Source organism: Physella acuta, unplaced genomic scaffold (assembly GCF_028476545.2).
Source record: "Physella acuta isolate Inbredline_101_S28 unplaced genomic scaffold, ASM2847654v3 ptg000677l, whole genome shotgun sequence".
NCBI lineage: Eukaryota > Metazoa > Mollusca > Gastropoda > Physidae > Physella > Physella acuta.
In genome coordinates, this window is record NW_026732196.1 from 1 (window position 1) to 108,275 (window position 108,275).

A 108,275-nucleotide genomic window follows, 5' to 3' on the forward strand; every position below is an offset into this window, starting at 1 on the left:
TATATATATATATATATATATATATATATATATATATATATATATATATATATATATATATATTATATATATATATATATATATATATATATATATATATATATATATATATATATATATATATATATATATATATATATATATATATATATATATATATATATATATATATATATATATATATATATATAACATTGACGTCATTGATAATAGAGACAGAAAAATTAAACACCAAATTTAATTGTCTAATTTGAGAAGTGAATTAAGGTGTACAAAAAATTTATATATATATATATATATATATATATATATATATATATATATATATATATATATATATATATATATATATATATATATATATATACATATATTAAAAGTTAGTATCGGGATTAAGATTAGGGTTATTATGTATTTTATTAACTTTTAAATTTCCGAATCCGGTAAAAATGTTGATAGAACAATCCGTTTTTCAGTGACATTTTACGTTTCAGGTTAAATTTGAGGTTGATTTTGGTTTCAGTTTAAAAGAAAAGGACAACACTATCAACCTACCGCCCATTTTTATTTATCCCTCAACGGGCCATTTATCTAGTAGAAAATATCGCGTAGAAAAAAGAATTGCGCACCAAATGAACAGCAAACAAAGTGTATATAAAGTGCAGAAAATGTGTAATTTATAAAGATAACCATAATTAATTTTAAAAATTTAATCATCTAATTCATCAACATTTTGTGTCACTGTACCTTGTCTTCGAGTCTTGACCTACGTGAACATTTTAAAATGAATCGATCTGGTAAAAATGTTCAAAATTTTGGTCGTAATTTCCGTCCACGACGGGCACTACATAATGTCATTATGGCTTTTTAAAAAAAAGTCGGAAATAGCCTAAAGTGGCTACTACTTTTGGTTACCGGAGATCACTCAAATTTGAACGAACCCATTGAATAAGATCATTTACTTTAATATGAAATTGTATCCCCAAACTGAAACAGTAATCATGTTTTAAGCTTTTGAACAACCGAAAGTAGAATAAATGCCACTTACGGTTATCAGAAGTCACTGAAAAGTTTATAGAATACTACACATTTGATATGATACATATATATGAAATTTCGTCAACCTTGCTGAAACGGTATTCAAGTTTTGTGTACACACAGACAGACAAACAGACGGATGGAAAAGAGTACGTAAGTAGTTTTTTTTTCGTACTCAGGGAGACGTAGATATTTAAGAAAATCTCGATTTTGATGTACTGTACGATTACACTACAGGGGTCGGCTCTTTTTTATCTCACGATGTGGCTCTCGAGTTCCATACACACATGTTATTTCATTTTCAAAACTCATAAAAAAATATTATACTGTAAAAAAAAACAACTTTAAACGACATAAAAACACTCATCAAAGAACAATGAGAGTAGGTGAGGTAGAAAGTATACGGACAGCCGCTTGAACACCAGGCCCAGCCCCACGGCCGTGCTGTAGCTAGCACCGTGGCGACTATTCCATGCTTGCCACTGCCGAAGTGCCGACTTTTTCAAATATCGTTAAATGGGGAATGTTTTTTTTATTCAGAATGCATTTCTCTGTCTGTCAGTATGCATTAATTAGACCTGAATGACTTAGTTTTATAGTTATTAGCCTACTACGTTTGGGCCGGGTACTGGACTGTGGGGTACGAGTTTACCCAGCGTTCAGTGGAGTGGAAGATAAGTCTGGTGAGAGCCAAAGTACAGAAGTGACCGATACGGTAATCAAACCAATATCCAAGCCAGTTAGTCGGAGGTTGCGGTGTTGAGGCCTGCCTGACATGATGTCCGTGAAGAAAGAGAAAAAAATGTATTAACTTCTAAAATGGATTGGGAAAGTCTTATAGTTATATTATTTGGTAACTAAATTTATCAAAACAGAGATAGCTAAAATACTTTTATATGTTTTGTGCGAAACATTTGTATGTTTTTATATGAATAAATATTATTTTATATATAAAGCTATTTATTTCAAATCAAAAATAACATTTATTCATCTAATCCTAATTAAATGCTTTAAGAAATAGCATGCTATAATAAGAAAAAAAGTGTTAGTGGCTCTTTAGAAATTGGAAAAAATTGTAAATTGTAACTTTTGGTTCTTCCGTCTGAAAAGTTTGCCGACCCCTGTCACAATATTATCTCTATACTTCGTATACGAGAAAGTAAACAAATAAATAAGATTTCAATGGTAGCAACATTTTGTTGTTATATCCAGTAAAATAATAACACAAATGTAAGTTTTCATCCTAATTTCTAAAAAGTATGTGTTTAGCTAAAGGTTGTATTTTCAAACTAGAGCTTTAAAACTGTTTTAAAATCTATTAAGTATTAATATATCAAATTAGAAGTCATACTTCTAAAATTTATATTAAATACTTTAATATATAAAATTTCACATTTATTTTTCTTACCAGCTATTTTTAAGGTATTTTATGACTTTTGGGAGGATCACTTTGGTTGTTTCTCTTGGTTAAATTTAATTTATAACAGGGGAAGCAACCTACACATTTGTATTCAATGTTGATTCAGAAAATGTATTAATAGTACCATATGCATATACATTGATACATTATTTAACATTTTGTGGAATAATATTATATATATATATATATATATATATATATATATATATATATATATATATATATATATATATATATATATATATATATATATATATATATATATATATATATAAAACTGATGACAACAATGCTCGCATACTTTTTTATACACGGCGTACTCACGCACACATGTTGAAAAAAACTGAAATAACAATCTTTCGGTATACAGCTATGGGCCTACTCGAGATAATATCGTAACACATCATAAACTGACTTTGCTTTGTTCTTTACATAGCTTTTACCTTTTATGGCGTTCGTAACGAGGTAAGTTAACACATGTGATCGGCAGCAACGTTTACAAGATCTGTTAGACAGACGCCCCTCAGCAAACAGTTGACAAGACAAACCACAAGGAGAAGATAGATCACTTATAAGACATGCATCCCACAAGACAGCCCATATAAGACATGAAGTCCCACAAGACAGCCAGTCCACAGAAGACAGCCAGTCAACACAATACAGCCAGCCCACACAACAGATCCAGCCCACACAAGACAGCCAGCCCACAAGACAGACAGCCCACAAGACAGACAGCCCACAAGACAGTCAGCTCACACAAGCCACCCCACACAAGACAGCCAGCCCACAAGACAGCCAGCCCACAAGACAGCCAGCCCACAAGACAGCCAGCCCACAAGACAGCCAGCCCACAAGACAGACAGCCCACAAGACAGACAGCCCACAAGACAGTCAGCTCACACAAGCCACCCCACACAAGACAGCCAGCCCACAAGACAGCCAGCTCACACAAGCCACCCCACAAAAGACAGCCAGCCCACAAGACAGCCAGCCCACAAGACAGCCAGCCCACAAGACAGCCAGCCCACAAGACAGCCAGCCCACAAGACAGCCAGCCCACAAGACAGCCAGCCCACAAGACAGCCAGCCCACAAGACAGCCAGCTCACACAAGCCACCCCACACAAGACAGCCAGCCCACAAGACAGCCAGCTCACACAAGCCACCCCACACAAGACAGCCAGCCCACACAAGCCACCCCACACAAGACAGCCAGCCCACAAGGCAGCCAGCCCAAAAGCCAGCCAGCCCACAAGACAGCCAGCCCACAAGACAACCAACCCACAGAAGACAACCAACCCACAGAAGACAGCCAGCGCACAAGACAGCCAGCCCACAAGACAGCCAACCCACAAGACAGCCAGTCCACAAGACAGCCAGCCCACAAAACACCCAGCTCACACAAGCCACCCCGCAGAAGACAGCCAGCCCACACAAGACAGCCAGCCCACAAGACAGCCAGCCCACAAGACAGCCAACCCACAAGACAGCCAGCCCACACAAGACAGCCAGCCCACAAGACAGCCAGCCCACAAGACAGCCAGCCCGCAAGACAGACCAGCCCACAAGACAGCCAGCCCACAAGACAGCCAGCCCACAAGGCAGCCAGCCCAAAAAACAGCCAGCCCACAAGACAGCCAGCCCACAAGACAACCAACCCACAGAAGACAGCCAGCGCACAAGACAGCCAGCCCACAAGACAGCCAGCCCACAAGACAGCCAGCTCACACAAGCCACCCCACACAAGACAGCCAGCCCACAAGACAGCCAGCGCACAAGACAGCCAGCCCACAAGACAGTCAGCCCACAAGACAGCCAGCGCACAAGACAGCCAGCCCACAAGACAGCCAGCCCACAAGACAGCCAGCTCACACAAGCCACCCCACACAAGACAGCCAGCCCACAAGACAGCCAGCCCACAAGGCAGCCAGCCCAAAAGACAGCCAGCCCACAAGACAGCCAGCCCACAAGACAGCCAGCCCACAAGACAGCCAGTCCACAGAAGACAACCAACCCACAGGTGACAACCAGCCCACAAGACAGCCAACCCACAGAAGACAACCAACCCACAGAAGACAGCCAGCGCACAAGACAGCCAGCCCACAAGACAACCAGCTCACACAAGCCACCCCACACAAGACAGCCAGCCCACAAGACAGCCAGCCCACAAGACAGACAGCCCACAAGACAGCCAGCCCACAAGACAGACAGCCCACAAGACAGCCAGCCCACAAGACAGCCAGCCCACAAGACAGCCAGCTCACACAAGCCACCCCACACAAGGCAGCCAGCCCAAAAGACAGTAAGCCCACAAGACAGCCAGCCCACAAGACAGCCAGCCCACAAGACAGTCAGCCCACAAGACAGCCAGCCCACAAGACAGCCAGCCCACAAGACAGCCAGCCCACCAGACAGCCAGCCCACAAGACAGCCAGCCCACAAGACAGACCAGCCCACCGAAGACAGCCAGCCCGCAAGACAGACCAGCCCACAAGACAGACAGCCCACAAGACAGCCAGCCCGCAAGACAGACGAGCCCACAAGACAGACAGCCCACAAGACAGCCAGCCCACAAGATAGACAGCCCACAAGACAGACAGCCCACAAGACAGCCAGCCCACAAAACAGACAGCCCACAAGACAGCCACCCCACAGAAGACAGCCAGCCCACAAGACAGCCAGTCCACACAAGACAGCCAGCCCACACAAGCCACCCCACACAAGACAGCCAGCCCACAAGACAATAGCAATTACAAGAAGTCTCCGCGATCGTCCTGGTTCTTCCAAGTCCCAGAAATGTCACCGCCCCAGGCAGCGTAGCCGAATCCTCGGTCGCACCCTGCGCCCACCCCGCCTCAATTTCGGTTTTTTTTTTCTTCTCTCTCATTCTGTGGGGTCTGGAGAAATTGATTGGCACCTCGCACACCCCTTCCACGGCAAGAATGGGATTCGGGCATTCCTCAGCAAAAGAAAAATGAAACAGTAAAATTTCGATTAAATTTTATATGCGAGTTCTAGCGGTCTTGATTTACTATCGTAATGAGAAGTTTCTCGAAGATAATTGAGTGGGGGTGGTTGGTGGGTGGGTGGGTGGGTGGGTGGGTGAAGGAATCAGTTTTAATGAATACTTAATAGTAATAAAGTGTAACAAACATAAATACTCTTGAATATTCATACAAAAACAGCTATTCATGTATTTCTAGAAAAGATAGTCGTTAAAATTACTTAATTTATTTGAGAAAAAGATTAAGCTTTTATATATATATATATATATATATATATATATATATATATATATATATATATACTAGCTGCATCCCGTGCTCCGCCACGGTAAATCTTTTTAAAATATACCAACTTTGGAACAGAACAAAACAAACAAAAACACAACACAAACACAAACAAAACACAACCACAACACAACCACAAAACAACCACAACACAACCACCACCACAACACAACCACAACACAACCACAACACAACCACAACCACAACCACAACCACAACACACGGTAAATCTTTTTTAAATGTACCAAGTTGGGAACAGAACAAAACTAAATACAACACAAACGAACGCAAAGAAAAAACAAAAACGAAAAAACAAACACAACACTCAACATAAACTCAATTTAAATGTAATCATAAAGGCATATTGCTCACAGTCTATCCCGTAGCGCCAAATCGCGCCCTTTCCGAGCGCCGGCGGAAAATTTCGATTTACACCCTCCCATCTCCCTCAAACTTTCGATTTCCACCCTCCCCCCCCCCCCTCTTGCTACGCCTCTGTTATAAAACCCCTAGCTTTTCCGCAAATAAATTAAAGGCAGTATTTAGAATATCCGTGTTTTACCGACCATATTGCACTTTATAAATTCATGCATTTTTTCAGTACTTTTAAAAATTTACAATAAAGTTTCATGACTAAAACTATTGCGCACCTAATGAACGTGATGACTTAATATAGTAATGGAGAATAGTTGATTAAAAATTATAATTAGTAAACAGTACATTCAGTGAATAAAATAAATAAAAGATAGCCTTTTATCAATCAATGCTAATAATAATATTCCAACAATAATGTACTCTTAAACTTCTGCATAATTTGCATTCACATTTTGCTAATTATATTATTCCAACAATTATTCCGTCTTGCAGATTTTGCATTCACATTTTTTGCGTAAGTTCAATTTATCTTTGAATTACCTCCATTGGCAAAATTACTAAGCAGTTTAATTAGATTTTTCTACCGTACTGTTATTATGTTATTAAAATGTATCCGCTTTTTCTAGGAATATAAACGAAAATGATATTGGACATTGATCCTTTAATATGTTTTAGCAATGTGCGTGTATTTAATATTTTCTTTACGTTATGCGAAAGAGTAAAAACCGTGGCGACTATAAAATATCCTTATGCCGTTATATAAACAAACCCTACTTTATTACTCATAATAAGACACTGCGGTGCACTGAAAAGCACAGCATGCTGCGTAGTTTACTTTTATAGTCTCAAAATCTATAGCGATGACGGACGGAAGGAAGGAAGGACACGCTCAGCCCGATTATATTATAGATATATATATATATATATATATATATATATTTATATATATATATATATATATATATATATATATATATATATATATATATATAATATAAGCGGGCTGGTAGTGTGTCAGTCCTTCCTTCCGTCATCGCTATAGATTTTGGAACCATAAAAGTAAACATCGCACCACGGAGTGCTTTGCAGTGCATCGCATTGTATTATTATAAGTATTAGAGTAGGGTTTGTTTATATAACGACATAGAGCTATTTTATAATTTCCACTGTTTGTATAATTTTGCATAACGTAAAGAGAATATTAAATACACGCACATTGCTAAAACATATTAAAAGGATCAATGTTAAGTATTGTTTTCGTTAATATTCCTAGAAAAAGTGGATACATTTTAATAACATAATAACTGTAGGTTAGAAAAATCTAATTAAACTGTTTAGTAATTTTGCCAAGGGAGGTATTTTAAAATAAATTGAACTCACGCTAAAAATGTGAATGCAAAATCTGCAAGACGGAATAATTGTTGGAATAATATAATTAGCAAAATGTGAATGCAAATTATGCAGACGTGTAAGAGTACATTATTGTTGGAATATTATTATTAGCATTGATTGATAAAAGGCTATCTTTTATTTATTTTATTCACTGAATGTACTGTTTACTAATTATAATTTTTAATCAACTATTCCCCATTACCCTATTAAGTCATCACGTTCATTAGGTGCGCAATGATTTTAGTCATGAAACTTTGTTGTAAATTTTAAAAAGTACTGAAAAAAATGCATGAATTTATAATGTGCAATATGGTCTGTAAAACACGGATATTCTAAATAATGCCTTTAATTTATTTTATACACTATTACGTATTATTTACTAACTATTATTCTATCTTTCGGTTTGCGGACAAGCTAGAGGTTTTATAGCAGAGGGTTGCAAGGAGGGGGGGGGGGCATATGTCCCCTGGCGCCGACCTTAGGGGGCGCCAAAATGGGTTGGAAAAACAAATTGAAAATTTGCGGGGGGGGGGGGGGGGGGTGCAAATCTAAAGTTTAAGGGAGTGGGGTGGAAATTGAAAGTTTGAGGGAAAGGGGTGCAAATCAAAATTTTGAGGGGGGGGGGGTAGCAAATCGAAAGTTTGTCCCCGGGCGCCCGGAAGGGTCGCTACGCCTCATTAACTGTGTCAGGCACTCGGAAAGGGCGCGATTTGGCGCTACGGGATAGACTGTGAGCAATATGCCTTTATGATTACATTTAAATTGAGTTTATGTTGAGTGTTGTGTTTGTTTTTTCGTTTTTGTTTTTTCTTTGCGTTCGTTTGTGTTGTATTTAGTTTTGTTCTGTTCCCAACTTGGTACATTTACCATTTGTTGTGGTTGTGTTGTGGTTGTGTTGTGGCTGTGTTGTGGTTGTTTTGTGGTTGTGTTGTGGTTGTGGTTGTGTTGTGGTTGTGTTTTGTTTGTGTTTGTGTTGTGTTTTTGTTGGTTATGTTCTGTTCCAAAGTTGGTATATTTTAAAAAGATTTACCGTGGCGGAGCACGGGATGCAGCTAGTATATATATATATATACGAGAAAAATGGCCCGTTGAGGAAGGGTACAACGGGCGCTAGGCTGATAGTGCTGTCTCTTTTCTCTAAACTAAAACCAACCCACCCCCCCACACACCACCCCCCACCCCCACACACCACCCCCCACCCCCACCCCCCACCACACACCACCCCCACCCCTCACCCCCACACACCACCCCCTCCACACACCGCCCCCACCCCCCACCCCCCCAAAAAAAACATGTCTACCGTCCCATTCAACGAAATATAATTATATACTTTTTCCAGTGTCCGCCCCCTCCCAGAAAATTCTACCCCCGCCCCCGAAAATTTCAAGTACCCCCACCCCTCTCCGGGGAGGAAAAAGTCTGAAAGAAACACTGAAACCAACCCACCCCCCACACACCACCCCCCACCCCCACACACCACCCCCCCCCCCCCCACACCCCCCCACACCCCTCCACACCCCCCCCCCCCCAAAAAACATGTCTACCGTCCCATTGCAAGAAAACCACTTTTTAGATTAGACACATTAATTAGGCGGTAATTTTATTATAGAGTATCGATGAGGAAATTTCTTTTGAGTTGGGGAGGGGGGGGGGGGGGGGCTCAGACGTTCTTACGCGGGGGGTGGGGCTTCGCCCCTACCCGAAGAATTGTATGCAAGAAACTCTTCACGCAAACCATTTAGATTAGACAACATTTCCTTTTTTTCAATGTTTACTTACGCGAGAATCAATGACGTCATTACATTACTGTGTGCACTCTCTGGTTTGAGATTATGTTCTACTCTACGCTAAATGTGTCGACGTCATATTTCGTTTTTCGAATTACTGTGCATGTTTTTAAATTGCTTGTGTTTTCTCTAGAGCGTTCTTGTCAGACAGAGCGTTCTTGTCAGACAGAGCGTTCTTGTCAGATAGACAGACAGCGAAACTATTATATAGAATATATATATATATATATATATATATATATATATAATTATTACTTTGTGCCTGACGATATGGAAGAGAAAGTTGTGGTACACATTATTTTGTGTTTCTCAAACATAGAAGAAGATAAAAGTAGACGCCTATTTCCTTTAGGTTGGTTGTCATTTATGGCGTCGGTTGGGTGTAACTTTTGTGATGAGATGCAGCTAAAGTAGAAATTACAGGAACAGATCTGGGAGAAATCATTGGTCAGGAGCTGTTGATGCGATTAACTATTTTGTTAATGGCGTCTTTTAAAAACCATGTTTTTATATGCTTATTTAAATCGTGAGCGTGTTGGTTTGTTAGGATAGTTGTGATAGTATAGTTATGAACAGAACTCCATTCAAAATATGTACAGAACTCTGTTTAAAATATGAAAAATTTGAAATAATAAAGTAAAATATGAACAAGATATGAACAAAATGATAACGACTGAACAAACGCGTACAGCTTGCTTACAACATTAAGGATTAACTTTAAAAAGTGATACCAAAAATGAATCAAATAAATTTCACGGACACTTTGCTATCCTAAAAAGGATGAACGGATAGACAAATACACTGGACACATGTGAAAAAACATACTTATACAGCTGCACTGCATGAATTTAAATTTCTCTGCTAGTACTGTTATTTATAGAAGCTTTAATGCATATTCATAAACCTGTATTTATTTATCAAATAAAACCCATTTGTCCATTCAAAGATCTTTTTTAATTAATTCAATCAACTTTATTATTTATGCAAGGAACCGCATTTATTTATTGAAATATTTGCATAATTATATTCCAAAAAAGGGTCCTAATAATTATTCTAGGAGTCACCTGCGACAATAGAGGTTGCTGGCTTATTGTACAGGACCTATAGTATTTCAAACATTCCGGAAATATATTGTGCAATATATATATATATATATATATATATATATATATATATATATATATATATATATATATATATATATATATATATATATTGCAATGTACATAAATAACCAACTAGTCCTAATCCTAACTGTTATTTTTTTTTAAAAACAAGATCTAACCCTAACGTTAGCCTGAGGTCCAAAGACCGATATATATTATCATTATTAGCACGAGCTGTCAATTAAGCCGTTACAGTGCGGTATAATATTTCATAACGTGTGCCTGTTAGGATGTAATTGCTTTCATTGTAGAACGCTGTCCAGGAACAAATTAAAATTTGTTTCCATTTTTTTTTTTTCAACTCGGGTTTTTTTAATGAACAGGGAAAAAAGTTTCAAATTTCAAAATAATGAAATTTAAATTATTTCTTTCCATCCACAAAACGGGAATGAGTAATTATAACGTTTTCAAGTTTAAATAAATCACAATATTTCCCCGTACATGTCGACCTGGGCTGATTCTCAACGATCAGCCTCGTTTTGAGTTTCGACTTCCAGAAAAAAAGATAATACCTTACGAGTGTGTCAAGGCTTGGCTCCCCAAGAATGGACCGCCGTTCACCGAGGGAGCGCCCCGCCCCCCGTGTCGTGCCCCCGGTTTTTGGCGTCACTCACCGCCGGGCTATTGTTTCACGGACCCACAACAGCCGGTGGCCGATTTGGCCGATAAAAGAATCTCGCATTGCCAGGTAATGGTCGGTGATTTAATCACTGAATGACGCAGGGCCGTGACGCAGGACGCGGTACAATGGTGGCTGACGCTCGGATATGAAGAAATACTAATTTTCTCTCGGTCTAACGATGCACGGACCCAGGGTAGCATTAATCTGTTAATTGGCGACTGAAATATTAAACAGAACCCTTAGCTCAGGTCGGGATGGAATAGTTTCTTAATGTTTCCAGCTTTTGAAAACTAAATATATTTAAATATTTTTTTAATGAAGTAAGTTGAACACTCACAGAGCTTGTAAAGAATATAATTGTATGTGGCTGTATGGTGTATGTATGTATGTATGCTCGTTTAAGTGTTGTTGTAATTTTACTTTGATTTTTTCATGTTTTGTATTAATTTATTTTAAAATAATATTCAGTTAAGAAAATAATTTTTCAACCTCGAATTATAAGTTTCAACTACTGATTTTAAAAGTAGTTCCACAAACTAATTAAAAAGCATTTGCTGCATATGCACATAGAGTAGAAGGAAATTAGAAGAATTATAATTTTATATAGAGTGTAATAACCTAAGGTTTATAGTGTGTCCATTTTAGACACTTTTTTTGTGTTTTGCAGCCAATCGTTTCTCGCCTTTATAGAGAAAACTTAATTCATTGGTAATGAAGAACATACAGTTAAAAAATATAATTCTATACACGACAGGGAAATAAACATTGTTATAAACACATGCAGATATCAACTGTTTATTAAGTGTGACTAAACGAATTTTTATTTAACACGATTCCCCCACATTTGGCTGTCATTTAAAGTCAGAAATGAGTCAAGGTACCTTGCATAGAACGTCTTTAGTTGCTGCCTTAGAATTGATTTCAGACTTTGATTTCGTGTGAGTTGGATAACATTTTTTCATGATAAACTAATCTAAACGGTTTGCAATGAGAAAAATGTGTCAACTTTTCTGGCAATACCAACCCGACACATGGCCAGATACTGGCACCCCCCCACCCCACCCCCCCTCCCCATCCCCTCACGACAGTAATGAAGCGATTCCCGCGTGACGACCAGACGAAAAGTATCATAATCAAGGTTCAGCCCCCTCATTAGACAGACCAGGGGCGGGGGTGGGTGGCAGGAGGGGGAGGGGGGGCGTCGAGCCCCTCGTTTGGGACGGCGCACGCCCCAGCATAGCTCCCAGCAGTTTTCCAGAAAAGGAAGCCGAGGACAGGCCTCGTCTTCTTCCTCTCAATGGCATTGACGTCGTTATCATTTCTCGCTCCTCTCCTGCAATCTCCCCGCCACCAGTCCCTGTGGCCAGGGGCGACCACGGCCGAGACGTGGTTCCAGCCTCTTATAATTTCTTTAATTACAAACCAAGCGATACCTTAATTAAAACGCCAGATCCTATGGAATGAACGGGACGGGGACAGTGTTTTTTTCTCCCCTCGCATTTCTTTTCGTTACTCCGCCAAGATAGGAACCGGATTACTGATATTTTTATTCAGAGCAGTTGCCGGTCTTGGCCGGGGTGAGCCGTGCCCAATTAGGCACCGGTGGACTGGTGGTGAGTCGGTGGGCGCCCGCCGCACTTACCCGCCCCGGGGGGCTCATGATATGTGTTACCGTCCGCGCCAAAGCCAGCGCTAGCTACTTTTAGGACCCAAGACGAGGGGGTCGGTCGTCTCATCCCAACCCAGCCAGGGGGTCAGAGCGGGACCCAGCGTTCCGGCTTATACACAAGTTTGGTTGTTGTTTTTTCCTTGACTAAAACCAACTAACAAGCTCTAGTTCACGTCACATACTTATTAGCTCTGGTTAACTTGCTGGGCTCCGAGTTGATTTTTTTGTTATTATTTAAAGTTTGTTTTTCCGATATTTATCTGTATCCCCTTGCTTTTGTATCACATTTAATGAGGGGTCCGCCCGCCCCCTCAATAGTTTGGGTAGGCTCATTGTTTGCAGGGTGGTAATTAGGATTAACGTCATTAAAACTATGATACACATCTACTCACCATGGTGTTACAGCAAATCAGGGGATGAGAACCACCTACTCACCTCCTTACATTGGTCAATGTCTCCTTACATTGGCCAGGTCTCCTTACATTGATCAAGGTCTCCTTACATTGGTCAAGCCCTCATTACATTGGCTAACGTCTCCTTACATTGTCCAGGCCTCCTTACAATGGTCAAGGCCTCCTTACATTGGTCTAAGCCTCCTTACATTGGCCAAGGTCTCCTTACATTGGCCTAGGTCTCTTTACATTGGTCAAAGACCTCCTACATCAGCATATATTAAAAACTCTTCGCGACTTTGTCATGTGTTTTCTCAAAACCCGAACGGTTTTGTCTGAAATGTACCAATGTCTTTAGCCAGATACCTTTAGACGTGCCATCCCTACCCTCCTGCTATATGAGGATGTGCGATGAAGTACGTTTACTCGCGCTAGTGTAGGCTTATTGTTGTGTAATGTAACAATACGAAGCAGTGTTTCTTCCAGACTTTTTTCTCCGGGGGGGGGGGGGGGGGGCACTTGAAATCTTCGGGGGGGGGAGCGGTAAACTTTCTTCGGGGGGGGGGGGGGGGCGGACACTGTTAAAAGTATATATTTTCTATATAAATTATATAAATTTCATTTCGTTCGGGGGGGGGGGCGGTAAAAAATTTCGGGGGGGGGGGGGGGGGGGGGGCGAAGAAACTCTGATACGAAGACATACCTGGCGTATTTAATCTACTTATTTAGCTATAACAAATAGTAGCTCTATTTGTAATATTTTTCCGTGGCTCGTAGACGAGGTGGCCGAGTGGTTAAGGCGATGGACTGCTAATCCATTGGGCTCTGCCCGCGTGGGTTCGAATCCCATCCTCGTCGATAATTATTTTTTAATTAATACTGACATAATTAATTGCAAATTAGAGGGTATCGGGGGTGTTTGGTGGTGTGAAGACATTGCAAGTTTTTTGCTGACCGTTGTTCAAACATTGATTGTGAGAAATTTAAAATGTCATTGCAAAAACAACAGACGAGGTGGCCGAGTGGTTAAGGCGATGGACTGCTAATCCATTGGGCTCTGCCCGCGTGGGTTCGAATCCCATCCTTGTCGACTGTTTTTTTTTCTATTACTTATATAATTTGTATGCTATCTAACTTTTCAATTTGCCAAATATCTAAGCATAGGTTGGGTTAGGTTTGCCTGTCGTCCCTACTGGGACATAGGCCGCTGACAAGAGCTTTCCAGACGTCTCTGTCCAGGACTAGTCTCTCCAACTGTCCCCAGGTGTATCCAATCTTCTTGGTGTCTTCTTCCAGGTCACGTCTCCAGGTATTTCTTGGTCTGCCTCTCTTCCTCCTGCCTTGTGGATTCCAGGTGAGGGCCTGTCTTGTTATGCTGGATACAGGCTTCCTGAGTGTGTGGCCAATCCATTTCCATTTTCTCAGGAAGATCTCCACTTCAACTGGCAGTTGATTAGTCCGTTGTCATTTCTGATGGTTTTAGGCCAGCAAATTCGCAGGATCGTTCTGAGCCATGCGTTTATAAATTATTGTATTTTCTTCTTATTTATAGCAGTTATTCTCCAGGTCTCGGCTCCATAGAGTAAAACAGGTTTTACTCGTGTGTTGAAGATCCGGATTTTTATTCCAAGGGTTAAATCTCCAGAACCCCAAACATTTTTTAGTTGGTCGAAGACTGCTCTTGCCTTACCCGTCCTTATTTTTATGTCTGCTTCTGTCCCACCCTGCTTATCAACAATACTTCCAAGGTAGGTGAATCTATCAACTTCTTCTAGGGCTTCTTCTGCCAATATTATAGGGTTGCTGTTTGATGTATTGATGAATATAAGAGGGTATCGAAAGTGTTGGGTGGTGTGTAGACATTGCAAGTTTTTTTTGCTGACCGTTGTTCAAACATTGATTGTAAGAAATTAAAATGTCAATTCACATAAACAACAGACGAGGTGGCCGAGTGGTTAAGGCGATGGACTGCTAATCCATTGGGCTCTGCCCGCGTGGGTTCGAATCCCATCCTCGTCGACTTTTTTTTCTATTACTTATATAATTTGTATGCTATCTTACTTTTCAATTTGCCAAATATGTAGGCAAAACATTAATCTATTTCCCGTTTGAAATTTTATTAATTTCAAAAGATAAAAGGTGAGGCAAATAATTGTATCACTTACGTTTCGTTCAAAATATTTTTGATACATTTTTTCTCGTACTGACTCAAGGCCTCATTACATTGTCAAATTCACTTTACATTGGCCAAGTCCTCCTTACATTGGCAAGGTTTCTTTACATTGCAAAGTCCTTCTTACATTGGCAAGGTCTCTTTACACTGGCTAAGTCCTTACATTGGCCAAGTCCTCCTTACATTGTCAAGGTCTCCTTACTTAGATCAAGGTCTCCTTACATTGTCAAGGTCTCTTTACATTAGCTAAGTCCTCCTTACATTGTCAAGGTCTCCTTACTTAGATCAAGGTCTCCTTACATTGGTCAATGTCTCTTTCCTTTAGCCAAGATCTGATGCCCCATACCCCTTTCCCGGTAGTGTGTACAAAAGCCAAGTGTAATGAAATTCCTTGAGCCAACGGCTTGTCCACAGAATCAGTTCGTTATTTGACATTTTAGCTCCATCCGCCAACAATTATTTAACAGCGTCATCTCGAATGACTATATCACAATTGAGAACAATATGATCTGGGGGCTTGTAGCTTTAGTCCAACCAGCACACCCCCCCCCCCCCTCTGCACACACATACATACACTCACACACACACACACACATATATATAAATATATATATATATATATATATATATATATATATATATATATATATATATATATATATATATATATGTAACTAGGGTAGGCCTAACTACTAGTTACAATCTGATGCAACTGATAACGAACGATAAGCCGCGACGCAGTATTACAGTCTGATGCAACTGATAGCAGGTGGCTTATTAAATCGGACTGATAACAATCTCAAAGCCAACGCGTGCTATTTTGGGAAACGGTACGAGGGGATTCAGACGGCCTGTCAACTTTGAGTGATAGGATGCAGATGTTTTATTAATCGGGCTGTACGTTAGAACTGCGCAACTAGTAGTCGGAGACATCGATTACAAATATCGATTACGGATGAATACAAGTACGAATACGAGTACAAATACAAGGGATAAATAGGAGGGGACGGCGGAGCTCGCTCTCTTTCGATCGCTCGCTTTAGATCAGTCAGTCTGTGTGACAGTTGGTTATAGAACGGGTTAGCCGTCTTGGGTTAAGAAGGACGATAGACATGTGGATTCAGTTATATGAAGCCTAGTGAGGACTGTTAGGGGTCAGTTGATTCAGACTATTATTGTGAAGCATTCCTGTTGATTCATTGTGTTATTTTGAAGCATTTCTTGATTCATGTAATAAAAGGATCAATAGCGAACCTGCATCTTCGAGTATTTCTACTGTGGTCGATGTTGTGTAGAATGAGTGGTTAAACTCGTTACATTTGGCACTACAGGCAAATAATCTCGTAACATGTGGCGTTGCGAGCAGGGTAACTGTTCGCTCGTTACAATTGGCGTCGTCGGACAGGATGAATTCAACTAGACTTGCCGTTTGAGGCACCCATAGTCAACCTTGTGCATAACTGTGTTTTGTGTGTGTGTGAATTCGGACATTCAGGAACTGTGAAAATTGAGGAACGAGAAAAATTTTTCATACACACACGGTAAGAAAGAACTCTTTTTTTGTTACTTACGGAATAAAATGTCTACTCTGGACGAGAAGCAGACCCATATAGTGGTCCTACCCAGAGAGTCCCACATTAACAAATTTTACGGGGACGGTGATCCAACTTTAACCAACAGGTTCAGTGAGGAGGTCAAAGCGGCCTGGGCCTCGAGAGGCATGTCACCAGAGGAAAGATTAAGACTGCTGATGGGCAGTATAGGAGAGACGGTTAGGGCAGAGGTCAAATGCCACGATAAAACCATCCAATCAGATCCAGATAAGGTGCTGGATCTGATTATGGAGACCTTTGGGGAGAGACGGTCGGGATCGCAACTGCTGTCAGGGTTCGTAGGCTTAATGCAGAGAATGGCGGAGAGTGTGATGGAGTACTCACACCGGATGAACAGGGCCTTTGATTCGGTAAAGGGCAAAACACCTGACATTGATGTGCGCCTACTGAGGGACCATTTCATCGAGGGGCTAGCAACCCCGATCTTAAGGAGAGAGTTGAAAGAGGAGGTCCACAAAGACCCGCAGTTGACCTTCCTTCAGGTCAGGAACTCAGCGATCCGCAGGTCCGAGGATGAGGACCAATCGAACTGTTCGGTGGACAAAGTCTCTGTGCCGGAACAGAAACAATCCCCACCCACAGGGGCCGACACGATGGAGACCATGATGGCTCAACTGTTGGCCCACCTAGATAAGGTTGACCAAAGATTGGAGAGGTTGGAAAGCAGGTCAACAGCTGAGAATCAGGAAAAGAACGGGACAAAACAGAGACAGGTTGGACGGCCGCGACCCGCCGGTCCATCACTCCGGTGGACGGCTGACGGTCGACCAATTTGCTTGTCCTGTTCACAACCCGGACATATGTCACGGTACTGCCAGGGAAACGGTCGTCCTCTGTAAGGCAGGGTCAGGCTACAGAGGGGCGAGGTTATGGCCCAGGAAACAAAATGATGGGAGTCTGTCCAGAAATGGTGATTACGATTGGGGACATCGCGGTGAAGGCAATTGTGGATACAGGCTCCCAGGTGACGACAATCACGGAAAATTTTTACACCAAATGGATGAAAGGAAAAGACCATAGGTTGAGGTCTGACACATGCATGCGCCTAACGGCAGCTAATGGACTAACCATTCCATACTGTGGTTATTTTCTGGCAGATGTCGTGGTGTCGGGACATAGGTTGAAGCAGGTTGGGGTGTTCGTTACGAAACACAACCTAGAGACAAATGTGTCAAATATACCTTGCCTATTGGGCATGAATATTCTTGGCCAGTTGCCAGAATTTCTTACAAATATTGTCGGACCGACCACACCAGGTCGGGGATCCAAGTTGGCCAGGTTTGCCAAGACCAGAGGAAGGACAGCAGTCCCGGCAAACACGGTCAAGGCAATCACATTACAAATTGGTGATAGAAGCGTGAATGGTGATGTGATGATAGAACCATGTGGCGCCGCACTGAGGGCAGGCGTCGTGTTACTGCGGACATACACATCAGCGGAAAACGGACTAGTTCAAGGGTTGGTAGCAAATGTTTTGGATGAGGAAATTTTTATACCGCCTAACACTCTGGTAGGAGTACCACAGAACGTCGAGGTACAAAGGTCGGCACAGTACATCGAACTGATCAATACCAGCAGTAATGAAGTAACAATTAGGCCGGTCAATGTGACGGCCGAGGTGAAGAAAGAGGATGGCCGATCATATACATTCCCGGAAACTGAGGACCCAAAACTAAATGAATTGCTGAATAAATACAGTGATATATTTGCCTCGTACGAGGGTGATTTGGGTTACACGGAAGTAATAAAACACCAGATACCCTTACTACAAGACAAGCCGGTGGCGCAACCTTATCGAAGATTACCACCGAGTCACTACTCTGCGGTGAAGGCACACCTGAACGATCTACTAAAAAAGGGAATTATTACAACCAGTACAAGCCCGTATGCGGCACCGATAGTAGTGGTAAAAAAGAAGTCAGGGGAGATAAGACTGTGTTGTGATTACCGGAAATTGAACAATATCACAAGAAGGGATGCATTCCCCTTGCCTCGTATTGATGAATGTCTTGATGCGTTGGGGGGAGCAAGATTTTTTTCTACCTTGGATTTGGCTAGCGGCTACTACCAAGTGGCCATGCACCCCAACGATCAACATAAAACTGCATTTATTTCTCCACTGGGACTGTACGAGTGGACCCGTATGCCGTTTGGTCTAACTAATGCACCTGCTACATTCCAGCGAGTAATGCAGAGGGCTATGAGTGACTTTCTATTTCAAATAATGTTGGTGTACTTGGATGATATTCTAGTTTACTCAAAAACTTGGGAGGACCATCTAAAAAGATTAGAACAAGTGTTTCTCCGTCTTAGGGAGATAGGAGTAGGGCTGAACCCAGACAAATGCTGCTTTGGTTTGAAATCGGTACATTTTTTGGGTTATGTGATTTCGTCGGATGGCATCGCCACTGACCCAGATAAAATTGCAGCTGTTAAAGAATGGAAACAACCAACAACTACGGTAGAGGTCAGGTCATTCTTGGGCTTTGCTTCCTATTATAGAAAATTTGTGCCTGGTTTTGCAAAAATTGCCGCACCATTGCATGACTTGGTAAACAAAATGACAAAGAAACACAGTAAGGAGAAAAAGAAAGGTAAAACACAACTGATAGGTGAATTATGGACTGATGAATGCCTGAACTCGTTTAAGCTATTGAAAAAGGCTTTGACAGAGGCGCCGATATTGAAATACGCAGACTTTGACAAACCATTTCGGCTAGAAATTGACGCCAGCTCTAAAGGTCTGGGAGCTGTGCTATCACAACAACAAAAGCAAGGCTTCAGGGTTATTGCTTATGCCAGTCGAGCTCTGAAGGAATCAGAGAAGAACATGACAAATTACAGCGCCATGAAACTAGAACTTTTGACATTAAAATGGGCTGTGACGGAAAAATTCAGGGACTATCTATTAGGTGCTAAATGTGTGGTATACACTGACAATAACCCCTTGAGTCACCTAAAGACAGCAAAGTTGGGATCCATCGAACAGCGATGGGCAGCAGAATTGGCACTCTTTGACCTGGAGATAAAATATCGCCCGGGGCGGTCCAATGGCAATGCGGACGCTTTATCAAGGAATCCTTACGAGAGACCGGGCGATGAGGAAGAAACACTGACAGGAATATGTGAGGTCAGAGCGTCAACAGATATCCCTCATGGGGTACAACTGAGGCAAAACGGGCAGACCGGGGTGGAGCACATATCCACAGAGCCCGGACATATGGACATTAGTGATTTTAACGGCCTTAATCACCAAAAGATAAGAGATACTCAGAGAACGGATAGTGGCTTACAACCGCTATTGAAATACGTCCAGGAACAAAAATTCCCAGGAAGAAGGGAAAGAGAACAATTTGGTCGAGAAACAAAGAAAATACTGAGTCAGTGGGACCGTCTCAGTATAGAGGATGGTGTTCTCATGCGGAGAATTCATGACCAAATTGATGGGACAATACACCAGGTGGTGGTGCCTGGACAGTTACGAGAAGAAGTGCTAAGGTTGGCACATGACAGGGCAGGACACCAGGGTCAGGACAGGACGCACAAAATATTACGACGGAGGTGTTACTGGCCCAATATGGAAATGGAGGTCAAACGCCATTGTGAGGCTTGTGTGAGGTGTCAGCATGCGAAAATGCCAGTTGTCAAAATGAGACAGCCATCAGGACACCTACTAGCGACAAAACCACTAGAGATTGTGGCTATGGACTTTACGTCGTTGGAGCAATCATCGGATGGGACGGAACATGTGTTGGTAATGACTGATGTATTCACCAAATGGACGGTGGCGGTGCCCACACGAGATCAGACTGCCAAAACAGTGGCAAAGGTATTAATAGAACATTGGTTCATCAAATATGGCATACCAAGACAATTACACTCTGACCAAGGAAGGGCCTTCGAGTCAGAAGTAATCAACCAACTGTGCAGCCACTACGGGATCAACAAATCTAGAACAACCACATTTAATCCGAAAGGAAACGGACAGTGTGAGCGGTTCAACCGCAGCATGCATGATTTGCTGCGTACCCTAGAACCTGAACAGAAAAAACGATGGCCTGATTTTCTCCCAGAGTTGGTATATCTATACAACTGCACACCCCATGCCACAACGGGCTTTGCGCCACACATGTTGCTGTTCGGACGGGAGGCTCGACTCCCTCTTGATTTGTTCCTAGGAAAAAGGGAGAGTATGACTGGCTCATACACCGCACTGGAATATGTGAATGAACATATGAGAAGAATTAGAGAAATGTACAGGGTAGTACAGGAAAGACTAGAACATGAATCTCGGCGAAGGGAACCGCCGGTACAGACAAAGGACCCGCCACTCAAACTGAACGACAGGGTATTACTGCGTAGCCACCCGTTAGGCAGAAATAAGATCCACGACCTCTGGGGACAGGAGATATGGCAAGTCGTGGAGATGCCTAAAGTAGCAGGTGGCCCCTTTAAGATAAGACCCATCGATCACGCCAAACCGGATCGGTGGGCGAACATTGCTCAATTAAAGAAATATTGGAATAGGCAAGAAGAGCAGTTACACACAGAGAAACCTAAGACAATTAGGGAACCGGAAGTTACAACGGAAATTCACATACCCATCCCGGAACCATATCACCATCAACAGAACAACAGCGATACACAAGTGGAGGATAACGGCAACAAAGAGGATCCCGTTCCTCCCAGAAGCAGAGAGACAGTAGACCATCAGATAAGTGGTCCGCGGAGAAGTTTGAGGAACAGAAGGAAGACGAAATTTTTTGTCAGCAACCATCAATTCTTTCATGGTCGCGCTGGTATGAGAACAGACTGTTCAAAAAGCTATAAAAGTGAACTGGTGAAGGCACCAAATGGAAAGGGTGGATGTGAATTCTAGAACTGTTTTGTGTCTCAGGAAGATGATGTAGACACAGTTGAGATGTGAAATAGGTATAACTGTCAATCGTATACGAATGGGACGACGTGGACAGTGAGTGGAACAATAAAATTTTTTTACGATGGTGCGATTGACTTTGGAGGAATGCACCTGCCAAGCGTTGTTTGTGGTTGAAAACACACAAAAAAAGGCAGGGGTGGATGTAACTAGGGTAGGCCTAACTACTAGTTACAATCTGATGCAACTGATAACGAACGATAAGCCGCGACGCAGTATTACAGTCTGATGCAACTGATAGCAGGTGGCTTATTAAATCGGACTGATAACAATCTCAAAGCCAACGCGTGCTATTTTGGGAAACGGTACGAGGGGATTCAGACGGCCTGTCAACTTTGAGTGATAGGATGCAGATGTTTTATTAATCGGGCTGTACGTTAGAACTGCGCAACTAGTAGTCGGAGACATCGATTACAAATATCGATTACGGATGAATACAAGTACGAATACGAGTACGAATACAAGGGATAAATAGGAGGGGACGGCGGAGCTCGCTCTCTTTCGATCGCTCGCTTTAGATCAGTCAGTCTGTGTGACAGTTGGTTATAGAACGGGTTAGCCGTCTTGGGTTAAGAAGGACGATAGACATGTGGATTCAGTTATATGAAGCCTAGTGAGGACTGTTAGGGGTCAGTTGATTCAGACTATTATTGTGAAGCATTCCTGTTGATTCATTGTGTTATTTTGAAGCATTTCTTGATTCATGTAATAAAAGGATCAATAGCGAACCTGCATCTTCGAGTATTTCTACTGTGGTCGATGTTGTGTAGAATGAGTGGTTAAACTCGTTACATTTGGCACTACAGGCAAATAATCTCGTAACATGTGGCGTTGCGAGCAGGGTAACTGTTCGCTCGTTACATATATATATATATATATATATATATATATATATATATATATATATATATATATATATATATATATATATATATATATATATATATATATATATATATATATATATATATATATATCTACCGGCCTGAACCACCTATTCAAACAGCGAATAATATTCAAGACAAATTACTTAACATTCAGAAGGTTTCAACTTTTCAACAAGTATTGATAGAGTGGAAGACGATTTGACTTCCACTTAAAATAGTTTGGTGACAGCGAATTTATGGTGATAGCCGGGGGGCCAAATTAGGACAACATTTTACCGTATTTACCGTAAATAACAAGATTATGTATGATTGATTGCAAGCAACTTTTTCTTTCGGTGCCTGGGGCATGTTTATGTGGGGAAAAAATTTCATTTGAAAAAAAAATTGTAAACTCTTACGCAGAAACTGAATCGAAGTTTCTATACGGCAGAAATCTGTTAAAAATTTGTGATTGTTTACATTTGTATGTTTATAATTTTCCTTTCTGATTGTATGATTGAAGCTAGTGTTATTTTAAACAGAAGTTTTGTTATGAATAATGTAAAATCAGTTTGTAAAACGCGTCTAGACAAGTGTAGCGTACACTGCGGAACTTTGAGGCTCTTCTCATTAGCGATAAGGACTCATCTTCGTGAAAAGCCGTAGTACACATACACAAGGTAGACTCAGCGTATTGGAGAAAATTTAGCTTTTGTTTCAATGACACGAATTCATCCAGTTTAAATGGGTACTCGGCATGAGTTCGGCAATGTACTTGCCTCCGAAAAACAACTCGATGAACTCCACTTCACCTGTACTAGCTGACAAGATAGGTATCGTCGTTTATTGAAGTTTAAACGATTAAAGACAGTGGGAAATTTTGCAGACAGAAGGAGAAGGTAGTATTGATTTAATCAAATATCACTGGAGATCTAAATTATGAATTGTTGATTTGCAGCAGAGTATGATAAATGTCTGATTATATTTCTATCTCGGTTTAGTTAGATTGCTGTTTTGTGGTACTGTTTTGGTTCTTGTTGTAAAGTACTTATTTTAATCGGTATTAGTGTGTGTGTGTGTGTGTGTGCGTGCGTGCGTGTGTGTGTGTCTGTATGTCTGTGTGTCTGAGTGTGTACCTCTGTTTGAGAACGTCTTGTAACAACTTTTTTGTTGTACCTGTACTGTGCTGTGTTTTATACTTACTATAATAATTTGTGATTTTTAGGGATGGTACTTGTTTCTGATATTTTCTTGATTGTGCTGTTATCTGATATCTAATGCGGGAATTCCCACCGAGTGTTGCCGTGTTTCCATAGTGACTGACATGGCGGCTCGCCCGAGATTTCAACTCTCGGCAGTCCTCTCGTTATCGGGCGGACATCTCGCCCCCGTGTCATCCAACCAATGGACCAATCGAACGCCAGGGTCGCAGGTTGACACATCTGAAAGCTGGTGCTACAGATATGCTAATGTATGCAGATATCGATCTGGGTGACCTTTGGTACACCGGGATTTGACTTGACTACTGAGTAGATGGATGAGATTTTTTTTTTGGTAAATAAGAATGGCCCTTGCAAAACATAAACAAGTTAATTTGCTTTGTTGGGTTTTAAACGACCCACACGGGACCCGTGAAAGTTAAATAACGGACAGAAATATGAGCCATATAAAGGGCACATATGGGGCATATAATACATGATGGACACATTAGGGCATGTAACGCTCACATAAAGGGCACATTAGAGGTCATTTAAATCCGGGCATATAATACATAAAGGACACAATCGGGCAGATAAGGACCACATTAAAGGTCCATAAATCAACAAAAAAGGGCATCATTAGGGGCAGTAACTAAGAGGCTCAGGAGGTGTGTAATGTGGGCGTAGCTGACAAAAAATTCCCAATGAATACATTAACGGCTGTTCATAAGCATTTTACATAATTTTAGTATTAAAGCACAAATATAAGACGAGGTGGCCGAGAGGTTAAGGCGATGGACTGCTAATCCATTGGGCTCTGCCCTCGTGGGTTCGAATCCCATCCTCGTCGATTAATTGCTTTTAAATATTACAGTCTACCTTTTTGTTAAATTTTACATTTCTGACATACGAACAATAGAAAGAAGTATTGAAATCGTGCACAATAAACCGGGAGTGATCTCCCCTAAACTTTCTCGAATATTCTTATATAACTCGGAATATAGACATGATTTTTAATTACTTAAACTTTTAAAAATAGAATAGAATCTCGTAGAAAAAAAGAATTGCGCACCAAGCGAACGCCAAAACAAAAAGTACCACTTCCGGTTATCGGAAATCGCTCAAAAGTTGATACGGATCTACGATTTTGATAAAATACTTATATATGAAATTTCATCAGCCTAGCTGTAACGGTACTCAAGTTATCGTGTTTACACACAGACAGACACACACACAGGCACACAGACATACGGACAAGATTGCAAAATTATGTTTTTCCGTATCATTGAGGTGTAAAACGTCGAGATTTGTGAAAATCTCGATTTTTATTTTTTTTTTAAATTTTTGCACGATTACAAGACTTTCTCTATACGTCGCATATACGAGATAGTAAAAAAAAAAAGGAATCGAGATTTTTACAAATATGCGTGCAATACACTTCAGAACTCAAATTTAAAAAAAACAATTTTACTCTATTTCTGCCTGTTTGTAAAAACAAAGTGACTCGAATACCGTTTCAGTTAGGTGGACACAGTTTCACATATTATATGCGTATTTGACCTTACACGTACGATTTTATTAGCTTTCTTCATACCGGAAGTGGTACTTAACTTATTTCTGTTTTATAAAAATCTCTTTAAATTTGATAAGTGTATATCCTGTTCTAAGAACATCCCTACTCTACTGTTATAAAAGAGTATGCGACAAATTTCAGGTATACTGACTCCCGCTCAATGTCGGCTGATTATCGTGAATTACAACAACGAGCCGGCCCGCGGCATAACATACGCCGCTATTTAGTTGTTGTTTTTTCTACTTTTCAATGATTCATAATTTGTGAATTCGACAGTACCAACGCTGACACTGAAAATATTTCTTTAACCCTTTATCTACTGACGGTACTTATAAGTACCACTTTAATTAAGTGCCTGTATTATATTAAATTAAATACGAATTTTAAAAATTATTGATGTATTTTATAGTATTATCTCCCCCGAGTCGCCGGTAGTCGGAGGTATCAATGTTTTTTAAAAAATTAATGGTGTGGCGCTTTTTCGATGTCTTGCTATATCGGTAGTTCACAATTTTTCTGTACATTTCTCACACCCGTTCCTGATTTCCTTTTGTTTTACCTTATTTTTCAAGTTTTCAACCCCAAATATTTTTTATTGGCACCTTCAATAGTCAGGCAAACGCGTTTAACTTCTAGTTATACAATTTTAATCAAATTGTCTTTGTATTAGATCGATGTTTACAAGTGGACTTATAAGTACCGTCAGGGCACACGGTCATTTTTTTAGGATTTTTAGAAAATTGCAGATTTGTTAGGTGGAGTTACATAAATATTGTCTTGATAATTACTTATCGAAATGTACTCAAAAAATGATATTTACACATTTATAAGAAGGTTTGCAAATGGTTTACCTAAGAAATATTGTAATAACATGTTCATTTCTAGTAGTAAAAAAATAACAAGAATAAAAGTATCAGTTGCAGGCTCGTTTATAAGGTTTAGTATACTTCATTTGTATACCAAAGCCTAGTTCAGGTTGTAAGATTTAATTTGTTAGTTATATTTACTGCAATGAACTGTCTTGCCTACAACAACTAGCATTTACATAATGTAAACCTGTAGACTAGTAATAGTCCATACTTCTGCATATAGTATAGATCTATAAGGTAAATTTTAATCAGTAAACAGAAAAGAGTAATCCACTTCTTCTTCCAAAACACATTGAGCTCACTTCTATTTATGAACTTTGCCCTGTAGTGTAGACTTGTCATAACATTATAGTAGGCTACAATTATATTAGTATTTCTAGTAGTTGTGTGCTGAATGACTAGGCTTTTGTTTGTTTATGCGGCTCATTGTACTAGTTATTGGAAGCTTCCAGCAAAAGCATATTCATTCCGGCAACCGTTGCAACACTAGAAAGACCACAGACAAGATGAGGGAGCATGACATGTCGACTACTTTTGCTGTGTTTGAGTTCTAAGATGTGTTCCGATAGAAAATCCAGTAAAAATCGTACTTAAAATATACTTTTGTGCTGTATTTTGTGTGAAATTTACAAAAAGTGATTGTTATAATGATTGCCATGTTATTAGCTAATAAATTGTATCGTTTGTTCCTGTTTTGTAAAAAAAAAGTTTTTGAAAATAAAATGTCCTAGTTTACTGACGGTACTTATAAGTACCAATATCTGTTTGGGCCATTAAAAATTTATGAAACGGAATTTTCTTCGATATATGCTTTGAATGTGCCAAAAGCAATATAGTAACACATTGTTTAAGTAAAAATCTCATTCAGAACATAATTCCGTAAATAAAGGGTTAAAACACTAAACCCCCCTCCCCCCCCCCCCCCCCCCCCACGTGAAAGTAGCCTCCTCTTAGTTACCTCCTCTAAATTTAAAATCCTTTTAAACTAAATTATCTGCCCCTAATAGCCGTCACCAAACCCGTCTCTATGATTGTAAAATGTAAACAGCGTGAACCACAGCTCACCAAACCATGTGAGGGGGTGGGGGGTGGTAGCGATAGAGAGGAAGAGAGGGGACTGTAAGGCGAGGTTGCAGCTTGTTTTCTAACGGCTCCCAGAAGAGAATTATATATGTAGATACTAAGACATACCTGACACGATGATCTACTTATCTAGCTAAAATATTCGTTTTTTATAGTATTTTTCTGTGGCTTATAAATTATATAAGACGAGGTGGCCGAGAGGTTAAGGCGATGGACTGCTAATCCGTTGGGCTCTGCCCGCGTGGGTTCGAATCCCATCCTCGTCGACGGTTATTTTCTATCAAATTGGTTTTTTACTTTTTATACAACCTTTTTAACAGCCAATGATAATATTTCCTTTTTTTTCCAAAAAGATTGTCTTCCTGGTGTTTTAAATTATGTTACTTTTAATTTATTAAAAATATTTATTTTTTACATCCCTCACGTACTGCCTCAAGCTTTCCCTAATATTCCAGGCAGACTTGAAAACTCAGTGTTTCAGCCATTTTTTCACACTTTTAGCTTTCACATGTGGGTTTCTACCTGGACTCTAGACCTGTAGGTTCCCACTTTTGGGTTTCAACTATGACACCCCCCCCCCCCCTAGTAAATTGTACCGCTGGATGTCTGCTATCTCGGGCGGTTAGCCAACAGATTGACAATGACATGCAAAAGAGAAAAAAATTAAGACCATCGACGAGGATGGGATTCGAACCCACGCGGGCAGAGCCCAATGGATTAGCAGTCCATCGCCTTAACCTCTCGGCCACATCGTCTCTCATTATTAGGAAAACAAAGGTAGCTATTGTTCACTGTCTATTTTCGAACAGCGGTAAGCAAAACATTAGAATTATTTGTGTTGACACCTGACTGTGTCTACACACCTCCCAATACCCCGTGCCCTTTACTTTACAAATACTTCTGTCTATAGGGAGCGATGCATCATTTACGACAGATCTAACTAAGTAGTTTGGTCATTTATTTAGATGTATTGTTTATTTCAACAGTCATCTTTTTTAAAAAGTTTAATCTAAAATAAATATTCGACGAGGATGGGATTCGAACCCACGCGGGCAGAGCCCAATGGATTAGCAGTCCATCGCCTTAACCTCTCGGCCACCTCGTCTTATATTAATATCCTTAATATATTCAAGTTGAATTAAACTCTAACTATTTAAACCCAGGTTTAAAAAATTAAAAATCAATATCCTTGATCCCGCGATCCGGGACCTAATTTTTTAATCCCACTGCTAACTAAATCGGCTTGTCTTAAGCGTTAAGTTGGCGCCCCGCCCCCCTCCCCTCTAAGACCCTGAACCGATCCCGTATTTGTTTCGTGGGATGTTCATTTGTTCCCACAGAGCCGTTACAATTTTTTAGCGTGCTGTAGACTAATCGTGCTATTTACGGCCCATTAAGGCAGCACGCAGAAACACGTGCCTATTGTGGGGCGATTCTTTTTTTATACAGCCAACAACAGGAGCAGATAACTTGTGTCAATCTTATGTAAGCCTGTTCTGTCTTTAGTGAAACCAGTGTTTCTTCCAGACGTTTTTCTCCTGGTGGAGGGGGGGGGGGGGCGGACTGAAATTTCCGGGTGGGCGGACACTGTTAAAAGTATATATTTCATATATAAATATATTCAAATACGTCCGGGGGAGGGGGGGGGGGTAAGCTCTTCTCGAGTAGGGGGGGGGGATGCCTGGAAGAAACACTGAGTGAAGCACTTGGTATAACTTTACAATCTTAAGTAAGCCCGTTCTGTCTTTAGTGAAAGACTTTGTATACATTTACAATATTACGTAAGCTGTTCTGTCTTTAGTAAAAAGACTTTGTATAAATTTATAATTGGTTTCCTTTTTTTAATGACAAGCAGGATAATACAAAATTGTAATCGATATTGTCCTTCTGTATCGTTTATTGGTGGCACGATTAAGATTAGGATTAAGGTCAGAGATAGGGTTAGAATTAAGATTAAAGTATCGGCTAGGATTAGGGTTTACGTTAGGGTGAGGGATAATTTCACGCATTACGTTCATAAGCTAGGATTAATACAAGGCTATGTTTAGACTATTGATGCTGACAAAAAGTATTCCAAAGCTACCTGACTTTTAATAAAACCCTACACTTTAAGAAATATCCTCTAAATCTGCTGTGTGATACTGGTGGAGGTTTGAAGAGGAGATAAAGAACTGTGAAGATAATCTTTCTATAAGTGGATTACTTCATTCGAGAGATCCGTCCTTCGTAAACTCTAGCTGGGACTAAGTTTACATTATACGACTGCAGATGCAGCATTTTAGTTTTTTTTATTATAATAGGTAGCTGCAGAGGCGTAGCGAGGGGAGGGCGGGGGTACGGACCGCATCGGGTGACACCATTTAGGAGGGTGACACCAAGGCAAAAAAATAGAAAAATATATAGAGAAAATGATAATTCCACTTAATGAAGTGATTAATTCGAGTGTTAAGAAGTCTTTTATGAGGTGTAAATCGAAAGTTTGAGGGGTGGTGCAAATCGAAAGTTTGAAAGGGGGGAGGGTGCAACTCGAAAGTTTGAGGGGGGTACAAATCGAAAGTTGAAAGTTTGTCCCCGGGAAGGGTCGCTACGCCTCTGGGTAGCTGATTAATATTTTACAGGAAACATTCATAATTAAAACAGAATTGTATATATTAATAGATTAGTTTTATAAACAAATAAATTGAAACCATATGAAAGCCTGGTAGAAAGTTCGATCAGCGTCAAATACAACATAGGTGCATCTTGTATGTTATTTTATTTGTTTCATTCTTTAAAAGTTGTCTTTTTCTTGTCCAAATAAATTTTACTTTGATACCAAAGAGTGAAATTGTCAAAGCCCTGTGTAGACACTAACCACATACAATTGCAGTTGTTACCAGGATAATCTTTACCTTAACATATACCAGCTAACATCAAATCTTTCTCAACAAATTCCTGCTAACATCAAATCTATCTATAGGTAACACAAACCAGCTAGCATCAAATCTATCTAACCTTAACACAAACCAGCTAGCATCAAATCTATCACAACTTAACACATAGCTAGCATCAAATCTATCTATACGTTACACATACCAGCTAACATAAAATCTATCTATACGTTACACATACCAGTTAACATCAAATCTATCTAAACTTAACACAAACCAGCTAGCATCAAATCTATCTAAACTGTTTTTTTTTTCTTTCAGTCATAACAGTAGTCTTTGTGTGTGCGTGTGTGTGTGTGTGTATATGTGCGTCTGAATATGTGCGCGTGAAAGGAAGAATATCTTTTTTTTAAAATAATTTTTAAAAAATTAGATGAACTAAATATTAAAAATCGATTTAAGGATTGGAAATTATATGAAGAAAAGCTAAAATAGCAAGGTGTTGGTGTTTCAGTCAGGTGAGTTGGTGTTTAGCAATCAGCCTAATGAGCTGGTGTTAACTGAAGTCATAAACGTAACATAGAGCCGAGGTTATCGTCAATAAAGGCAGATAACTTATCGGTGTAGACGAGGATCCAATAAAATCCCGGCGATTTCACTTAGCGGACCTCCATCTTGGTTTCTAATTACCACAGGCGCGGCTAACTAGACAATATGATTGATCTAACTGTGACTTAAGTCCACTTACCTCGTGCTGGTAATGACCCACTTACCACCATATTACCTACCTGTCGGCCCCTGGGGTGAATCTGGACTTCTCATTCAAGCAATCGCTGGGCTAACTGAACCCAGAAGGTGTCGAATTACTGAGGATCTTCCGTGCTCTGAGATCCCATTGATTCTAAAGACTTTTTTGTTGACGGCGCCACTTTCTCCACTGGTCAGAGGTCCGAGTAGTTGTGTGGCGTACTGCGGCGTGCTGACCCGTCGTTTGATGTTCGGGGAGTTTAAACTTAACGGAGCTCGGATGATGATTTTAATTTGGTTTGTTTAGACGCCTGCACCTCTTGAGGGGGGTGGGGGAGGGGGGGGGGGGGTAGAACGCACGTAACGCACGACATGGGAGGTGAATATTTTCTTTTCAACTTCTGTTTGTCTTGAGAGGGATCAAAAGATGAGGGGGGGGGGTGTAACGAGGGGAGGGAGGGAGGGGGGTTTCGCGGGTCTTATAATGACCACGGACGCTGGTCAGGGTCTCATTGCATGGATGAGTGTCAGCAATGTGTGCCCGTGGGGGGAGGATGAAACGTGGCGCGTTTATTAGCCGGGGATTGACCGGTCGGTGAAAGCATGAGGTGAGAGGTGGGAGATAAACAGAGAGAATACGGTAATGGTCATAGTGTTTGCCGTTATATCTGATGGGGAGAATACGGTAATGGTCATATTGTTCACCATTATATTTGATGGGGAGAATACGGTAAAGGTCAGTGTGTTTATCATTTATCAGAGAGAATAAGGTAATGGTCATATTGTTCGCCATTATATTTGATAAACAGAGGGAATACGGTAATGGTCAGTGTGTTTGCCGTTATATCAGTTGGGGAGAATACGGTAATGGTCATATTGTTCGCCATTATATCTGATAAACAGAGGGAATACGGTAATGGTCAGTGTGTTTGCCATTATATTTGATAAACAAGGGGAATACGGTAATGGCTATAATAATTATATTGAACAAAAGTGTAGACATTAACTACCAAATTTCCCCTATAAACGTTGTTTGCCTATCAATGATTTAGAAGAAGTAGGCCTATATTAAGCGTTGTATCGCTATTATATTAAAAAATATTTAAACAATAAGGAGGTATTGAGAACGGTGTAATCTGGATCATCATCTTGTCCCGTTCGTGCCAAGACACATGAGGCAGATGAAGTAGAGTTCATCCGTTTCAGTCATGTTTCACCTTATGAAGGGATAGTGTGGCCAATTTTTTAATTGGTTAATTTTATTAAAGAATTACTTTACAAATTTTATTTTGTTTTAGTGTAAGGAAAAGCATTTACGTTTATTTCAAACTAATTAACTGATGTCTTTTTTAAGCGCATTATTTTTAAACATTGAAACATTTATAATTTCTCTCATAAATAGTATTTGATTTTTAAAATGTTAATAATAAGAATATAATGTAAAAATGTATCGTATACAGTTCATCAACTATCTCCACCTAATTTATGTTTTGAAAATGTTTTTTTTTCCTTTTAAAAACTGTCGTTACTGAATTATTCTCATTGATTCAATCTTTATGTATCGTGCAAATTATGTCAAGGAAATGAACGTAAAATAAAACAGGAGAAATCAAAAAACGATCTGACTTTATATGCTGCTAATGTTGGATTTTTTTTTAAATCAGAATTCTCAATCAGAATATTGATGGCCGGATTTGGGTGGGTGGGTGGTGGGGGTGTGAAGGGGGTAGGGTGGGAGGGGCAGGACCAGTTAAATTAAATTTGAGAGCGCTAAACTCCAGCTCAGTCGGCAATTGTTTCACTGGACAAACAAAGAACATGCCCTAAGGATTAACCAACAAATTTTCCTGGAGAGGTGAGGGTGGGGGGGGGGGGTCAGGGGTCAGTGAAGGTCACGGGCGATTCTATAGCCGCAGCTTCACACAATCAGACGCGTGTCATCAGCCGGTCTGGGTGGGGATACCATTCACACGAGATTACATGCTTACACTTACATTATTAGTTTAATCGAGGTTACATGCTTACACTTACATTGTTGGTTCAGGCGAGATTACATGCTTACACTTACATTGTTGGGTCAATCGAGATTACATGCTTACACTTACATTGTTGGGTCAATCGAGATTACATGCTTACACTTACATTGTTGGTTTAAGCTATATTACATAATTACATTTACATTATTGGTTCAAGCGAGATTACATAATTACACTTACATTATTGGTTCAAGCGAGATTACATGCTTACACTTACAGTATTAGTTTAAGCTATATTACATAATTACATTTACATTATTGGTTCAAGCGAGATTACATGCTTACACTTACAGTATTGGTTCAAGCGAGATTACATGCTTACACTTACAGTAATGGTTCAAGCGAGATTACATGCTTACACTTACATTTTTGGCTCCAGCGAGATTACATGCTTACACTTACATTCATTAGTTTACTTGTTATTGCATTATTACATTCATAGATTTAGGAGCTACACAACATTACATGCTTACACTTACACTCAATAGTTCACATGGGTTACATTGCTCGGCCTATATATCCCGGGATTTTGATACTACATTTACATTCCTATGTTCATTTGGGATTACATAATTACATGTACATTCCTACGTGTACGCTATTTAACATTAATTACGTGTACAGTGGTAGGTTTACTAGAGCTTACATTATTTCTTTACATTGATAGATTTATATTACATTCGCAGGTTTACATTACACTTGGTCACCTATTTACAAAGGTTTACACTGAATTAGACATACACAATTACTCTTACAAATGCTTGCGTCATACACTTAGTTTTACATACAAACAAAAGCTTACATATGACTACTTCATTACTCGAACACTCATAAGCTAAAGACATGGGCTCATTTCATGACTATACCTAAGCCTAAATTTAGTCTAGGCCTTATCTAAAAATAACAACCAACCCTTGCTACCCAAATAGCCTAACCATCTTTTGAACACACTACACATAGATGGCAACACACAATACAAATGATCAACATTCGCATCTGATTTTTACCTGCGATCGAACAGAATATTTAGATTTATAATCTAGGCCAGGATCGATTTTATGCACGTTCTTTTTTAATCTGCTGTTAATCTGTTACTTTTTAAACATTGAATTTTTATTTCAGGTTTAGAAATCAGAAGACGAGGTGGCCGAGAGGTTAAGGCGATGGACTGCTAATCCATTGGGCTCTGCCCGCGTGGGTTCGAATCCCATCCTCGTCGATTAGTTTTACATCCCCTCATATATTTATAGTTATATTTTTTTGTCAGCTGTTAAAAAAAACGTTATAGAACAAGTTAGTTTGGGATTTTGACTTGAATGAATGTCTATATCATTTTGCTGTTTGGGACGGAGCTAAATAATGTTTACCCAGCTAAAAGAAACCTCATTACTGATGTATCCGAAGCGTTTGTATGTGAGATGAGGGGGCAGAGAGATTACCTTTAATATACCTGTAAAAAAATAGTGCATCTGTCGAAATATTCTACCTAAAATAGAAAGTGTGTGTAGTATCCGTGTGGAGGTGTGTAAGGTGGGCGTGGCTGGTGGCCCTACAAGGTTTCCGACAAAAAAAATCCCCAATGGATACTTTGACGATTGTTTAAAGTCAAAGTTTGTTGTTTTTTTTTAGTTTAAAGATGGCGAATATCTGACGAGGTGGCCGAGAGGTTAAGGCGATGGACTGCTAATCCATTGGGCTCTGCCCGCGTGGGTTCGAATCCCATCCTCGTCGATTAGTTTTACATCCCCTCATATATTTATAGTTATATTTTTTTGTCAGCTGTTAAAAAAACGTTATAGAACAAGTTAGTTTGGGATTTTGACTTGAATGAATGTCTATATCATTTTGCTGTTTGGGACGGAGCTAAATAATGTTTACCCAGCTAAAAGAAACCTCATTACTGATGTATCCGAAGCGTTTGTATGTGAGATGAGGGGGCAGAGAGATTACCTTTAATATACCTGTAAAAAAATAGTGCATCTGTCGAAATATTCTACCTAAAATAGAAAGTGTGTGTAGTATCCGTGTGGAGGTGTGTAAGGTGGGCGTGGCTGGTGGCCCTACAAGGTTTCCGACAAAAAAAATCCCCAATGGATACTTTGACGATTGTTTAAAGTCAAAGTTTGTTGTTTTTTTTTAGTTTAAAGATGGCGAATATCTGACGAGGTGGCCGAGAGGTTAAGGCGATGGACTGCTAATCCATTGGGCTCTGCCCGCGTGGGTTCGAATCCCATCCTCGTCGAAAAAGATTTTTTTTTTTTTAAATTTAGTGTAGCTTAAAGACTGTGTCTCAAAAAAACTGTCTGATATTAAACTCGAGAAATTAGGAAATTTCAGCTTAAGCAAACAGTAGACGAGGTGGCCGAGAGGTTAAGGCGATGGACTGCTAATCCATTGGGCTCTGCCCGCGTGGGTTCGAATCCCATCCTCGTCGAAAAAGATTTTTTTTTAAATTTAGTGTAGCTTAAAGACTGCGTCTCAAATAAACTGGTATTAAACTCGAGAAATTTGGAAATTTTCAAACTAGTCTGTCCTTCGTTTCAGATTCCTTGGACATAGATAGATTCTGAAAAAAACATTGACATAGGAGATAAGTTAGACCATGAAATCAACGTTACCTGTTGAGCTTCATGAGTGTGGATGCGCACTCAAATAGCGAAAAATGTGCTGACACTTGAATGTTAAAGTGATAATGTAAAAGAATAGGCCTGTAGATTTAAACATGTGGCATGTGACGTCATTGTTTATTGCGTTCTTTTCACAACAACAAACTCTTTTACAATTGCATAATTAAAATTGTGTTTCTACATTCGAATATGCCTAAATTTTTATTTTCCTTCTTTAAATAAAATTTAGTTTATACATTTATAACATCCACCATATTGTTTTCAACATAAGTCCGTATCTTTAAGATCTCCTTTTATTGATCACACCGCCGAAAAAAAACTTGCGGAGAGAGAGAAGTGCGCACATGGTCTTTTATATATTAGGATATATATATATATATATATATATATATATATATATATATATATATATATATATATATATACAATTTATGTATGTCCTCCCTTGAAGCTGCTCAGCAAGTCCAGCTGTATTGTAATCTCCTCTCACCCTGGCGACACCAGCCCGTGTATCGCGTTACATCGGGACCGAGCCCACCTCCCCAGACGGTAGAGAAACGTTATCTATTCCCCGCCCCCGGGGGATGGGCTTTAATTATTCTCAGTGAGTCGGAGAAACGATGGTAACGACTCCGATAAGACTCACCCCCAACCCCCTCGACCCCTCCCCGCACCCGTCCCATGGCTCTATAAATCTCTCATACAACTTCGGAGAGCGACCCCCTCTCCCCCTCTCGACGCGATGGGCCCCGGGCGAAACATTTTCTAAGCTCGGCCTATACATCAGCTCCAGTCTCGCTGGTTGTGGATGTCGCGTTAAGTATATGAACCACTGGTTTAATGGTTGCTATTTTTGACATGGTCGTTTTCAAACCGATTTCCTCTTTAATCAAATTCGATGTCTGTCTTACATCGATGGACCCAGCTATAGCTAAGATATACGTGATATATGTATGTATATATATATGTGTGTGTGTATATATATATATATATATATATATATATATATATATATATATATATATATATATATATATATATATATATATATATATATATATATATATATATTTATATAGGCCTTTATGCATGTATATTTATTTATTTATTTATATTTATGTGTATGTGTGTGTGGCTGTTTGTTTGTATGTATACATATAATTATACATATATAACTATCATTAATTATTTTTATTATATGGGCCCTATTTGTTTATAAAAAAATCAGTTGCAAATTACAAAGCCTAAAACTAAAGTAACGTTCCTAGTTGAAATAAAAATATAATCTGATCATTTGAGACTTTTATAGTATCACCACTTGAAGTGATCAATGGTCTGGGATGGCGACTATCCTACCTATGCTATGGGATACTAAACACTTTAAAAATCACAGCTTGGATAATCATGGTCCATACACATCTTCGACAAACCACCTACCTATAACACTATACAACATCTGCGTACAAATTTCTTACAAAATTGGGGTTTTTAACATTTCTAAAACTCTAGATAGAATAAGAACTAACAAATACATTAAAGACCAAAAAATTAAAGTGCTCTGAGTATTTAATATTGTTGCTGCTCGATTTCTATATTTTATGTTTTAGACACTTTTTCGGAATGCAGTTACAATTTGACTCCCTTGCGTGTTTCAAGATCTAAATGGGAAATAACTTCCAAAAGTTAATATACATTTTTTAAAAATACCGTTTTCCAACTTTTCATTGTGTCTAAATTAGTTATACAATTATGTGGTAAGTTGTCGTATCGATTTATAAATATTTCAATTTTATCCGTGTGTGTTTTATTGTACAGTTTTTTTATTGTAGCTAATGTTGATGCGTGTGTGTGTTTTCTGGTTCTAAATGTGCTTTGTGTATCTTACTTTATGTTTGACCGTTTTTTTCTTTAATTCGACAAACTCTTGTTACAGCGCATATGATTCTATGAACCTTTTGAATAACAGTAGCACTTCCTCTTCTTTCTAACATAGACATACTCTCATCTTCGTTGTCACAAGACAAACTGATGGAAACTCGATTGTTCCTTATTCCTGACTCAGATACCCCAAGTCATGTTGGTTTATTTTTCTTGACTTTTACCCCTACATTATGTTATATGTACTTCCTTGGTTCCTGACTGAGATTCTCCAAAATTATGTCCCTAGTTCATGATTCTGAGGTTCCCCTACATCATATATGTCCATATTCTTGACACTGAGGTTCCCCTACATTATATCTGTCCATATTCTTGACACTGAGGTTCCCCTACATTATATCTGTCCATATTCTTGACACTGAGGTTCCCCTTCATTATGTCTGACCCCTGTTCCTGGCTTAAGGTTCCCATATATTATGTTCTACCCTGTTCCCGACTTTGAGGACAGAGGTTCCCATGTATTATGTTGTCCTCTGTTCCTGACTTTGAGATACTCCTATATTATGTTGTCCCCTGTTCCTGACTTTGAGATACTCCTATATTATGTTGCCCTATGTTCCCGACTTTGAGATACTCCTACGAACATCGTCTTCAAACACGGTACTGTTTGCCAGCTCGGGGGTGAAACATGGAACCAAGATGATACTGACAAGCCCCATAAGCTGGTGCTGTCACGTCACGGGGGAGATCCTATCTCACCCCAGAATTCCACCCACGATCCCTCCCTCGGACACCGGTGCCCGGGGGGTGAGCGGCGATGTACCGGTTGACCTCTCTTGTCCACCCTCTCCTGGCTACTCACGCTGTCCAAGACGGTCGAAGGGGGCATTTCATATCTCATTGTTTTCAGGAGAAGCGAGAAGAATGCATGGCATCGTCTGTGTTTGTTCTTGAGCCTTTGTCACCGCTGGAGTTATGGACAGAGTTCCGCAAGTCTCTGGTTAATGAACTACCCCAGATCTGCGATACGCCCCTCCCACCCCTCCAAACTGTAATACATTTCCCCCTCCCCCCACATTTCTCTTCACACACCCCCACAGAAGCGCTGACCACTTGATGACCACTTCACTTTCAACAGCCATCGGCGACGACAACAACAATCTTTATGGAAATCGAGGTCTGTCCGGACAAAGGAGGTCGCTGGCCAGACAACAGACTCTTGTGGCCGATCATGACGGGCACCGGGTTTCCACCAAGGGCAAGTAACTCCTCTCTGTATGGGGAGATAATTCTGTTGTGGCGGAATCGGATCGTGATTTCCTTGTAGGGGGTGTGATGTAAATATTATAAAGTGTAACTATGGAAATAAACTATTACATATTTTTTATAATGTTTATCTTCAAATTAAAACTTAATTTTTAAAACGACGCTAGGTGGAGCACTGAATACCGTGACTGGGACGTGGTGGTCTTGCGGTAGAGCGTTGGACTGCTTACCTGAAAGTCTCGAGTTCGAATTCGGTTTCAAGTCAGTAAAACGTCATTGAGTCCACCCAGCTGTGATGGGTACCTAAATCACGTTTGTGAAAGTAAAAGCGGCTGGGCACAATGCTGACCACACTATCCCTTCATAGGTCGCTGCAACAGAGACAGGTGAACTCAACTCCATTTGCCCCATGGACTTTCAGGTTTGAAAAGAGAACTACTTTCTTTACTTTAATACCAAGGCGATTAAGTTTTCAGCCACAGTTATTTCTTCTAGTCACATTGGCTAATACGACTTGTTATAAGGCTAGGCGGACCAATCAGTTTTAATGAGACTCCTTTCTACCGGTTTAACTATTAAGGTTATTGTGTGGTTTAGAAAAAGAATTGTGGTTGAGAGATTAAGAACAACATTACGGCTTAGGTAATATTTAACGTTATGGAAAGGTAAATTACAGGGTTTAGAATAATAATGGACAGAGTTAGAGGTAGTACAAGCGTACCGATACCACCAAAACATAACTTCGATACCGTCTTGGAAGAGAAGGAATCGAATATTCCCACAGTACAAATGTCGCATTGGTCCTGTTATACGTCTGTCCAGTTTAATACTTCAACGTAAGCATCCACTGTTAGCCCTTGTTTCACTGTTAGCCATTGTTTCACTGTTAGCCCTTGTTTCACTGTTAGCCCTTGTTTCAGTATTAGCCCTATTTCATTTGCCTTCCTTCTCCGAATCCTTCTCTAGACCTGCTACCATTGTTAATCCGTATATAATCGTTCAACCTGCTCCCTTTTTTAATCATATCTAATCTTTTAACCTGCTCCCATTGGAAACTGCTCCTCTTGTTCAACCTGCTCCACTGGTTCAACCTGCTCTCATTGTTAACTGCTTCCATTGTTAACTGCTCCTCTGGTTCAACCTGCTTCCATTATTAACCCAGTTGTCCCTGTCTCCCTTATACCCCCCCCCCCCCCCCCATGGCGGCATTTTGCCTGGCCTTCTCTAGATGACATGGCCTTAATATCCATTATCCCTTGCTATTGCAGGAGTATCATTGCACAGCCACGGGCAGCGCGATCTTTGCAGCCACACAGAAACACGCGGACGCCTTTGACCACATCGGCTAGGCTTGCTAGATCTATCAACTTTTTTTCTTTAAATTCTGGCAACAAAGAGCTGTCGGCTATATTTCTTTTTTTAAGCGAAATATTTTTTTTCAATTTTTAAAGAAATATTTGATGTTGTGTTGTTTTTTTGTGCTTGTTGACTTTTTGTTCGGATGTGTTGTGTGAAATGTCCACGCTATCTCTTCATCTCCTTTTTCTATGAAAACAACAGTGTATTTGTATCGCATTGCAAGCTGTTGAACTAATAGCACGCGGGTATAAAATCGAATGGGACTTGGCCTAGAGGTAGAGAGCTAGACTGCTAACCCGAGAGTCTCGAGTTCGAATCCGGGTTAAAATCAGTGGAGTCCACCCAGCCGTGATGGGTACCCAACTTACGTTAGGGAAACAAAGGCGGCTGGTTGTAGTGCTGCCAACACTATCGCTTCATATGCCTAGTTCATCTGAAGCAGAACTGTACTTCATCTGCCCACGAACGGGAAATGATGATAAAATATAAAACTTGCCTCAAAAAATAAAAAAGCTGTTCGATTTCATTTTTGTTTTGCCTCAATATCACAAAAATCCACAATATATGCAAGATGTTTGATAAAGTCATTCTTCAGCAAATCCAATTCCCACTTTATACTCTTTACTTACACATGGGGTTATGGGTTCTCAAACTTCTACCCATCAACACAAGCTATAGTCCACACTACAACTGAGACCCTGTGTCCCGTGTTTAGGGAGTGAGAATCCCCGGTCACTTGGTATAGGATTTGCATCTTGCACTATTTATTAAGCTTGGCCGCGGGGCTGAATATGTGTGTGATCCACAATATCTCCACAGTTCTCTAACGCGACGTTTATGTTTACATAAAGAACACACAACAGATGAGACTGGTGTTATGATTAGCTTATTGTCTGGTGTTTATGTTGATATGCATACAGCATTGTGGGCTTATGTAACGCATAATTTATTTGAAAGCGTTTATTTTGTTTATAAACTTGCGAGCGAACGTTCAGACTCTTTATGGTTCAAATTTTTAATACTTTAACATAGGGGAGGGTGGGAGGGCTATCGTGCCTATATACCTTTATAATGCGCGGTTATTTTTTCTCCTGTACATTTGGAATTCGTGGTTATTTTGCTGGTATGCTTTCAAAATGCTGTTATTTTGTCTATATAACATAACAGTGTGTTTTTTTGTCGGTATAACATTTGAATACTAAGATATTTTGCCTAAATTCAGAATGTGGTGTTATTTTGTTTATATAACTTTTAGAATGCAGTGTTATTTTGCCTGTATAACTTCTGAATGCCGGGTTATTTAGTCTATTTATCGCAATTCCGCGATGTAGTTTGTTGTTGTAATATAGGATTGTAAAATAGACCTCAATATTGGTCTACTAAATAATATTTTTATTTCGACTCATTAAACGTCACTACTAAACGTACAAAACAACAAAAATATCGACAAATCTCACGTCCTGACATGATAAACGACTCCTATTTACAATTTATTTCAAATGTTTATGTTTTATATATGTTGCTAAGCTATACCTGCTTCTGAGTGAACATAAATCTAAAATTCTTCAGACAGCCGCACAATGTTTATAAACCTATTAATTAATCTTCCAATCTCTTATTATTTAATTACGGTTTTTAATCCGGGCTCGAATATCCGAGTAAATCAACCTCCCTTCTGAAAACAAAGCGTCGCTTGTTTTGGTGTGGGCCCGCTGAAACAAATGCATCCCATTTTAAAACTTATTTTATTTCTCCAAAAGTCATGCATTGAATATTAATGAGGTATTGTGTGTCGGTGCTTGCCCCAGGCGAAACACGTCAACCAGGCCATTCGGACGGTTTTAATAAAATTGGAAGGGGGGGGGGATGTGTAAGAGGGGGGTGGGGTGGAAAAAACGTCACCGATACATCAGTAGGCGTGGTTTCCATAAAGTAGGCGGGTTTGATTCTGTTTTTTAAAGTTTTCACTGTCAGAGAGGAAGTGATAGATCAATATGACCATATATGGAGATGCGATACTAGGCCTGTATGAGACCGACTTTGCTGCCTAACGCCAGCCTAATTTAAACCAGCTAGAGGCGTGTGTCCAGCAATTAGATGAAAGGTTGTGTTGTTGTTGTTATACCGACCCACCCAGCGTTACCTAACTAATGAGTTTGGTTGTTGTTTTTTTTTAATTTAGATGTGAATGACTTGTTATTTTATTTATTTAAAAAATTACGAGTAGATTCACGGTGTGTAGATGTATATAAATAGAATTGGCCTGGGCATTGAACTGTGATGGGTATATAAAGTGGTCGGCCAAGGATAGGGTGTTCTTTTATAAATACATTGTTTTGTGTTAGTTGATACAGCTGTTGTGTAAGCAAATGGTAGTTCAAGGATGGCTGTTCTTCTGTAAGTTGTTAAACCTGTTATGTAAGCAAGTCATCGGCCAAGGATGAGAGTTCTGTTGTAAGTTGATTCAGCTGTGATGTAAGGTAGACGTGGGGTTGTTGTTGTGGGGGGGGGGGGGAGGGGGTAATTTTTGTCTCATTTTCACACAGTGTTTCTTTCAGACTTTTTTCTCGGGGATGGGGGACGCTTGACATTTTCGGATGGCAGAATAAATTTTCAGGGGGGTCGGACACTTGTAAAAGTATATATTTTCTATGTAAATTTCAGTTCGTTCGAGGGTGGAGGGCAGTAGACTTACTTGGGGCGGGGCTTAAAATAGGTCTAAAAATAGCACTCTACAATCCTTGATATCAAGCTATGTCACATTTTCTACTCATCCTCGGCCTCAAACGATATCACGTGACGACGATCTAGAACGGCCTTGAGAACGTGAGCACCGAGCCCCTCATAAAACCTGACCGGCGCCTGTCCTGCATGTTTTAAAAAACAATCTTGACTTCCGTTCGGGGCGGAACTCGGTGGTTCACTTTGAGGCTAGAGTTGCGTCCCCCTCTTTCATGCTCCGCCCCGGGGGTACCAACATGGCCGCCGTAGGCCTGTTAAGAAAACAGTGTAGGGGCCAGCCCCAATCTGGTCGGTCTTCAGATGGGGCGAGATCACGGGAACTGGGCGAGATCACGGGAACTGGTAGAGAGCTCGGTAAAGATTCTCCCAGGGTAAGTGCGATATTCAGCCCCCACTCCGTGGCCCGGGGGGTGCGGCTGAAGAGCGGCTTGAACATGTAAACGCATGCACACAAACACCGACTTATTTACCCTGCACATGTTTTGCAAGCTCGTTCATTGTGTTGAAGGCATATTTAAAACTCGGACGCTCTTGTTTCGTTCTTATTAAACTCATCCCAGTGAAGGTCTCTCGGTTGTATGAAGACAGAGAAGACTGGTTAATCTTAGGATTAGGGTTGAGGTGTTACCTAGTGTAGCAGTTGGAGATAGAATTAGATTAGGATTAAATATTGTTATGGTAAAAGCCGATTTACATATTGGATTGTTTTGATCATTTTTCTATCCTAGTCTTCAATATCGTATAATTGTTGCTTGTTTTTCTATCATAGTCTTCAGTATAATATAATTATTGGTTGTTTTTATATAATCTTCAGTATCATATACATATTTGTTGTTTTTACATAATCTTCAGTATCATATAAGGGTTGGTTGTTTCGCTATCATAGTCTTCAGGTTGTTTTTCTATCTTGGATTTCACTATAGCAAATTGTTCTGGTATTTCTGTCAATTTAAAACAACGCAAAATAACGTTGATTATCTACCTGATCATCTAACTTATCAATTGAGAATTAGATATGGAAAATCGTAAACTGAATTAGAATAATGTGTTTATTATTTAAATATTGACTTGTGCAAGATGGGGCACAATTTTTAAAAAGATGAATGGTTAATTCAAATTAAACAAAAGAATATTAAGTTGATAGTACGGATTGAATTTGGTATTGTCCAATTGGTGGTGGATACTAATTTTTTAATCTACTCTTTGTGGTAATGGAATATAGTAAAAATACACTTAATGACATGTGATACATTTGACTAATTGAAGTCGAATAATAACAGATGGTAAAATCTAATAAGTATTAATCGTCTAGTTAAGTTGAATAAATAAAAGTAGAGAGCGAAGTAGACAAGTTAAAAAGCCAAATAGAATTACATGCCTTTATGATTTAGAGGTCAATTAGATATAGACGTATAAGACATTATGTTTTAAGAATTAGATACTTTCATGAGATTATAATTTAAGGGCCATATAGATGTACATGCCATTTTGATTTTAAGGTCAACAAAGATTTACTAGACATTATGGGTGATATTAGGGTGAAATAGATTTACATAGCACAATAGTGTGAGGGTGAAATAGACTTACTAACCATTATACTCTACTGCTCAAATCTCAAGATATGTAGAAGGGGCTGGAAGCAGGGTTTGTAACTGAAATAGCAATATAAACAGAAAGTGATATTTCAACGCCAAGGGTAGACAAAGGTACAGAATATAGTCCAAGTAAAGACAGAACAGTCAGAACCCATATCACTTTCTGTTTATATTGCTTACTCGCAAGATATGCTTTTAATTTACTTTTTTGAACGGGCCTTAACCTAACTGTGTTTCTGGGTTAATAAATATTTATATTCGTTTATCCACCAGCAGTCGCCGATATAAATTACAATTTTGCGATTGAATGCATGATCGTTTGTATTCATTAGATGGGTGGACACGACAGGATTACATCCCCTGTCAAATGTTACCCATCGATGAGAAAATATGGAACATTTCTTTTTGTCGGCGTGGAATTTGTTGGAAACCATTTTTTAACGTGTATCCTAAATGGATTATGGGAATGTTGTTTAACAGGCATCAAATTAGAGGAATCAAAGGGAAATTACCCTGCAGGGGCCAGTGTTGTGTCCCTTGCCCGCTCAGATGAGAGAAGGGAGGTAATCCTATTTGCCGGCTACAGATTACCGTGCCCTTGTTGCGATGTTACTCTGTTAGTCGAGGTAATAACGTCATAATGGCGGGGGTAATTGGTGAGTTTTGATTGGTCAAATGGAACGTGAACGAGCAGGGGTTTCGCCACTTAGTCGCCAGTCGGGGGTCGCGAGCATGGCTATTAATACATATCTTGTGTCACGTGATCAAATTTACACGTGATTTTTTTTTCTTCTATAAATAGAAATCTAAATTCAACTAAAATCACGGTATATTAGATTTAAGACAATCATGCTTTAAGCCTCGTTATTTTAAGTTTATAAAATTGACTGATTTTATACATTAATTGTTGCGATTTTTTAAAACTATTTAGTGTAAAGTTATAAGATTTGTTTCACACTTACTAAACCGTTACATCATACAAAATAACATAAATTTTGGCATTAAAGAAACTGCAGATAGTTTGGCTAATGAGATAGCTTTCTGAACATTTGGCCAATAATTTTTAAAAATATACGGAATTTGCTGAAAACATACCAGAAAGTTCAGCCAGTAATACACAACACACATTTTGGCCACAAAAGAAGTATGGAAATGTTAGTCAAAAAAGAAATATTGAAAATTTGGACAATAATTCTCGACACAAAATTTAGCCAAATACAACACTTAAGATGTTGGTCAAAACTGAAATACTAAAAAAATTGGCCAAATAAATTATGGCCACTACATTAAGTTTGGCCAAAAAACCTAAAAAATATGACCACTCACCGATATGCCATCTATTGTTTGTGTTGTGCAGCCGAGAAGACTGTTTTGTTTCAGGGGAGACAAGGTTTTTGAGAGATGTAATCTACACGAGTGACCTTTCCCTCAAAGTCATTCAACGGCCACCCCCTTGACGGAACGATACTTAGCAGCCGAAAGGGGAGAAACTCTTCAACGCTATCAAATTTCGCTTAAGTGATCTCCCTTGAACTCGACGAATTGATGCACGGACAACTACGATTACATTTTTTGTTTATCATTTCTATGGAGATGATAGACTGATAGCTAGAGAAGAATAATATACACCTTTACAGTTCGTAAGTTAAGGGTTTTTATGTTAGCTGGGGATGATTGGCGACAATTTTTAGCAAAGTTGAAATTGTTTTTTTAAAACAATAAATAAAATCTTACTGATTTAAAAACAAAGGTGTTTCCTTGATGAACATGAGGCAGAACAGTTTCTAGAGTTATAGCTTGCTTTGTGACTAAGGATCATTTAACTACTAGAGTAATGGTTAGGTTTGGGTTAAGTATTTAAAACTTTGATGTCATGGACCCAACTTGGAGGAATCGCCCAAAATGGAGGACGATAAGGGTCTACATGAATGATGATGATCTAAATCTTTGATGCTTATTCAAATTATCATTGTGTTGCTACAGTCCAATATGACTTTGTATAAGGACCATGTACAAAAAGAGGAACCAGCCGAGCTAAAAGAGATGAAGAACTATAGGGGTGGGTCAAATTGGTGGGGATGGGGGGTGGAGAGCTCACCTGTTTCACTTAGCTCGACCATACACGCCTTGTGTGGTCAGCATATGTCCAGCTGGCTTTATTCACAAACAGGCGCCAGATCTATGGATAGTCTACTGATAGTCTATGACACCATCAAGGTTATGTTAGGATGCAAATCTCTATTGTATGCTGGGTGCCTATAAATCTAACCTGGGCGCCTATAAACCTGACCTGTGTTTCTATAAATTTAGTCTAGGTGCCTATAAATCGAACCTAGGTGCCTATAAACTATAAATCTAGTCTGGGTGTTTATAAATCTAACCTGTGTGCCTATAAATACAACCTGGGTGCCAATAAATCTAATAAGTGTGCCTATAAATAGAACCTGTGTGCCGTCCCACTATAGCTGTAAACTAGATGCCTATATTTCTATATTCTGTGCTTACAACCAATGGCTAAGAGATTGTGTTCTACACTGCCAAATGTTTTATTTATGTCTCCCGTTGCATGTCTGCCCACACGTCCGAAAACTCCACCGCTCCACCGCGGCCTCCACCACCAGCAACAACCCTCTCTAGCTTACCCCACACTTCAAACAACCAGCTCAACCCAGTCACGTGATCGACCATCCTCTTCCGTGCATGTAGACTGACAGGCCCTCAATCATGACGGTGGCCATAACGATAGCCACGGGCTGTCTCTAAGAGGGGAGGGGCGGCGTGGTTTTTTTCATGACGTTATACATTTAATAAGTCCACGATAGGTGGCTGGGAGTTTTGTTCCGTTAATCTTACTATTTGGAGAGTTAATACTTCTGGTTCTGTTAATTAAGGAACTAATTACTCGCCATGACAGGCCCGGGTTGAAAGGAAAACAGGAAGTGATTGATAGGCGGGGATGTTGGGGGAACGTGTTTCAGGGATAGATCAATGGGCGTGTTGATGTATGGATCAGGCATTCAAACTCGGCCGTTTTGACATTTCTCACATTTTTAATATATCACTTTTAATTTATGGATCTCAACTAAATGGAAATTGTATACCAACACACACATACATACATATATGTATATATACATATATGTAAATTTATGTTTGTGTGTATGTGTGGGTATATGTATGTGTGTCTGTGTGTGTGTTTGTGTGTGTGTTTGTGTGTTTATGTGTGTAAGTGTGTGTTTGTGTGTGTCTGTGTGTCTGTGTCTGTGTCTGTGTGTGTCTGTGTCTGTGTGTGTCTGTGTGGGTGTGTATTAATGCGCACTTTACTGTTTTGTTGGTCTGCAGAAAATAACTAACGTAAAATTTCCAAACAGCGAGATGACTGCTCTGTTGTTTAACAAAGCGAAAGCGATTCTTGTCGAAAACATGTCCGCATGTAATTAAAATCAAAACATTTACTGTACGATGTGGTTCAGACCAAGAGTGTTGGTCAAACAATGTTTACAAATTGTATAATTTAGTTGCTAACACAGCTGTTATTACATAAGATGATTAAAAAATTGAACTAAATCGGAATTATGACTATTGACTAACAGATTAGTTAGGGAAGAAAACTGTATATAATTATTTGCATTGATTAGCAGTTTAAAACAAACAGAACATTCACAAGATTCGTTTAGAAATCAACATTCCTACATCTGTCTGTTTAGCACAGCCGTTTCGATTATAATATTCCACTATTTTAATACATATGAAATGTTAATCTCAGATATCAATGTATTATCAAACACAAACTTTATAAATAAATGACCTTTTTTTCGTGTGTCATAGATCCCATAGGCGGTTGATATTATCCTAATGAGTTCCTTTGTTCTATTACGAATTACAAACAAAGGAAAGACAACACAATATTTTTCTGAATAGAAATTTTAAAACCTAAAGTTAACACGGATTAAACTTTAAGAATCTCATGCACGATTTGTTTTTAATATGAATGATAATCTTTTAATGCAAAATTCACTAATCTCATTATAAATTACAGGTAATTATTCGTAAAAATTTCTGATATTTTATAAAACAACTTTTCCTTATTTTTCTTCGTTTACAATCCACAATTTTCAAAATATAAAAAACAACTCACAAAAAAAGACAGGAAAATAAATTTAACTCAACATTGAATAACATCCTTCGTTTATCATAAATAAATAAACACAAATTCTAAAGACCCTAAAATATATCCTAGGGTGGCGGAGGCTTTTCGTGGAGCGCCCTCTGGGTACGGGCCGAACGAGCTTGTAATCTGTCTCATAAATATGTATAATCGCGCACGGACCTTCGGATTTCTCAGCGCTCCTGGCAAGGAGCTATTCTTCTCGTCTGCAAAGACGGCATGACTGGGATGTTGCTAGCCTCCCCTCGAATCTATTCACGCCAGTAATTTTGAATGAATCTTGTAATAATAACGTACGAATTAAAGTTATCCTTTTTTTTATTTTTACAGAATAATGCACTATTTCTACGTGATCTTTATAAATAAAGTAAAACATACATTTAAGTATTTTAAGTTAATTTTTGCTTTTAATTTAAAGTATTTTTGCTTAAGGGTATATTCTGGATTATTTTCTTTTGTTTCGGGAATTAGAATGAACGTAAATTTGTGTCTGCACTGAACAAATTAAAACAAATTTAAAATCCTTTAAAACTCTTGCACCCATGCTGATGGTAAACACGGAGACCAGTCACGTGATAACCGTATTAACTTTTTTCCCTTTACTTACATTAATGCCTTCTAAATGTGTATCTTTCAGAGAGAGAATTGTTAATGCGAGAAGTCCATCAACATCTTAGAGTGATGGATTTGCCGAGACCTTTTCTTTGGCGGCTGCAGCTTTCTCTATGCTTCACCACAGTAGAAGATCGCGATAATAGTTCTTGGTTTGCAAACTATTATTCAAACATACCGTTTATATATATATATATATATATATATATATATATATATATATATATATATATATATATATATATATATATATATATATATATATATATATATATATATATATATATATATATATATAAATGCAATCACGTTACAAAAGAATATTTTAAAATTAATATAACGCCATATTTTTCAACCACAAAAGGAATGTATAATAACATAAGCAAGGAAATCACACTCTGATTACTACTGGCATAAAACTTCTATCAAACGTGTACACACACATACACATATTTTACAAGTTTGAGTAAAAAGTTTTGCGTGTTTCTAATTGCAGAGAAAATGAGAATAGAAACAAGTTAAGAAATTAAAGAACTAATTAAAAACTGCTTCGAGCAATCGGTTGAAAAAAAAAGTTTTTATTTTTATTTTCCACACTTAATGTTTTAAAATAATTTTAAAAACAATTAAAGAATATTGTGACAAATTAAACTTGATTCACGGCATTGAAAGTGTTTTATCCTCAATTCTTAAGGAATATAGTTTCTTCCAGGCATCTGAAAGTCTGAAAGAAACACTGATAAGGAATTTTTTTTTAAAACTTAGACCGAACAGTAGTCTCCCTAGAAACGATCATACATAAATCATAAAATTAAAAACCTTTTTTATAAGACTTATCGCCATGTTATAAGCTTGCATAGACCGCGGATTAAATTATTTTATTAATAGCGTACAAGTGGGGGGAGCAATTACCAGCTTCGGTCCTATTAAATATTTCAGACGCGATCCAGGAATTTAAATCTAGACAGAGAACGCATGGAAATTTTCCCATTTTTTTTTCCTAGGGTGAGATGGTCGAGTCGAGGGGAAAAAAAAGATTGTGCAAATTGAAATAAGATTCGAAAGAAATGAAATTGAATCAGACTTCTCAACGCCCCGTGGCTATCGTGAAATGATTTAGGAAACCGCATTAGCTCCAACCCAGAGATGGGTTGGCCGTGACGCGCAATGAAACCTGGCCATTCCGCGCAATGAAACCTGGCCATCCCGGTCTAGATGGAACCGTCCAACCCGGCCGAGGCTCCCCCTTCCAATCAAAGGGGTGTGGTCGCTCACCCGATTAGGTAAGGTCTCTAATGAGAGACTATGGGTCACCTCGCTTCCAGCTTCTCGCGCCTATTCGGCAGATGGAACGTTTATTGGTTAACCCGCCACTTCCGACCCCGGCACCTTGTATACCGCTAATTAATATGCAACGCGGGAGAATCTCCTACGAGGTAGTTGAAGCGCGAGCTGTTCCTACCCCCCGGGCCGAGGTTTCGAACCCCAGATCTCGAGAAGAGGAGAGTGTTGAGGGTGAGTCAAATGTCTAGCGTTACTCACATCTCTTTGTGAGGCGGCTCACAGAATGAAATGGTACGATCTTCCGCCTGGGGCCAGCAGACGACAGTATTTGAAGAGTTAAGAGTTCAAGTTCTTTTGAACATGCGCGCGGGTTTGAAAATGAGACACCAACGAGAGGTCTTTGAAATGGCTGTTCCCGTAATATCGACACGTTCCCTGTCCGGTTCCTCCACCATTCTGATTGCCCAAGATTCTAGCGAAAAGAGAACATTCTAACAAAACTTAGATGTGGGTGAGGGTTGGAGAAGAAAACTTTTATTTTAATTTAAAATAAAAATACTTTTACAATTGTAACGTTTATACGAAAAAGAGCTTTCGTTAAAAGAAAATGTGTCAACATAGTATATATATATATATATATATATATATATATATATATATATATATATATATATATATATATATATATATATATATATATATATATATATATATATATATATATATATATATATATGTATTTATTTATATTTATCATGTGACCGCTTGTAATCAATTGCTAGTCTATAGAACTACAACCAAGATCCTTACATTTAAAAAATGTAAGCCTAACTCCATTTCTTTCTCTTTAACTATAGTGTATGAAATTTTAAAAGATGTCTTTAAAGTAAGAAATAATCAGCGAATACAAAATTAATAAGGTTGTAATGAACTTCATAAACGATTAGTCGTTCATTTGTTATTTCAGCAAAACAAACACAAATAATATCCTCGATTTATCACTTCAACATACAATTTAAGAGTATTTTAGAAATCTTTTTCTTCAAATATTTATATCGCTATAACAATTTAAATTAAGGAGAAGAAAAAATTCCTTCTTCAAAACGAAACAAAAATTTCACGAACAGATGGTGGTTTTCATTATAAAAACCAACCAGATTATACACCGTCCCCCTAAAGTTGGTTTAATAAGACCAACACATTCTTACCACACTTTGCCTAAGGTCTTTCACCCACAGTCTCGGCCTACCCCATTATGCCAAGTCAATTATCTCGATCGAATTTAATCAAAATCACATTTTTACCGCTGCCATTCAAACAGATTTGGGGTTTTCCGTTAGTTTTTTTTTTTTTTAAACCTGTGCGCAGAATAGAAAAGTAGCTAAATAGTTTTACATGTTTGTGTTGTGGGCAATAACTTGGGGGAAGTTGACAGAAAGATTACTTAACTGCGTGGTCACGTGCCGAGGCACGAGGCCGCAGCGACTAAGACGGTCGCACCTGATTGGATAGCGCGAAAGTCATGATTGGTTGGTATTTTTATTTGTCTGAACTGGGAACTGTTGTGGGGTGTTTGTTAAGGGCAGATGCTGTGGCCCCATGCCCATGTTTGTGAATCTTATCACAAACTCACACCCTACCACCAAACAAGTTAATAATTACGGTATATAAAGCTGTATTTTTACATCATATTTTGCTAACCTAACCTAATCTTTGCCACATCACTTTAGCTCAGATAAGTGCCATAAAACTGGTTATTTAAGCACATTTTAATTTCAGCAAGACGAACAAATCTAACCCGTAATAAAGCCATTTTGATGCCGAGCCTTTACTTTCTAGTTAGCAATGTCCCCTCTAAGCTGTGCGCAGCCGCATTAATTTTGTAAAATACATATATCTTTGTATAAATTGTTTAAAACACCACGCACATAAAATAAACGCTGCACGCTAACTTTTTACCCTTAGAGGGAACATACCTTGTATGGCTGGGAAAATCGAGCTACGACCTACAGACTTGAGAAAGGAATTGAACTGGAGATGTTTATTTGTTTAATTTTTCTTTAGCCGCTAGACCACTTACCTATTATAGGCAAATAAACACTAAGAACGGTAACTATTATCACTTTCTTTGCTAAATTGTTCAAATTTTAACTTTTTGTACCGCAGATAATAGTAAATCATACAGAAAATATCTCAGCAGAACATCCCAGAGTACGGTGTGGTTTAACCAGCGATTGTTAGCCCTAAGGTCGCGGGTTTGGTTCCCACGTGGGTGACCGCACGCTGTCCCTTGACCAAATCCGGTGACTAGCGGTAATGGTGGAACGAGTGCTCAATTCTGAATCCTGGGCGTGATCGTATAAAAGAGCGAGCGAGTGGGATATATCAACTTATTTGACTACACATTACACGTCAACATCAAAGACTGCTTATGGACAGCATACAATTTTACGTTGTTTTCTTTAGCTTTCTTTGTTTTACATAACCATTATAGTACTATTGGTAGCCCATATTCATAAATTTAAATAATTGTTAAGAATTATTTTTCAATGGTGCAATCAAAACATAACTTTATGCTGAAATACTAAGAAATTAATTACAATATCTATATTTCAGTTAAGAATTTAAAATTTCTTCTGTGCATTATTATTATTATCATATTAACTTGGCAACTTTTCTTTTTTTTTATCTGGCACAATTTTTAACCGCAAGATGAAAAAAAAATGATCTGGCTAACGAGGAGGGCAGGTCTGTCAACAGAGTGGCCTCGCCTGGCGCTGAAATCGTATCCTTGGCCGCGTTAAGCTCCTGGCGCTGAAATCGTATCCTTGGCCGCGTTAAGCTCTCTTGTCACAAATCAAGCGTGGAAGGTTTCATTTTTTTAAAAGTCCAACTTGCCTTCTAACCCCTCTACCCTACATGTCCTCGTGCCCCTCCCCTCACCAGCTGCGCCTTGTTCAAACTTTTGGGGAAATTTTCAAGGCCTGGCCTAGAATCTGGAGACATGCGACACGGTACTGCACACAGTGGGGGCACTGGAGCACATAACTACGTCACGCGAAAGGACACCTCAAGGCGCATTCAACCGTTAATGGTCGCCTTTTTCTAAACACCCTCCTTGTTTCGTCCCCTCACCCCTTGTTTCTGCCCCCCCCCCCCCCCACCTCTCACACACACAGAGTAAGAAGATCACTTCTCGCTAAGGTGCCTTATCACTGATTTTCTTTGTTGGCAGGTCATCAACAAACGATGGGCACACACTATCCGGGCATCAAAAACTTATAGGGCATATGCCCTCATTTGTAAACACAAAACAAACTGTAAGATAAAGAAGAATTCAAGTTTGTTTCCCTGTTAAAAAGGATGATAAAGAAATACGTATTACAGTAAATGTGGTAAAACTGATCTATTTACTATTCCTGATACATTCTTTGGAAAATGTAATTTCATTATGTTTAATGCGCCCACACTGTTCTCTTGTAAAATGTATGAATCAAGGATCCGCTGTTAACAAATAGTTTTAGTTTCAATGATCGTTACTGGTGTGTGAAATAGTTAATAGTATACCATAAATACTACACCAAACGTAACTTGAACTACGTATAGTAGATACCTATATTCTTTACAATAGTTTTCTGTAGATTATACTTTCCGAAACTTAGAAGAAAATTGTGGCTACATTTGTTTTAAAAAAGTGTTAATTTTTAAACAGAAGAATTCATTTTGTTTAGTTAGGTTGTGAAAGATAGGCTTCCAAAGAGTCAATATCAGTGGCGTAGGCAGGGGGGGTCATAACCCCCCCCCCCCCCATATATATAAAGTATGAGGGGGGTGCTAATCGAAAGTTTGAGGGGGTGCAAATCGAAAGTTTGGGGGGTGGGGTGCAAATCGAAAGTTTGAGGGGGGTGCAAATCAAAAGTCTGAGGGGGGGGGGGGTGCAAATCGAAAGCTTTTCCTCGGGTAAAAATTGGACCCCCCCCCCCCCCCCCCCCTTTGAGACGGTCCTGGCTACGCCACTGGTCAATATATTCGGCTGTTTCAATACTAGAATGCGTAACTTCCCGGGGGTGGTGTGGGGGGGGATTACAATCTACGGAAATAAAATATATAGGCCTCCGTATATCAAATAAGTAATTTCTTATACGTAAGCAAGTACTTAAAATTGAGCTTTCAATGTATCTTCTCTCATTGTCACACGTTCTCGTTTATTAGTTGTTTTTCATTATGGTTTGTTTCGCTCACAAATTTTTGACTACTAAACGCAATAAACATTTGGGTAAAATATAGGCCTATATGAATGTATTTCGAGTGAGGGAGATGTTTTGGATCGGGGTGTGGTTTTATCAATGAGGCTCAGTGGCACAACTCTGGGAACCGCTGCAATATCGTTTAATCAAAAATTCAAATAATATCGTCAGTGGCAAAAACCTATAAGGTTGTGAAAAATTATGTTGTTTAATTCTAAATTTAGAAAAAAAAATGTTGCTGGGACAGTTTCAATCCTCCAATACCGAACAAAAAAAATCACGTGATAATTTGTAACTAATTATCTAAAAAAAAAGCCTAAATTCCTAAATAATGGTCTTTTTTTATTATTATTCAGCTTCTATCATATTTATACAGCACTTTTTTACATTTAAGTATCTATAAATTACTTCCAGAAGGAAATTACAGCATATCAAGTTCCCCGTGTTCATCAAGAAACGGTCCTACACAGGGGTCCCGTTTAGCACTCTTTTTCAAGCCAAACACACTTCGTGATTAGCCTGCCGCGTCCTTTATCACGAGGGTGAGCAGGCGGAAAAACAACATTTTAGCGGTGGAATGGCCGTAGAAATTAAGGACAATAAATGCATTGTTTTGTTGGTCAAAGAAGGTGATCGCGTTAAACAGGCCCACTGGACTGCACGAAATTCTATTGTCCCTTCCATGGAAATTGATCCTGCGGTCCATAAAGCGCGCGCGGATGTCTATTAATCTTGCGACGAGGCAAATTATCACCTTGACCAGTTCTTTAGTATCACTCTGCGTACTCTATAGGGTGACCATGTTCGGATGGGGCATTGATGCGGCCCCTTTTGTGGGGAGAATACGAGGCTCAAATTTAACGTTAAAAATGTTTACCTGTACATGCTTGAGTTCAAGAGGACAGATAATTCTGCCCGAGGTGGTTCGTAACTTGTCTTCTGAGGAATGGTTAACTCGATAGGTGCCAACTGATGCTCGAGTCAGCTGATTTTTTTCCTCAAACAAAATATGGACCTACCTAATACAGGTGTTTAAGTTTAGTGTTAAAAGTTATATTTTAACACATAATACATTGGAACCACGGTGGACAAAGTCCGCGAGCACCAAGGGCCCTTGAGTTTTTTAAGTAAATAGGCTAAATCGAGAACCTGGAGGCTCACTAATTTTTAAAAATAAGTTTTAAGAAGGAAAAAGTAAACGTAAAAAATAACATTGTTAAACGGAGATTCTTCCGGGCATCTTAAGGGGGGAGGGGGGCGGAGCCTACCGCCCCCCACCCCCCCCCCCCCCCCCCCCCGAACTAGATGGAATATATATAGTAAAAATATACTTTTACTAGTGTCCGCCCCCACTTCCCACCCCCCCCCCCACCCGGAAAATGCTCCCCCCTCCCGAAAATATCATGTGCCCCCCCCCCCCCCCCCCGCCATGAGAAAAAAGTCTGGAAGAAACATTGTTCTTAAACAACTTCAGGAGCTTTAATAAAATAATACAGGCCAACATTCATATGACCATTTAACAAAGATAAAGTAGGCCTATATGGCAGCCTAAATTAAACATTAAACGAAGATAATGTAGGCCTTTATAAACCAAACATTTGAAGAAGATGATGTAGGCCTATATAAATCAAACATTTGAAGTAGATAATATAGGGCTACATAAATCGAACATTTAACAAAAGATAATGTAGACCTATATAAATAAAAAAAATTGAAGAAGATAATGTAGGTCTATATAAATCGAGCATTTAACAAAGATAGTATAAATCAAACATTTGAGGAAGATAATGAATAATTACAGGTTGTTTCTACGCTAGCCATTGCTTCCTACATATTTTTCTAAATTAATTCTGATCTGTTTTAAACACGGTAAAAAAAAGTATGTGTGTGTGGGGGGGGGGGGGGGGGGGGGGAGTTGTATACATTGACTTAAGACCGGATTTAGACAATGCCGTGGGCTACAATATAATCGCGCCCACTATCCGCCATTGTGGGAAATCCGGCTCGACTAGGTTTAGACTTGTCCAAGGCAAAAACCTCACCTCACCCAAGTAATTGTTCAGACTACAATAATTTGCATTTAGTTACAATTTAACAGAATTATCTTAGGATATTCATTTGGTGAAATTGGGGTGCTGGGTGCGTAGTTAGTGAGTTTCTACACTTTATCCCAGTGTACATACAATTAGAGTATCGAGTCCGGATCCTAGAGCCCACCCAGCTCAAATGAGTACCTGACTCACATTAGGGAAAGTAAAGGCGACTAGATATTATGTTGACCATACTGACCTTTTTTTTTTGCCGAGATAACTAAATCAGCTTATCTCTACTTCACCTGCCTCTAATGAGTGTAAGGCTCGAAACGGAATTTTACTTTCAAACATTTACAAAGTGAACTATTTCCTATAGCTAAAAAATTAACAGCATCCTCGTCCTGATTGTAGGATAACTTTTAAGTTCTTGAAAGTAAAAAACTCTTCATGAACGACACCACAGGCAGCTTGAAACTAATATATAGCACCTTAGTTTAAACTCGCTGGTCAAAATAATTAGTTCGTCTTGTTAAAATATTCATGTAACTAATTAAAGTTGCAACTAGGTAATCGTTTATCATGTGGTATTCAATTAGGAGGCTATACTTATTTCTTTACTTAGAGTACAAGGGCAGTTGGTGAAACACCTTATAATTATAATAGAACTTTATTATGAAAGTTACAATATTATGCACGGAGGCCTTATAATGGTAAGAATGAAGCATTTCATACTTAGAAGAATAAACAACATGATCCAGTATTGAAGTTTAGAATTGTTTTCTCCAGTCTAGATTTGATTACTTACACAAAAGACTGACTTGGTTTCTTTGGTTAGTGTAAGATATCACAGAGTCTACCCAGCTAGTTAATGTAATGTATGGTAGTGTGTAGTAGGAGTAGCACTAACCACACAATCACTTCACACACTAAGGTGAAGGTGAACTCATCCAAACAGACCAGAATTTTTAACTCCAAACTCGTAAAAACACACATGTAGAATTTTGTGGAATGTATTGTAAATGTGACAATCATTGAACTTTGATGTCTTGATATTAAAATACTTCTGTTTGTTGCCCAGAAAAAAATAATTGATAAAGAAAATTAACAAAATTCATTTTGAAGTTGTTTTTTTTTTCAATTTTCATTTTTATTTTTCGGCATCAGTAGTATTTACATATTTGTATATACAAGTATTTTTTTTTACATTTTTTTTTGCTTATTCTCATCAGTTGACATTCATCAATTACAGAAAACATTAACAAAGAAATTAACTGCCTAACAAGTTCCATCATTTAAAACACATACAAGGGACACAACTAACAAATATTTTTTTTAAAATCAAACAAGTTCTCCACAATTAGAAATAACAACTTTCTGAGAAGGCTTGCCAGATTTACTGCCCACTGCCTGAAATAAACAAAGAAACTATAATTAAGTATTAAAGAATACAACAGATCAGAAAATTACAAAAGTTATTTTTAATAAAGATGTTGAGAGTTAAAAAAAAACATTTTATGAATCATTGAAATGCAAAATCCCTATTCAAGGGAACAAACCTCCATTTTTCTTACAACATCCAATCCTTCAACAACTTTTCCAAAAACTACATGTTTGTTATCCAACCTTGATGTATAAAACAAAAAGTTAACATAAATAGTATTTAAAAAATGAACTATTTAAAATATCAAATTCCTAAATTTTTCTAGCTAGCAAGACATGGTTAATAATTTCTCAACAATAAACAGAACAAAACAAATGACATTAAAAGCTCTAAACATAAGAATTGTAAACAAAAGAATAAGTCATGTTTAATTTACCATTCAGTTCTCTCTGTTGTCAAAAAAAACTGTGACCCATTTGTGTTTGGTCCTGAGTTTGCCATTGAGAGGGTACCTATAAATTAAACGTTTTCCACATAATTACACAACAGTAGTTCATTACAAAAGCAAGCAGTTCACAACTCCTCTCTTTACATCTTTATTTAAAATATTCACTTGTGTGAGCTCCCCAAATTCCCCCCCCCCCATCCCCCTTTTAAATTCTTACACTGATGGATATTTTAATTTAGAATATGGACTACTGACTTAATAAAAACAATTGTTGAGAAAAACTTCAAGTTATACACTAAATGTCTGTTAGATTGTTATCAAGGTAGGTGGAAAGTTTATTTTCCTCGCTTCTCTGATTTGAACTATATCAACATAATTAGATAAGTGTTATGATTTGTAATTACTTTAAATTTTACATTTACTTTATTGTTGTAGTGCTTCATTTATTCAAACTTACTAGGCCCATAAATATAACGATTATAATGACTAAACTGAATAAGATGTAGAGCAGTATTTTTTTTTAAAAAAAACAACCCAGTAACAAAATAGTACCTGGGCCTGTGTGCTTGAGTGTGAAGTTTTCATCGTCAAACTTGCGCCCATAGATGCTTTTTCCTCCTGTACCATTATGATTGGTGAAATCACCACCTTGACACATCTTTGTGGATAGTTAAGGAAGATTAAGATTGCTAAATTTTAAAAAAGTATCTTTCATTACTTTCAATAAAGGTGTGTTATATTTTCATCAGTTATGCCCCTTTGCACATGTTTTAATTTGACATTTAAACAAGAATGCCATCAAACATTTTAAAGTGTTAAAAAATTACACTGTAAAATGAACAAAATTATATTAAGGATACAAATTGGGGAATAATTCTGTGAAAGGTGCAGCCTTTGTATCCAAATCCTTTTTCATTAGTGCACAGACTCCGGAAGTTTTCTGAAATAATATACAACAACATTTAAGTTGACATGGTCACAAATTTTAATGTTTTTACTGGGTTTTTTTTTTCATTTTTATTGTTATTACCAGGTAAGTATTTTTACAGATCCAAAAGTAGACTGAGACTTCAACGTTTAATATACAGAATTGTATCTTAGGCAGAGTACAATAGCTCAAATGTAGTTGATCAACTGGTGTTCTGTATTTTTGCAAACTTCCTATTACAAAATCACTTTAACTTTTCAGCTGGGTGTTGCATTAACTCAACAATTAATTTGGCTCATCCATAATGTATTGTTTTTTAACCCTTCTACCAGTAGAACACTATACCTATATGGTATGTTATATTACAATTATTCTTAAAATAAAAAATCTTTGTGTTTTTTAAGCATTTCATTTGGCATTACACATACTATGTTTTGTTACTCAGTTCTATTACTTCACACAAGAAAGTGGATAGTTTTCTGTGTTGTTAAGACTAAAGCTGAATCAACATAATGGAATTCCAAACAAGAATATCTTTACCATCCTTCTGGTTATCAATACAATTTAGATCCTTGTAAACTTCATGATAAACTACTGTTGTCTCAAAATGAATTCTTAAAACTTCAAACACAAATCTTACCTGCAGTTTTCGGCACTACGTCTGCCCGCAATTCTATGATAATTCTTCCAACATCTTTACTGCCAATTTTAATATCCATAAACACCTGCGGGTTTCCTGAAGATTTTGATTTCTTGGCTGGTGATGAGGTTTCCTGAATAATCAAGTGAAAGAAACGAATAAGATAACCAATTTTAAACAGTGGAAATTGGTACTTGCGCTGTAATGTGTAGATGTGTTTTAGTACTTGCACAATAGAGAGCTAGATATTAAAACTCTTAACTAAGATGATTACTAGGATAAACAATGATACATCTTAATGCATTGAGACATAAAAAGTCACAACACAAGTAATCCAATAATCCCTAAAAAAAAGTAACATTTAAATATTTTTTTAAAACATTCATTTTGATCAACTTAGCGACATATCACTACCAGAATGTGTATGTCTACAGTTATAATCAACAGATTTACATGTGCAGGTCAAGTCTGCTACACTTCTCTATTACCTGTATTTCTTCACCTGTCCTTTTCTCCCCCCTCTCCTCTGTAGCTTCACTGTTTGGTGCTGCCTCTCCTTCTTTGTCTTTAAGTGTGGCGCCTGCATGTTCCTGCAGCCACGTGTCATCTGCCCAGACTGTCAATCACAAAATTTTAACTTATATTACTCGCAATTACTTAACGATAAAAAAAAGTTGAATTTTTTTTAGCTGGAATACAGTGCTTCATGACAGCTACTGGGGCTGTCTACATCACAACAGAAATAATAAAATAATAAAACAAATTTGATTTCATAATAATGACAGCCTTTTAAAAGATACGATGATACAAATACTTACTTATCAGCAATGAGCTGAATTAGTTTTAAAATATGAATCCTGAACAAAGTTTTTTTTCCAAATAACATCTTTATGATCATTTTTTTATGCAAAGTAGAAATATTTTTTTAAAAATATATGTTACTGTGCTAATGGTAGCTAAGTTAAAAATAACAGTCTAAATGTTGATTTTCATATTTTAAAATAGGTAAAATATGTATTAAAAAATTAAACAAAATAAAAAATAAATTGTTTTTAGTCCAGATGAGGTGCTCATAAGATAATTTTTCAAAAGGAGCAATAGTCAGTTTTATACACACTTACCTGCCTTAGAAGCTCCCTCTTTTATTTTCATTGGCTTGGCTAAATTGACTCTGATAGTGCGCCCAAAAAGTTCAGACTCATTCATATTGTCGATGGCATGAGCAGCATCCTAAAAAAAAACAATAAACAGAGAAAACAATGCAAAAATACACTTTTCTTTTAACTGTTGAGAATAAACATGCTGCTCTGTCATTGTTATGGGAGTGGTCTAATAGTTGAGCATATGACTGCTAACCCAGAAGTCCCGAGCTCAAATTAGGGTTTAAGTCTGTAGAACATACCTGAGTCCACCCAGCTCTGATTGGCACCTCACACACATTAGGGAAAGTAAAGGTGGCTGGGCATAGTGTTGAACACAATATCCTATCATTAGCCATGGTCACAAAAACAGGTAAACTCTACTTCAACTGCCCCATGGACTGTTAGGTTCAAAGGGCAACTTCACTGCAACTAGCTGAACACCCCCCAAATAAGTTGATTGGGAAAAATATGTTTGGCAAAGTGAACATAGTGTTACTTGATTTTGGAGTAAAATTGAAAGGTGAGATAAATTAAAATTTTAGAAATATTACTTCCCATTAAAATGTACCAGACAGCTACTAATTGTCATACATGGCTCATCGAGGTAAAGTTAGAAAAATGTATTTGGTATGAGATGCTACAGAGTGTGAGACTGCCTCTTACAATATGACATCGAAAAAAATGTATACTGAGTAAATACCAGTATCAGTAGCTTGAGTCATTATACCAGGACTTACCTCAGCTGTTTCAAATTCTACAAAGCCAAATCCTCTGTGTTTTTCTGAAAAAACATTTTTAAACAAATAATTCAATTAAATAGGCCCTATATATAAATTTTGTTTTTCAAGAAAGCTATTTTCGTAATGAATATATAATAAATCATGATGTGTATGCAGTGGTTTTAACTTGCTAAGAGTTATAATATTTTTAATAAAACTCCTACCTGTTTCATAATCCAAAGGCATTTGAATATCTATAATTTCGCCAAAAGGTATAAACGCTGAATGCAAAACTTTATCATCCACTTCCTCTGCACACCCTCCTAGGAAAATAGAACATTTGCAATCAACTTTACAGTATCAATAATACTTTCATTTATTTAAAGGCAATGTTATTCAAACAATTTATTTTCAAGCTGCCTTTTAGATTAAACTAACAACATTAGAAAGAACCATTTTAAAGGAATGTATTTATAATTACTGTAAATTTATTTGTTAATCTAAGCCTACAGAATTGGAAATATGATAAATCACTTTTATTATAAAAAGTAGGCCTATAAATATAAAACAAATTGTTATTATAGCAAAGATTATGTAGATTCAATATTTCAGTTAGGGAAAAAATTAAACTGATTATAATTTTTTTTTTATTTCAGTCAATACATCTTTTGATGTTTGATCAAATGTGAGAAGTGGAAATATAGTATAATGCATACAATTCATTTTTTACTTTATTTTGCAGTTTACCAGATAAGTTATCCACTTGGTAAAATGTGCAGTTGGATGCCAAATTTGTAACAAACGTTCAATTAACTAACATCGCTAGAAAATTTGATTAGTGTTCATTGATTGCTTTGCACACAAAAATATTTGCAACTATAAGTTGCCACTCTATTTTACAAATGGCTGCTGTTTATATAGCAAATCTTGCTTGCAAATACTGCTGCTTTAAGTTAATCTCTGGCCTATAAGCTATATTGATATATTTAACCATTGATTTTGATTATTAAGTTATCTATAATATTTGACACAAATATATCACAATATACTTCTATTAATTAAAGTTGACAATGAGGTAACTTTTTCATACATTACTAGCCGCTGCCAATTTTACGTACCGCAAGCGTAGTATTACTCGCTAACCCGGAGGCGTGTCCGGTTGCTAACAAGAATATTGCGTACACACCGGACGTATGACTCCCAATGATTTTTCGTCTTAGTTCCGGAGACCTTCTTAGAATTACTGTTTAAAATGTTTACCACGAGCAAAATGGCGGGGTTTTTGCGTTATAAAAATAAACCATAGGTGGCAGGGCTATATATGCCAGAAAAGCATTTCAAATTTGGTTTGGAGAATATAGGCTAAATTCAAAAGTTGATTTCATTAAAATTAATAGAAATTGAAAAATATCAACTATGTAGGTACAAAAATGATCATGTAAGTAAAGCATTATTTAGTCTTTCAGTCTATGTAAAAAGAAATCAAATATTTGTGGCACTTTTTCTATAAGACCGGCTCTCATATCACAACCAATTTATTTTTATTATTTAAAAATCATGTGACCGCTATTTGGCTCATCAGTAGTGAGGAACTCTGGTGCATAGCCAATTAAAAAGTCTAACCGATTCGTGTTTTGCCGTGGCTGCAGACGTAAGTTGTGTTGTCATGGAGAGGTGTGTCGTGCATGGTAGTGAGTGAAAATAAAAATTAAATTAAGTAGGCTTAATTTAGTTTAAGAACAAACTAAACACTTCAAAATTAGTGCCTAATGGATTAAATATGGATGTTTATCATTCAGTGGTCATGTTTAAATTGAAAATTGAGTAAATTTTAGATTTAGTACAAAAAACTTCTTAAGCGATAGATTACCTTTTTAGTTTTTATTTAGTTAGGCCCTAGGTACCGAAAATATTAAAAACATCGATAATCTATTGTTTTAGGTACGTAAAATCGCCTGCGGCTAGTAATGTACGAAAAAGTTAACTCATTGTCAAGGCTTTAATAGAAGTATATTGTGATATATTTGTGTTAAATATCTATATATATAATTCTCTTCTGGGATCAGTTAGAAAACAAGCTGCAAGCGCGCCTTTGCAGTCCCCTCTCTTCCTCTCTATCACTATCACTACCACCCCCACCCCACATGATCTGGTGAGCGGTGTTCACTCTGTTTACATTTTACAATCATAGAGACGGGTTTGGTGACGGCTATTAGGGGCAGATAATTGAGTTTGAAACGATTTTAAACTTAGATGAGGTAACTAAGAGGAGGCTGCTTTCACGTGGGGGGGGGGGGGGGGGGGGGGGGGGGGGGGGGGGGGGGGGGGGGTTAGTGTTTTTAAGCAAATATTTTCAATGGCAGCATTGGTATTGTCGAATTCACAAATTATAAATTACTGAAAAGTAGAAAAAAAACCAACTAAATAGCGGCGTATGATACGCAGCGGGTCGGCTCGTTATAGATAAATGAATAATAAACCTAAATCAATGGCTAAATATATAAATATAGGCAAGAAATTAACTTTAAACAGCAGTGTTTACGAGCAGGATTTGCTATAAAACAAGCTGCCATCTGTAAGTTAGAGTGGCTTCCCCTGAATCTCGCGCTATAAGTTTATAAAAAAAACTTCAACAAGATGGCTGCTATAGTAAATGAGCAATGTTGCATCTGTTCCTGTTGGAAACATCGCTAGTTTTATTTATTAGGCTTCTGAAAAGTTTAATTCAATTGTTTAAAAACAGGTACATAAATGAAACAGGGAAACATTTTTGTATTTTTCAAAACATAAATCCTCCTCAAAACGTGAAATAATTATTAAAATTTAAGGAGTCACCTGTTTTTCACATTACTAGTCGCGGGCGATTTTACATAGCCTACCTAAAACGATAGATTACCAAAACGCCAAAACATCAAATACGACAAATAATAAATAAATAAATAGGCCTACATCCAATCTTCAGTAAAGTCCGAAAAAAAAAACAGACAGACAGGATTTTATAACCATATTAATTTTTAATACGCCGTGCATGATTTTTAACATATTTAATAGACCCTTCGAATACCTTTGGCCAGTTTTGGCCTTTCTTTGGGCCTTTACTGAAACTTTACTCAACTTTACTGAGGCCAGTGAGTTACTTGGACTTGGTCGCCTCCGTTGATTTGTTGAGAAGCAATAGTTAAACTTATTAGGCCTAGTAATTAGTTAAGCAAATTCTTTTAATAATAAAATAAGAAGAAAGTAATTCGACATTTTGCATGCTTCAACTGCATTTTGTAGATTTTAAAGAATTAATAGGACAAGAGGCCTATGATTATGAAGTATGAAGTAAACAATAGCTACTTGCCTACATAAACAAGACGTTTGTTACTGGAGGCTGCCATTTTGTGTAAATGAAAGTTGCTTCCGTTTTATCTGATGTTCCGTGAGTCTGATTTGTCTGCCGATCGAGAAAAAACATTAAAATAAACGTTGTATGACTATGAAATAGGATTTAGATCAAGATCTATGGCAATCTATAGGACATCTAAATTTTCTGCGTTCATATTCAGCTTGATATTACTGTGTATTATAATAAATATTGTGAATGGAAGAGGGGCGACAAAGCTGTTTCCGTCCTGAGAGCCGGGGCATGCAACTTTGCCACTGGGTAACCATAATATTTTAACAGGGAAACAACAGCTATTCTAATTCTAGCAACAGAGTTTCTTCCAGGCATCTCTTCGGAGGGGCAAAGCCCCCCCCCCCGAAAAATTTTTACCGCCCCCCGAACGAAATGAAATTTATATAATTTATATAGAAAATATATACTTTTAACAGTGTCCGCCCCCCCCCCCCCGAAGAAAGTCTACCGCCCCCCCCCCCCCCGAAAGTTTCAAGTGCCCCCCCGGAGAAAAAAGTCTAAACAGTTTTTCGTTGTTTTTAAAAAACTGCCTAAAATGACAACGCCCCCCCCCCCCCCACACACACACACTCCTTTTGCTTTTTAATACAGCGATTTCTTTTTAAAATATTCATTGAAATGGATTAAAAGTTGTTGTTGTTTTATATTAAATCACTCTTAAAAATTTATTACCCAATTTCAATGGCTAAACTGAAATTACCCCACCACCACCATCCACCTACTTTTGGCCACTAGTCCCGAATCGTCAAAGAAGTTCGAGCCCGTCTCCCATAATTAATAGTGTCTTTAGATATGGACGACTTTAAATCTTTCTATGGGACTTTATAAGGTTTTTGTAGGAGGGACTACCCACCATTGCTGAATAAATTTCTAATAATTGCTATGCTAATCTGCAAAAAATATTTCACGTTATCCAACAGAATCAAGACAAAGTACGCAGTTAAAGCACTAAAAAATAGAAGTGCTACACAGGATTAGCCTAACACTATGATCGACAATGAATAACGTTTCTCCTATGTCAAAAAAAAACAACAACTTTCCATTAGCATTTTTTTTTACTTATAACCATTTTCAATATTCAGAATGCCGATGTAAAAAATACAATGAAAAGCAAAAGTAGCCTACAGTTTTAAGGAGGGGGAGCATACATGACGTAACACGGCTCGGAAGAGTGTTTCATAATTGTTTAGTGTTCATTTAAATGTTTTGAATTAAGGGAGTTGGCATTAGGTATACGAAAACGATTTCGGGTAAACAGAAGTGGTACTTCATTCTATTTCCGTGAGAACACGATAATTTGAGTACTGTTTCATTTAGGTAGGTAAAATTTCATATATAAGATCTCATGCTTAGATTATTTTTTATTTTCACTGGCCCCCAATACCCGGAAGCTGCACTCTACTCTATTTCCGGTTTCTAAAATACCGATAACTTGAGTACCTTTTCAGTTAGGAAGACGATACTATATACGAACTGACCCGCGGCGTAGTATACGCCGCCATCTAGTGATTTTATTTTCTGCTTATCAGCAATTCATAATTTGTGAATTCAACACTACCCCCTCCCGCTCCCCCTCCCCCTCCCGCTCTCCCCCCCCCCCCACCCCAGTGAAAGCAGCCGTTTACAGACAAAGAAAAGATCAATGACCCTTCGTTTCAAATCGTTTAATACTAAATTATCTGCCCCAAATAGCCGTCACTAACCCGGCTCTACTATTGTAAACATTCGGGGTGAACCACAGCTCACCTGACAGGTGGGGGATAGTATAGGGTGGTGGCTAAGCTGCGTGGTGTTTTCTTTGGTCTCCATGAAGAGAATTATATATATATAGAAGATTATATAGATCTCTAAGTAATGGTTTCAGTATATAGATTTCTGATAGATTTGCACCCCCCCCCCCTCAAACTCTCGATCTGCACCCCCCCCCCCCTCAAACTTTCGATTTTCACCCCCCCCCCCCTCAAACTTTCGATTTACACCCCTAATCGTAGTTCATGGGTTTTATCGATATTTTTTTTTGTGTGTAAATTCTACTGAAATCTTCTTCTTCTTGGTTCTTAATTCTAGTGTTGGAAGATATTCTTCCGATAGCTCTTGACACTCTGGTCCACACAAGAACAATCTACAAGGCAGCAGTTGTTTGACTTTGGGGTTGTCTCTCCTAGATGAGCTGCTGTCACCAGCAATTAAGCTTCATCTGCCCAGAGGTTTTTCGGTTCAGCAACCATGAGCTTAACCATGAGCTGACTATGTCGACATCTCTACTGAAATGGTATCTAATAAATCGTTTTCTATTTTATCTTTTACAAACTATTAAGTATTTAAAATATTAAACTATGGTCAGTGTTTCTTCCAGACTTTTTTCTCCGGGGGGGGGGCACTTGAAATCTTCGGGGGGGGGGCGGTAAACTTTCTTCGGGGGGGCGGACACTGTTAAAAGTATATATTTTCTATATAAATTATATAAATTTCATTTCGTTCGGGGGGGCGGTAATTGGCGGTAAAAATGTTCGGGGGGGGCTTCGACCCCCCGAAGAGATGCCTGGAAGAAACTCTGACTATGGTGGAGTCCTTTTAAAATTTTAGAAAAACTTGAAAAATCAAGCTACTTTGTGCCTAGATACCAGATGTATAAAACTACACTACAAGGATCTAGATCTACACCAAATTGACATAAAATCTTCAATTTAATATATAAATGTTGTTTAATAGCCTTTAATAAATTAGTAGTATGGGCCTACAGCATTTTAAATTAGTAGTTTGTCTGTTGTTATTATACATTGCATGGTTTGAATTTAAATTTAACAAAAAAATGTGGGTATAGATCTATTAATATTTGCATCGCCTTAGGCTAAAAGTACCATCCCGACCTCTTAATAATATAAGAATACACGACATTTCTAATACGAGAAAGTTTAGGGTAGGCCTAGCTTAGGCCTACTCCCGCTTTATTTTTTATTACGGAATCACCTTAATTTGTTTATCGCGCCTGCGCGTATGAAGATTTCCGGCTCAAAATTATGGGCAACCAAAAAGTTACCCGCACCCTTTGTTTGAAGTTTTGCTAGAAAAATATACTTTTTACTCTTACCTTTGCTGAAGAGTGTTTCATATAACTTCGTAACTTCATTATACATTTGTGTTTGATACGCATCACAATAAATTAGTTATTGCCACTTAGATTTAGAAATAAACGATTGTAAATGTGATCGGTTTGGTCTTCCCTACTCAGTCCGTACTCAGTAACAGTCACACATGTCGGCATCAGCGACAGTCGACGACACTCTTTTCGGCTGTCTTGTCTTTGGCCAGTCAACTTAGATCTAGAGTCTAGATCTAACCTAATGTCAAGTAGATCGAGACAGCCTAAATATCTAGATAGAACAGTAGATCTAATCACTCCAGCGTAGGGCTGTCAGATCTAGGTCTATAAATTCTAGATTTCATAACCGCAAAATTGTGGTGAGTGTAGATTTCTACATTTTTTAAAGATCATCTTAAAAAATAAATTCTTATGTTAAAATTGCCTACTAAAATAAATTAAACGAGCCGACCCGCGTCGTATCAGACGCCGCTATTTAGTTGTTGTTTTTTCTACTTTTCAGTAATTCATAATTTATGAATTTGACAGTACCAATGCTGCCACTGAAAATATTTTAATTTGCTTTAAAACACTAAACCCCCCCTGCCCCCCCCCCCCGTGAAAGCAGCCTCCTCTTATTTACCTCCTCTAAGTTTAAAATCGTTTCAAACTAAATTATCTGCCCCTAATGGCTAATAGCCTTCACCAAACTCGGCTCTACGGTTGTAAAATGTAAACATTTAGTGTGAACCACAGCTCATCGTACCATGTGAGGTGGGGGGGGGGGTGGTAGTGATTGAGAGGAAGAGAGGGGACTGCAAGCCGCGCTTGCAGCTTGTTTTTCAAACGTCTCCCAGAAGAGTAGATAAAACGCACTCCAGCTAAGCCGCTAAACTCTAGATTTCCTAATTTAAGTCAGTGGAATGATTTCCTAATTTAAGTCAGTAGACATTAATGACAATTTAGTTCATGAGAGCCCTTCCATCACATTAATTAATAAAATAATTATGATTATTGACATGGATGAAAATCCTGTTGTTTTTTTTTTTCCAATTTTGCCTCTCTGGCTGTAGGCTATAGATTCTAGATCTAAATCTAAAAGAAATTGTTTTTAAAAACTTTCATATTTAAAGAATTGCCTATAAATATTGCAAGTGTAGAGAACTTACTAGATCTAGATCCTCTATTTTCATCAAGCATCGATTGGTTGTACACTAGTCACAACTGTACAGAAACTCAGTGATCATACTTATGAGAACCCCACTTTCTAGTAATTTGTACTCAAAACTTTACTGATAGAATTTTAAAAAATAGATAGTATTTTTTAAAGCCCATGCTGGATGATTATGGATACCGGTGTCAGATAATGGAATCCCCTTTAAAAAAGGGGTGTTGGGTTTTTAGTAGTATTGTTATTTGTAATCTCGACTAATTTTATGGTTAGAAATTAGGGTTAGGCATATGGTAGGACCCGGGTTGGGTTAGGGACAGGGTTAGCATTGACATTAGCCAGCCATGTGTGAATTTAGTTAACTACCAGTAACCTAACACCTCTTTTTTAAAGAAGGTTCCATTATCGGACACAGGTGTAAACATTCTCTCCAAATTTAAACAATGTAAGGCCTATTCAAGTTTATTTTTATTCAAGTTTAAGATTTTAATTTATTAAATCTAGATCTAGGTGTAAATCTTTTAATTAATCAAGTAATTGATCTTGAATTGAGATTTTTCAGTCCGTCTAACCCTAAATTAAAAGTAAATTATTCCTTATATTAACATATTCTATGGCAAAGTTAGTAGATATAGAATCTAGTTCTAAAACGAAACAAAAATTAATACCCAAATTCACTGACTTTTTAAAAAGTGTCTGTTCTCAATGAATGATTTGTTGAATTTTTTAAAAAGATTAGGTTTGGCATTAGGGCTAGAGCTAGTCATTTAGGCTACAGTTGGATATAAAGACATTAAATCTACATAATTGTATAAATATTTGAATCACAGCTGATTTACACAGAAACAAAAATCACTCTAACTCTTATTGACCCTAAGGCTATTCGAAGTGAATCACTAATAACTGCAACCTCCAAAATCAGTGAAAACTCACCTGTGCAATTTGGCATGCTGGTCAGTAGTAAAATATTGGAGCTATACTGTAAAGTCTTACACAAACTTCTTAAAATAAAGAAAAAATTGTGGTTTTGTTTTTGTCTAAAATTGCACGATTTATTTTTCCTGGCATAAAAAGGCAGAAAATTCACCTGTCTTTTAAAATATTTAGCTAGATGAAGATTCTTAACATTAATTCAGGTCTATTAGCCGGAGTTTGACAGTTAGGTTTGAGGTCACTTCCAGTGTAGTAGTCTGATTTCAAAATTACCTCAGAATTTTTTCATTCCAGTTTTGTCTCAAGAAGGGAGGGGGTTCTAACTGCTATGAATGAAAACAATTAGTTTTAACAAAATCTCCTTTAAAGGGAGACTATAAGGAAATCAGTCTTCTTTGGTTTTTAGTTCTAATATTGCAGTTTGGTGTCCTTAGCTTATGAGCCTTATCAGCCCTGGGATCAAATCTTAAGACTTTAGAGTTATGAGCTGTCCGGTCCAACATAGTTCATTATTTTAAAATGATACTTTGTTGAAATGGATTATCTGACACCCTGTTATAGAAAAATTTATGAATTAAGTTTTCAATTAGGAAATTCATTTGTGTGTGGAATTTTCCTATTTGAAACTGAACAGATGGCTCAATGTTGTCTTTAGTAGTCTTTATTTTTTATAATATGGGTTCTTCCATTTATATTGTAATGCAACTCATTACATTACATATATCATTAATTAATTATGGGCTAACTTATTAAAAGAATATTCAAAATATAAAATGATGGCCTATGTATATTTACTAAAAATCACAAATACAGATTACAGTCGATCTCAAATGAAGTGATGAAATTTAATATTAATAACTTGGAGGCTTGTAGTTCACTTAAGTTTTAATGGGAAAGCTGATTTTAAAATTTGCTGTGCACTACTTAATTAAGCACAAAAATTCAAAACAGTAATAAGATTATTTTAGAGTATTTTTTTAAATGGAATATATTTGTTTTGAATGTTAAATGAAGAACCACGATACACCCACAAGTGTACTCATATCCCATTGTTTAACACTTTATATTTCCAGTAACTATTATTTTTTAATTTGTAGTATTATACGTTTTCAGACCACTCAGTAAAGGATAAAGAGATATGCTCAATATGCAAGCACTGTTCATGAGTTGACTGCCAAAACTGTACTAGCTTAAATTTACTTCAGGTATGGTTCTCATTTTTTGGAATTTATAAATTTGCACTGTGTGTAGTTAATTACTAAAAATATTATTTTTAATTATTTAAATGTTCTAATTCTAAGCATTTTACCTGCAGTAGTGTTCTCATTATGAATGATTTTTACGTTGTTAAACCTATGAATAGTTAAATGAAGCAGTGCGTTGTGTTTTTTTTTTCCAGTTTGTTAACAGCATGGCACCATCTAGGAAAAGAGGTAATTTACACTTAGAGTTGCTTGATTTATTTATTTTGTTAGCTTTTTTTAAATGTGTAGGTCTCTCTAAAAATGTTGCAACAAATATATTTAAGAACCGACCCCACTTTAGTCTAAAATACATGCGTGTTGGCCATTAAATAATTGCTTCTGAACAAAAATCAGATTCATATAATTTAAGCACAATAAATAAGGCCTACATGTAATACACAGAGAACTTTAAAATTCAATAAAAAATTAACTTAGTACTAGTACTAAATGAACTTTACCTCATCTGCCCCATGTGTCTTCAACACCAATGGGAAAAGATTATAAATATTTTCGTTGAAAATTTTTAATATTTAAAAGAGGATGACTTAGTTACAAGCTCCTTTATCTTAATGCTTTAATTTTTATTTTCTTTGTTTTTCAAGTCTTAGGGCAAGAGTCTGATGTTGAGGTGGTTCTTGGTAGAAGGTCAAGGTAAACATTTTTTTTAAATGTAGCCTATTTAGGTTTCTAGATGATAAACAAAACTTTTTTTACAAGCTTTTATTTAACTTGCTTCCTCTGTCTGTCTTAATCCTGTCTAGATCGAAATCGGAGAGCAAAATTTCGGGTACTTCTAACCAATCAATTTCTTTGAAATTTGGCATGTGGGTCAAGACCCAATGAGGATGTAATCTGACATTAAATTTGACTCAATTGGATGCCTAATTAATTTTTTATGGATTGATTAAAATTTTCTGAAAGTAGTAGGCAGTCTTATCCAACAATTCTGCACTATTAACAGCCTGGGTCTCTTTCTAAATATTAGTAAAGCTATTCAACAGATAGTAAAATGACCCATGTTTTTCTTTATAGTAGTGTATAATTATATATTTAAAGAACATCATTTATTTTCTACTATTTATTATTACAGATTACATAAAAACTTGTTATTAAAACGTTTTTATGCAATTTTTTTTTATTGCTTATAAAATTGTTTTTGATAAGCTCTTTTATTTTGTTCTGTTATTGTGTTGTAAAACACTTTGTTTATTGCCTAAATTTAAGTTTTGGTACTTATAAAATTAGACTTTACTTTTCACTGTAGATCTGGTGTTAGTCCTGCTTCTAAACAAGAAAAAAGTCAACCTCAGGCAACAGCGAAAAAAGCTAAAGTTGTGACTGCTTCAACAGATTCTAAAATTGACAAGAAAAAAATCAGTGACATTTCATCACCAAAGCTACGCAGTAATACTTCAGGTACTAAGTCAACTAAAACAAATGAAGAGGCTGAACTACCACCAACAAGGAAGTCAAAAGCAGCTGAACAGTCAGTAGCAATTGTACCAGAGAGCTCTTCATCTACTCTCACTAGGAACCGTAGCAGCAGCAGGATTAGTGCTGCTGGCGTAACCCAGAAAACTGCTGAAGAGTCTAATGTCTCTACAAAAAAATCAGAACCAAAATCAACACCCAAACAAGAGCAGGGTAAAAGTCCTGCCTCTAAGAATGAGAAAAAAACAGCTACCCCTACAGTATCCTTCATTAAAAATAAAAAACCAGTTTCTGCAGAAAGTAAAATTTTACCTGAACAAGAAAGTCATGCCGAAGATGCCTCTGATGGTGAAAAGGGGATAGGCCTTAACAGAGTTTCAAGGTCTGGAACAAAGAAAGAGCAGAAAATGGTATCGCAGAAATCAGAAGAAAGCTGCGACAATAAAACACCAATTAAAAATGAACCGGTGAGATCACGACAGTCTCGATCTTCCACTCGGCAAGTACTTGATAAAAATGCAGATGAAAGTAAATCAGGTTTGCAAGATAGTAACAATGTAAAAGACACAGTTGACAATAAATCTAGACTGTCAGAACCATTACTAGGAACTAGAAACACCAGAAGCGGTCCTAAACCACTTTTAACTCCTGATGGAAAATCTGGGCAACAACAGAAGCTGCCTCAAAAAGCTTTAAAACGAACACCCCAGGCATCAGCATTGTGTGATCTTGTCCAACAAGAAAGAAAAAAGAGAAAAGAAGAACACGAATCACATGCTGCTACAGAAAAAAAAGGGCAAATCGAAATGCTGGAAGCAGTTGAATACACTGGGCAAATGGGAATTGAGAAGGATGAACATGAAAGTAAACCTACTGTTACGTTGGATTTAGAAAAAATCAATAATGATGTAAATTTGGCTGAAACAAACTGTGAATTAGATTCTTCAAACAAAACGGTGAGCATAACTGAGAAGGACATCAAAACTGAAGCAGAGACAGAAGGTTGTGAGATGTCTTTGGTTGAAAAAACAATTGATTTATCTAGTGATGGCATCGCCTCTCCTACAAACTGTTCTGATTTTGATGTTGATAAAGTTAAAACTGAAATAATTGAATCTCCTGAAACAGTTGTGGATCAAAGCTCAAGTGATTTAAAAGATGTGTTGAAAATAGAAGAGTATGAAGAATGCTCTGAGCTGATGGTTGTAGAAGACAGTTCTGTGAGTAGCATGCATGAAGGTGAGGTTAAAGTTGAACCTGAGACAGACCATCCAAAGCAAGCACATCAACACATTTTGACAGAAGCTGAAGATTATTCAGAATCACACCCAAAGATTAAAGAAATCAGCTCCATCAATGACAGCACCTTTAATGATTCTGAAAGGGATGCTAGCGTCTTACAGAGTCATGAAGCTGGTAGTAATAATGATACTGCAAATAATGAAAATGACTCTTCAGACAATGCTAAAGATAGTGAAGTTCCATGTGTTGAAAATCTGGCAAGTGATGTTAGTCCTGGCAGGAGTGACACAGATGTTTTAGCTAGTGCTACGGAAATGTCACAAGAAAATTCAGTTGCTGTGAAAGATAGCTCTTCAGGTATTGATACTCCATGTGTCATTGGCGATGAACTTTCCTCAAATGGAGAGGAAGAAAATCTTGATGGTGTAAGTAAATCTGGAGAACTAAAAGAATTAAGAAATGATAACGCTGATTTGCAAAATATTTTTGACACTGAGATCAAGCAAGAGATCAAAGATGAATGCGATTATGAGGATGTAGAGATTACATCCACACAGATGGAGTTTACCCCTGATGAAATAAAGGACGAGAAGGAAGATTTTGAGGTTGTAGCAGAGTGGAGCTCCTCTCAAAAATCTTCAACTGCTTTTATTTCTGAAGAAAGAAATGAAGAATTTTGCAGTTCTGAGGCAGAATTAGAAAGTATGGAATCTCCTGGCCAGGAAAATTTAGAAACCTCTCAAGCACAAGAAGGTGATAAAATTCTCTCAAAACATTCATTTCCTTCTAAATCAATAGTGGTAAAAGAGTATGCAGCATCTTCTGCAGCCAAGTTTTTAAACAGGAATCGTCCTTCCTTTGTTCATGGAAAAATTATTAGGTCAACAAATACATCTCAAAGTCCTTTAACAATTTTAGATGCAGATGACTCTCAGTCCCCATTGCCAGAAGTTCCAGAAAATGTTTCTGATGGCTCTACCCCACAGTCATCCTCAGATGATCAGTCTCAGATCAAGTTCCACCTAGCATCTGGCAAGACAGCTGTCATTAATGTGAAGAAACTTAGTGCCACAGATAAGGCTGATCTGAACACCATCCACATTAACAGCACCCCACTCAGTATTGGTAACATTAACAAATCTGTTTTTAACAAGTCAAATAGCTCCAGCAACCTGAAACTAACAAGTAATAAGGTGAGCTCTAATTCAAAAAACCTTGCTTCGTTTACTTTTCAAATGACTGTCACTCAGCCTGGGGGATCAGAAAGCAGTGATGCTCCTATCATCTGTTCACTGCCAATAGTGAAAACACAGGAGAAGGAAAAGGAAAAACCAAAAGCTGACAAGTCCATTGTTATTGACCCATCCAAACCACAAATGTTCAGCAAGGTTCCTGCTGGGTTAGTGTACCATTCCACCTTGACTAATCCTAAAACAAAGGAAATCATCTCAATGCTCACATCCAAGCCCTCAACCCAGACTACAACCAGCAACCCTGTTACAGCTGTTTCACTTCTAACAGGCAAGCCAACTGTAGTTTCACGATCTGTATCATCAACAACACCTACCACATCTAATACAGTATCTGTGTTGAACTCAGCATCAGTATCATCTTTGATATCAATAACTAAACCTTCAGATGCAGCTGCTAGCAATAAAAAGTTACTCTTACAAAAGTACAGCCCAGATGACATGGATGATGATGATATTTATCCAAACACAGATGGGAGCATTTTCCCTAAAAGATGTAAGAATTTTTACTTCCTTCTTGTAGTTTTGATTGACCCTCTAAAGAGTTCTCTTTTTTTTAAAGCTCATGTTTGGATACGTGTTAGCTTATAATATCTGTTTTGTGTTAAGTGATATTGTATTAAATTGTTCAATAATATTTTTCTAATTCTAAAATGTGTACTTGGTTATGAGTATACACAGTGGTGTGCTGTGTAACAAAAAGTAATTTCTAAAATTATTTCTACATTTAGCATCTTCTCTTTTAAAAGATTGCCATTGGGGTATTTGAAAGATGCACTTTCCAAAATATGGCATTTGTTTTCAATTAGCTTTTTATTTTTTTTATAAACATTTTTATAGGGAGGGTCATTTTTGTAATAAATATCCCCTCTTTTTTTCTTTCAGCAAAGGAATGTCCATGTCCTGGTTGTGATGGGCTTGGTCACATAACAGGGCTTTACACACATCACAGAAGGTAAGCAATATTGAGCACTCTAAATTCACCAATTACATATATCAATGGGAGAGAAATTAGTAAAATAATTAACCAACTTCAAAAATAATTATAGGCACTTTCTTAAAGAATGCGCTCAAGTACTTGGTTTTTTATTGCAGCATTTCAGGTTGTCCAAAAAGATCAGAAATTCCATTGGAAATGCTTGAATGTAAGTAGAAATTTATGACAATTTTTTTATACTAAGTATAAAATTCACCAAGATTTAAATTCTTATTTTCAGTGGTACCTTGAGATAAAATTAAACTCATTCTATAAAATTTAATATTGCTTGCATCTCAAAGCAGTTTTCTCCATTGAAATAAATTGAAATGCCATTTATCCGTTTCAGCCCCCAAAATCCCTATTCAGTCATTGTCATTACATGTTTTTTAATAATAGTGTATTTATACATGACAAATATTGTTTAATAACATAATAAAAGAAAATGCAAAGAAATAAACTGAACATATCTTGAAAGTGAGCCGACTTGAGCCTACGGAAAAGGCTGGTGGTGGTGTAGCCCCTAATGGAGGAGATAGGCATAGGAGCTTCAATTTGTTCTCTTATGCACTGTTTAAGCTAAGCTCTTTTTGTCACCTTAATTCCCTTTCTTTTTACACTCTTTAATGCTACACTTTATCCCTAAACTTAATGGAATATCAACAAAAATTAAACCCAAATGCTTGTATTTAGTGTTACACTTTCTCTTTAATTTCATCGCTGCTTTTCTCTTTGTTGGTCTTCGCTTTTCTGCCACACTTTTCTGTATAGGCGGTTAAAATAAACCTGTCCAAGGTGGGGTTATTTCCGCTCTTTCAAAATGTTTCAGTGTCATTTAATAGCTCCTATGCGTGATCTAGTCGGTAAACCTTATGGTTGCTAAACCGAAAAGTCTCAAGTTCGAACCCTCGGGCAGATGAGGCTCGTTAGTTGGGGACAGCCACTCTTCTAGGAGAGACAACTCCAAAATCAAACAACTGCTGCCTTGTAGTTTGTTCTTGGTTGGACAAAGCTATGGAAGCAAATCCAAAAAGAAAAGCAGGCTGAAATCGGAGTCAATAGCCTAAATGGCGCATAACCAGTTGACACGTATCCTTAATTCTGTTGGAAAGGGATCCCTTCCAACACTAAAAATTGAGAACGAAGAAGAAGAAGAAGCTCCTATGCAAAATCAGTTGCAACATATTTAGGGTGTTTCTTTTCCATGTTGTTAAACCCACTTAACAGGTAACTTGTTAGTGTGTATCTCAAATTTTGCTCATATGTCAAAGCAAATTTTAGCTCGCTCAACAGCTTGTGTCTCAAAAATCTTGTCTGGCGGGGCACTTCCCCCTGAACTAGACTGTCCTAACTCTTTTTTTTTTTAAGTGTTCTCAAGAACAAGGCTAAAAAGTTTTGTTCTCTTTATCATTTTTATTCTTTTACTTTGTGAAATGGAAATGTTGTATAAAAATTTTTATTTTACCATGACATATGACTCTTGTCAGTTTAAAACAAAATACTGTATAAAACTCTTAAAAAGCGGTAAGGGGGGGGGGGGTGGGGGTGGAATGAATGTTTGTGTCCTTCAGTTGGTCGAATGGGTATGTATAAAGGTTGTTTTTTTTTTGTGTGTTTACATTTTGGCTGACAAACCTTTATCCTATTGATGATAATGGTGTAATGCTCTTCACTGTCAGTGCCCGCTGCCTGTACAAAGTTCCTTATAAACTTATATATTTTACATCCAAACAGGAATTCTTTTAACCTTGTAAGCGACTTAGACACGGTGTGTACATAATTATGTACACAGCTTTTTTATTAGGTTATTTCATAAAAATAGATAATTGTTTAATTATGCAAAGTTTTCTTTTCCGAATATCATTACTACAACAAAATTCATCTCAGATTTTCACATTTTACTATTTTTAAATGGAATGAAAGCAAAAAACAACAGGTGAGTATTTTTATCTTAAAATTTTTTGTTGTTGTTATTAATAGTATTTTAATAAGATGTCCCATTTCATTATAAAGTTAATATTTTAGAATAATTATGTAATGTTTATACATTTTTTTAATATGTTGTCCCATTTTAGCACATAAATTTAGTAAAATAATTTTTAAATTGATTATGTACATGTTAGTACACAACGTGTCTCACTGCAGTAAATGTGTTTTTCCTTTATCTGGGTTTCATCATCACTTTTTAAAATACTTTGACGATGGTTAAAGTATGCTTTCAATAATGAATACACCTGCAATTAATCTCTAAACTTGAATAAACCAATGCCTCCATCTATTGGCCCTATTTAATGAAAAATATCTATTTTACAATATGTTGAGTTGATTTTGATCCTTAAACTAAAGCGCAATAGTTATAACTACTGTCCTAGTCTCACTACTACTTTCTTTTTAATTTTTACATTGTGTTTATTGATTGCCACAATATTTTAATTTTCAGCTCCCCAACACTTGCAGTATATGGTGGTGAATGATGTCTTACAGCATTTGGATGATTCAGAGATTGAGCTGTCTTCAGGTTCTGAGGACTCAGAAAATGAAGGTTTTAATGCTGATAAAAAATGTACAGAAAACAAGGATAATGATGAAGAGTTGGACCTCAGTCTAAACCAACAGTGTAGTGCATCTGCCAGTCAGGCACCTAAAAACTTGGATCATGCGCCAATCAAATGGAGATCACTGATTGGAGCCTTTCCCGATGGCACAGTTAACACTGCATGGCTGGACCGCTTTGATGTTGGCTATGGTTTTGATACACCAGCGCTTTATTTTTTACAATATTTCACATCTGAACTATTTGAAATATTTGCAGAGCAAACTAACAATTACCACTTTATGAAAACCGGCAAATGTTTGTCCACAAATTCCAAAGAAATACAAAAGTTTTTTGGCATGAACATTATCATGGCCAATTTAAAGTTTCCTAGAACAAGGATGTACTGGGAGAAGTCTACTCGGGTTAATGCCATAGCTGATGTTATGCCTGTGAATCGGTTCATGCTTCTAAGAAGCAACATTCACATCAATGCCGAGCGAGCTCCCCCACCCAATACTACCAATAAATTTTGGAAAGTTCAACCACTAATTGATGCCATAAGGGCTCGTTGTCTTCAGCTACCCAGAGAGGAGTTCAATGCTATTGAAGAACAGATGATTTCATTTACTGGAAAGATCCCGGCCAAGCAGTTTGATAAAGGAAAGCTAAATCCATTAGGAATTAAAAACTTCTTCATTTGTGGAAGGTCTGGAAGGGCAATTGATTTTGAACTTTACCAAGGTGCTGACAAGGGCGATTCCTCAGATAGAACCCACTTGGCGACATCCATGGTCTTAAGGCTGGTGCAAAGTATTCCATATTACAAAAATTATAAGCTCTTTTTGGGAAAATACTTTACAAGCATCAAGCTCATTCGTGAGTTAAGAGCATTGGGTATTCTGTCCCTGGGTGTGATAACAAGAAACAGGTTGATGGGATGCAACCTTAAGACAGAAAAGGAGCTCCAGGAGGAAGGCACAGGCTATGTGGATAGTAAAGTTACACCAGAAGGAGATGTCTGTTTGCTTAGATGGCTGGACAATGGTCCTGTAACATTAGCCTCTAACTTTGTCAAGGTGGGCAATGAAGGCAAAAAGTGGAGTAATGCCAAACAGGGTTATGTTTTGGATGACATGCCAAAGTGTGTCCAGATGTACAAAGAGTATGTGGGCGTGGTTGACAAAATGGACTGTTTAATATCCAGGTATAAGATACGAAGTAAAACAAAGAAATGGCCAGTCAGGATGATATTCCACTTTGTTGATTTTGCTCTGGCCAATAGTTGGCTGGAGTACAGGGATTTAGAAATAAATAACAGGCGAGGAAGGTGGTTTTTAGATTTTCTAAACTTCAGAAATGAAGTAGCAGATACCCTGATCAACTTATGCCTTATCTCACAAGCCTCCTTTCAGTCAGTAGTGATACCTGTAAATTCCTCTACTCCAAGAAGGGTAAAAGCAGCTAAAAGACCACCAGCTTATATCAGATATGATTCTGTTGGCCACTTCCCTTTCTGCGTCAAAGGATTAGATGAGCGCTGCAAATTGGAGGGTTGTTTTGGGCGTAGCCAAGTAAAATGTATGAAATGTAACTTATTTTTGTGTTGCAGTAGTGGAAAAAATTGTTTCCTCGAATTTCATGTAAAAGATTGGTAACTATGTTTATTGAATGTTAATTTTATTTTTGTTATTGTGTAAATAAAGTATTACATTTTTTCTTTTCACTGAGCCTTTGTGCCATAATTTTCTTGTCAACTTTATGTTTGTCCTGTTTCTGAGACACAGTGCAGATATAAGTACACATTCCATAATTTACATATGTATACCATGTAATCATTTAATAAATTTAAGGTTGTGTAGGATGAAGTGACCTGTTTGAAAAAAAAAGGGGCATTGGTAATCGGTATGGAGGTATAACAAAGGGTTGGTGCCCTGGGAATGGGTTTGGGTACAGACCTAACATTGCCTAGCATAACTAAAATTGTATTAGAAGTGTATTGTCGATAGCATTAGGTAGAGTGTCACTGATTTTTAGAAAAAAAGGAATTAATGTTCAATTAAGTTTTACTGTGTTATGTATTTATAAAAAGTTCAATTTCTCTACATAACATTAAAAACTTATTTTCAAAAGATAGCATTCAAATAAAAAAAACTTTTTTTTATCTCCAGCCCTACTAAGAAATGAACAAAGCCTTAGGTATGGTTAATTTTATTTTTTTTATTCTAAAGAACACTCTTTTGAGACTCCTTTGGCTGTTTTGACAAAAGAAAAAAAAATATGTTCTTTACTCAAGCATTTCTCATTCTTGCTGATTATTGACTAAATGTCTAAAATATTAACTAATTACTTTTCAGATGTCCAACCCCAGGTTGTTCTGGTAGAGGCCATATTAACAACAACAGAAGTACACACAGAAGGTAGGAAATAGTAACTGGTACTCTTTCAATACATGTAGAATTACTTAGAAAAAAATTCAGAAACCTTATTTTAAATGTTATCAATAGATTGTTATGAAATAATGCAACCTGTACAGTTTCATAAACTTGTTTTATCTTGCCTAATTAATATTTTAAAACATAATTATCATGTCATTTTTAATTTTTGAGTACATAAACACTACAAAGCTTTATAATTTGAATTAAACATGTTTTTATTTAAATCTTTTCAAAGTTTGTTTGCTAATTGTTTTAAATTGTTCACCTTTGTTAACTGTAAAATTGTTCTAATAGTTTATCAGGTTGTCCTCTTGCCGCTATGACAAAGCTGATGTCACAACCACAGCAAGGTGGGAAAGGTATGTATCTTTAGCTCCTGGGGTTGTTTTTTTTTTTACAAGACTGTTCAACAAGATGTTTTTTTTTACAAGACTGTTGAACAAGATGCTAGATAGTTCGTTACTTCATTTTTGACATTCAGAACTGTTTTTCTTGCCTCCTCAAAGCAATGCATGTGGTTGTTCTGCCCAAAAGTGATGATCCTACAAAAGCAATGATAGCTACCTGCACAGAAAAGGATCTTATCAAACTTGCTGCTAAAGAATTTACCCCAGGTACATTTTTTAAAGGTACAGATTTCCCTGGTATTCAAATTTCTACACTATATTTTTTAAAAAATTTATATTTTATTATTTATTTTTATTCACTATAGATAATTTTTACTTAATTTTTCATATTTTAATGTTAAGTAGTCGTTTAATAAAACTTTGTATTCTGACTGGAAAAATGTGCATTTTTTTTTTATTATGATGTTATTCCAGTAAATAGGATTAAAGCGGGGGGGGGGGGGGGGGGCTCACAAGCTGTATTAGCTATGTTTATTCTTAACTTTTTATCATTTAATTGATCAGGTGGGACAGATCGTGTTTTGAGGCCAATGATTTTAACTAAACAGCTTGAACCTAGGGACATCAAATCAACACCACAGCCCACACCCAGGGGGAACTTAGCAAAGGAGCTGGAAAAGTATAGCCGGCCTGAAATATCCTTTAACAACCAAGAAGGCACAAAATTTGAAATGAGAAACGCATTAGATATAAGACTAACTTCAGTTGAAGGTGCACAGAGTGAATCAAATAAGTCAAAGCCATCTCAGAGTACTACTCATCAGTCAGGCCATGCACCAGTCAGACCAAATATATTGTCTCGCAGGCCCCATATGCGCCACAAACCAAACTTGCTGAGGAACTCAATCGGATCAACGGGAAATAAAATACTTGATAGTGCAGGCTCTGTAAGAAGTTCCAGCCCAAGTTCAACATCTTCCTCATCCTGTGTATCGTTGCTGTCATCGGTCAATGGACAGAAAGTAGGGCCATCTGAAGCAGCTGAGAACGGGTAGGTTCGCTATATCTTTGTTATTTGTTAGCTAAATTACTTTACATAATTGTTTACAAATTTTACTTCTGTTCATTTTCCCATTTGTTAAACTTTAATAAATGTATTTTAAGGTGAAATATTGATTTGAAGTGATTAACATTTTCTCCATTTACAAATGAAGTTGATCTTTTATGAAATTTATACAACAGATAATGCTGTTCAGGAAAAACCTTTTGGTCTTTGATAAAAATTAATGTAATAACAAAAACCACAGTTTATAGAGGAATTAATTGTATGCTGTATGAATTCTTTTGTTTGATTTTTAAATGCAAATGTAACCTTTATTTTTCTTGAGGATAATTCTAAAATTCCCTTTCTAAAATATATAAGTGTGCAGCGTACACTTTTATTAATGATAATTATTGATCATTTCTATTTCCTGTATTGATAAACTTAAGATTTTTTCAATGTAAATCAAGTTGTTTACTTTTACATGTTTGTTTAGTATAAGACAACTTGATGAGACACTAGCTTGCAATTGGGCCTTTACTTTCATTTAGTGTGCAAGTCATAAAATTGCTAAAATGATAGTAATAATTTCTTCACATATTATTCATAAGTACAGTTACTTAATACTTAAAATACATAGTGAATGTGAAAAGTAATATTCCTGTATGAATCTACCTCTGGGTGTTAAATGTTTGCTTCATTGATTTTTCTTCGCTATACCTTTACTAATGACAAAATTTGTATTATTTTACTACTTTCATTTAAAACAAAATTGTATTTTGAAAGTTTCAAGATATAAAATAAAAATATTTACTTTTAATCATCTTTAACATATTATGTTGGATTTGATTATTTTTGTTTAGTTATTTTGGTTATTTGTTATGTACTTGAATGAAAAATATATCAAGAATGCAAGCAAAGATGTAAAAATAAAATGGAATCTTACTTAGGCAGGCTTTTTTTTTGGTTTATTAAAGTAATAGAAATGAAATTTAGTGTACCAAAGACTTTGAAGATGAGAAGCAATAATTCATTCACTCCAATACTTTTTGTCCATATCACTAAAATATTTTGTGTATTTTTGCAAATGTAGAATCAAATTGAAATGTTCATTTTGTTTTTACAATTAATTTTTGAAAATAAAAAATTTCATTGATCTGATATATTTTAACCCTTTGTGTTCAAGTATACATTACATTTGTTGTTAAAAATATTTTAGGTATGTTCTACAGTTGTTTTTATTATAATCTGTGACTTATACTGGGTTATTGAATAACTTTTATACTCTTTCAATTATAATTATTTTCCTATGAAAGCTGAATTGTAGATATTTTTTCTAAGATAGTCTTAATTGTAAAAAATGTATTTCCATTACTTTAAAATTCAAATGAAATTTAAAACATGTATGTTATCATTATAGTCATAAAATTACATTTATTTTGTTATTTTAATTATCGTAAACTAAGATTTGCTACATATTACTAATTGTAAAAGAAAATTGAAATAAAATTACTATGTTTAATAAAAAAAAAACATTTTAACCATAAGTGTTATTTTTATTATTGTACTGCAAGTTTTTTTAATCGAAACTAATTAAATTATCACTTACATGCTGAATAGTGAGGATCACTGATAACACGAGAGATGCTACTACATCTGGTGCCAAGTGTTTTAATAATCTATTTAACCATGGAAAATACCTTAAGAGCTTTTTATTTTTAGTAACAAACTTTGTAGTTAAAACCACCAGAGTATATTGTGAGATTGATGTCTGTTATATTTCAGTTCTCTGAAAAGGTTTCTTGAATATATTTATATGCTAACATAGACCTTTTGTTGTCTTGCTAGATGGTGATTGAGTCTGCCTGTACTTGTAATTTTATTTATCATTGTGGTTCATAGTTAAATCTTGAACTAATACTGTTGTGGGAATGTTCTAACTAGCATGCATTGCTTTCTATTTTGTTGCTGTCCTGCCCTAGGTCAAACATAAGCAGTGATGAAGATGAAGATATTGATAATTCAAGTATCATCAGCGGTGGCCAACTGTCCAGTCGTTGCCCTTCCCCTTGTGCTAGTCCTAAGTCGTCTCCTTCTCCAAGCCAACTGTTTGATTACATGGGACCTCGTTTAGCCTCCAGGCAGAAGTCTGAAGCCACCTGTCCCACCCCAGGGTGCGATGGCTCAGGCCATGTTACTGGCAACTACACTTCTCACCGTAGCCTGTCAGGCTGTCCTTTGGCAGACAGAGCTACTGTACAGGCTAACCAGGTGGAACAAAAGTGAGTTTGCCGTCATATTTGTGGCTGTTCTTTATTGTCAATTCTGCTGCTTCTTTTTAAGTTTATTTGGCCTTATTTGGATTTTTCTTGTGTTTACTTCACTGCTTGCTGTTGACCTATTGGTGTTGTGGGCTTATTTTGAGTTGCATTTTCATTTTGAAACACATAGTCTTCAACATTCTAAATTACTCAAATTTTGTTTGAAAAAAATAATTTTGCATGGATCTGTTCTTTTGCTGAGGTCAGCATTTTTCTGGTAGCTCTTTGTTAGACATTCCCCAACTCTTCAAGTACTAAAACCAGTAAAAGACTAAGTTCTCTCAAAATTTCTGTTTTAAAAAGTGTAATCTCATTAGTAGAGACACAAAAATGAAAAACTTGACAAGTTGTTGTCTGGGATATGTAACTAACTTCAGCTTACTCTTTATCATAGCAATTTAAAAGTACATAATTGTTATGGCTAATACAGAACAAAATATCGTACCTTTCACAGTGCATATAATAAATCCTGTACTGGCGAAAACTCTTTAGAATAAAAATATTTAAATAGCATCTGATACACAGGTTGTTACCAATGTGAGGACCAGATTAAATTAATTTCCTCAAAGAGTTTAGGGCCTTAGTGTAACAGCTAGACTAATATAATTAAGAGATTTCTTTACATGGAGCGAAATAGTGAAAATTGCTTGACTATTAGTTAGAACACAATATTAAGCGATTGACTTAGATTGAACAACACTTTATCTCGTTGACATGACACCTGGATGAAATAGGTAACAGATCAACCTAATCAAGCAGGTCAACCAACCAATATATTAGAATCAAGGTAAACATTTCTGTTAATTTTTTTTACGTTTTTATTTTTATTTATGCTTTACATGTTGTTACTTTTTTAAATTTTTGTAGTGAAGCATTTGATTGGGTTATCTTTATCATTTATATATTAATGTCAGTTTTATAATAATTTAATAGTCCTAGAAGAACTAAGGTTCTCAGTTCATTTATTTTTTTCAACCATTTACTTCTACTGTACTTATCTAATAATGTGTATTAAACAAAGATTTAGATAATAATTTACTTGTCCTTAAAATAAAATGTTAAGAAACCATTCTCAAATCCAATTATTTTGTTTACAAAGTGTAATGATGCAGGATTGCACACAGTGTTCTTGGACATAAAGTGGGGTTGGGATCATGTTTGCCATATGTAGGTGATTCAGACTACCATAAATAGATCATGGATCATTACTTACACCTGTCCTTATATACATAATGTGTCACAAATCATTTTGATAAATTTGCTAGCTGATAAGTTTCAGATTCTACATCAATTGTAATGAGTTGGCTAAAAAAAATCTTGTCAGCAGTTGATTTTCCCTAGATGTATATTTAAAAAAAGTCCAATATTTAATTCTTGACCCCACCCCCTCATTTGGAATTCTTTGACATAGAACAGTGGTTCCCAACCTTTTTGGAGTGGCGACCCCCTTTTATAAAAATTAAGTGACCCGCGACCCCCATAGAATTAAAAAGCCGAAATTAGTATGGAAATTAATAAGCACTAAAATAAGATTTTCTAGTAGACTTTCAATATGAACTACTCTTAATAACTGTTTTAATACCATGAGTAAAAGTGCACACTATTCACTAAACATTCGCGGTTAATTTTTTTTTAAAGTATTTTTTTTGTTAACGCCAACCTATGTCATTATCATTATCTTAATTTTGTTTTTAATCGAAAAATAGTGTTGAAAATCTATTCTCGAAAAGTCAATAAATTTTACGATTGGGTATGAATGGTGAATACTACACCAAAATTGAGTGTGCAGTTTTTTATCTTACGCGGAATCATTCTACAAATCAAAGAATTCATCTTGTAATTCATCGTGAATGCTGGAAACATCGAGGGAAGAAGAGAATGAATGATGCGTCAATGCAGATTCTTTTTTTTTCCAGCTCAGAGAAATAGCACTGCAGTTCGTTTTCACTTGATTCAAGATGCCCAGAAATTTCTTCTTTTAAAATTTTAATTATCTCACAATTAGATTCATCTACCACACTGCAGAGTTTCTCAAATTTACAATATTTCCAAGATTTATTTTCTTCGCCGATTTTGCAGCTTTAATAAAAATGCCCCGAGATAATCATGGAAAGTGATAATATTCGTTCATAAGGATAATATTCGAACACATCTGCTAGGTATGATACTCTCTCCAACCACTCTATATCGTTTTAAGTATATCAAAAGGTCTTGTTTCCTTTGCATTTCCAAGAACAATTTGATTTCAGATTTCAATTCAAAAACACGATTCACAACAATTCATTTGACAGCCAGCGCAATGTAGTGTAGAAGAGCAGAACCTCGTGATCTTTATTCAGGTCTTTGCTCAGTTCTTTGAAGGCTCCAGATTTTATATAATTTACCACTTGTACTAGCAATGGAGTCTTGATAGCGATTGGTGAGGGCAGTGGATAGGGAGCTAAATCTTTTCTGCTTTCTGAAAGCCCGATTTGACCTAAACATAGATGGTGCACCATCCCTAAAAACCCTCACAGCCGTTTTAAACCATTTTAATCATCCAATTTAAAAAACGTATTTATTTTCTCCATGCTATCTTCACAAAAGAGAAACTCTTCTTTGCTATCATCTGAATGAATATAGACAAAGACCAGCAACTGCGAACACGAACTCACGTCTGTTGATTTATCAACTTGAAAAGCAAACAATGGTGAAAGCTTAATTTAAATAAAAATGTTTTATTTAACATCTACGGACATGTAAGAATTAACTTCACCATCTTCAACATGCAGCGTTTGATGAGATTTTCTCCTATTGTGTTTTTTTTTTGCTAGGCATTTTCTGTCGCAACTTCATGTAATGCTTGCACTAATGCTGTGTTTCTTTGGTGAAAACTTCCTGTTCGATCAAGTCTCTTACGTTTGCAACTAGCTTCATATCGACGAAATAACTCCATATCTTTTTTGGTGTGTTTCGAATGACGCGTCTCATATGACGTTTTAGTTTTGAAGATTTCATAAACTCGTGACTGAGAACAACTTTGTACAGTACGCTTTACTTCTTCTCTATTCCCTTTCCAGTTATGTTAGTAAATCCGAATTTCAAAAATTCTTCTAAATATTTATGTTTTGTTTCAAATTACTAAGGTTTAGTATACCAGTTGGCGACCCCCCAGAAAGCCCTTCGTGACCCCCAGGGGGGTCGCGACCCCCAGGTTGGGAACCCGTGACCTAGAAGAATGTCCTGAATATATAAAGTGTTTAAACAAAAGTATTCAGTAAATTTGTGTTGAGCTTGAGGTAAAAAGTCTTGTGTGTTAAATTAATTTGTGTTGCGAAAAAAGTAAAGCTCCCCTTTCAGACTTAAAGATCCATAGGGCAGATAATGAAGAGTTCATATGTTTCTTGATCTCAACATATGAAGGGATGGTGTAGTCAGCACTATGCCCGGCTGACTTTACTTTCCCCAACATGAGTCAGGTACCCAGAGCTGGGTGGACTTAGGGATGTCTGATAGTCCTGAGTTTAGACCGAATAGTCTACTGTGTTATATATGTTGTGGTTGAGGTAAGAAGCCTAGTGTGTTATATATGTAAGTGTTGTAGTTGAGGTAAAAAGTCTAGTGTTATATGTAAGTGTTGTAGTTGAGGTAAAAAGTCTAGTGTGTTATATATGTAAGTGTTGTGGTTGAGGTAAAAAGTCTAGTGTGTTATATATGTAAGTGTTGTAGTTGAGGTAAGAAGCCTAGTGTGTTATATATGTAAGTGTTGTAGTTGAGGTAAAAAGTCTAGTGTGTTATATATGTTCTTGTTGTGGTTGAGGTAAAAAGTCTAGTGTGTTATATATGTAAGTGTTGTAGTTGAGGTAAGAAGTCTAGTGTATTATATATGTAAGTGTTGTGGTTGAGATAAGAAGTCTAGTGTGTTATATATGTAAGTGTTGTAGTTGAGGTAAAAAGTCTAGTGTGTTATATATGTAAGTGTTGTAGTTGAGGTAAAAAGTCTAGTGTGTTATATATGTAAGTGTTGTAGTTGAGGTAAAAAGTCTAGTGTGTTATATATGTAAGTGTTGTAGTTGAGGTAAGAAGTCTAGTGTGTTATATATGTAAGTGTTGTAGTTGAGGTAAAAAGTCTAGTGTGTTATATATGTTCTTGTTGTGGTTGAGGTAAAAAGTCTAGTGTGTTATATATGTAAGTGTTGTAGTTGAGGTAAAAAGTCTAGTGTGTTATATATGTAAGTGTTGTAGTTGAGGTAAAAAGTCTAGTGTTATATGTAAGTGTTGTGGTTGAGGTAAGAAGTCTAGTGTTATATGTAAGTGTTGTGGTTGAGGTAAAAAGTCTAGTGTGTTATATATGTAAGTGTTGTAGTTGAGGTAAAAAGTCTAGTGTGTTATATATGTAAGTGTTGTAGTTGAGGTAAAAAGTCTAGTGTTATATGTAAGTGTTGTGGTTGAGGTAAGAAGTCTAGTGTGTTATATATGTAAGTGTTGTGGTTGAGGTAAAAAGTCTAGTGTGTTATATATGTTCTTGTTGTGGTTGAGGTAAAAAGTCTAGTGTGTTATATATGTAAGTGTTGTAGTTGAGGTAAGAAGCCTAGTGTGTTATATATGTAAGTGTTGTAGTTGAGGTAAGAAGCCTAGTGTGTTATATATGTAAGTGTTGTAGTTGAGGTAAAAAGTCTAGTGTGTTATATATGTAAGTGTTGTAGTTGAGGTAAAAAGTCTAGTGTGTTATATATGTAAGTGTTGTAGTTGAGGTAAAAAGTCTAGTGTGTTATATATGTAAGTGTTGTAGTTGAGGTAAAAAGTCTAGTGTGTTATATATGTAAGTGTTGTAGTTGAGGTAAAAAGTCTAGTGTGTTATATATGTAAGTGTTGTAGTTGAGGTAAGAAGCCTAGTGTGTTATATATGTAAGTGTTGTAGTTGAGGTAAGAAGTCTAGTGTGTTATATATGTTCTTGTTGTGGTTGAGGTAAAAAGTCTAGTGTGTTATATATGTAAGTGTTGTAGTTGAGGTAAAAAGTCTAGTGTTATATGTAAGTGTTGTGGTTGAGGTAAGAAGTCTAGTGTGTTATATATGTTCTTGTTGTGGTTGAGGTAAAAAGTCTAGTGTGTTATATATGTAAGTGTTGTAGTTGAGGTAAAAAGTCTAGTGTGTTATATATGTAAGTGTTGTAGTTGAGGTAAAAAGTCTAGTGTGTTATATATGTAAGTGTTGTGGTTGAAGTAAAAAGTCTAGTGTTATATGTAAGTGTTGTGGTTGAGGTAAGAAGTCTAGTGTGTTATATATGTAAGTGTTGTAGTTGAGGTAAGAAGTCTAGTGTGTTATATATGTTCTTGTTGTGGTTGAGGTAAAAAGTCTAGTGTGTTATATATGTAAGTGTTGTAGTTGAGGTAAAAAGTCTAGTGTTATATGTAAGTGTTGTAGTTGAGGTAAAAAGTCTAGTGTTATATGTAAGTGTTGTGGTTGAGGTAAGAAGTCTAGTGTATTAAACAGGTGCCCCACTCCAGGCTGTGATGGTTCTGGCCATGTAACAGGCAACTATGCCTCACACCGAAGCCTCTCTGGTTGTCCCCGAGCAGCCAAAATAAAGAAAATACTGATGAAAGAGGGTGAAAGGAAAGAAGCTGAGGACCCACTACGGTAAGATAAATCATCTATTCATATCTTTTTATTTGTAGCTATTGCTTGGGTCTTTAAAAAATAGCAGTGTTTCTTCCAGACTTTTTTCTCTGGGGGGGCACTTGAAATCTTCGGGGGGGGCGGTAAACTTTCTTCGGGGGGGCGGACACTGTTAAAAGTATATATTTTCTATATAAATTATATAAATTTCATTTCGTTCGGGGGGGCGGTAAAAATTTTTCGGGGGGGGAAGAGATGCCTGGAAGAAACTCTGAAAAATAGTATAAATGTTTAGGTTGGTAATTATGAATCAATCTTGTAAATATTCAAATTTGCTAAATATTTTCATAACCTATCCCAGATTACTTTAAAAATATCAACCTATTCTATTTTTTTTTATTCACTAAATTTCTTTATCACAACTAACCGTGACAGTTTTTTTTTTAAAAATAATTTATAGATTGTAATCGCAAATACTCTTGAGTGGCCACATATTGATTAAGCTGTAGCATTAGGTAATGCTGTCTATAGATTGCTGAATACTAATACTACTTAATCTAAAGCTGCCCTGTCCCAGGATGTGATGGATCAGGTCATGTGACTGGAAAATACCTGTCACATCGGAGGTATTTTCATACATTTCATGTGCATGAGTGTAAAACATGTAATAAGATTTCATTCTGGATTGTTTTTTTTTTTTGTTTTTTTTAAACTCTCTTGAAATACAAAAACTTGTACAGCAGTAAGTTTTTTCTGGCCTGGTATTATATTTCAAATAATAAAAGACATGTGGAGTTCTGGTTTAGAAAAAAACAAATTACATTTATGGCAGCATTGGAGTTGTTACTTAGAGACAGAATATTTCTAGGTAGTATTTATTGTAGCACTCCTAGATTTCTATGTATGCAGTCCCTTATAACCCTGTTCTACATAAGTAGGTTGTGTAACTATTGTCATTGTGCAGGATTGTTGGTAGTACAGCTTATAACCCTAGTCTACATATTTACATAAGAAGGTAGCTTAATTAAGCATTGTCATACATCTATGAATGGATTAGTATTACAGCTGGATTTCTATGTACACAGTCCCTTATAACCCTAGTCTAAATAAGTAGGTAATTCAATTAAGCATTTTCATACATCTATTGATGGATTGATAGATAGGTACCCAATCCCTTATAATCCTGGCTATCAAAAGAATTGTTGTACCATTTTTATCTGTTCCTGTAAATGTGTTCAGTGTTTGTGTTAACAAGGGGTTGGATGCTTTTAATGTGTTTGTTTTGTGTAGACTTACTGAAAGTTTTTTAAGAAAGCTTCAGTGATGTGTGTTTTACTTGCCAAACTTGTGGGAGACAACAGTTGTGTAAAGACAGGTGGAGCATCAGAGTTTATTCAGTTTGTAGAATGGATCACCTCTACTTCCCAAATGTTGATGTCATGAACTGTGCACAAGACAATTTTACTCACTCTGATGCTGTAGACCTTTTCAGAAGCCTTATTTTTTCTATCTTGGAGGGGGGGGGGGGTTTAATATACATAATGTATATTTGTCTCATTTCATTACATCTGATCCACGTTTTTATGCCCAAACAAATTGATTTAAGCAATTTATAGTCTGATGTTATAACACAATTGCTGAAGCAAATATTCATACATCCAATTTGTGTAGAAGATTTCATATTAGGGTAGATTGTGAAGGGGGAATTTATGCCATGTATTTTATGCCATGTATAAAACCAAATGTTAAAAACAATAGATAAATAATAGAGTTTTCATGATCTCATTGTGCGCTGACAAGTTATTTTTGCTTTATCTGTTGTCCTGAGGCTTTTGGTTTACTTCTTAAGCTTGATAAATTACTTTGGTTGGTTGCTGCTGGGAAATAAAATCTATTTACTGCTGATGGTGCAGTAATAGGTTCTGACATATTTTTTACCATATTGAATGTGAACGTTTGGTTTGAAGGTTGGTTTTTTTAGTGGAATTTGTAAATCTGTGGGGAAAATGTGGTTAATAGTTTTGATTTTGTAAAATATTTTAAATTCATCATTGATACACATGCTTACAGTTTCTTAATTAACTTTCTTTAGTTGTGACTACTTTTTAATAACATGATAAATGCCAAACTTTAATTTGTAATATTTATAAGCATATTATTTTTTTTTAAATTAATTAATGCATAAAAACTGAAATTGTTGCTCCCATAATAAAGTTAACAAAGTATTTGGTGTAGGGGGGAACAATACTTCTGTTACGTTTTTTGTTTTTTATTTTGTTCTATACCTGTAGTCTTTGACTTTTCATTACCCCTGGTATATTAATATTAATCCTCCATTACCCACTCAAATGTTTATGGCTTCCAAAATGCATCAAGAAAATCATTTTTTTTTAAATGTCCATGGAATTTGATAGTGCCTTTATTATTGACAAAATGTATTTTTAAAAAGCCTAAACATGATGTGATGCTATATCTTGAATGTTTACAAGAAACTTCAGATTTGTAGAATTATAGTCTTATCACCAAAACAGACTGGTGATAACCCAGCGTAACATGTTGAAGCATGGTTTTCACATTTTTTATACTTGTCATGTCTTTGAGTATAGAAATAGTATGACATGTCTCTTCACTGACTGTTCAGCATTCAGTATGGACAATTCCTGTTTGTGTCATGTTCATTTGGGTAGGCCACCTTCATACATCTGGAACTCATTAAGTAATAAATTTGTTTGTCTGTTCAAAGTATTATCTAGAAACAGGTGAATACTTCATCAGCCTTCTGATCCCAAAGGGCATTTTTTACATGCTTTATCTAGACTGATAATACAAGGAACTGCTTGTCTTGACAAATTACTTGCTTGACTTCATCCTGTGTGGAGCAAATAGCAGGATAGCTGCAACATTCCTGTTTTCATGCACAATCTAACTAAACAATCACAAACACATCTTGGTTTTCAAGAGCATTAGTGTGTTTCCTGGGGTTTTTCTTTTATAGCTTGTTCACGACAGAGCTTTTGCTCTAAGATATTGCCAAAGTTGGATCAGCTGATGAGTGGGGTTTTTTTTTTAAAATTATAAACAATGCCCTGACATAAACCTTTTCAACAACAGAAGTATTGGTCTTCAGACAGATTTCTCAAAGTTAAGGATTTACATATCTTTAAGTTATTATGTAAAACTTACACACCTGTGTTCATCAGTTTTCTTCTTTATCTGCATGCATAATATCAGATGTGAATACGAAAATCTGTATAGCTTGATATCATATTTTGACAATATGTTGTCCATCTAATAATACTGATAATTTTGGTTAAAATCATGTTTTTTAACCTTTTCAACTTGCCCTTCATTTATAAAAAAAAAAAAAATAAACAATGAAAATTTGTCTCACTCATGTGAACCAAACAATTTTTTTAATATCCCATCTTCCTTATTGTAACGTTTTTACTGCTCTCAAATGTACTGTTCTATTGTAATATTCTTGCTTCTATCAGAGGTAACGTTCTTCTTCTCTTCTATTTCTCACTCTCAGTCACAGTCACAGACGATCAAGAATGAAGAATAAGCCGTCTTCTGCAAATCTTTATTTGACTATCTTTCTTGAGCGGGAATTGTCTGTGTAGCGCGCATCTAACAAGACTATAGCGCCAATACGTGTGTTGCATAAATTTACTGGCAAGGCCCGTCGTTTCTCCATCCCCTCTAAGGCTAACGCACCGGCTTATATACCCCACCCGCGAGCGTCTCGGATGACACCTTGCTCTTGGCACGAATTCTAACGCTTACCTGTGAAAATTTCTCCCGCTTTTGTGCTAACCGACCCCAAATAACCCTATATAAAAACTTAACGCGATCTCCTAAAATTCTAATAAGCTTATCTCTGAAACCACAGACAATTCCCTTTACAATGATACAAATTACAATAAACATCAATAAATTGTTCTTCAACAATAATACTTCAAACATGCAAATATTGTAAAAATATCATCAAATACACCTAATTAAAGTAGATTTCCCTAATATCGGCTTGCTCCTAACTAACACTAAGATATTCTAATTAAAGATCAAGCTTGGCCTAATAGTTCTTCCAATTTTCATGCTATAATAACAACTATTTATTAAGATATGAATTTTTCTTCTTGCCCTACTAAGCACAATTGACTGATTTCTAACAAATTCACTACATTATTAACAAAAATATCAATGACAGAAATTTGTAATTAACCTAATGGAATCCAATCTAAAATGTTTGTAGTGATTTGTTTTTATAACCAACAGTGCATCAGGTTGCCCCATAGCAAACAAGCACCGTGGTACAAAGATTTCCCTGCCTAGCTCAGATCTACAAGAACTTGATTTATTATCTTGGGACAGCAATGTTCTGTAAGTTTTTTCAATTAGCTGCTACATTGTTAATGAGTTTGTTGTGTGGTGGGGATTAACTAGATGTTATAAGTGGGAGGACTATACTGCAAATGTTGTAAACTTGAGATATTTTGTTACTAGGTGCCCTATCATAGGCTGTGATGGGTCAGGGCACTCGAGTGGAGGCTTCAACTCTGGTGGATGTCCTAATGCTGCTGTTGTCATGAAGCATGCTCAGATGTCACAGAAGGAGTTGACTGCTCTACAGGTCAAAGCACAGGCCGGTGAAGGTAGGACTTTAAGATTTATTGTGTTAATTACACGCTATGTATGTGCTGTTTAATGAGAGATGAATGTTGGTACAGTTGAGTGTTATGGGTAGATATAATGCAAAGTTGAGGAACAAACTTTTAGAAACAGTAAAGTTACTTATTCCTAAAGTAAGTGTCTTGCTGTGTTAGGTTGCAACCTATAGCTGACTCTATTCACTCCTAAAGCACACTGTATTGTCTGAAAAATAACCGATGTCAATTTTTCAATGACAAACTTATCATAACTATGCATACCATAATGGGATGTCATAATTTGATTTCTTTGATTTCTTTAGGGGTTTCATCCTGAAATTTTAGCAGAGCATTTTTATAATAGTTTTGATTTATTAAATAACACTGACCTTTTATTTTTTACTATATTTAGATTTAGAAGACACAAAACTCCAAAGTTTAAATGAAGAAATAGAAAAGATGAAAGCTGTCAATGAGGAACTGGAAGCTAAAGTCTCTTCCAGACAAAGCCAAGTAGCATCTAAAGAGCAGGATGTTATGAAGATTGTTTGTCAGAACGAGGCAGCAGAACTTCGGATCAAAGAGCAAAGGAACAAGTTACTCTCTCTCCAGGAGAAGCTTGTAGCAGCCTTGAAGCCGGTCATCTCCCAGTGCAGTGAGCTGCAGTTGAGTGGTGAGTTGACCGCTGACAGGGTGCTAGAGCTTGTCCGGAACATTCAACTTGTTCAGAGTAAACAAACCTGTGGAACTGACTCAGTCATGGATGCCATCAAATCTGCTGTTGCTCAGATCACTGTGTAAAAGCTTGTTGGCCTAGTTGAGCATAAGATGGCTCATTTATTTTTGTTTTGAATTTCAGTTAACATAATTTCTGAATCAATGTAGAAAAATCTAATGGATATCATGAATTGTCATTGTTTGTAATAAAATTTATAAATTATAATTTTTTTAAAACAGATGTTAGTAACATCTTTTAACTTCTAAAGACACCATTACTAAATCAAATATGTGACTAATAGAAGGATTTTCCTTTTTAATTTCTGCTATTTTCTTTTTAAGTTTGTTTGTGCAATATCAATACTTGCTATTGTATTTCATGACTTTATGAGCTAAGAGATGTTACAATTGATACTTTAAATTTAAGCAGACATATTTTTACTCAATATATTGTTAAGAAAAAAGAATGTTGACATTTTTTTGTCACTTTGTAAATGATTATACACTTTGATTTTTGAAGATTTTTTTTTAATCTGCCAAATATTGAGGGTTTTTTTATGTTGACATAAATGGTTATCAATGTTGTGTGGTAATATAATTTCAAAGTGACCAAATTATTTATTTTTACACTTGTTTCTGTATTTATCATTCCTTCCACCCAGTACCATATCTGACTCAAGGGGCATGTTGCAATCCTTTTTTTTTCTACCTTAATTGTAAAATTTTTGTTTAATTTAATATCAATCTAGTGCAATACTCTATGAATGTTCATGTTTAAAAGAACAAAACTTATTATAAATCTATGAATTTGTTGTGAAATTTGTTTTAAAGCATTAGGATTTTATTTTGTGATTTATACCCAAGAAATTTTTTTAAATGTAATAGTTTTATTTAATAACACATCTCAAAAAATATCTGGTACATTCCATTTTCAGTACAAGTACATTAATTTCCATTGTTTAATAGGTCTTGTTTTCAATTATCTGTAAATTTTGAGCAATTATACATTCATGGCATTTTGGTTTAAATATTTGTTTAAGTACTGCTAATTTACAACTGTTTATTTTGAATTTCCTGTAATAAATATTTATCGTCACATTTTTGTGTGTATTTTGTAACAAATTGTTTTAAGTTTTAAAAAAAAAATGTTTGATATTTTTCTGAGACTTATCCTACTATAAAAACATTTTTGCTCCAAAATATAATTTAAAAAAACAACTTTGAAATGATGAATTTTATTTGAATGTAAACAGAACAAAATAAACTACACAGAACACAAATAAGAATAGTTGCACATCCTAAAGGCTGCTTGTAACCATTAGGGTATAGCACACAAACAAGCAGAATGACAATTAACTGTTACAGTAAGTTCTTCCAAAAATGAATGTTCACATTTGCAGCACACTGGGGAAAAAATTTCAAATAAAATGTATACAAATCCCCAGCCCATTATTGTGTTTACACTTAGTTAAATCACAGTTCTAGTACAAACAAATATTTCAAAATAAATCAATTATTTTTCAAAAATACCAACTAAAATTTTTTTACAAACCCCCTAGTAGTAGTCCTTTTAATCCAATTACGAGTAAACCTTGAAAAATATTTCTTGTGCTTAAAAGATTTTTAAAAAATAGATTTGACAAAAATACTAGGAGCAATGGTGAACCACAGATTTAGCCAACTAATTAGCATATTTATGGTTAACTATCAAAAGCAATTCTCTATTAATTATAAAATAAACTTATATCTTTACATAACACAAAGGCACGTTCAGTATTAAAACAAATTGAATAAGTTGACTATTAAGATAAAAACTTAGTGGCTGCTATCTATGCAGGTTAATTTAGACCAAAACCATTTTCACTTTGTGCACGTTGAACTAACAAAAAAATATCACCTTGATCGTTCAAGCAACATACAAGACTGACACACCAAAAAGATTACAATATGTGAATGTATATGAAGTAAATAATGAAGTTACTGGTGTAATAGTAATAAAACTTTTTGAATCTTTTTAGCTTGGTTATTGAAATCAGGAGTGAAAAGTTTGTTCTCTTGAGCCTAATTTTAAACAAAACATACTCTCCCAGCCAGGTAAAATCAATCTCATTTACAGCAGTTTTTTGTATTTTTAATCTACCCAAAAAAATGAACAAATAATGGTTAAAAAATAGAAAGGAATGAAAATTCTGTTTAACAAGAATGGGTGGCAACAGGATTTTTTAATTACATTGTTTAGTGCCCAAGCATACAATGTGTGCAGTCATAGAGCAGTTATGTAGAATAGAAAGACTTAAGAAGTACACATTCGTATCTAGAATTTTGGCTCAAGGAGCACAGTTTTTTCAAAATAAATTTTTTGTTACCCTAATTTAAACTAAACACTTCAAAGGCAGTCACAAATTTTGAAATAGAAAAGAAAAAAGTCGATCAAGGTAGAGCAGGAATAGAACAGTGTCCAAAATCCCCAAAAGGAATAGACTAAGAAATATGGTGTTATAGAAATAGTACATTATTAATATTACAAAATATTTTCCTAAATTCTAAAATGCAACTAGAACAATATTAGTCTTACTGGCAGGAACAATGGACAACCATATACAAATTGTATTGAATATCATCATCATACAGTTATTGCAGAGAAATTCTGGTCAATGTACAGCTTTTAACACATCTATTGATGAGATTTAACATTATTTGAACCAAAAGATATCCCCACTTATTTTAAAAGAAAATACACATTTTAAGAATGTTTTATATTATATATAAGCATGTATATATTTTAGATGTATATATTCATACATATATATGTATATATATACCAATATATATATCCTTTTAATTGACTTTTTAGTGGTCCTTCTAGTGTCAAAAAACAGGTTCAGTGTTTTAAAAAATTTTGAAATTATTACAAAGATTAAATGAAAGCTAAATGTCAACCAACCATGATAAAATATATAGAGGGAGCAGATGGCAGTGAAAAAGAAAAGATAAAAAAAAGACATGGAATTTAACTACCATGAGTTTTATAAAAATTAAACAATGATATTGGTAGTGAATTATAGACTTTATTTTCTTTGACCAATGGAGCTTGTGTAAAACAAAGTACTTCGAAGTCGGGATTTTTAAAAAGCTCAAACTTTAAAAATAAAAACAGGTTGCAAAGTTTACTAAAATAATTTCTTACTGACACAGATAAATTGGCATATTATAAATAAAACAAAAAAATTATTTAATTTATATACTGTTATTATGAACCATTATACCATGAGGTATTTAAAGATAATTATTAATTACAGTAACTTTTACTGGATACAGACGTATAGTTTTGTTTAAATAGCCATGCAGTATAAAAGGATTTATAATACGACAGTAATTAGTTTTAATTTTGCTATAATATTATGTGAGATTTAAAATAAATTATAACAAGGTTGTTATTTTAAGATTGGTCTCCACAAAATATTGATAATTTTTACTGTACATAAATTATCTTTTATGGCATACTGAATGACTTTTAAAAAATGTGTATTAAAAAAATAATAATAATAAAACAAAAGTTCCTACTGAGTGTAAACAATAAAATCTGACTGCAATATGAAAATACTAAATTAATAGATAAATTATTCAAAACAAGCAACTTTGAAAATAGTGCAGAAATTAAACTAGAGAAACTGACTCTAGGAAAAAAAAAAAGAAATGTAATTTACAATTCTCTATACAACAAGAATATTCTTGTCCACAGGTCAAGAAGCACACCCCAACTACAACAACAAATGTATTAAAAAATCTTATATTCAATCAGAGATTTACTATACAAACCGAACCTGTCTCCAAATTTAATCAATATATATATAACCCACTCACAAGTTCACTAGTTCAGTCTGTCATTTGGTTGTCAAAATTCATACATATCACAAATGATAGTCTCATTCATTCAGCATAGACTATTTATTGAAAAACAAACAAGTAATTAAATTCTTTAACTTATAAACAACTAAGAAAGGTATGTGTAATTTACAGATAAGCCAACAAGAAAAAAAAAACTAAAACCATCCTGAAAAAAAAAAAAACTACATAAACAATGTGGCTAATGTAATTGACACTAGGCTGAATCTTTTTATTTAAGGTGAAAAGCTCTAGTTTTAATATAGCATCAAAAGCAAAAAGACAACACGGAGTTTAACCAGGAAAAAAGGTGACTGTTTTAATATGTTCCAAACCACATAAAATACAGACAGGGATAAAAAAATAAGGCTGTAACGCCTTTAACAATAAGCAAACTAAACAAAAAAAATGTTCAGTTCTACGCATTAGCTAGCAGAAGCAAACAGGCAATCTCAGGTGTGCCTAAATAAACTGAAAGCCCTAGGCACAAAGTTGAATGAACAATTTTTCAATTAAAACTTTGTAATGTAATTATTGGTTTTAGTCTGGGCTTTTTAACCACAGAAATATTTGTGCAAATTGGTAATCAGAATATGGATTAATTCATTTACATTTATTAATTACTAAAATAATACACACAATTTGAAATAAAATAATAATATTGACATTTCAGATTTTAAATCAATATTAGATAAAAATTGTCGCAGAATAACCTAATAGATTCAAGTTTATTTTCTCAGTTTGCTTCTTAAAAATTTTTTTTTGTTAATGTAATAATCCTTAAAGCTCAGGTTTCACAAAGAAGTTTTATATTTTACTGGATTTTCAAACACCAGAGCCAAAAGGGACAAGAGCTTTCAAGAGGGAAACAAAAGAACAAAATGATTCCAGAAAGTAAATAGACAGCTATGCTCTTTAAATAAAGTAACAAACTTTAAAGGTGGGCCGTAGTCCAATGTAGTTTTAATATGCACAAATACATATTTGTCTTTATACACAGCAATCAACAGCATCGTTTAGAGCCTTGGTCTTGCTGACCTATGTTGACACCACTAGGTTCTGAAACTCTTCCAGGAGTCTGAAAAACATTTTACTCCAAATTAGCTTAAATTTTTTTAACTTGATTAGTAAAACTTGAGTGGACTTATGTAGATTTTTAAAAAGACTACAAAAAAATAATAGTATTACCTTGTTAAGTATAGCCTGTGCTAAATTCATAAAAGCCTTTTCAACATTAATATTTGCTTTAGCACTGGTTTCCAGGAATGGTATGTTGTGTTCTCTTGCAATCTAAAAAAAAATTTATTTTTTATTACAACCACTTTTTTCATCATACAGTCAGTAATTAATACCACATTCAAAGTATTTATGTGTTTTTTGAATAAGAAAACAACTAAAGTACAAATATGATCAGTAATTAATGTCGACAAAAAACTGAAAGAGTTGCCGAAAATGCAATAAACTTACTGCTTCTCCTCTGGCTGTTGGAACTTGTCTTTTGTCATCCATGTCACATTTGTTACCCAGAATCATTTTTTCCACATCTTCATTTGCATGCTGAAGAAATTATTAATATTCATTGTCTACATAACAGTACCCATCACATCATCTCAAATTGAAAGCATAAGTAAATACATAAAAATAAAATTATTATTTTACAGTGGTATTAAATTATACAAAAAAACAACAACTTAAAATGAAAACCAGGTTGAAAGCTACTTAGCCAATCCATTATAAAAAGCTATAATAAGTTTGTTATAAAATTAAATAATAACTGGTGAAATATATTTTAATTAAGTTACCTCATCAATGTTCCTTAGCCATTTGGAGATGTTGTCGAAAGTTTTAATATTTGTAATGTCATAAACCAGCATAATGCCCATTGAACCACGGTAATATGAAGTAGTGATGGTGTGGAAACGCTCCTGTCCAGCTGTGTCCCTGTTTGAGAAGATATTTACGTCTAATCGGACTCCAGAATAGGTGTACATTTAATAAATTTTGAAATTAACATTTAAAATTAAACAGGACCATAGAAGATAACTAAACTGCAATATATTTATTACTTTCAACTGTTATGTGTAATGATTTTTTTTAAATTTTATAATTAATTTTGTATTTTAGATACTTTTTTTTTTACATTTAATCCAAGTTACATTGGAATGTGGTTCAAAAACATATTTTAAAATACTTCCTTTAAATTATGCCACTGATGATTCTAGAAATAGCTAGAAAATGTACTAGACAATAAGAAGAAACATCTCACCATATCTGCAACTTTATCTTTTTGCCACCAAGCTCAACTGTTTTTATTTTAAAATCTATTCCTGTGGGGCATAAAATAGGCTTGAATGATTAAATGAAACTAAAACATGTCTTTATGAACAGCAATTTTTATCACTACAATTATGAATAACTAAAGCCAAAACTATCTGCAACTAATTAATATAAACTATGATGAATAATGTGGTCTAGCATTAACTTGATTATTCCATAGATGTAAATGAAACATAAAACAATATGAATGTTTTTGCCTTAAATTTGTATCCATGTTTTCTAAACCATAAAGGTTTATTGTAGAAACAGGTAGATCTAGAAGTAGTTAACCAATAGAAATACACCTAACAATCATCAACCACTGGCAAAGTTAATTAAAACTCATTTGTTTTGTTATGAAATAAATCATTTTTTTTCCAAAAAGTATAATTAACAGGAAACTAAGAGGAGTGAGTCATTTTAATTTTTCAATATCTTACACTCTGAGATAAAATATGACTAAATTCAAACAATTTAAATAGGCCCTAAGCAAACATGATTATACCATTTAGAAGTTCATTAGGCCTACTATTTTCAGACCTATGAGTCAAAAATATTAAAACGTGAACCTCAACTTGTTAGATATTAAAAAATTATAAAACACTGTTGAGCCCTAGTAAAATCATAAAATGTTTTTTGAATAGCTATCACAGATCCGGGAGAATATTTACATCGGTGTCTGATAATGGAATCTTCTTCAAAAAAGGGGTGTCAGGTTACTGGTAGTTAACTAAATACACACACGGCTGGCTAATGTCAATGCTAACCCTGTCCCTAACCCCAACCCTGGTCCAACCATACGCCTAACCCTAATTTCTAACCATAAAATTAGTCGAGATTACAATACTACTAACGGTAATCTATCGTTTTGGGTACGTAAAATCGCCCGCGATTTGTAATGTGAAAAACAGGTGACTACTTAAATTTTAATAATTATTTCACATTTTGAGTAGGATTTATGTTTTAAAAAATTCAAAAATGTTTCCTTGATTCATTTATGTACCTGTTTTTAAACAATTGAATTAAAACTTTTCCGTAATAAATGAAGACTAGCGATGTTTCCAACAGATGCAACCATGCTCATTTACTATAGCAGCCATCTTGTCTAAGTTTTATTTTTAAAAGCTTTTAGCGCCAGATTCAGGGGGAAGCCACTCTATTTTACAAATGGCTCCTGCTTATATAGCAAATCTTGCTCTCAGACACTGCTGTTTAAAGTTAATTTCTGGCCTATATCGATATATTTAGCCATTGATTTAGGTTTATTATTCATTTATCTATAATATTTGACACAAAAGTATGACAATAAACCTCTATTAAAGCCTTGACAATGAGGTAACGTTTTCGTACATAAATAGCTGCGGGCGATTTTACGTACCCAAAACGATAGATTACCCTACTAACAACCCAACACCCCTTTTTTAAAAAAGATTCCATTATCGGACACTGGTATCTATAATCATCCACAGATCCTCTTAACTTTCTTTTAACCACACGAATCAGGAGATTTGTGAAAAATTAAGTCATATGGAGTTTATTACGTTGAATGAACGACTTGAGCTAGTCTAAGATATGAAAAAAGACAAAGTTGTGGCTTTCATGTTTGGGTAGTTCTAGAATCTAGATCTAGAATCTAGACGTCTATGTACTAGATTCTACATGTAGAATCTACTGTACTGTAAACTAGTGTAAACTGTAGTTAAATCATAACTACTAGACTATAAATAAATAAGTATAAAAATCACCAACCTATGGTAGATATAAATGTTGTATTAAACGCATCGTCAGAAAATCTGAAAAGTAAACATGTTTTTCCAACACCGGAATCACCAATCAGCAAAAGCTTGAATAACAAATCGTATGTTTTTTTGGCCATCTTCCTTGTATTTGTGTACTGATGGTCGATTCGATTATTTCAATGGTGGTTGGTTAGTTTCAGTGGTTTTTTCCACAGCGGGGAAGTGCAAATAAAAACAAGCGAGCATAAAGGTTAGCGTCAAATTTTCTTAAACCAATTATTGCTGCAGCTTTTTAATTTCAACTCCCGTATAATTTAAATACGGTTATGTCATTCATTCTTCTTTATGTAACAAAATAAATAGTATTTTAAATATATTATTCGCAGTGTCACAAGAGAGAAAATAGGCTACACTCTTAAAGACTTCAGTAATCTGACGTCATATCCTTTTCCGGGATGAGTTCATAGAGTAATAGGGGAGATAACAAAGTATTTAAATTTAAAAGCTTAGCAATCATTTTAATCCTTTTGCCCCACCCTTGTTACAACATTAAATTAAATTTTTTTTCGTTTGGCTTAGGCGTACTTTTATAACAACATTTTTGCATGGAATCTAATTATAAGCCATAATACACAACTTGGACAAACTACGCGGCTCTTCGGAAGAGTTTCTTTCAGGCATCTCTCCCTCTATCCGCGAAGGAAATAATATATTATATATACAGGTCATGTATAAATATAACATTTAAACAGAAATATATAGACCTACTTTAACAAAGGTTCCCCAGAAGTATCAAGTCGCCACCCCCCCCCCCCCCCCATTGTTTCTTCCAGATTTTTTTCTCCGGGGGGGGGGGGGGCTGTCAACACTGGTAAAAGTATGAATTTTCTATATAAATTCCATTTCGTTCGGGGGGGGGGGGCGGAGCCTGGAAGAAACAGCCCCCCCCCCCCCTTTTTTTTCCATGAGAGAAAATGTCTTAAACAAACCCTTCTCGTTAAAATGAATCAATGCAACTTTTTAAGAATCAGATTTATTATGCATCGTACATATAGGCCTACGCATGTAATGTTGGGCCTACGTCAATCGTGTCAATTATTAAAATAAGCATGTTAAATTACACATGATAGAAGTTTTAAAAATAGCATCTCAGTAAGAATGTCAACTATGATTAAGTATAGGCTATATATTAACGATGAGTCACACAGTACCAATATTTACAAAGGGCTTTTAAATTTAAAAATGGGATGTTTTTTTTTTTCTACGTATGATAATCGTTAATGTAAGCAAAAATACATAGATTGTCGATTTTGTTTTACATAATATTGGCTATACTTTCTAAACTTCATGAAAATATAAGCAGCATGGTGAGATTAAAAACAAAACAAAACAAGAATGTCTATTTGCTCTAACAAGGAAACAGATTTTATGATTGTATCGTCGCGCATGGGTCTACTACATCTACATTGTATGCTGTCGTGTAACCTGTAACTCGCAAGGACGCCCACGACTCAACATTCCTACCGGTGGATAGACTACTGCGGTGCGGCATCGAGAGTTGCCCCACAAAGGGGTCAGAGGTTATGTTGTTGTAAACATGATACAGGCCACGCCCTGTTACTTCGGTTCATGTTACACTGAACTTAGTTCGCTTCAGAAAATAAACAATCATCATCTTTTCCTGTTCGTTCCTAAGACACATGGGGCAGATGAAGTAGAGTTTATCTGCTTTAGAGACCTCGGCCTCGGCATATGAAGGGATAATGTGGCCAGCACTATGGCAGCCACCTTTGTTTCCCAAACAGTGTTTCTTCCAGACTTTTTTCTAGGGGGAAGGGTGGGGTGGGGGGGGGGGGGGCGGACTAAAACTTCCTAGGGACGGACGGACATTGTTAAAATTATATATTTTCTATATAAATTCCATTCCGTTGGGGGGGGGTGTCTTTTGGGGGCGCTTCGCCCCCCCCCCCCTAAAAGATGCCTGGAAGAAACTCTGTTCAGAGCTGGGTGGACTCAGGGACATTCTATATACTTGTACCCGGATTCGAACTTGAGTCTAGCTCACTACCACTAGGCCACGCCGTCCCATAAAATGAATAATAATGCCGTCACTTACTAAATATGGGGTTTTTTTTACAGGCCTTTCGTATTATTTTTAAAGGTTCATGGGGCAGGTGAAGTAAAGTTTTTCTGTTTCAATTACCTCAGCATATGTAGTTACTTTCCTTAATATGAGTCAGGTACTATTGAGGGCTGGGTGGACTCAGGGACGTCCTACGGACTCGAGCCCGGGATTCGAACTCGAGACTTCCGGGTTAGTAGTCAAACGCTCGCCCCTTAACTCCACAAAAGACCCATTTAATTTATTTTAACTTATAAAGATATCTTTTCATAACTTAGAGCTTGGCGGCTTCAATGAGACATGTAAGTCAAAAGAATATGCCAATATTGTCAAAGCGCAGTAACCAATATCTGATAATCCTACACGATACTGAGTTGCTTTTCTTTATTGATCTACCTAGGCCTGCCCATTGTTTCACAAATACTTAACAAATTACATATAGACTAATAAAGACCTAAACGGTTAAGAAATGGTGCACATTAACATTACTGAGTAACCTTGTAGTGAGTTAAAAGAAAAATTGTCTAAACCAGTTGCGTCACCTAAAATTCAACCATGTGCAACCATTCTAAACAGTTGTGGAACTACCATACCACCTAACCCCCGCAGGGGGGAGGGGTGCGTTTAAATTTATTTTTTGGGGGATGGGGCAATCAATAATAAATAAACAATGCAATTTAAAAAAATTGTACTTGCACTTTGAAAATGTTTTTTTTAAAACAAAAAGATCTATTATCGCGGTGGTTGTTCCAGTCACTAGCACACGCGGGGGGGGGGGGGGGGGGGGGGGGGTGGGGGGTGGAGAGAACACTACACGTACTGTAGAGTGAAAGTATACTATATAGGCTATATAAAGTGTGTCTGTGACACCAGTGACAACGTATAAGGGGTCATTCATAAATGACGTCACGCTTTTTTGGCGATTTTTACCTCCCCTCCGTCACACATCGTCACAAAAAGCCAGACCCCCCCCCCCCTAAAATGACGTCACACCTCAGCCTACAACCCTCATCAAAATGGCAGTTGAATTTTTTCTTAAAATACTATATTTTTTCCAAAATCTTGTCTGAACTCTGTCAACATAGAGTATTTTAATCAATTCATAATACAATTTATTTAAAAAGTTTTCTAAAACGCGAAATAACGGCTAAAATTAGTTTTCTAACATTGCTTTTTTATAATGCAAAAGTATGACGTCACACCATCTGAACCCCCCCCCTCCCCCTCATCAAACATCGTCACAAAATTACGGGCTCCCTCCTCCCAAGATTTATGGACGACCCTTAACACTGTGAGAATGTAACACCAGATACACTACTGCAGTAGCGTAGCGAGGGGGGGGGGGGGGGACACATATGTCCCCGGGCGCCGACCTTAGGGGGCGCCAAAATGGGTTGGAAAAATAAATTGAAAGATTGAGGGGGGTGCACATCGAAAGTTTGAGGGGGGGGGGTGCAAATCGAAAGTTTGAGGGGGGGGGGGGGCTACGTATCGAAAATCGAAGATTTGTGTGGGGGGGGGGGATGGGTGCAAATCGAAATTTTTATTGGGGGGGGGGGTGCAAATTGAAAATTTGCTCCCGAGGGGGGCGCCAAATTGAGAGTTTCGCCCCGGGCGCAGGGAAGGGTTGCTACGCATATGAATCTATCCC

At 36.5% G+C, this 108,275-nt stretch overlaps 4 protein-coding genes and 11 non-coding genes across 21 annotated transcripts; 11 read left to right on the forward strand and 4 right to left on the reverse strand.

Moving 5' to 3' along the window:
* The first annotated feature begins 3,066 nt into the window (after nt 1-3,066).
* LOC131949174 (uncharacterized) lies at nt 3,067-5,037 on the forward strand. Its single transcript, XM_059310962.1, has one exon. It carries the CDS (start codon nt 3,067-3,069, stop codon nt 5,035-5,037), a length of 1,971 nt encoding a protein of 656 aa, XP_059166945.1.
* Nucleotides 5,038-13,926: 8,889 nt separating this feature from the next.
* Nucleotides 13,927-14,008, forward strand: Trnas-gcu (transfer RNA serine (anticodon GCU)). Its single transcript has one exon. It is a non-coding gene; the product is annotated as a tRNA-Ser (tRNA).
* Nucleotides 14,009-14,158: 150 nt separating this feature from the next.
* Trnas-gcu (transfer RNA serine (anticodon GCU)) lies at nt 14,159-14,240 on the forward strand. Its single transcript has one exon. It is a non-coding gene; the product is annotated as a tRNA-Ser (tRNA).
* An 847-nt stretch (nt 14,241-15,087) lies between these two features.
* On the forward strand, nt 15,088-15,169 carry Trnas-gcu (transfer RNA serine (anticodon GCU)). Its single transcript has one exon. It is a non-coding gene; the product is annotated as a tRNA-Ser (tRNA).
* A 9,536-nt stretch (nt 15,170-24,705) lies between these two features.
* On the forward strand, nt 24,706-24,787 carry Trnas-gcu (transfer RNA serine (anticodon GCU)). Its single transcript has one exon. It is a non-coding gene; the product is annotated as a tRNA-Ser (tRNA).
* A 2,859-nt stretch (nt 24,788-27,646) lies between these two features.
* On the forward strand, nt 27,647-27,728 carry Trnas-gcu (transfer RNA serine (anticodon GCU)). The gene has a single exon. It is a non-coding gene; the product is annotated as a tRNA-Ser (tRNA).
* Nucleotides 27,729-28,135: 407 nt separating this feature from the next.
* Nucleotides 28,136-28,217, reverse strand: Trnas-gcu (transfer RNA serine (anticodon GCU)). The gene has a single exon. It is a non-coding gene; the product is annotated as a tRNA-Ser (tRNA).
* A 268-nt stretch (nt 28,218-28,485) lies between these two features.
* Nucleotides 28,486-28,567, reverse strand: Trnas-gcu (transfer RNA serine (anticodon GCU)). The gene has a single exon. It is a non-coding gene; the product is annotated as a tRNA-Ser (tRNA).
* A 5,685-nt stretch (nt 28,568-34,252) lies between these two features.
* Nucleotides 34,253-34,334, forward strand: Trnas-gcu (transfer RNA serine (anticodon GCU)). Its single transcript has one exon. It is a non-coding gene; the product is annotated as a tRNA-Ser (tRNA).
* A 430-nt stretch (nt 34,335-34,764) lies between these two features.
* Trnas-gcu (transfer RNA serine (anticodon GCU)) lies at nt 34,765-34,846 on the forward strand. Its single transcript has one exon. It is a non-coding gene; the product is annotated as a tRNA-Ser (tRNA).
* A 429-nt stretch (nt 34,847-35,275) lies between these two features.
* On the forward strand, nt 35,276-35,357 carry Trnas-gcu (transfer RNA serine (anticodon GCU)). Its single transcript has one exon. It is a non-coding gene; the product is annotated as a tRNA-Ser (tRNA).
* A 110-nt stretch (nt 35,358-35,467) lies between these two features.
* Nucleotides 35,468-35,549, forward strand: Trnas-gcu (transfer RNA serine (anticodon GCU)). The gene has a single exon. It is a non-coding gene; the product is annotated as a tRNA-Ser (tRNA).
* A 22,509-nt stretch (nt 35,550-58,058) lies between these two features.
* On the reverse strand, nt 58,059-65,588 carry LOC131949207 (uncharacterized). The gene is made up of 11 exons (XM_059310996.1): nt 65,531-65,588; nt 62,409-62,507; nt 62,203-62,246; nt 61,445-61,553; nt 60,812-60,939; nt 60,324-60,456; nt 59,616-59,695; nt 59,308-59,413; nt 58,744-58,819; nt 58,483-58,549; nt 58,059-58,333 (listed from the first exon to the last, which is right to left on the reverse strand). Exons 1-11 carry the CDS (start codon nt 65,565-65,567, stop codon nt 58,265-58,267), a joined length of 948 nt encoding a protein of 315 aa, XP_059166979.1. The 5' UTR covers nt 65,568-65,588; the 3' UTR covers nt 58,059-58,264.
* A 172-nt stretch (nt 65,589-65,760) lies between these two features.
* On the forward strand, nt 65,761-97,656 carry LOC131949212 (myelin transcription factor 1-like protein). Of its 7 annotated transcripts, none has more exons than XM_059311005.1 (18): nt 65,761-65,833; nt 71,887-71,978; nt 72,173-72,206; nt 72,620-72,668; nt 73,282-76,436; nt 76,826-76,895; nt 77,036-77,085; nt 81,621-81,648; nt 81,807-81,869; nt 82,182-82,246; nt 82,394-82,516; nt 82,799-83,285; nt 85,259-85,558; nt 91,071-91,217; nt 91,760-91,822; nt 95,475-95,579; nt 95,703-95,851; nt 96,258-97,656. In XM_059311005.1, the coding sequence occupies exons 3-18, from the start codon at nt 72,185-72,187 to the stop codon at nt 96,644-96,646; spliced, it is 5,265 nt and encodes a 1,754-aa protein (XP_059166988.1). In that variant the 5' UTR covers nt 65,761-65,833; nt 71,887-71,978; nt 72,173-72,184; the 3' UTR covers nt 96,647-97,656. The 7 variants fall into 7 exon arrangements, with proteins under 7 accessions (XP_059166988.1, XP_059166986.1, XP_059166989.1 ...); XM_059311003.1 differs by lacking the exon at nt 65,761-65,833 and adding an exon at nt 68,591-69,049; XM_059311006.1 differs by lacking the exon at nt 65,761-65,833 and adding an exon at nt 68,591-69,049 and having other exon boundaries at nt 82,394-82,501.
* A 106-nt stretch (nt 97,657-97,762) lies between these two features.
* LOC131949213 (ras-related protein Rab-10) lies at nt 97,763-104,933 on the reverse strand. Its single transcript, XM_059311010.1, has 6 exons — nt 104,513-104,933; nt 102,714-102,774; nt 102,250-102,388; nt 101,915-102,004; nt 101,636-101,737; nt 97,763-101,525 (listed from the first exon to the last, which is right to left on the reverse strand). Exons 1-6 carry the CDS (start codon nt 104,637-104,639, stop codon nt 101,451-101,453), a joined length of 594 nt encoding a protein of 197 aa, XP_059166993.1. The 5' UTR covers nt 104,640-104,933; the 3' UTR covers nt 97,763-101,450.
* Nucleotides 104,934-108,275: the final 3,342 nt, after the last annotated feature.

Excerpts from the sequence above, each read along its gene's own strand:
- LOC131949174 (XM_059310962.1), top strand. The coding sequence starts at position 3,067 with ATGAAGTCCCACAAGACAGCCAGTCCACAGAAGACAGCCAGTCAACAC.
- LOC131949207 (XM_059310996.1), bottom strand. The coding sequence starts at position 65,567 with ATGGCAGCCTCCAGTAACAAACGTCTTGTTTATGTAG. Across the intron at positions 61,554-62,202 it reads TAGAATTTGAAACAGCTGAG|GATGCTGCTCATGCCATCGA; the intron begins GTAAGTCCTGGT and ends GTTTTTTTTTAG. Across the intron at positions 60,457-60,811 it reads GGACAGGTGAAGAAATACAG|GAAACCTCATCACCAGCCAA; the intron begins GTAATAGAGAAG and ends TTGATTATTCAG.
- LOC131949213 (XM_059311010.1), bottom strand. The coding sequence starts at position 104,639 with ATGGCCAAAAAAACATACGATTTGTTATTCAAGCTTTTGCTGATTGGT. Across the intron at positions 102,775-104,512 it reads AACATTTATATCTACCATAG|GAATAGATTTTAAAATAAAA; the intron begins GTTGGTGATTTT and ends TATGCCCCACAG. Across the intron at positions 101,526-101,635 it reads CACAGGCTATACTTAACAAG|ACTCCTGGAAGAGTTTCAGA; the intron begins GTAATACTATTA and ends AATGTTTTTCAG.
- LOC131949212 (XM_059311005.1), top strand. The coding sequence starts at position 72,185 with ATGGCACCATCTAGGAAAAGAG. Across the intron at positions 81,870-82,181 it reads AACAGAAGTACACACAGAAG|TTTATCAGGTTGTCCTCTTG; the intron begins GTAGGAAATAGT and ends TTGTTCTAATAG. Across the intron at positions 85,559-91,070 it reads GCTAACCAGGTGGAACAAAA|GTGCCCCACTCCAGGCTGTG; the intron begins GTGAGTTTGCCG and ends TGTATTAAACAG.